This window comes from Vanellus vanellus (genome assembly GCF_965231255.1).
Source record: "Vanellus vanellus genome assembly, chromosome: Z".
NCBI classification, from domain to species: domain Eukaryota; kingdom Metazoa; phylum Chordata; class Aves; order Charadriiformes; family Charadriidae; genus Vanellus; species Vanellus vanellus.
The window spans coordinates 38,872,330-39,016,508 of NC_138908.1; the positions used below are offsets into that span (position 1 = coordinate 38,872,330).

General features: G+C 40.0%; 3 protein-coding genes across 3 annotated transcripts; 2 read left to right on the forward strand and 1 right to left on the reverse strand.

Moving 5' to 3' along the window:
- Positions 1-7,841: 7,841 nt before the first annotated feature.
- LOC309682908 (tubulin polymerization-promoting protein family member 2-like) lies at positions 7,842-8,665 on the forward strand (the record flags this gene model as incomplete). The annotated part of the gene is made up of 3 exons (XM_082497038.1): positions 7,842-8,011; positions 8,172-8,325; positions 8,483-8,665. 3 exons carry the CDS (start codon positions 7,842-7,844, stop codon positions 8,663-8,665), a joined length of 507 nt encoding a protein of 168 aa, XP_082353164.1.
- A 9,682-nt stretch (positions 8,666-18,347) lies between these two features.
- On the reverse strand, positions 18,348-72,724 carry SYK (spleen associated tyrosine kinase). Its single transcript, XM_082497916.1, has 14 exons — positions 72,699-72,724; positions 50,146-50,599; positions 48,528-48,688; positions 39,027-39,165; positions 37,526-37,607; positions 36,456-36,505; positions 31,695-31,763; positions 25,045-25,135; positions 24,187-24,364; positions 22,711-22,920; positions 22,078-22,267; positions 20,552-20,692; positions 20,200-20,312; positions 18,348-18,578 (listed from the first exon to the last, which is right to left on the reverse strand). Exons 2-14 carry the CDS (start codon positions 50,557-50,559, stop codon positions 18,506-18,508), a joined length of 1,911 nt encoding a protein of 636 aa, XP_082354042.1. The 5' UTR covers positions 50,560-50,599; positions 72,699-72,724; the 3' UTR covers positions 18,348-18,505.
- Positions 72,725-139,131: 66,407 nt separating this feature from the next.
- DIRAS2 (DIRAS family GTPase 2) lies at positions 139,132-139,731 on the forward strand (the record flags this gene model as incomplete). Its single annotated transcript, XM_082497883.1, has 1 exon — positions 139,132-139,731. One exon carries the CDS (start codon positions 139,132-139,134, stop codon positions 139,729-139,731), a length of 600 nt encoding a protein of 199 aa, XP_082354009.1.
- Between the last annotated feature and the right edge of the window lie 4,448 nt (positions 139,732-144,179).

Genomic DNA, 144,179 nt, shown 5'->3' on the forward strand with positions numbered 1-144,179 from the left:
TATAATGTAGCTAATATAGAATAGGAAAACAGACTTCAGGAGCAAAATTAGTTCCTAATATAGCTTCTGTGGAATCAGTATATGTTACACTGGCAATAAATATGACTCATATTATCATATAGAAATGATATCTATATGAACATAACCTTTTAGATATATATGAAAATGACCTTTTTTAATAAGTTAGTAATCATTCTTAATAATGCAACTATTAAATGCCATATTTCCTAATGGGTTAGCTAGAGTGTTGTAAAAGCATTTAGCTAAGATATTTTTTGGTAAGTTGTGAGAGTGGTTCAGCAAAGTGGCACACCTGCTTAGTACTCCAGCATTTTCATGTAATAATACCATGGGCCACAGTCTGGTCTCACTTATGCAGAAACCCCAAGGTAATGGGAAAGCAGGACTTCTGGCCAAGGAGAACACATATTTTTCCTGGAAGTATTAATTTGGATGTTTATTCTGCCAATATTCCTGTAACAAACAATAGCTTCAAAATACAACTGTAGTGCCTCTAAAATTAACTTTTGTGCTCTGATCAGAACACATTGACTAGGCTTAACGTTTGATTTTCTTCCATCATGGATGTCTTTAAAAGGCCTTTTTTCTTCCTTTTTTTTTTTTTTTCTAGTGACTGAGGACATTCTTGAAATAAACTGTGACAATTGTGGGAAAAACAATGTTCATAAATTTTAATGAAAATAAGCAAACTGTGTAAAACTGCTCAATCTAAAGCAGCAAACTTCTTCATAGCGGTCAAGATTGTGAGGTGCACTTAGACCATCAGAAGACCTCACACTGATTTTACTGTCTAAAGAGAATATTGAAGGAATGAGGCCTGTAAAGACCAGCACCAGGAGAGAGAGCTGTGCTGGAACCCTTGTGTGGGGATGGTGCTTCCAGAGAAAAACTTCTTCAGCTCTCCAGCCAAGATCAGTTACAGCCAACACTGTGATCCAAAAGGTATCCAGGGAGTGAAGAAAGCTGTGGCTGAAACTTCCAAGAGAACTGGCTTAACCTTCAGTTTATGTGGTTAGGTACTCTTTTCAGTCTGCGTCCTCCTGCATGCAGCTTGAGGAGGACATTGAAGTTAAACTATAGGATAACATTTGTATAATATAAGGAACTGTATGAAGCTCTGAAGGGCAGTGGTGACACAGGTTATATTTACCTTCTGTCTGTACTGAACGTGATCTTCCTTAGTGCCTCCATGAGCTGTCAGACCTGCAGTATGACTATTAGGCAGGCTAGTAGCAGTACTGAGAAAAAATTAAAAATGTTTAAGTACTCAGAATTTGAAGGGAGGGTAGCAAAAACTGGTTATTGATTCATTTCTGCCTGAGCCCCCTCTAAACACATAAAGATGGTAGAGTGTATGTGTGGTTTCTATTAAGGAGATAATAATAGATGTGAAGTGTGAAAGAAATGCAGTCTGATGCTGCTTTACGCTCGCTGTAATTACCCTCTTCCCTTCACAGCTGCTCCGTGCAGCCCAGCTTTCTGTCTCAGTTTACCTCCTCCTCAGCCTTGCTGTGGTCAAAGTGGCCACAGCAGCTGCAGAGCATCGCATCTGGGGCAGCCAAGTGAGGTGGGGGGCAGCAGCCCCAGTGGCAACCTGCCCTGACTGTCTATGCGACAGGTATTTTCCCACATGGTTCCTGGGCACTGGTGCTGTGGGCTTTGGTGCTTGTCCCCTGTCATCCACCCCATCACTGCTGGGGGATGCCTCTGCTCCTGCCACACCAGTGCAGTCTGATGTGCGGACAGCCTTGCTCAGACTGGACTGGGCATCTCCCATTGCAGTGATCACCAGATGTCACCCACCCTAGGCAAATTCCTGTGAGGAGTACTGTCCCATGGGTGTCCCCCTACAGCACGTATTTCCTGGACAGATGCAGATTCAGACTGACCACAGGTCAAAGAAGAAATTATCAATTCTTCCTGTGCTTGGTCTTTGAAATGAGAGGCAGGTGATTTCCATAGATAGAAAGGGAATTTTTTTTTTTTTTTTTTTTTTTGTAATTATTACTAGAGGGATATGCTCAGTAAGGTCAGTGGTACAGGGGTAAGGATGGATAATTTCTTGATTTATTTCTGTGGGCTCACTGTGGGGTCTGCAGCTTGCCAGAGACTCCAGGACAAAGCAGAAACATAGTTTTCCATGTTGGTTTTCAAGCAAAGGATAAGACCTTTGAGTTCACATGGGCTAGATTGAGGTATACAGAAGGTCACTTCAGTGCAGGATTATTAAAATTGTCCTAATTTACTCCTTTGAACAACAGTTTGATCTACAAGTCCATGAAAGGTTTCCTGATTGAGTATGTGTGTGTGCGGGCCTGACATAAATAAAAGATACACTGAAGAACTGAAGATATTGGAAAGAAATCCCTTAAAATATTTTTACACAGAACAGCTGCATGTCTGGTCTCTCTAGCTTTATGTTAATTTCTGCTAAGTAGCTTCAAATTTCTCAGTGCAAGATTCTTCTTCTTTCAGCTATTCTGTAAAACTTTCTTTTAAGACCAAACACCAACACATTGCTCTCTTTTCTCCTTTTTCCCCATACATCAGCATCAGACAGATTATATTTGTTCAGCAAGACAGCCAAAGTCACTGCCTTTCAAAATTGCGCTGTGTATTACATTCTCCTATTTGACTCTCATTTTAAATCAAACTTTGTTCTTCAGCTGCTTGGAGACTGGGAAAGGGACAATTTGGCTGCAAAAGGACATGCTCTGGGATCAAACGGGGGGCTTGTGGAATGGGTACAGCTCCACATCTGAGTTTCAATTCACCTTCATCCTCCATCGTTTGGGGTTTTCTGGGTCCAGCAGTAATCCAAGCAGCTCGTTTTGACAGATTTAGAGAGTTTCATGCAGTAATTGGAATCTCACTGCTTTAATGTCTTCATTCAAACAGTTTCTCTGATCATGGCACTGAAAGGGAAGTCTTATGCTATACATAGCTTTATGTGAAAAAAAGGAGGTTTATGTGATTATGGTAATAGTTCATAAAATCTAGCAGACAAAGAATAATTTAGAATTCATTTATTCATAACAGCAGAAGTTAATATTCTTCTTGCCTACAAAAGAGTTTCAAACATTAATCTTTTCTCCCGGATTTCTGCTATTCTGCAGAGCTAGTTTGGATTGCTTCAGTATTACAGATGCCCTAACTTCTTTTTTTGTCCTTTTTAGTCTTTTCAAAATACTGTTTTTCCTCAAATAAATAATGCTGATTCCATGAAGATAGTATCAAATCTTTCTTCCAACTGTCCTGCAGATTTATTTAAGTACTTGAACCGAACACTGAATTCTGGTCTCTGTTTTGCAGCTAAGCATTTTACTGATAAAGAATAAATCACTTCCCTACAACTGCAGATTAAAGATTTAAGCAATTTAGCATAGGCTTTCATAATTTGAGAATTCCTTGTTAATCGTGCATTTGCTTCAGGAACAGGGGAATAGTGTGTGTGCATGCTTGTTTATATATGTCATTTATATTATTTCAGTAGAATACTGCTTTTTTCTTTTCTTTTTTTTTTTTTTTCTGATGATCCTCTTCTATTTCTTCAGCATCTGTCTTATCTAAGATACTTCAAACCTCCCTAAATGTAATTTTAAACTGAGCTCATAAAAGGCTGGCAACAGCTTCAAATACTTAACTAGTTACTTGGGACCAAATTGTGTACTCCCTTGGCCTGACTCTGTCAAAAGCCTTGCAGTTGAAAGCAGAAAAAAATTGGCATGTAGCCATGAGAGAATTGAAGAGCAGAGACCATAGACACAGTGATCCAGATTAATCTCTGTATTAACTTCACTGAAGCAATACATCTGGAACATATTAAAACAATTTTGCTGTGTGATCTGTCAGTTACGTGCTATCATTCTAGAGAGCGGCTCTTTAAAGCCCTTTCCTCCAGGTTAAGTGAATTTAGTGGTGGTGAACTGACGGATCACAGGAGATGCTTTTACTTAGAGGTGTCTAGCGGGGGGGATATCTGCAGCTTTTGGTGCTAGGCCTAATGCCTTTTCATGATTTTATCGGGGAGCTGAAAACACTGGAAAAATTACTGTTAATAAAATTTGCAGATGACAACAGGAACAGAGATCTGCTAGAGAAATACGAGTATAGAGAAGGCAGGAAATTTCAGAAGAACAACAATCTGGCCATTTGCCTTTTTCTTAATAAGGCGTGTTGGCTAATAAGAATCTCTGACCATACATGCCCCTCTGTGTGTGTGTGTGTACAAGGATGGAATAACATAGTTCTCTTTTTTGTTAAAAGTTGGTGACCTGTGGTGAGCTTCCTGCATACTCAGTCTACCTGCGAGGTGCATAGAGTAAAAGAAATAAGGAATTGAAAAAGAAATAAGCTTTTAAGTGATTTAAGTAACTTAGGCTTTGCTAGATATTTTATATATATTTTGAGAATAATCATAGAATGATTGAAGAATAGATGTAATTGTATAAGGCTGATGAATAGAATGCAGGTGCTTAAAGACAATATGACCATTGAGCTACAACTTCAGAAGAGGAACTGGAATGGAACGATAAGAGTCAGCTGAAAATTAATGAACTTTTGGAACTACTGAAGAATGAAGAACTGGGAGACTTTAAAGAAAACACTAAGAGCTTGCCAAACAGAAATATCAATTATGTAATGCTGTGTAGAATCATATATATAGAAGATGTGTTTTGTTAGACACTTGCCACTCACTGAGATGATGGCCCAACTCTGAGTTGTTAATAAACCAAACCTAGAGGTACCCACAGTCTGGTGAAATTCTTTAACAATAGCTGGAAAGGGCGCTTTGTCCTTTGAGTCAGATGAGGGTTGGATGAGACCACCTGTTCTGGCCATCCAGATCCACAGGTGTGTGCCCCACCTTCCCTGGCAATCTCTGCAGTTTTGGAAACTTGGCTGATTTGAGCTGGTTGTGTCTACAGCTTTGTTCAGTTTATGGTGGGGGAGCTTTAAGGGAAGTGACCTTTTGGTTTATTCATTGTCACATGCAAATTGTGAGGAGTGGAAACAAATAAGCTCTTGGCATCACAGAACCAATCTGAAGTGATTTTGAGTTACAGGCCAAAAAAAGCAGTGAACTCCTGACCTTGAAATTTATGGGCACTTTGATACTCACTCTAAGAGAGTATTGCCTTCTTTCTGGGTCCTTCAACTTCACCTGATCACCTAAAACTAGGAATATATTTTTGAATTTTATAAAGTCATATGCTTTAACTAAATGGAGAAAAAATGTTCAGTTCCAAAAATACACTCTGCCACAGAAATGATGCACCTTTCCAGAACATAAGAAAAAAGCTCCACCAACAACATGCACACCTGCCATCATTCCTGTGATGACAGCTATTGCCTCATTTCTTCCCTGCTTTCCTTGCACAGGCAGGGAGACTGGCACCCCTGCTAGGGCAGCCCCAAAACAGGACGCCTACAGGAAAAGAGGAAACAATTCATTAGGGTGATCAGCACTTTTCTGAGAGGCAGAAAGAGCGCTGCTACCAATTGTTTGTCTGAAGTTTACATTGGCATCCTTAGTCTTTGTGTTGGCTCATCAGCAGCAAGTGGTACTGCAGAACTGGTGCGCTGCATGGCTGTGCCAGGGCTGTGACATTGTTGTCACCTGTGTGGGGCAGGATGCCAGGCCGTGTTCCCCAGCAGCAGCAGGAGTTGGCACCGGGTGCTTCTTTGCCATTTCACCCTTGCCTGGACACCACCACCTCCACAGAAGCCTCTCGAGGCTGACAGCTGTCCAACATCTTTTGCACAAGACCTGCCAAGGGGCAAAGGAGTTTCTCTGGGTGGCAGTGGAATAGGTGAAGAATTATGGTCAGCCATAACAGGAAGACCAAAGGACACACAGAAGTACTGGAGCGGTGAGCATGCATCTGCATGTACCTGCAAGATTTTCATCCTGGAATGGGTAGAACTTGGCCAAACTCACACTGCTGCTGTGGGCTTGCAGTGACCAACAGCAAGACTGAAAAGTACATGCCTATTAATTAATAGTGAGAATATTTCTGAAATAAGGCATATTTATACATGGTTCCACGTTGCTAAGAACAGCTTAAGGAAAATAAATAAATCAACCAATTAATTTAATTTAATTTAATCTTATGTGGAACACAGAGATGAAATACATTTTTTAACAGTGCACTGTCGCAGTGCCCTCACAAACATGGTACGACCACCGGGATGTAAGCTGGGGCTTATTGGTGGCCTGAACATCCCAGACCCAAATTCTCAGCTACTTTATGTGTGTTAGCTTATGAGAGGAAAACTTATGAGTGGAAAACTGTATTTCTCAAAGTTTTTCCACAGGTCATGTGTTATGTCTCTCCCTCTTCCCACCCCACCCCGCCTTTTGGAGTTATTGATTTTCTGGTGACCCCAAAGGCATGCAGGCAAGTCTCCTAGTCAGGGCACAAGCACGCTGGCAGCAGATCAGCTCCTCGAGGAAGCAGAAGCAAGGACTGGCTGCATTTACTGGTTATAGGAATAAATGCCCCTTCCCTTTGGAGTAAGTGTCCCAGTAAGGATGACCTTTCCAGTGTGTGATGCCTATGTTAGCTGAAGAGTGTGAGGCATTTGGATTTTTGTCCCACAGTGGGCTGAATGTCCAATAACCCCCAAAGGGGTTTGGTCCACCACATCTCTTGTGGCATAGGGTTGTCCCCTCCTCTTCTCCCCTCCCCCCCCCGCTTTGTAGTGGGCCTTCCAAGGTCTGTGACATGCATGGGTGCTAGGTGACAATCAGACAACGAGGCACAAGGAGTGGCTCCAAGTGCCCGCTGCCTCCAGGACAGTAGGGAAAGTGCCATTACCTTTGCTATTGCCATCACCATCACCATCACTGCTGGTTCACGCAGGTAAGCTGCATGACCCACACCTCCCAGGGAGGGAGGGAAGGGTCCTGGGAAGCCCGTGGCAAGGCCACTTGGAGCTCCCTGCTGCCCCTATCATGCCCACAGCACACAGGCTCCCTGGTACAAGCCTGCCTGATTTTTGCTTTAGAGAGGTGCAGAACCACACAAGATTTATGTTAAATGGCAGCCTGCAAACAACCTGGGGAACCAGAGCCCTTGGGTGAAGCGCAAGGCTGTAAGAGAGCCTGGGTATTTAAAAAGTGTTCAAGAGTGTCTCACAAGCAGCAGGAATCAGCTGCTCAAGTCACGGTAGACTGATTTACAATCCAAGCAATGGCTTTTATGTTCTCAGAGATCCCTGATATCTAGTTGCAGTGGTCTGAGTTGATCAGCAGTGGAAAACTTACTGGTGTTGGGAGGAGGACAACCTAATTCAGGAAACGATTCAGGGGATAAAGTGTGATGGGAAAAGGTGGGGACAACTCCTTGGTGACTACTTGCAAGTAGGTCTGTGAGATTTAGGCACTTACCTGGGACCTGGAAGACAAATCTGGACTCTATCATGAAATAACAGGCAAAGCATAAATCAGCTTACAAATTCAGGCATTTGTTATTGAGACAGTCTAACTGAAACGAGTTTCAAAAAGGCTCAGAAGCTTTGGATGCCTTGTTCTTTCACATGCAGCCATCATTAATTCACCCCAGAGCCCCATCTCCACCCTTCTTTTGCCTTGCCTCAGATTCCAACCTGTCCCTGTCCTGATCCTGCCTGGATCCCAGGTGTTCTGTGTCAATACCTGTGTGGTCATCATGGTTGTCCCATAGTGGATATATACCTGTGGGTGGTGCCCCTTCCCCTGCTGGAGACAAGGTGCATGGGACACGAGTGTCTGTCCAGCGTCTGCAGATGGTCCTCAGTTCCTTTCCTGCCAACTTCTTTTCTCCACAGCAGCAAGAATGTCAGAGGTAGAAAAAGCTTTCCGTAAATTTGCGATATATGGTGATACATCTGCCAGTGGCAATGACATGACAGGGAAAAACTTCTCCAAGATGTGCAAAGAGTGTGGGGTGATGGATGGGAAAGCCGTGACCAGCACTGATGTTGACATCGTATTCAACAAAGTCAAGTGAGTGTCCCAGGGAGGCACAGTGGGCAGCTCAGCCGGGTGGGAGGAGGGAATGGCAAGAGGCCGGCAGGCTCTAGGGCGGGAGGCAGCCCTGGGGGCTTCCCGTTCCACTGCCACCCAGTGGTGAGCTAACATTGCTCTTGGTCTCCACTTGCCATAGGACCAAGGGTGCCCGCACCATCACCTTTGCTGAGTTCCAGCAGGCCATGAAGGAGCTCTGCAGCAAGCGCTTCAAGAGCAAATCGGCTGAGGAAGCACTGCAGGCTGTGTATGGCCTCATTGAGGGGAAGGAGCCTGGCAGTGTGGGCGCCACAGTGAGTATGAGCTTCCTCATCTGCTGTGCACCTTGAGCTGCCACAGGACCACCCTACCCTATTGTAGGGACGTGTGCTCTCCTCACACATAGGGAAGAGCTTGTTTGTGAGCTGTTTCCTAACGCTGCCTGCCTCTTGCTGGCCTCCTTTCTTGCAGAAAGCCACCAAGGTTGGTGGGGTCGAGAGGCTGACAGACACTAGCAAATACACTGGCAGCCACAAAGAGCGTTTCGATGAGAGTGGCAAAGGGAAGGGTCTTGCTGGCCGCCAGGATGTGACGGACAACAGTGGCTACGTTGGAGCCTACAAAGGAGCTGGCACCTATGACCAGACGCATTAGGACTGAAACTGCTTAAGGAAACAAGGACTTTTTCCCTATAACGTGGGAGGAGAAGCAAATAAACATGCAACCTGTCTTCTGTGTCTGTGCACCTCAAATCTGACAGGGTGGGAATGTATGGGATGTGCACTGGATGACTCCAAAGAGTGATGCAGGTTCCCCATCTGACCATGCTTTGATTACTGTGTGGTACAGTTAAATCCAAACCAAACTTTGCCTTCTGGAGGAAATTCAATGGGGCAGCTAGTCCACTGCCATCACACTGCTTTGCACTTCCAATCAAGTGAACAGTAGATTAGTCTCCAAATAGTTACTCATTATTTTTATTCTTCCCTCCCAACATGCTGGGTTACATTTGAGTTGATGGTTTCTGGTGGCAGAGAGCCCACCAGTGGTGCCTGGTGGGACCTTGAAGAGCATTCTTACAAGGTGTAGAATGCAACATGCATGGAGATGGAAGGAGGAACAATGAAACCAGTTTCTGCTTTTTGCTTTCCCCTTCCCCCAGGGTAAATCTTCTCACCCATTCCTAGCACTTGGCACGGTCACTCATTATTATTTACCCAGGCTTCAGGATGTTGGGTGCTGGGGAATAGTTTGTGAGCCTGAGGAAAGCAAATAAAGACGTGTGGTGTGGGGGATCTGGAAAGAGGGGAGGCCTGGGTAGAGCATAGCGGGCCCTCTGTACTCTGGGGGACACTTTGCAAGCTCTGCCTGCACCCAAATCCTTTCCCAAACTCCTGTTTCTTTCCCTGTCTGCCTCCCAGCCCCACTGCTGTTGTTGCTTATGAGATCTCTAGTGTTGACAAGACCTAAAATCACACATGCAGTTGTTCTTTCTCCCTGGCATTTTGACAGGCTGGTAGGACTAGCATGTCCCTTGTCCCTGACACTGGATCTGTGGCTGTGTGGTCAGTTTTGGGGTGCCAGTGTGGGCACTCATCCAGGACACACTGCTGGGCAGCAGAAGGCTGTGGGGGCCTCCTTGGGTGTGTGACTGTCTCTCAGCCCACCAGGGCTGCATTCCCTGCCAAGCTCTTTCAGTCTCCCAGATTCAGCATAACTGAGCTCTTAGGGATAACCGAAACAGTACCTTTGGGACAGTTTCCCCTGGTGTTATGGAGAATTACTTAACTGTGCTATTCCAGTTCTACAAGCCCTCATCATGGGCCGTGACATGGGTGGTCAAGGTACAACACTTGCTCAGAGCATGTTGCTCCATAGCACTCATGAACATCCTCCTTGTTGCCCTAACCCTGGATAGCGTATCAGTTCGGTGGATCTAGGAATGAACAAATCCTACTCGCTCACTTGCTCTCTCTTACACTGTCCTTACGTACTGATGACTTTTTACGCTACTTTAAAAAAATTCCATTTTACTGCTAGGTAAGTCCTATATATAAAGTGGTTTGATGACTCAGAGATATGTGGCAGAAAGTCCTACAGAAAAGTAAACAGAGGCATTAGGCATAATTGTCAGGGTCTTGGTAGCTGGGGACAGCAGGAGTAACCTGGGAGGAGGAGGTCACAGGCCACCCTGTACTGGCCCACAGCCTGAGCAGGTCTGGAGCAAAGAGATGCCACCAGCAAGTGCTGGAGCAAAGAAACCCCCGGAGCAGGGGCAGGCACACAGAAGACACTGGAGGAGGTATGACTTTAGAGGGACTGCGGGTGGTGGAGAAAGCCACAGCAGAGCAGTGCAGTGGGAAACAAGGACCAGCAAAAGAAAAGTAACCACAGCAGCTGACCCAAATCTCCTGTGCTGTCGATGGCCTCCTCAAAGGCACTGGGGGGATGGTAGACCAGGAAACGGGCAGGAGAGGTGTCTGAGGGGAAGCTGATGTATTTCCCCTAAGTGTTTGTCTAAATGCTTATCTTTATTTCTCAATACCAGAATTGATAATTCAAAGTTTGTGTTAGTTGGCAATAAAATAAACTGAAATTCAGACTCAAGACTGTTTCTTTGCCCAGGACGTAGGAACGGGATAGAGTAAAATGGAAAGAACAACACTGGAACATATGTTAAAAAAGTAGGCCTTATGCCTGCTTTTTAAATTTTTGTGTAACTCAGGTCTTTAAAACTCATACTCAAGGTGGCTGGCCTCAGCAATGCTGTCTTGGTACCTCATGTCCTGTACAACAGTTTAAGCAAAGTACCTGTAAATTAAGAGGTAACAGGATGTTGTACAAAACCGAAAACTAATGCACTCAATAAAACAATGACAGAACATTCTCACATAGCTCTGTTTTCGGTGGCAAAGCATTCCTTATTTAAACACTGTCAGCACGTAGTTGCAACAAATATTAATATTTCAGAGTTATGATTGCTATTCCTGCTGCTTTCTCTTATTACTTCCTGAAGTAGCTCTACTCATCCTGTTGTTCTTGAGATGCCCCTGCAAAAGCATGGCCTAGAGGCTGCAGGACTGTATGACAGTGCCCCGGACCTGGACTCAGCTCTTTAACTGTTTTCTGTGCTTTGGTGTGTAAGTTGTGGTCCCCTGGTTTTCCCAGGATGAAGGGCTGATTGATTTCTTCCCCACAACATAGCAGTGTGTGAGAAGCGTAGCTGGTGTGTGTTACAGTGTAATCAAAGATACTGGTTTGAGGTTGTCCCATGATTTTCCATGCCCCTTCACCCCAAATGCTTATTAATGCATGACGGGTAGTAATCAGCAGGGTCCTGCTGATTCTTGGTGGCCAAGCAGAAAGGCATACTGGCTTCATGGGTCCAGCAGTGTACTACCACCAAAAAATGCAGTTTTCAGGGAAAAGATGTGGGTTCCAGCAGTCTCACAGCTGTATCAGTGTCCAGGTTTGGCGTGGCATCTGATGTCTCCATTCCTTCTAGCTGCACTTCAAACACCTTGAAACCTTTTCATTTTGGGGAAAGGAAGACAAGGACTGCACTCAATAACCAGGCAAACCTTGAGCGCATTTCTTTGTTCAGGCCTCAGCTTCGTTGTAATTAAGTGACTCAAGAAATTGGCCACATACAGTTCTGCGAACAAACACAGGAATGTGTTGTATTATTAGTTTCTTTCATATATATATATATATATAGCTGGCATGGAAAAAGCTGTGGGAGCTTTGGAAACAAACTGAGAGCTTTGTACTTGTGCTGTGTAGTGTGAGTTCTGGTTTGCATTAAGTTGGGTACAATGTGACACTGGAGGGTGAATTTCTGAGACATGATTCAATCTGTACTTCATCCTGTAATCTAACTTGTGCAGTACTCCAGCACCAACAATAATCACTACTTGTCCTGCCTCTTCCTTATAAGTAGAAACCACAAAAAGATGAGGAATGCCATGCTCACTCCCTACGGCAGCTACAGAGTGGACAGATAAAAAGGAAGCCGTGGTTGACTGAAGAGTTTAAAAATAGTACCTGATCACTGCATGTCCCTGGGGAAGCAGTAATACCAGTGGATATAGGGTATAAGAACCAAAGACATGCACATGTCAACGACAGAGTCAACAACATATTTGCAAAAGAAAAAAAGAAAAGGTTGTGTTCTAGCGCGTTGGGAGCCTGCAGAAATTGAGGCCGCTCCCCAGTACAAGGTGTGTGTGTGCGCGTGTGGTCCTTTTACATCCCTGCCATCCGATAGTAAATATCTGTTCCATTTTGTATTTCCTCTCTTAAAGAGGCCATATTATCTAGAAATACAGCTGTGCTGGGAGAAAGAGGTTAGGAGCTTTCCTCGTGGCCGTGGCTGAAGTTTACTGGGCATCACATCTCTGCACTGTCCTTTGACGGTCAGAGGGAGCCTGAGGGCTTCGGGACAGAGTTGGCTGCTGGTGCTTCTGTTGTAATTTAAGCACGTGTTTGCATAGTAGTCAGAAGACCAAGGCCCATAGAAGCTGCTAGAAGAGAAACGTAGCTGCACGCATATAAATGGCCCAGTTCAGGGGATTTACTGTCAACTGTGGAAATCTTGCTGAAACAAAACGACATTGATAATTTAGGTGTTTACACCCAGCTATGGCTCAGATGTGTCATTACTGCAGAAAAATAGGGAAGCATTGGCTCCAAATTACACATCTGTTGGGAAAAGAAACATCAAACCAAGCCAAAAAGTCAATTTACAACTGCTCCAATGAAGGGTGGAAAAAATGCCCCCAAGTCCTGCTCTTTGGCAAGTTGAGTGAGCTTGTTTCTCTGGTGCATCTCTTGATGTATCCCTGCCCCCCACAGCCATTCCCGTCCATGCAGCTTCCTTCCCACCTTCTAGAAATGGAACTGAAGACCAACAACGTTAGCATTTCTTTGCCAACTTGTCATTGCTTCAGGGTACTGGAAGTGGGACCTGTTACACTACTCAGATAGAAATCGTTTGATAGCATTCATGAAATCTGCACACAAATTAGAACAAGATCTGACGATACAGCTGCAGTGGCTGTGGAGTAAGAACTGAGGCAGGAGGAAAGGGTGTTATGGAACACAGGTAGGAAAGAATGACGAGAAACTAGAAGCATGTGTGCATGGGTATGTGTAATGTTTTTAAAGTAAAGTCTTCAAACTGTGCAAGAGAGCTATAAAAGGCTTCTACTACCTGTTCTGCCGCTCAGGCATGCAGTTACAGTTTTGGCACTCTTGTTCTTGCTGAAACCAGCACAATTTTGCTTTAACAAAGCAGGAAGAAGAAAGAACAGACGTTGATGTCCATGCAGCCACCGGCTGGTGGCAATGCCGCAGGACAGAGAAGTGAGTATCCATGCAAAGTAACTCTTCCACTGCAGCGTGGGCTGAGGGCTCACACTATTTTCTATGGTATTGAACCCTGCTGTGCAAAGTGGTTTCTATTTTGTTGTTGTTGTTGTTGTTGTAGGTTGTATTTCTAACATGACAGAGGCACAGGGAACCCAGCGCATGGTCACTGCCCCACGGTTGCAGGAGACATGCCAGGTGGGCAGCGGTAGCTGCACCCGCACGGCAGTGGGACTCCTCCACGAGTGCTTTGTCACAGTTAAGCAAGGTTTGGATCTAACAGGCTCTTACCCTGACAATTTAATGCATTTGCGATGGTAGACAGATGTGGGGAGTAAATGATCTATGCATATTTATACTGGACTGGTCATCCAGGTGCTATTTACATTTGAAGCTATGAATTTTAATGGACAGCAGTGCAGTGCTTTCTCCAGCTGCCTCTTGTTTCCTCTGCTCCTCTGGTTATTGAGAAATGTGCGCGTCTCCACTGCTTTAGGGAAGCAGTGGTTCTACTCAGTGCAGTTAATTATATGCCAAGGAACCCAGTGGGTATTCACCTCAATTAACACACATATGACAGGAAAGAAAAAATACCCATTTGGAGAATGATGCACAGTACTAGCTTGGCTTCAGAGAGCTTGGGGTAGTGGAGGACTGTTGTTTCCAGTCATGTTTGGGGTACATCATTCTGCCTGTTTTTTTCACAGGAATCCATGGTGTAATATAAGCCTGAAGGAAAACGTGTATACCATAGGCTTGTCTCTTTTTTGCAGCACTATTAATCAATCTCACAGGACACAGTTTCTTTCCCTACACACTTTGTCTTTCTGACAGTTGCTGCATGCTCCACCCTCAGTCCTCTCCTCCTTTTCCAGCTGCAAACCTTAACAGGTTACCTGGCTGCCCCAGTAAAGGCGTTTGTGTCTCAGCCCCCAGCTGCCTGTAGTTACAGCAGAAGGCATTCAGCTGTTCAGTGTTGCCCATCAGCCCTACAACCACTCCCCGCTACCACCAGACACACAAGTCGCCCCAGCAGTGAGAGCCGGGGCCCAAATGCGGTAGTGCCACTGTCTCGCGTTGCACCATGACATGTAGCACTGGGTCACACTGCTGGGCAGTGGTGATACTAACTCTTGAAGTGGCCCTTTTCCATCTGAGTCTGGGATCGCTTGAAGTAAAACATTGTTTTTTATCACTGCTGTTTTTCTTCACTGTCAAGAATCAGATGGTGCGTTTTTTTCTCTCCCTTTTTTTTTTTCCTTCTTCTTTTTCTGCATGACTTACAGGCTTTCTGTCCTCACTAAACTTGGAGCTGGTAATTACAACTGCTGGCTTAATGTTCCTCTGTACTATTCAATCCAGATGCCACCCTCACTCCCTCCTATGCATGCGTGGGACATACTCTCTATCTTTCTGCCTGCAATCCCCTACTGCTGGTGACACTTAAAAGACAAGGGGACACAGAGCCTCAGAAGTCTTCGTTAATCATCCACAGCTAGCCATTCCCGATATAAATCATTCACGGTTTGTCCTCACGTGGAACTTAGCTTCACAGCGAGCAGCACATGGACTAACAAGTTCCTCCACTACCGCACAGGCACAGCAGCAGCCAGGGCCGAAGGGAGAGTGCCACAACTGCTCGCACAAGTGCATCAGTCCAACAGCGTTCAAGGATTGCCACCTCCTGGCAGGGCCAGGGCACACAGCTGCCTCAGACCACCACCCAGCTGCACATGCCGCGCTCAGATGCGCACTTTATTGAACTTCCAGTTCTGACTGCGATGATTTCACGTGTGAAAATTACGGGTATTTTTCATTGCCTGATTAAAAGTCCCCTTTTTGCACAGTGTTTGAAGCAGGTGGAGATTGCGCCAGGGTTTTTAAGAAGTTTGGGTGGGTCTTTACAGGAAAAGGTGCATGGCCTCCTGTGCTCTGAAAAAAACTCAATGATTTTGTAGAATTGAGCCCTAACCAAAGCTGTAATTACACTGTGTTTTCCTTCACTGAAAAACCTGTTTAACATGTTCTCACCTGCTCCTTCTTCCCTGAGTTACTCACACCAGCCTCCCTTCCTCCATGCTGCAGTTTGCTACCCCTTAACTCTGCTGTAACAATTACTTGTGGGGGGCTACACTGCCAAAAAGGATTTCTGATACAAGTCAACCTAAAAATAAAGCCAACAAAATGCAGACAGCCAAAAGACAAAAGTCCCTTCATATCAGTTGATGGTGCAGTCCCACAAGTGGGAAGGTGGAACAATGAGGCCAGATTTGCTACACAAGAAAACAACCACAGCAGTACAGTTTAGGTCAGTCACTGACTGATCCCCCCCAAAAGTAAGTACGTGCTTGAAGAGCTGTCTAGCTTTTGTCTTTTGTTGTTTATTATTCAGATTCACATTCAGTCCCATCCAGCCTTTGCTTTCCCAAGGACTTGAGCCTGCAGGAAAAGCTTAATTAAAGACTAATATCTCTCTGTTATTACTTCAGAATACCTAGAACAGCTGCCTGCACCTTTTGCCAGGCTCCATGTGGTATAATGTGACTTAAATCCCTCATAGCTGATACCTGCGGTGCAGAAATCCCTGGACAGCTCATACGCTGCACTGACTCCTGACAGCCCTAACCTTCCAGATCCAGCACAGTATTGTGGAAAAGCAGCATCTTGGAAAGGCTTAGGGGTAATAACAACATGCATATTTTGGGACATTTTTCTGCTAGTCCTGAATAGCTCCAAAAGCAGTCCAGGCTTCACTGGGCTTATGTGTTGTGTCAGGTACCTTTCAGTGTCAATAGGGGAATCTCAGTGTTCCACAACAATCACAGTAATTCAGTAAATACACACACTCTGCACAGCATCGGCATTTTTTAGAAAGCACTTAAATATTAAAGATTCTTGTTGAAACAACATATTTTGTAAAACAGCATCTTTAATTTCAATTTTAAAACCTAATCCATTTATCTCACAATACTTTATATTCTTATTGTAAACTTTTCTTACATAATAGTGAAGTTAAAAACAATTGAGGAACACCAGAAAGTGACATTCACTCAGAAGAGAAGGGATGAAATATTCCTCTAGTTTTGTTATATCAGATAACATTTTTTAAGAGAGACAGAGAGAAAGACAGATATCTATATCTCTCAGGGAAACTGAGTACTGTCACCTACTGGCTAGTAGAGATTTGTGCAATTTGTTTATTACTAATATCCCCATGAATGTACTAATTGCACATATAGAACTGACAATTTCTCTGCAACGGGATTGAAGCAACAAAACACCTACATATAACTATGGCTAACTTCTACACAAGATATTCTTGTAGAAAAATGTTTCTTAAAAACAAAACAAAAAATAAGTCATCTTCTGTACTGGTCACATTTGAAACATGGTCTATTGCACTCAGTATCTTTCAGTAGCATGTGCTTTCTGAAGTGTCTTGCATTGGACACTTAAGATTAAACTACCAAAAATGACCAGGTATTTCTTGAAAAATAGACCATAAGCTTAGTAAAAAGAAATTAAAAAAAATGCAGTAACTCCTACATTTGTTTATAGTAATCATTTATGAAAATTATTTCACACTTTCTCACTGTAACTGCCCACAGTTTCTTTGCTAGAGAAAAAAATATCACTGCATCTCTAAGAATACCCTGTTCACACATAAACACGTATGTTCTAACCAAATCTATGCAATAAATATATCTAACTCTAAATCTTATTCTTTACATTCTTCTAAAATCTCTATATCTAGTAGATGCAATGTATGTAGACTCTTGAGATACATGTAAATGACAGTAAAGTAGCTGCTTGTGAGAACAAGTGATAGAAATTTTGATATCTATAATATCTAACTTGAGATTGGACAAACAAAGCACAAAGGCAAAAACAGAATCAGAAGTTGACTACATTATTTGTTATTCCCATTGCTATACTTGCACATTAATGGAGATGCACGATGCATTACAAAAGAATGTTAAGACAAATACATTTTCCTGAGATGCTCACAGGGATTAATAACAAGACAAATACTAATATTTAGGAGTGGACAAGAGTAAACCCAATGTCCATATGCCTATTTTAAAATATTTGAGCTAAGGGTGAAATTTAGCTTTAGAGGCAATAAGATGTGGTGAATTCTCACAAATGCTTTTCAAGAAAGGTTTGAAAAAAGATAGAAATGATTGCTGCTCAAAACACAACACAAGGAGCTTTGGTCTACTGGAAGAGATATGTGGAAAAGATCTCTCTGGAGAAGGCTGAAACAGCACAGAGAAAAAGAAAGGTGCTGCTCCATCACTTTTCACTGTACAGCTGTCTTTTCAGGAATGCAGTGATGCAATTTGAGTTGAAACCCAGAATCATTGTCTTAGGTGCTGATACATTTTGTTCCAAGGTGAGAGCAAGCCCCTGAGTTCCCAGGTTTCACCAGGAAAAAAATAGTTCCCTGAGGGACATCTGGGCTTCCACATGAGATGAGGAACGAGAGAAGTTGGTCACATTTAAAGGAGATGATGATGTTAGAAATTCACATCTGCCAGTTCCCTTCTGTCTAAATTACTACTGAGAAGAATATGATTTGGTTTTAAAGGGGCTTGGGGGTAAAATCAAACATACTGTCAGTCAAAGCGTCTGACACACTTTCACAGTGAATTTCCTTCACAGTGAGAAATATTTATGCTATTCTTCCTTGGGGAGGGGGAAGGTTGGAACAACTCTTAATGCATTTAAAGGCTACGAATATTAATAACAAGAATCTAAATCCCAATCTGCATTCACATATAAGAGAGGAAGAGGGCTGAAAGATGTTAAATAGGTTTTACATGACCGCAAAATGTGACGCCAATAAAGCTGTAACTAAAATTAAATGGAATGTAGCAGAAGTACAAGCATCTGTTCTGACGTCCTTGCTGCTCGCTTTGGGGCCTCTCCACTTTCAGCACTCTATTTTGGGGCTGGATATTGCACAGAAGGCAAGAAAAGGCAACCCTACAGACACAGGGCTTAGCTCTGAGCTTTGCAGGGTGAAAGTGGCAGTACCAAAATCAAAGTCTCTCGCTTTTGGAAACTGAACTGTTTCTCAGAGGGTGCTGGCTGGAGGCACGGACGCTGCTGTTCTTCATGCCGTTAGTGGGAAATGTCGTAATAGTAGTTACGTAATCTTAGCTCGACCGCAACAAATCCTGGTCGGTCATCAACACTGTGGAAAGACAACAAGTATCACTGTGTAGGAAGGATAAAGTTGTAAAGGTGTGTGGGCCTTTTAACACTTGGGAGTTTACCTCAGTGGTAGCTCATTTAAAGCTGCTCGCAATATTTTAAGGCTACCAAAATGATGCTAGAAATGAACACCAAGTGGCAAATGTTACTACAGAACATCCAGTCAGTAGATTTACTATTGTGCCTGTTACTTTGTGGTTGGTGAAGGTACTACAAGAAAGAAATGGCAAATCAGCTTCATTTGATTTTGTACTTAATTTACTTCAGTAATAATCTAGAGAAGAGAATATTTACAGTGCAATATCTGCCTTATAATGGGTGCTACAGTCACACATAGTCACTTAACACCACTGAGAGGAGCCTAGGCATACACTATATGGCTGTACTGTCTTTCCTCTATATCTGCAACTCTTTATTGATTTGGGAGAACACAATTAAACTGACAACAAGCCCTTAAAATGATACATTATACATTGAGATAGTTGCACTGCCTGACTTGAGCCTTCTTTTTAGATTTTTTTCTTTTTCTTTCCAAGATTAAAGATATTTGAGTACAAACAAATAAAAAGCAGGATGCTTTATGATATATTTATTAATCATAACAAAAAAAAATATCCCTTTCTCTCTAGAACTGTTATAGCATTCTTTGAGTCAAAACAAAAGTCAGAAGTTATTTTATGGCTCCACATTCTTTCTAGAGTACTAGGTATAATAAAACAAACAAAGAAGCAAGGTACCTAAAAGTGAAGTACCACAGCTCCTTAAATGGAATCCAGAGACCTTTGTTGGACATAAATATTCTCCAGATGGTCAACTGGAAGAATAAGGGACATTACAGTAGACTTTGGGTGCTTTATGGATACCTTCCTACAGCTAAAAGTAACTTCAACATGATAGTTTGAAATGAAAAATCATAAAATATTTTTAATAAATTTTTGCAATATACTAATTAAAAAAGAATATCAAGTAGGCTTCCTTTTCCTTTTTTCTTCTCTGTATTTCATAATTCTAACTTCTGATTTGTTATTGATCAGAAAAAATGTTTCTGACATATTAGGTATGATCTGAAATGAAGTTTTGCCTCTCGCTAATAGGACATCAATGTGGGATCCAACCTGAGTATATTCAGAAATGAGAGAAGAGAAAAATAGGTCCGAACAATTAATTATTGAGGAATGGAATGAATAATTTGGCAATATGACTTTGAAATTTCAGTAAAGAAAAAGTCTTGGAAATGAAAATTAAACAAAATACAATCCAAAATTAAACAAAAATATTTGCTTAATTTCAAACTTTCTTTCCAAAATGCATCAGACTGTTTTGTGGAATGACTTATTTTTTATGATACCCTATTTTTTTTATATAACTGTTCCGGCAATATCAGCTCCGTACAACCAGCTTCTTGTAGTTTTCACGATATACGAACTCAATAATTTTCGCTTTAAAGTGCAACTGAATCCACACTTTGGATGTTGTTTGTAAGCTAAACACCAGCTGAAATGATGTATTTTGAAACACCCCTTCACCCCCCCTTTCTGGCTATTAACCAAGTAGATTAAAATATTCTTATATTAAAAGAGAGAGCATAACATCACACTCACTTGTATGTCCAACACAATTTCATTAGATCATAGACTTCTGTTGGACAGACTTCAGGTCGTTCCATTCGTTCTCCTCTTTCAATCATATGTGCAACTTCACCACCTTTCATTCCCTGGAACAGGGTGACCAGAACAGTCATCTGAGTTGCAAATGATTACAGCACACGTGCCAGTATAAAACAAATAGAGGCCTGGAGTTAATTTTTGGGCTAGCCTTTGGCCCATTTGTTGCAACAGGTGGGGTGCTAAGGGCTCCTTTGGCCTGCAATAACCCTTTCTAGGTAGGAAAAGGCACTGCTTCAAATTTGCTCTGAATTTTTACAGAAAAAAATTGCCAGATAGAACTACTCACCTTATATGGTTTTTGCCCATAGGAGAAAGCTTCCCACATTAAAACCCCAAAGCTCCAGACATCACTTTTGCTAGAAAATTTGTAGAAATTCATGCATTCTGGAGCATACCACTTGACTGGCCATTTTCCATGACTTTGTGCCTAAAATAAGTCATAACAGAAAAGAAAAAAAAGCAGGCTAGAGACAGTGGTAAGTAGCAAACAACTTCAGAATTCATGTAAGCCAAGTTAACTTAGATCTGCACACATTTGTACTAAGTACCATAACATTTCTGATGCAGTTGTCATTACAGAGCATAGGTAGCTGCTTCTTCAAAAATGTTACAAAACTTTTCCTAATCTTCCACTTTCAAAATAATGCACTGAAATGAAATCTATGGTAAAGCAAAGCTCAGCTAAATGACCTGGATTCACGATTTTATTGGCATTTAATTTAAAGTTGCTCTTTAAAAGTAAGACTTCTCATCTAGGCTCTGCACCCAGAGGAAGAGACAGACACGCAGCTACACTGAGCTACATTATTACTTGAAGTTGATGCTCCATTTCAAAGCACAGTGACCACCTTGTGGCAAACTGCAGTTCGACTAAATTATGCCGTAACGCTATGTTATGCATAACGCAAGTGTCAAGCTATCCCAGCACAGGGCTAGATCTAGTGAAAGAACTTTGCCGCATTTTGCGGAGTTGTACAGGGAACGGGCCTTTGATACCAATTTGCACACCTCTGACAAGCATCTCTGGCTAGCTAGTGGCAGTGATTTAAGATGTCTTTTCTGGCAGCAGTTACTATTCCCACAAGAAGGTCATCAGAATGGAGTATGTGCTTGCTCCTCCTCTGCAGCATTTCATGGGCTGGCTTATTAGTTTTAAACAGCTGATGGAAAGGAACAGGCAGAAGGAAGAAATAATTTGAATTGTAAGAGCAATATATCAGAAAAAAAGCTGCAGACATGATTAGAGTCTTTGTCTCCCATGGATGTTTTTACATTATTAAATGTAGCAGTTATTTCAGTCCCTTTAGCTGTACAGAGATCAAATGAATTTAAAACCAAGCTAAACAATTTCTGCTTAGATCAAATGATTATTTACCAATGGTATTCTTTAAAAAAACTTCCCAAATTCAATTCTGCTAGTCAATAATACAGTGTGCTAGATTAAATTTTCCTTGGACATGGTGAAAACTCCAAGTGCCCAACAGTTCACATCTGCAACAAAGATATTTTTCCCTTTTTATATAAGAAGGTATCTCACTTCCACCATAAATTTCAACCTTCTAATGACAAGCTTACTAAACATAAATGGATAAAGTAAGCAAATAAAAGATGGGACTAGCTTTTTCCACCCTACACATCTCTTGATGTTGATCACACATTTTGAAAATCAGTGACCTACTATCAGGCCATAAAATAATGGATGATATATATTATTTCTAATTTTCAGTTTTTGAAAACAACTGCACTTCAACTGAAAAATAACCTTATTAAGCTATGCTACTATACAGCTTTCCTGTCTTGTGCAAACCTTACCTTATAATAATTTTCATCAGCACTAAGAGCTTTAGAAAGTCCAAAGTCACTAATTTTGGCATAATGTTGGGTGACTAATAGCACGTTCCTTGCAGCCAGATCCCTATGAACGAAGTTATTCTCCTCCAGGTATTTCATCCCCATGGAAACCTGATGTACCAGCTCTGTTATATTCTTCTCCGTGACATGTCTGCAAATCGTAATTGAATTTTTAAGAGGTCAGAAGTTCATTTTCATGGCTTTTCATGGAGTTCAAATATAAATCTTTACTATGAACTTCCCCACATCATACTAGGAACCTAATCCACTTATGTTTAGCTAAGCTTTAATTAAAACAGGCAGCATAAGAATGTTTTGAGCGAGATGATGTGTGATCATATCAACAAATGAGCAATTGAAGGACCTGTGAAAATTCTTTCATTTATTCAAAATGCATTATTTTACCAGAAATATTTGACAATTAGGAGACATGCACAAGGTAATCATGTCCCAGTGAAGAGTAACTACCATCGCTAGTTATTACACTAACAACATGTCAGTTTAAAATTGCCCTTAAAAAAAAAAACAAAACCAAAAAAAGGATCTGTATCCCCTCTGGAGAAATCCTATGAAATGGAATCAAAGCTTACATACCTATTTTTTTGCAAGAATTTGTTCAACGGCCCAAGTTCAGCCATTTCCATTACTAACATCCAGGCCTCTGCTTCACATATGCCTATCATTCGGACAATATATGGGTTATCCAGTTGCTGCATCACATTTGCTTCTCTCAGTAATTCATCCTTTATGGCTGGATCATTACTCTCATTCTTAAGAATTTTTACAGCCACTGGCTTGGCACCCCTACAAAAAAGAATCCCATGCTGGGATTAGTTGTTGAAAAATCTGTGTGCAAATGCACATAATCTTCATCTGATGTTTCCGTGCACATAGTACAAACTGTGACAAAAGATAGAATTGACATTCAGAGGTGAAAAAACCCGACTGTAACAGGAACAGCTCTCTATCAAATGCTCAGAAGACAGCTAAGCAAAAGAGAATGGAAAGAACCTGAGAAAACTATAAATATTCATAAAAATGTCTTAACAAGCCTGAAAACAAATGTACTGGACAAAATTTTCTTGCTCGTTCTGGTAAGAATGCCATAAAGCTTTTCTGGCAAGAAAAGCTATAAAGGCCTTTCTAAGCACTGAGGTGTTTTGGGTATGAGACTAGAATAAGCAGCATTGCAAAGCCCCAGGGCAGTGCTCTGAAATCCTGAGAAACTAAGCCTACTCCTGCAACCTTCAGCTCATACAACTGAGTGAAAGAGTGACTGATGAGATCAACAGAGCTCAAGTGTGAAACGAGATTAGCAAATACATAAGCTGGGACCAGAGCCCTTTAAATCCCCTCAGACTGTACTGGCAAAAGAAAAATCCTTCCTGGCTCTGAAACCCTTGGTTAAAGAAATGCCTCCAGCTTCAAGTGGTGAAAGTGTATGCATAATCAGCCCATGTACTTAACATACTGATAACGTTTTATTATGAAAATGCATGAAGGTGCTTCCACTTCTGCCACTATAAACAGGGTCTGTTCCTTCTGCAACTACATGGTAAGAAAGGTCACAACATGTTCTGTCTTCTTGAAAATCAACATTGCAGCTTCATGATACAGGTATTTATCATACTTATTTTAGGATAAACTCTCTTTGCTACAGGTAAGCTGTCCATGGCACTCTACACTATTTCTCAAAGACAGGTTGTGCAGCTGGGAAATACTGAGTAGCATGACTGCCCATACAAACTATGGAGCAAGGCAGAAGGCTTCCCACTGTACTATGCCTGACAGAGAGAAAATAGTCAAAAGGGACACTTCCCCACTTTATAGACAAAAATAATGGCTGGGAGGTGACGATCTTGCAGGCAAAGAGGTGTCTGCAAAGAGAGGAAAAGAAAATGAATGTATAGAAAATGAGTGTATGTACAAAGAGAGAAACTAGTGAATATTAGCCCAAATTAATTAGGTACAGTCTGTCACCCCAAATGACACGCAAAGTTTACTTAAGTTTTAAATAAGGGCTACAGATTTTACATATTAGACTCCGTGAAAATAGAAGGAAGGACTTACTTTTTCATCTTATAGAACCCTTTCTTTACAGTACCGAAGTTGCCAGAGCCAAGTTCTCCTTCCTCCAAGGTTAACAATTTTCTATCAAGAGTGACATTTTTTGGTTTCATTTCATCTGGATCAGCATATGGACTTTCATAGACCTCAGTATCCATGGGTAAGGCCTCTCTCTGATCACCTACAGTTCAATCAAAAAATTAGGCATTATGTGAGACATTTTTGCCACCACAGCTATTATATTTACCCTTTCTATGTTCAGGATCATCAGTTTGACTTATGAGGGCATAATAAAGAAACCACATGCAGTCCAGCTACAGGCACTTTAGAATACCCCAAAAGCAAGTGATCCCCACCTGGTGACATGCTCTAACTGCTGAACAACTGCGTTACAAGAAACCAGGAGGCTCCTTGACGGAAGGAAGGTTAAAGCCTGGCCCTTCTCCTTAGTGCTTCCCATTAGTTACCTCAGACAATTCTTCAACTCAGAATGCTGCCTTATATGTAGTTTATTCTTAGGCACTCATCTTTAATTTCATTTTACAGAAAGCCTAAGCACCAACCTGGCACTGTGGATGCAACAGGGCACATTTCTTTTTATGAAGTGCAAGGATGCAGCTTTTTGAGTCAAGGAATTAATTATCTTTTACTTCAACATGGAAAAAGGGATTTCTGCTAAATGACTTTTATTATAGATGGTGACATCTGGCAGTTTCAGCTACCAGGCTTGAGCTATGATAGTGGCTATACTGATACACAACATGGTGTGAAATATATGCAAGAAAAAAGGAATATGGGGTGAGGAGAGATCTCTGGCATAAAGAAGGAAATTGTACTAATGATATAAATTACTCTGCCTACCTTTTTCTGCTCCTGTAAGACCTCTTTTCCTTTGCAGCACGTAAGGATTAAAAGGTGCTTCATCAGGTGGGTGGCCAATAGTTGGCTGAAGCTGTAGCATACAAATAGAGTTTTTATGTCTAACAATGAATAGATAAGTTAAAAGCATATTTTTCCCCCAAGGATTATAGCACAATGATTGCAAGAGACACACAGGTGAGAATCAGAAAGTAAGAAAGGGATCCAACAAAGTTTATTTCATTCTGAAGGTTATTGCTTGAGTAAATATGCAGGCCAAATGAAACATACATGGCTAAAGCATAAGAAGTTACTGCAAATATTTCAGAGCATTTGGTCTGAGAGAATTAACTGGAATGGGTCATGCACAAATCTTATTCTGCAGATACTAAATTTTTCATGCTCTTTTCAAACCTGCTTTGTAACACAAGTAGTCATAAGCATTTCTCTTTAATCTATCCTTCCTCCCTCTCCAAGTTCTCTCTCTCTCCATATCTAGGCCATAGAGAAATTCCTAGCACAAATGAAAACAAAAAACACTTCCCTGTTTCTCTTGCGGATGTTATAGAGTGACTCCACTTGGGAGAAACTGGGGTAAAAAGTAATTATTTTAATAGGCTTGTGTAATGCCATGGACAAACATCACGGACCAGATACTAGGCCAGCCTGCCTGCTCCGAGGAGGGAGAAAATGACCTAATTCTTACTGTACTTGAACATCTGGTTCAAATACAATCCCTCTGCCTTTACTCTTTGTCAGTGGAATACTATTGAGCATACAAAACACCCCAGCAGAAACACGGTGTTTTCTGGAGCTCCTTGGCAGAAAGATGAGTCTGGCACAATAAAGTGTAGATGAGAGAAATTTATAATCTGTTCTCTTCTGTCTGTGAACTGTCAGGAACAGGGAATTACAGAACTTATTTCTGCAGTTTAGTCCCTTTTCTTTCTCAATGTAGAAATTTTACTCTACTCATGAGTGACCTCACCCTCCTAAGAGACGGTTTTAGAACCAGAAATTCACTCATCAACATGAGTTTGCTCAGCTCAAATAGGAAACAAGTACAATATACCTATTGTACTTGCAAAACAGTGGATGGGGCTATTTCGCAAATATTTGAGTATGTATTTCTTCTTTTTAATAACTGAAGCTTTCAGTGGCATGTTTCTGCCTGAAACAGTTGTGGTTTTTAAGTAAAGACAAACAGAGCTTGAGAAATGTCCAGGATTGAATTATTCGGTACAATGGAAGCTTTACCACTTGGGAACTGCAGTTTGTAGGGAAAATGCCTGACCTGGGTGGTACCGACCTTTACATTGTAATGAAGTGATCTGCCCAGTCGGATGATGCAGAAAAGGTTTCACTACATAGATTTTACAGCAAACCCCGAGTAGGAGGCCAACACTCGGCAAGATTCTGACCTAGTGGGATGAGCATGGTTGCATCAGGGATGGTAAAGGTAATGTTTCTGACTTGAATGGCTCAGTCGTGTGGAACAGTGTTGAAAGGCCATTTGCTGTCAGGGCAAGCCACAAGAGCCCTGAGATGGTTCTGAGATAGGTCAGGGACCAAATTGACCTGCCAATCTCAAGAACAAGGAGGCAAATGAATGGTACAAAACAAGATGCTTAGCTCTAGTTTTGTTTTCCTAGCCTGCTACACCTCGTCAGGTCTGCAAACTAAGAACTCTATTTCCAAGACCTGTATCACTGTATTTCACACTATTCACTGGGCCATTCACTAACTCAAAAAACCCTACTAAGACTGGAAGTCAGTGCTAAACCTTTCAAGTGATGGTCTGGCAGTTTCACTGTGAACACTTGTGACACATCTTTCCCTACACTATGTCAGGTTGTATAGAAAAATGCCTACGGTGAGTAAAAAATATCACTCATCTTTTGTGGAGCACACAAATCAGATGGAATTATGCTTACTGAAACCACAGTGATTTTAGTTTGTGCACGTCTTATATCTTGTATTGCTTCAGCACACATCGAGATTTCTATGGGTTTTTAATCTTATTATTAGTTACTATGACCCATTCAGTATTACTACTAAGAATTTATTATAGTTCCACTGGATGTATTCTTGCTTCCTACGTTAATTATATTTATACTTTTAAAGGGAGATCATTTTACATTCCAAAAGGTCATTGGAATCAATTAACAGGGTATATACAAAGCAATATGGACTGAAATTAATACCTGTTGCTAGACAGATAAAAGTACAAAGGAAGCAGGTGCCAATTGCCACATTGCATGGATTTTATGGTAGCCTCTGGCTAACACTTCTTGGCAAAGGCATCCAAAAGTCGAGTGGGGAAAAAAATGATAAAAATATGGTGACTACCTAAGAAAGGGACCAAGATGCTGAGTCTTCAGTGGCAGTTTCCAGGATACGGGAAGGAAAATTCTTAAATACTTTGGAAGGATAGAATCACAGTTTTAAAGGGTATCTTTTGAATACTTTACCCTTAAAATAATTTTTCTGATAGAAATGCAAAGTGTTCAGAAAGTGACATCTAGAAGAGATTGCACTGCTCTAGGACACTTTTGCTTTTTGAAAGCTTTGATAGGACTATCAATTGTCCTCTGTTCACTGTGGGGAGTACCTCAACTGTGCACCAAAAAGTGTGATGGGAATATCTGAACACAAGCCTTGGACTGTCTCACAGCACACCACTCACTTAAAACACTGAAACCTTTTCTGTAGTCATAATTAGGTAAAGTCCCATCGGTGTAGCTGTAACTCCAAGCTAACCAATGAAGCATGGCAGCTCTGTTTTCTTTCTTCTCCAAAACAGGTGCCGGATAGAGTTTGTGTAGTTGCTGTTAGACAACGAGGAATATAAATTCAGCCCACTGAAAGGTATAACTTCAGCAGATCTTTCTAGTTTTTAGACGAGTAAAAAGATTGTGTGCCACTTTTCCTCATCGTAACCCAAGCTTATGAGAAATGAGATACAAGCACTTTGGAAAAAGCCTTTGAAAATTATAGCTTAAGTTTTCAAATGAACTTGAACTTACTGTTAGAAGAAATTATGCTTTTTTGATGGCAATATAGCCCTGCAGGCTGAAATCATAATGATGGATATTACCAATTCCCCTGCAACACCTTGTGTATGGCTGATAAGTAAGCTTCAGCTGACTGCAGCTGAACATCAGGGAAGAAACACTTGAGAAGTAGTCAGCCAGTACTGGATAAGCCCACAAATTTTAAAAACCTTGGAGGCCATCAGGTCTCATGTGATTAATATTAGTTGCAGACTAGACAAGTTGTTAAATATCCATGATCCTAGATCTCAGCGTCTGAACTGGCATACTTTGGACTGGCCAAATAGAATTCACGTACACCAAATTCATACATTTCAAGAATCCATTCACTAGTGCAGAAGGGCTGGGAAAAATATAGCTCTGGCCATGACATAGCTGACTCCTTAAATGGGACATAGACATGTTTCTGCTCTTTGCAATTCAAGAACAAAACGAAAGAATCGGAAAGCATTGGATGCTCTTGATCAGGAACTGCATTAAAAAAATGAGTGCATCATTCCTGTGCTTGTGAATAAAACTCTGCAGCTGTGAATTGGAAATGACACAGTGACACCAAATCTAACAAAGCAGGTTCTTTTTCTCAGAGAGCTGCTCATGTTTAAGATGACTGATAATGTCTTACATATCATTAGTGTTAGCTTAGTTAACTCATATATATGTATGTGTGGAATGATATTCCCCATTGTTGCAGTTTGATAAAAAAGCTTAACAATGGCTTTTTCATTAATATTTCTGGTTGAACTTCAATTTGATGTTTCACAGGCACCTTTTCAGCTCATATTAGTAACTTGGGAATATTGTGCAGCACTCTGAAAACCTCAAACAATTTTCTTTAGTTCTGCGAATTATGCATTCATGGCATGTAACACCCTGCCTGCCTTTGAATAGAACTCTCTAGTAGAAAGGTTGGAAGTTTTCTCTTGAAGTCAAGTGAGGCTGACTAGAAATGGTGCACAAGGTACGTATCATTGCATGTACAGTAGTCTGGGTAACAGGTAAATAAAATTTCCTTTTTATTTAACTTTTGTTTAAAACCAGAGTCCTTTCTGCCCTACTTTTTAAAATCAGCAAGTTTAATTCTGCAGATTGTTTTCTGACAAAGGGAGCTCTGTCTTAATACAACCAAAGTACAGGGTAGGAGATTACTCCTTGTATTCATACATGACACAGACAATGGGCAACATGACCATGGAGTGGCTCATCCAGTAAAAAAGAATACAAGAAAAGAGTCCACTAGAGGAGCCTGTTAAAAATGGTACATACTATGTGACACCTTGTGGTATGTACACTTGTAAACTATGGGCCAGGCTGTTATTTTATGCTATCATACTAAAAAGCTGTTGTAAGCCTGTCCTGTATCAACATGTTTTTTCTCCTCTGCTAGGCTTTAATTTCATTGGTTAAACTCCTCAGGTACCCATAGTTAAGCTAATCTAAACGTGCCATTCTTCCCCTTATTAGGGACTGGCTATACTAGTGTGGCACTTTTATCATAGTGTAGCCAAATCCACAATGAGAGGAAAGCAGGAGGCAGAGTTTGCACTGATTCAAAGATGTCTTTCTAGAGAGAGAAATACCACTTTCTACGCATGGAAAAGGCTTTAATAGGATAACCCCTAAGCAGGTTTGATAGCATCTAGTTGACACAATGAGAACGGGACTCACTTACCATTTGCTTTAAAATATGAATAAAACATCTCTAACTATTCTAAGTCTGATTTTTATAGTAAAGATTATCATTTTATAGTAAAGAAGGCAATCAGTGCAGCGAGTGCGATTTCTTTTCAGGTTAATAATTCTGGTTTGCAAAAATGCAAACGTATGTCTAAGACTATAAAGTCGTCTTATTTTGCTAAACCAAACTGAATAGCAAAACACTGCATGACAAAGACTTTATTAGCCAAATCCTCAATGAGCTGTGGTTAAGACACCCTAGTCGCCACTAGGTGGCATGAGTTCATTTAAATTGTCCTCTAAATTGTCAATTTTATATTAGTGAGTAAAACAGCTTCAAAATCCTGATCGCGTCTAAAATTATATCCAAATAACCAGTTTGTGAAATTCAAAAACCCCCATAATTTTCAAGACTGAATAGAGATAACAGCATAAATTTTCTGTTTTACTGTCTGAAAGTTGTTGACTTAAGAGACTAACCAGGTCTAAAGTAAACCCTGCATGTTTGGGTTAATGGATGGTAAATCTTGGAAATGTTCAGAGCAGGGCTTTTGTTTAGAGTCTAAAATTTAGCAGTATGATGAAATTCATGGGTTTGAGTATTCAGGGTTAAGTATAGGTAAATGGTGATCAAATCAGATTTCTGAAATTCTTTTCTTAAATGATTGGTCTTTCTCAGCCAGCATGCTTCAGTCTGTACTCTGCGTATGTTCTGCAGAAGGAAGGTAATAGATATTTGACTGCAGAAAGCAACCAGAGAGAAGCACGGGTTTTACCAGGTGAACAGGCAGCAGAGCGACCAAAGCCGTGTCTAGAGAATTCAGACCCCGCACTCACTTTTCTGAACAAAACCAAAATATTTCTTTTGTCTAATGTGTGATAGTATGGCAATTTTTTTCAGATGGCTTTAGAACATGTCCTGACACTGTATATGCATTTGTACAAGATGACAGCATATTAAAAACAAGACGTGGGTCTTATAAGGGCATAGAGATGACAACAGCTGTTGGTCAGTATAAAAGTGAACTGAAGTTATAAAAAAGTGAATAATTGTTATTTACCAGCATTATCAAATACAGTACATGTCAAACATAGTTTTTACTCTGAACAGCAGCTTTTTATGCCTGCTCATTTTTGTTGCAAAGCAACTGGAAATAAATAGATAAATAAATAAATAAACAAAAAGAGAGACTCATGGGTGGAAGAGGGACACACATGTTATTCTCAGCATGCAAACAAAGCTCATAACTACATGCATCACAACTACACCAATTACTGGACAGCATAATTTTCTGGCCATGCAGCAGCATTTTCATTAGTACAGGACTGGGTTCCCCCTGACTCCCTGACATCTTACCACCTTTCCCATTCTGCTTGGTCTTGGGACATCTTACACTTGTCTGAATGTAATTAATGTCACTGCATAACAAGATTTGTGCACACAGGCTCTGTCAGAATATATTTTATGGTTGTTATTAACAAATCGTTCCCTAAATGTGCTCAGTAATAGCATTGTGTAAGCAAGCAAATTTTTTGATTAGGAATGATAGTTCAGAGTAGAAATATCATTTCGTTCTGCTGTAAGTGACAGGGTTTTGAAAAACATGTTATCACATACATTTTATTTGCACACATGTTGAGATTTGCACTAATATTTTGGGATATAAGAAATCACTTTAAAATAGTCCCTTAATTTAAAAACGTTCTTTGAAACCATTGCTTTAGTTATAAAATCAAGGCCATAATTATGCAGATGATTAGGAAAGAAGCAGAAAGCTTACAAAATCTTCACAAATTGATTGTTAGCAGCCAAGACACACATTTAGTAACAGCAAGCCAAAAGGGGGGGAGAGGGAGAAGAGTGAAATTAGTCAAGTGTAAGTCCTTTTAACTCAGTCAAAAACCTAAAAAGACTATATGAGGCACCTTTTTGCTGCCAGCCTTTGGAAAGGTGTACGATTTGAGTCTTGAGATAATTCCACCTCCTGCCCAACTCTAGAAACCACAATGTCAAAGAGGAACAGTAAATGTGTCAGAAAAATAGCTAAAGGTATTTTACAAAACATAGTATACAAGAACAAAACACTCCCAACCTTTCTCTTATGTGTGCCTGCAAGTATACATACGATGCATCAAAAAAAAAAGTGGTATAGGAAACTGCAGTACTAAATTTTCTTTCAACTGTATTGCTCTCAAACCATCTTGGATCTGCAGATATACCTTAAGGCAGTTTTTAAATTCAAGCACACTGTCCTTTCCCCAGATCTTTTACACAGTATGTTTCTCCTGCCTTTGTTACTGGACTTTAGCCACCCCACAACGTATTTAGCAATGTAAATCAGTTGATAACTTCAGTGTCTTGAGGTATGACTAATATATCAAGCAAGATTTGAAGAACACTTTGGTCTTACAACAAACAGTGTGGTTATTGAAGCAAAAAGCACACAAACTGATATTAATTCCAAACAAAAATGAACAGGCTTTAGATTTTACATGTGCACTTATGTTCTGTATAAAGATACTTTTAAAAGAAATGCAAATACGTTTTACAATAAGATACTAATTTAATGAAATGTGGCTAACTAGCATTTCTAGGAGTTACTGAGAGATCATACCTGCCTAATTAAAACTGTGATGCAGTACTTATTGACCAAGCGTTCAGGCTGATGCTGAGGTTGAAATAATAATCTAAGCCACATTCTTTAAGAGACTTTAAACAGCCTTTGGACTGCCTTACAGTTAGATGTTCTGAACTTTTAGATAATAACCCATTTGGACTTTTTTTTTTTTTTCTGAAAAGACAGCTTTTCTAATTGGTAGGGTTGATATTTTTTCCTAGATTTCTTTAAAAAAAAATTGATTTCAAATAAAAAAGGTATCTTTTGTTTTAAAACACCAAGGATAGCCATGCAGTCCCTATTCCTGCTGGAAAAACAGAAACTTTTATGATGCTTGACAGTCTTCATAGCTGTGACACATATTGAAAAAGCTTACTGAATCCACTATTTTCTTTTACCTCACAAAACTCTCTTTCCATATTGGGAATAAATGAAACCTTAAGCACTTCCTAGCTATAGTTTTGCAACAGATAAATTCTCTAAGAGGTTAAGTGATCTTTCACACATGGTAAGCACGCTTACCCTTTTCTGACTAGAATATCTCCCAGCACTTGACCAAGCAGCCACCTTTAATGCCTTGATATTAATACTGCTTAACTCAAATGTTTGTATTAGCCATACAAAAGCATGCTAAGAGGAATACTTAATCAGGGACAGCAAAAGTAGTAGTCTAAAGTTAGGCTGTACTCCTAAGGTTTAGTTCTATTACTACTGTCTGATAAACTGTAGCTAAAAAAATAAAGTAATAACAAAGGTTAAGTGGAGAATTTGGGAAGTGGCCAGAAGCTGGCAGCTTCACTGTAATGTCAACAACTGGTTTTGGGCTCATATCAAAAGCTCCTCTGCAGGTTTAAATATATATCAGGATGATGTGCAGGGAGAAAAAGAGTAATTTACAAAGTCAAAGGGGATTAAAATCATCTTAAATCTAGTTATGGAGCCTCTGGTGAAAGGCAAGAAAAGTCCTAGTCCATACACATGCTGAGATAACCTCCATATTCAGCATGCAGAAATTATCTCCAATACAGACTTTCAGCAGAAAGTATGTTCTTTTGCAGAGGAAGCATATTAGTATCACTAAAAAGGAGACATCCAGATTACAGAAAAGGGGACAAAAACCAGTAACATTTTGTTACTCTAAGTTTGTTCTTGGAGCATTAGCAAATACTACACAAATCCCCTCCCTCATGTTGTAAATTTTACTCCAAGCCCTTAAAGACCAACAGTTTGCAGTTAAATTAGTTGGACTGTCTGGCTTGCATTTTGTCCAGCAGATCTTCCTACAGTGGTCATACACTCTCTTAGCCTCAAAGCAGCTTTTCAGATTTGGGCATGCTCTGCACTAAGGCTTTGGAATCTCACCAGTGGATGTATATAAAAATAAAAAATTGGTCTGGATGGAAACACCAGTACTAGATTGTCCCTCACAACAGGCCATTCCCCTCCTTCTTCAGCTGTTAATCATATTCTGTCCTGCTATTCTCTCTCTTTTTCTTCTTTATTCTAATCCATCTTTTCTCACCAATCATGATCGTTCTTGTTGCCTTGCTCTGGATTATCTCCTGTTGGACAACATTCTTCAGTGCAGTGCCAAAAACTGGTGAAAATATTCCAGGTGAGACCTTACCAGTGTTGAACAAGCTGGAAACACTCTTGATGTTTCCATTTCTTCTACCAGCATGATGGTTGCTGGTCCTTGTACCTGTTCTGATCCATTACAGGCACCACATCCTCTGAAAAACTGTCATCCTCCCCATTCTGCATTCTACAGCTGACTATTAGAATTGCACTACTTTCTATTGAACTTCCCCCTGTTTTTTCAAGGACATTTCTCCAATTCATCACAATTATTTTGAGTCCCAATTCAAACTTTCACAATCCCAATTCAAATATCTTGGAAATCCATTTTGTGAAATAAGAACGATGCAGTACTTCAGAAATGTCAGAAACTCTTAAGCTTAAGTCTTAATTATGTTGGTGTAGATAATGTGAAGATAGATTGCACATCCTCTACATAAGACTTTGTGATTGTATTTGCTCTTTTCAGGATGCATTTTTGTTTTTGCAATCTGAATTAATTGTATTTCAGGCTCTGCTTAGAAAAAAAGCTACATGAGTGGTCTTCAGTGAGTTACAGCTTTTGCACAAAAGTATTAGTGTCTAAGAACCTGGTAATATTAACTGAATTCTTTGAGCTCCATAAATAGTAATATTAATTTAAAGTTTTCCACTTTCTGTTTTTATGTTTCTAATATAGGAAAGTAACTTAGCAGGCTTGTTTTATAAAACTCCTAAAGAAAACACAAAATTCACGTTTCAGTTTTAAGTTCAGAATGTCAAATGTATTGTAGCTTTAAACAATATTTTAGGAGAACATTTGAAAAATATGCACTCAACACATCTCATTCATATCTTTGGTGCTTTTCCTTCTATTCATCATGGTGAGTCTTAAATGTAACTACTACTGATCAATCCTGAAAACATTAATGGTTGCATGTAAAATGTGCAAGTGAACAAGAGTATTTAAGTCAGCTACTTGCTAGACTAGTACATGTTCAGGGGTGGAATTAATCTCACCTAACTATGGCTACCTAAAAGCAAGGCATATAGTCTTTACTAATCACATAGGACCCTTCTGAGTGGAAAGACCTAGGCACATACTGGTGGAAAGCGATTCCATCATGTTTAGGCTGAAGTGACGTGTGGATGGGTATGTGTCTCTCTCTCTTGCTACAAAATTCCACAAAAGTGAGTCTTTCTGATTTGCTGAATGACTGGCTCTTCACTTGAGTTCATTAATGTTAGGCAAGACTAATCATACCATGTTAGCACAAATGAGTCTTTCACCTGTAAAGCATCATGAGCAGCTAGGGCAATATCACCGCAATGCACTGATGAAAAGAGGAGACTGGCCCATTTACTTTCATTGCACAGTCCTAAACATCAGTCAACTTAGTCAGATAAGTATTTTTTTTTTGTTACTACTTTTTTGATAAGTTAAATATCTAAAGTAAGATTTCTTGAATTTACTTTCATCTACACTTAAACTGCAAAATTTTTGATGGATAAAATAAAACCTATATATTATTCCCACACTGAATGTACTTGCTCCATCACTAAAAATGCATGTACACCAGATAATATACATGTGGTCTCATGTGCTTAAACTTCATGGTCATCCTTGTAAATGGCACAGGTCCAAACTTCAGGACAACATTTAAACAAAAATGGCACTGATTTTAGTTGCATAATTTCCAATGATTTAAAAGGGCACCTAATTTTCAGAAAGTGGTGGTATGAGAATGGTTGTTCATGGACCCACAGGGACTCAACAGTACTAAAATAAATGTAATTGCGTATTTGAACAAAAATATTTTTTTCTATAATGTAGGACTGCATCAAGATAATGACCTAGATGATTAGGCTCTCCAGGGAGTGGTGAAACAACTAAATTAAACTCCCTATTTCAGATGAGATCAACTACAGCTGAATAAGATGGTGTTATGTATCACACCTCAGGTGGCTCCTCTAATGAATGGGCACTAAGAACTTAGGCAATTATAATCACAGATGGGCTTGCTCACTCTTCATGCATTTAATGGAAGAATACCCCCTAATTTCACTGCTGAAGGAACCAAACTCTTGTGCAAAGTCTAGTGTTAACTGCACGCACCAAATACGAAAATAAATTGAATCTCCATTTCTGCTTCAGTCAGCAGATTCTTAAAATGGACAACATAAACAAGGTAGATTCTCGTCTCCTAGTGTTGACACAGTCACTATAGAACATGGCCATTAATGATGCATTTTGCGTATGAAAAAATACCGATTTTCACATACATTATATGTATAAAACAAGTTCACAAAATTAAATGAGGAATAGCTCATGCAAAACACTGATGAAAGCAGTAACCATGCTAGAATATGTTGTTTATTCTTTTCAACTTACTGCTTATATCCCTAGAAAAACAAATTCACTGCAAATTTCAAGCATTAGGATTCCTAGAGCAGTATGTGGCTGTAAGGCTTCTCAAATGAATGCTACTGCTATATCTCCACCTACTCTTACCTTAGAAGGGGTTCCAGGAAGAGGAGGACGAGTGTTAAAAACAACATTATCTGTAAAAGAATGAAATGTAGAAGGACCCTGAATAAGGTGAGAAATGTACCATAAGAACACAAAATTTTACATAGGGGACCAAGTTTCTAGTTTTTCAATCATATTGCAGTGTTTCTCCTGGCCCATCTTCTTTGCTTTTGTCTCTAATGTGCAGCAGACTCTGGCACTTGCTGCCACAGAGACAGAAGTATGTACAGTGCCTAAATGATTCAAAGGAGCAGAAAACATACATCTCTATCCTCTCACCATGGCACTGGAATCCCATTAGATTCACAGAAGGCGGCCGTAGAACAAGCACACCACTTCTGGAATACCACGAGATAGACAAGGAGTAGGCAGAAGCACCTTCTTTCCCCTGGCAGCCAGGGCAAGAGGGAGGACAACGCCTCATTGGTATTTAAAATGACATAAAGAAGAAACAAGAAAAGACACCTCTGGACCCTCCAACCCCCACTCTCCCCACCCTCCTTTCACTGCCCATGCCTTCCCTCGGGTTATCAAGGAAAGCCTCTCTGACCCCCATTTTCAGCATCAGGTGTAGCCGATCCCTTGTTCTGCCCTGCTCTCCCTAAGGTAGGAAGTAACTCCCCATCTACCAGCAACTCACCTGTTGGGTCCACCTCTCACAGCACCCAACCTGAATGCCCAGAGCAGCGCTGCTCACGTGCTGCCTTCAGCTTAGAGTAAGGACTATTGGAGGAGTGATGGGATGACCACCTTGTCAGTGTGACAAGTAACACACACTGCTGCTCTGAGCAGCAAAGCACATTTTTGATCTGACATTAATTTAGAGCCAGCAATAACTGGAATTGGTAGCTTCCCTAAAGCTACTTTAAGCCTCCACCCTGTATGGTCTTACCTCATTTGAAAAATCGGAAATTTAGCATTTAATTTTTTTTTATACAACTTTAGTCTATTGTAATCTGCACCCGCCTACAAGGCAAGCGGAAAAAACGCACACACCTTTATCATCATTAGCATGGCTATTTATAGATATCAAAATAATAGGAATAACTCACCATTTTCTGAGCCAAGTTGTGGACAGGGAATGGTAAGAACCCTTAATAATCCATCTGGTTTGTATGAATAATGCTCAACTAACTACCAGAATGAGAGATGGGGGGAAAAAAGAGAGAAGGAGAGAAAAAGATATAAAAAGGTAAGGGATGCACAATAAAATATATTGTCTCTTTAAAACTGTGTGCATATGTACAAAAATTGGTATATATTACAGCAAATGAACTGGGCATACAGCAGATCTTACTCATCTTTACTTCTTTCTAGCAGGGGTGCATGTTTCTGAAGTAACCTTGTGGATGAATCTGGAACCTGATCCAGGAACTGTATTTTCAGGAATCCAGGAACAGGTTCTGCTACTCATCAGCTTTGTAACTCTGAGCAAATCCCTTATTTTTATTCCTCTGAGTTCCGGCCCACTTTATTTGTTTGTTTGTTTATTCAAGATGGGCATAACAGTGCAGGAATTGTCCTAATACGCAATGCTTTCTTTGGACCTCAAAGTCACAATGGGATGTAAGAAGTTAATAAATGTACAGCATCAATAGTAGTGGCCATTCGTGTTCCTGGATTGTCCTCTGCATGCAGTTTTATTACAGGTTTCTTACTGCTATTTTGGCTTCAGTGCATTTGGGTAGAAAGGAGGGGCTCTGTGAGTGAAAGGTTGCAGACATATTAAAAAAAACTTGTAAGACAGCATAGCTGATCTTAAATTTCAAGTTACTCCGAGAAAGAAATATGCAGGATATTTACAGGAAAGGCTAAGAATTAATATATGCAAATAAAGACTTGTATTTTAGATTTGTGACTCATTTTACTCATTTTAATAGAATTTTAAGCAAGAGGACATAAGGGACTTCTCCAGGATTTTCAATTCTCTTAGCATTTTCAATTTACACAGTCATTTCTCCAGTATTCGGTTTTATTATCAACTATGGCACAGTCAACTATGCATTCCTTAACTGAGTAATCTTTACCAGGGTTCAGACATATTTTGGTGGTAACCCTCAGCAAACTATGCTTTTTCAGCCTTGAAGGTAGAGAATTTCAAAGCTAAAGAATGCGGTATGCGTACAGCATCCTAAACCAACCCCTTTGTGCTTCCTAGAATTCTGTTTATTGCTGTCATAAAGGACTTTAGCAAAAGACTATAACTAGCACAGCGATTATTGAATATGGTCACTTGCAAATGCAAACAGTCTTCCATTCTAGAGAATGTTCAACTAACTGAATAATAATTACAGCAATTTTGAACCCAGCCAAGCTGCAACATCACATGTAAAAATGATTAAACTTTCTACGCTTACATAGCTTGCTACATTAACATATATTTTCTTGATGTACAGAAACCACATAAAGTTGGAAACATATGACAAATAATCTGCCAAAACATGCTGTTGTTCAGCTAAAGACTGTTGTCGCACAGCAAAGTAAACCAAGCTGCCTTAGTCAGTTAAATGGAAACATGATGAGAGATATCCAAGTGATTCAAACATAACAGACCTGCCAGAGGGTGTCAAATCTTTTTCCTTCTGGTATGGAGAGCTTTCCTGTCTTATCTCTGTCAATACGGTAATGCAGTACTTTTCCATCATTCAGCAGACACAGGGCATAGGAACCATTGCTGTCCCTTTCTCGGATACTGTAGGAAAAAGAGACATTTTCAGGGTTACACCTTACTAGGAATGAGTATCTGGGTTGAACTTCATTTTTAAATCACCCTTTCCTTTAAGCTTTTAAATTAAAAACAAAGCACAGTCAGCACTGCAACTTCTGAAGACATTTTGTTAAACCTTTCATTTATTTCTTATTTCTATTATCTTTCCAGATAGAATTCCCTAAAGTGCCCCCTTTTTTTCCCTCCCCCAAAGGCAAGAGATGACGACAGAAAATCCACAATGTGGAGCTCTTTGCTAGGCAACTACAGAACACTATGCAGTGCACAAAGTGCTCTCTGAGCAAAGAAGCGTTTGAAGGCTTCTGCACTGCAGACGTCCAAAGCCCCTGGAAGTCTGAGGCCAGCATCCAGCATATAAAAGCAGCTACACTGCAATCTCCTCTACAGCTGACCTAGAATTAAAAACAATAGATAAATGCCTTCATTAAAGCAAGATTTCTCTCTTATATTTTTCATTTTGAAATAAAGAGATGACAGTAAGATAGAACAGAATAGAAGACAAAACACTAAAAGAATATAATGCGAAATAGAAATAAAAGGAAAATCTTTGTGCACTGAAACAGCTTGTTGTTTGGCTGGGGGTTTAAAGTAAATCATACATTTCTGTAATCATCAATTCTTATAATTTCTGTAAAGACATTAATGCTTTCTTGCAGATTTCACATAAAATTCACATGAAATTCCACATGGTATTGGGTCTAAACTTCACCAGGGAGAGAACATGGCATGTAATACAAAAACATTATGTAAAATTCACAGTTAGCCAGGATGATCTTCTTCCAGGAGATCTGCAAGCAACATCTGAGATGTCTGTAAAGTGTTGCAGAGTTGTGTTACATGTACTCAAGGCTAGCTCACACTGAGACCAGTGTCTTCTGGTGACTGGACCCAAAGAAGACAGGAATCTGCTATTAGCTCCATCATAGTTGGCGTAGCATTTCTGAGTTTAGAAAGTAGGCTTTTTCTTTTAATCTGGGTTGCCTGTGTTTACTTCCTTCTGACAGTGAGACTGCAATAGATCTAGATTAAAATTTTGCAGAATAATGGGTTTTTCCTACCAAAACCCCAGATTCAGCAACACCGAAGCATTTCTTGTTCCAGTCTGCACAGAAATCTACTCACTCTCCCTTGAATTTTCTAAAAGCCCTGAAAAGAAATACAGGAGGATACACTCACTAAGGTGTTGGGAAGCTTCACTGGTGCAACGCTAGTACTTGCTATCACGTCTCAGAAGACTGCAGAGGCAAGCATTAAATTCTGCTCCTCAGCTGACTCACACAAGGCTGAACTAAAACTGTGTTTTCTCTGAACGATTTTTCCAAGCAGAGTGATTCTTGTTGCCTAAGACGTGAACAGGACACTGGCTAAAGGCAACGGGAAGTAGGGCCAGTTTTTTTCTGACACCGAAGTAACTTGCCTAGTGTCTCTAGAGCAACTTGAACACACTGTGGTTTTTCATGACATGTAGGTATTTTCTCAGCATGCTGATTTCCTGTCCTGATTAATCAGCTGACTGACAGGCTATGCTAAAATGAAGAATGACTTTTACTTTGTCTTCCTCTGACGGGCTCTTAGCAAATAAGGCTTGGAAAAATATTTTCAGAACAGAGGGCATTGTTTCTAAAACACAAATGAATGGCATTTCGTTGCATTCAGACTTATGTTCAGAATACAGGACAAGTAGGATTATAAAAATACAATGGATTGTTTCCCAGTAACAAATGTCCTTCGTCTTTCATATGAGGCCAAGTGGCAGCTCCAATACAACTAGCTCTTCTGAAACTGATTCTCATTTGCAAGAGTTGTTACTATCACAAGTGGCACCATAAACATTTCTGTTTAGAGCACAGGCATCAATTAGAGAATCGAGTCCTGATTTCTAAGGACCATGGCACAGATCCAAACAGCCCTATCAGTATCCAGTGGAGGATTTAGGCAGAGTTCAGGTTTACAAGGTTGCAGTTGCATTTCTGAGCTTTTCCTTCCCCCAACCCAACAGCTACGTAACTCTGAAGACATCTGCAGTTCACAGTCATGGCAATTTCTGTCAGACAGCATTATTAGTGCACATATAAAAAATCTCCATTCTAACACTTATGATTGACAGTGTCCAGAGGGACACTCGTTCTCTTGGGCCTACAGTCCAGGTGTTTTTTAAAACTGTAGCCAGTCAACTCCAGCACAATTTGGATCCCTACAAAACACTACAACAGGAAGTAGTACTATCTTCCAAAACTTCTGAAGAGCATAAGTATCATTGAAGCAACAGCCAAATGATGGCCTAGGTCTTAGTTTTGGCAATCAGATCCCTTACTGGTCCAAAAAGGGCTCTCACAGAACCTACCATCACAGTCCAAACTACCTCTGGTGAAAAGGATTGTCACAGGTCATGTTTCACAATTTCACTTTCGTTTTGTAGACAGTGATAATGGCTGTCTAGGTTAGGCTACACCTCCAGAACTCCAGCTGGGTACACAGTATACAGCATCTTACAGTTACCATGAAAAATGGAATCAAAGAAAAAGGCTTCTCAAATGGAAAAGTTATAAACTGAAACCTCCTCAAATGCAAAACAAGGTTTTTACATCTTCTTGGTGGTGCTGCCTGTACCACTCTGGGTCATCACATCAGATTTGAGGGGCTCTCTTTATCTATGGAACTTTCGTTCTATGAAAAGTAACGATTTTCAGAATGTTGAGACAAAAATCCAAGATTCTAAATAAAATAATGTGCTCTGAAATTACACACAATATTTAATGTTCTTCAATAGAAACTGACAACAAAAGAAATCTTCTTTTTAAAAAACAGTATTTTTTTTTTAAAAAGCATTTTGGCAAAGAAGGAAGCCGGCATTGAAATATCACCTTGTCTTCCATTTCATACGATTGTAGAGTATTACAGATCTACAGAAGAAAAACATAAAGATAATAAATACCAGTAAATAAACACTATTGTCCTTTAATCCACTGAGATTAATCAGAAACGTGAACAACTTTACTGATAGCAAATTTGAATTCATAGATATATTAGAGAAGCATCAAGGTATCTAGATTTTCTATGACATACATTTTAAAAAAGCAATTTTAGAAGGAACAGAGAAGCTCAGATTGTTAGGTGATGCAATGTAAAGAAGGTTTAGTTATTGATTTTAATTTTCATGCAATCTGTGTTTGAGTATTTTTTATGGTTTTGTGAATGTAACCCGAACAGCAACCGATAATTATTTGGAGTATCATTACAGACTTTGTAAATAGCTATCCATTCTCTCCTTTGGTAAAGTCTCTATTTTTGCTTGGAAGCAAAAAGAACAGTGTCCCATTTTTTTCTGCTTCCAAGTGAAAGACCAAATGATCCCTTTCTTTCTAAAGGAAAAAATCCCTGAGGGTAAAAAAAAAAAATAAATTGCTATTACAACATGCCTCATTGACTGTGCAGAAAAAAAGTAGTCACAGCATTCTACAGTGGAGAATAATGAAGGAAATAAACTAGCAAAATGTTAGCTTTAGGAATGGTGTGAAATTATTCTCCCTCCTGAATCCAAGGACGTGTAAAAGTTTGCTCTTGGCCTTGCTTTGCCTTCTCAGTGATAACAGCTTCCTTGATGCCAGAGATACTAACATTGCCCACTGCTGATCAAGCTCCAGCCATTCCCTGCTTGTCCGCCCTGATGACCATCACGTAAAGCTGTTAAAAACATGGCTATTCATTATCACTTCAAATACCTGCAGCACACTACTGCGTGTTTCAAATTTGAGGGCAACAAGGAATGAACCTGGTGCCATCTGTAAAAGGATCATACAAAGCAATAAGTGCACTTGCAACAGGGGGTGTTGTCAGCACAGCGCTCTCAGTCAGGGATCGCATCGTTTCTTCACGCCTCTGACCCATCCTGCTGCCGAAACCCACAGGGCAGAGCTAGCCTTGAGAAGCCATAGCTCTGCTGCAGCGGTTTGCAAGTGGCACCTCACTATGTACCTAACAGAAGATCAGTAAACAACTCTCCCAAAAAGCTGCGGACATTATCCAGGCTGCTGTGCCGGGGAACACGGCACCTCCAGAAACATGGTTCACTCTCCGTATTTTATCATTTATCTTGGAAAATGGTTATGGTCATCTAAGCCTAGCAACTGCATGGCATTTTAAAGAGGAACTTCATCATTAATTAATATCCCTGAAATAATGTAACGTGTAGTAGGATTGTTTTCACCTTGCCTGATGTCAACAATGACCAGTTCCATTTATGGATACAAACATAACACTGATAGATTTATTTAAAGAATACTCTACAAGGTCAGATAAATCACCTAGCTCAGTATGCACTCCAGTAGTCGTAAATTCCTAGAGGAAGACAGTAAGATTAATATAAACATAAACTGCTACATCTATCAGAAACACAAATTTTTGGTGAGATAAAAGACAAGAAAACTCGTACAGACAACCGCATTTGAAAATTTTTATTCTGAAATGGTGGTGTTCGTGTTAACTATTGTGACACAGAAGAGACAGTTTAGTCTCTGGATGTCATGAGATGCCATGATGAGTAGTGCTGTGAGTCACTCTGATTCTAAACTAGTTTTGTCCCCTTTAGTATATCTTGTCGCATATGGAAGACATTTTTATGATACTAAAATTATTTTTTACGTTCCTTTTACACAACGGTTCACGTTTTATGTGAACTACATACGACTATGAACACACATAAAAGGTTTATAGCGACTAAACTGCTAATAATGCAATGCCTTCACTCTCAATTTCCTTAATGTTGAATTTTTAAGTATAACAGTATTTCTGAATATTGTGTATCTCCCTTCAGCTTCCAAATTTCTGGTTCTTAACACATGTGCAAGATCACATGTTCATATAACTGAAGTGGTCACTACTGATGACAAATCAAGATGTGCCAAGAGCTACCACACACTTACCAGAGTTGTTTCTTATGTCAAACTGCAGAGAAAACTAATATTTCTTATACTGTGGCTCTGTCACTATTAGCAAATTTTTGATTTATTTTTCAGCTGGTCCACACATGCATGAACTCACATAGATAATATTAACAATATTATCAATACTATTTTTCGTTATTATTAATATGAACATTATTAAAATACTAATAACTGGATCAATAATATTAATAGTGTTATCTATGAACATCTACACAATATTGATCATCATATTCTACAGTTATGCCCCCTACCAGGCAAAGTCTAATGAAAAACCAGTAGTCTGGTAAGAACTAGCATCCTAACACACCATGTAAAGTAGTGTAAGTGAAGCTAACAGGGGCTTGAGACTTTATTTTCTTTATTTTCAGTTGGTCTTCAGGTCATTTTAGAGATATCATATTTTTCTTCTATTCCACTGCTATAGCTTTTTCTCCAAATGTTGTGGCTAGAGTGGCAACGTTTCATGAATGTTTGTTCTGGAAGAGGTGGGCACTGCTTCCTATTTCACATAATTTCATGACATTGTTTCTATAGTTGGCTTTGAAAACAAACTCTATAGCACCCACATACATACTTATTTCACTGATGTTTCAGTTATGATAAAAACTTTAAAAAGCCCTTTGAAAATTCCTTAGTGAAACACCCACAATTAGCTCAGAACTCTTCCAGCAGTGTTGGATAAGTCGCAGTGTTAGATTTATCATGCTATTTGTGACATTTTGAACTGCAATCAGGAAGCTTTTCACTATTTCCATATTTATTATATTTAAAAAAAATATCTAGATTTGATAATCTTGTAGTTTATTTCTCAACACCAGCTGAGCAAGCCCACGTTAGGCAAACCACTGCGGAAAACAGAAAACCTCTCTAAATTAGACAGTTCTTTTCATATTTGCTGTGAGCCTCTAGGTCTACCGATCTGAGAGCTAGAAGAGCTCAACACATTATTTCTCTTGCTGCTCCGGTTGCTGAATTATGAGGCAGATGAAGATCTCACCTTGTTTCTTCTCTGGGAGCATAAGAGTAAATGGCAGCTAAACCTGCCAGATATTGCAGTCCGCGCAAGAACAATTAATGCGTCGGAAAAGACACTACAGATGCAGACATAAACAGTGTTGTCCTTAATAAGAGGGATGCAAGCTCAACATACTATCAGTTGCATTTTCATACTATTTAAGCTCCAGTGGCACTTCTCATGGTTTAGAGAGAGCCTTGAAGTTAGTGTTTTACCTTCTGCAGGTTTATCTACCTGATGTGAAAGCAGCCACCTGACTTCCAGCAGAGCTATGTAAGATAGGCACCACTGACATAACTGTCCCACACGAGAAGGTCTGACTGCTCCCTCCACAGCTCATTGAGCGTGTCACTGCAAACAGCACCAGAAATGCCTCTTAGGCAATCTCTAAAGGAAACAGGAAAATGCTGGGGACATATTTCTATTTAAAGCTGTAGGAATGCTTACAGAAGATTAAAAAGAGACTGAAAATGTCAAATCTGCTAAAAAATTATACTCCTTCACTCCAAAGCCCATCTCTGTTGTTAAGAAATGTTAGCTAAGGGATTCATTTCTCTGAAGAAAAGTTAGCTTCCTTTATTTTACCCCAAAGAGAAGCACTTTGACCACACAGAAACCAACGTGTGCAAGAGGTAAACTGGAAAAGCAGCAAACTTTAAAACGCAATCAATACCATGACTCAGCAGATACAACATTGATTTGGTAAGATGTCAATACAGCAAGTAATATTTTTTTAGAAAAAAACAGGTCATTAAAAGAAAGGGTTGCTGCTTTGTTTCAGATTACGTATCTACCCGCCCCTATGTCTAAAAAGTGGTAAAAGAAACTAGCAAAGTCACAGGGCAATGGAAAGGAGATGTGGTATGGTAATGCTGTGCTGGTAATCTACGACAGTGACTACGTTCACCAAATCGATGAAACTTTTACTGTGCTATAGGAAGAAGCCGTCAGAAAAGATGAGTAAGTGATAAGGGGAATCTTTGGCTCCACAAACTTTTGTAACACATTTTCACATTTTTGTTACAAATGTAACAAGATTTGTAACAAATTTATAACAATTTTATATTACAAACTGTAACAAAAGCAAGGTGGTAGACATGATCTCAAGAAACAGGGAGTACGAGCCTGAAAATGTGAAGATGCATGGCGACTTGGGTGACAGTGACCATGAAACAGAAAAAATCCAAGGACTGAGGGAAGGAGATTTTGAAATGAGATGTCAGTACACGTGAAGTGTTCGTAGGTAAAACCCAATAGGAATTAACTATACTGAAAATCAAGATTTAGAGGAGTTACTGGTTCCTGACCACTAAGATTGAAATATGGAAATATATGAAAGTTCTATCTACACTAGCAATTAGTGTGGCACAATTACAGCAAATTGTAAGAGTTGCTACTGAAGAAACATATCCATCCTGCACTCACTCCTGAGGTTTTACTTTGGACTAACTTTAAAAAAGTCAAAGATAGTTGCATGCTGAAGGAGACTACGTAGGTAGGTGATGAAATTTCTCTCAGGAATTACACAGCTCTAAGTGATCCTTCCTTGGCTATGACCTTTAAGTTTCATTTTCTACCGTTATATAAATACTTCTGTTTGGGCAGGGCCGGGGGGAGGGGCGAGGGAGGAGACAACAGAAGTGAAAACATTGTTGTTCTTTTTTCAAATGGGGATTTTCCAAAAGAAAAACTCTTTTGCTAGAGGATTTTGACTGGCTCTAATCCTCAGGAGATGAGGGCTTTTAGTCACTGTCCTAAATGATACATTTGCACTCAGAAAACAAAAGATCATGATGTCAAGTAAACACAGACAGGGACAAACACAAAATGGCATTACCAAGGTAAAAGCAATTCCTTCTGTTTGCAAAACAAAGCACCGCCACTGCCGCCCCTGGGAAATGCGAAGGTTATGGATGCCAACAGTTGTTAACATGGGCAGTTCATGGGTATTTTTCCCACTTTGGTAAGTCAGCGCAGGTGGCCGGGCTTCGCCAGCGCCAGCGGGGCTGCAAGGGCTCTCTGAGAAGGCCAGGGGCTGCCCCAGGCTGCTCATGACTGATTCCAGCTGGCCCCAGTGGACACCCTGCAGGGCACCGCCAAGCCCTCTCCACCTCCATGAAAATATCCTTAAGAAGAGGCAGAAAAACACCTGGTAGGTGGCAGCAGAGAGAAAAAAAAACCCCAATACCAACCAGAAACAGCAAACACCAAAGGCAGCAGAGGAGGCGGGGAGGAGGCGCTCAAGATGCTGGAGCAGAGTCTTCTGCAGCCAGCCCATGGGAAAGGCCACAGTGGAGCAGATGTCCACAGTGCAGACCTCCAAGCAGGTGGATATTTCCTGAAGGATCTGTTCTCTGGAGAGCCCACGTTGCAGCAGGGAACAGCGTGAGGAGGACGGAGTGGCAGAGAGAAGCTGTTACGGCTGGCTGGAGCCCCTGACCTCCGCCCATCCTCCCCGGTACCGCTTGGTGGGGAGAGGAGTTAGGTGTGAAGGAGTGAAGTTAAGCCTGTGAAAACTGGGGGTATGGGTGTGTGAGGGGAAGGTGGTTTATTATCTTTTTGTCTTTGTTTCTTACCATCCAACTCGGTATACATACACAGAAAAACTTCTTTATACACGGAAAAACTTCTTTATACATGGAAAAACTTCTTTAATACACGGAAAAACTTCTTTACGGTGAGGGTGACAGAGCACTGGCACAGGCTGCCCAGGGAGGTTGTGGAGTCCCCTTCTCTGGAGATTTTCAAGACCCGCCTGGATGCAGTCCTGAGTAATGTGCTCTAGGCAATCCTGCTTTGGCAGGGGAGTTGATGATCTCTAGAGGTCCCTTCCAACTCTGAAAATTCTGTGATTCTGTGAACTCAATTTTAATTGACAATAAATTACTTTTCCCGGAGTGGAGCCTGTTTTGCCCATAAGAGTGGTATGTGACCTCCCTGTCTTCGTCTTGACCCATGAGTTTTTCCACCCTGTTCTGTTGAGGAGGAGTAGTGTGACAGTGGCTTGGTGGGCCAAGGTTAACCTACCACAGTCACTAAGTACTGCTTATCAGTTATAAAACAAAGTTCAAGGAATTTTTCTTGGTAGTTAGTTTCTCTGATGCTCCCTTTAGAATTAAACCTAGCACTTGATTAAAATACAACGACCCATGCTTTTGCTGTAGTTTCCCACCTTTAGTTAAGTGGAAACCTAATCTTGGAGACACTTGCTTAGTACAGGAATGTTTATGTCATGTATATCATGCTGAACTGGGCTCTCTCACTGCGAATAAGCCACCTTTTAGGGCATACGCTCATTTGAGATTCATGCAAGGGAACTATGTGATAACACTGGTGGCAAACAGCAATAGCACAGAAGAAGCACTCACAGAAATTTTCCATTGTTTCTTGACCCAATGAGGATGCGGTGTTCTGACTCTTCCCGAGAGATCCTCCCGTGGAACCACGGCATCTTCTCATGAGCTGTAGTGGCAATCAATTTCTCCAGCTGAGGCTTTTGACTAATGATAGCTTGTTCAAGAGCATGCCCCTAGAGAGTGGTAAAAACACAGCGGGACGGTCAAACTGTCTTCTGCAATAAAAACATGGCAGGCAGACTCACAGTATTGAAGAGCTGTTGGGACATCCAAAATCTGCACATATTTGTATGTGAGGAAAAGGTCTGGTTGCTACAAAGATATTAAACCAGAAACTAATAGATGGTAATCTAAACACCACAAAGCTGAGATTCCTCCTTTACCTCTGAGAAGCTGAAGGAAAAATAACCAGCAAATTAAGCCCTTAATATATCTGTACTTCAACTGAAAATCATGTCATATTTTTATGCTAATGAGACATAGCTAAATATACTTATTGTCACTCTGGGATGTCATAACATACCTCCATATTACATATCCTATGGTAGTTTACTGAAATAAACTGAACATGCTTTGCATTGTTGCAGCATGTCTATGTTGAAGACATCAATGCAAATTTCCCCAAAACAGACAGGACAGCCCAAATTTTAGACTGAACTATGTTAACTATTTTAGGTGTAACCTAGACACTTATAAACACATCTACAACCTATCACTTATAAATATGACCCAGAATCTGAGGGCAAAAGCCCCTAGTTTCATCAGTTTTCAACTTAAGTTTATCAACTTCCTTCTAGACTTGGCTCAGACTCATCAGGAAAAATTGTAAGTCTCAGCCCTCGTAGTAAATATAGTATAAGTTTCAGGCTTTTCCACTTTGGGCATTGCTACACATATTTTACAGAGCAGAACACAGGGGGTTACTTGTTAGTACCAAAAGGGATGAAAAACCTAGTGTAACTCCATGAGTTCATAATGGGAACTCATGGCATCCCAAGGTGAAACAATATTCCTATTGCAGCCTCCTACACTAGCGTTTCCATGTTAAGACCGGTTTCTTCACAGTCATGCTAAGGTAAAAATCCAGCCTGTCTTCCTCAACATGGAACATTCCTGCTTGACCCATGCAATACTAAAGACATATAGGCAGTGCTCGGCTGTTAAGAAACCACGGAAACAAGGCCAGCTAAGAGGGGAGGATGTAAAACAAGTTATGTAAAACAACTTGTCACCATGTCACCGTGCCTGCCTGCACGTCAATCCGTAAAAGTTCAAAATCAAAAGCAATCAAACAAACCATTTCTGTATCTTGTTTGTTACATGTGTTAATTTTTGGTGCATATGGAAATCTGATGACACGGGTTAGTGCAGTGGTAGGTAAGGCTATGCTAGCCCAAGACATCATAGAAGTCTCAAGTTTTGTAAAATTTCAAGAAAACTACACTTACGGCCAAGTTACTGTATGTAACAGGGGGAAAGCAAACCCCATTGTTCAAAACTCAAAACAGCTATGATTCCATTATGAAAAAATACTACATAGCAACAGTAGCAACAGCTGGAAACAAACACCGCAATCTTTTTTCTCTCCTAACTCAAAGACCGCTTTATGGCAAAATCAGCATGGATTTACCTGCAAATTCCACGTTTGTTTGACATACTCTCTGATGAGGTTCTCTTTTAAATCTTCAAAGGGTCCTGTTTTGGGTTCAACGCCTGGTGGTCGGTTGAAAGGTTTTCTCAGTAGACAGACAAGGCCATCCGCTTCCTCTGAGTGATAGCTAATGAGTTCAGCAGGACTGGCATGCGACTTGCCTCCTGCGATAGCATATGAGCCACTCAGCTCCCTCTCAATTGTATAATGATGAACCTTCCTTCCATGGGCCAGGGATAAGGCAAAGCCCCCCAGGTAATTCCGGCTTTGGCGAAGCAAGTATAGTCCATCACTCACTCCTCCCTGCATCAGATACTCCTCAGCTTCTTCACGTGTAATATTGCCAAAGAAGTACGGCAAATGGTTAGCAGGGTTCGCCGTGTTGGAAGCCATCTTTTTTTATTTTCCAGGTAGCAAACTTAGTATTCTATATCTGAAAAACAGAGACATGGGTATCAGTTGAAAAAGAGAGGACAACCCAGTACCATGGCAGTTCACGTGGTATGTCGGTAACACATTTTTAAAAAGATTCTGGGGTGAAGACTACATTTTTGTTTTTATCTTGTTAGAAGTTGTCTTTCTAAATCCAAATAGAAAGTTTTTCCCTGTTATAGACTAATATAAAAGTTTCCTATAACTGCACAAGTTTCCTTTAACTCTTTCCCTCTCTGCTCCTTTGCCTAGCCATATAGAGGTCCTGACATTTTCACTTGCCTGAATGTCTCTCTCCATTCTTTTGTACTAGCTTGGAGGTGTTTCCCAATAAAAGGAAATAAGTATGTAAGAAAGATCCAGGGAGAACAGTTTTTCATTCCAGTTTTGTGCCATTATAATTTTGCTTATAAAAGTAGCTTATGCCAGTATGTGGACTGGTATGGACAAAAGTCCCATATTAAAAACATTCCTCTCCACAGAGATCTAACAACATTTTTTTAACAGAAAAAAAATAAATGATAGCGTCTTTTTGACAGTTTTCATTTCAAACAGCTTATATTGAAATAATGCAAAAGTACACTACCAACAACACAGAGAATCAAGTTCATCATCTCTGCAGAACAATAGTGAATATAACATAAATGGCTCCAATTCTTTTATTCTTAATTTAGCAATAAAAATAATCTCATATATATTTAATTATTTTTATTGTTAAATTAAAAATAAAAGAATATATAAGAATTTCATATACATTTAATATATACCTTATATATAACATTATATTATTATATATAGAATCATAGAATCATAGAATTGTCTAGGTTGGAAGAGACCCTTGGGATCATCGAGTCCAACCATCCACCCTACTCTACAAAGTTCTCCCCTACACCATATCCCCCAACACCACATCTAAACGTCTCTTAAACACATCCAGGGATGGTGACTCAACCACCTCCCCAGGCAGTCTATTCCAATGCCCGACAACCCTTTCTGTGAAAAATTCTTTCCTAATGTTCAGTCTAAACTATATTTTTTAAAACAATATGCACATGCTACAGGAATACTGTTTCTTCTTGTGTCCTGTCTTCCCTTGAGTTATCCGGCCCCTAACCTACATTTTCAGCAGAGAAATTTATTTACATTAAAACCCATGGCAGATTTACACTGCCTGGACAGCTAAGTATTGTGCTAGAATTACTTTTGTCTCTTTCAAGTCATTGAAGAACACAAAGGCTGAATTTGGTTTATTATCCATATTAGTAACAATTATATGACTATCTAATGGATACTGGGAAGAATACCCCAGCTACCTGCTGATAACATTTAAGTGGATAGAGAGTGAATATATTGACACCAATGAGACCTCTATTCCTGCAAAGGTATTTGCAAGGTCTTTTTTTTGCCAGGTGCAGTGGTCCACAACTGCAATTACTTATGTAAAGGCAAGTTCACCAGTCAAGTTATTGTTTACTGCAACATTACGAGATTTTCATACACTTTCTCCTCCAAATGCTTCCATAATCCAATCACTGGTTAGTCAGGACTGGCCATAGACTGTCACATCTGCAGTTTATGGTGCAGAAGAAGGAAGGATCTTCATTTAGGACAGTTCAATGTCTTCTTTCAGTCAAGAAAGAAAAGAAAAATCCAACTAAGTATTATTGAATGTGCATCTGTAGAATGACTTTATCATTCGAAAAATTACTTTCAGAGAACACATGAAATGCTGAATAAAACTAGCAGTACATGCTTATGTTTGTATTATTTGTGTGTGTTAGATTAAACTTTTCCTTGGGAAATATATCACGACTTCATTGCCAAAATACTTATTTCCTTGTCTTTTAAGTTCAGTTGTGACAACTTGAAATACTCTCAAGTCTACAAAATAGGTGACAGCCTCCTTTATCTGTAGTGTATTATGCAGATTTTAGGCTAACTAGGCCTAACTACATGTAAATCAGAGGAAAAACACTGTTGTTTCTTTGGATTTGCAAGATCCCTGCGCATCTTATATTCTTTTTTTCCAATGTATATATTCTTAGTAAAATATATATATACTGAATATGAAACCCATGAACATTAATCTACAAAATACTGTTATTTGTATTTTATTCAGGTTACTGCAGTTCTCCTTTCCCACCTTCCACTACCTTGCCTAGAAGTGGACAAAAGAATCAGAAGTTCAGTTCCTGTTTCTATTGCTGTGTGGGATATAGCAGTAAAAATTATGTGCCCTTCGCATTTAAACAAAGGGCACGAGTTTAGGGAAGCCATGCAGCAGTCTGTGGAATCAGCATTAAATAATTTAGGATGTGTGTGAATGGGGGTTAACAGACCTCTTAGTTTGCAGCTGGCGAAAGTGTGCAACTGAGTTACGTGAGCACAGGTGGAGAGGACTTTTATGGAAGACTGTGTAAGAAGGGAGAGTCCATAGTGCAAAGCTGCAACTGAGGAATGGGGGTCTTAACTTAAGGCCTTTCGGCACATGGTGCTTCAGGCTGACACCTTCTCTGGCAGCTCTGCAGCACGCAGAGCTGTGGTGTGCCTACTACTTAGTTCAGATATGGCCCATCAGTGGACCATAGCTGATCTGCTTTCTCTTGTGCTTGGGTCAAGAAACGGCAGAGAAATGCCTGCGCTGCTCTGAGAATATGTGAAAAAGAAGGGGGGGGGAGGGGATGAGCACACAAGTCAAACGAACAAGTTTCACACTGTATAGAAAACTAGACAGGACACAGTCAGGACAAACCACATGTGCAGATCTTGTGGTCTCCTCCCACCTTCCCGAAGAAGGGAGACATCAAAGCTGCAGAGCTACTGCAGCCCTACAAAATAGAGCTGCGTGCAGCACGTTATTTATTACTCTTGTGGTTTGCAACCCAAAGTTACTGGTTTAAGATCACATACTATGCTCAATCTTTCTGGCCTTTTTGTTGACAAAATTTCCCTCTACTTTCCCATTTAAATATCTCAGTTCTGAGAATTCATGTTCTTCACCCAAATGATCTACTAATGTATCTTTTGGTTATTAATTGCAAAATAAAGTTGTAACTGAAGAGACAGAAGGTGGCAGTCCTCAGTATGTTACCACCAAACATTGATTCTGCATAAAATAATATGCAAAATGACAATTTCAACTGTACCAGAGGAAGACAAAGCCAGCTTTCCTTAAACGGAATGCATTATTTCAGTAACACAATGCAGGGCCAGGGGATTGTAATCAATAGTACAAGGTCCAGTTGGACACCAGTTAATAGTGTTGTAACCCCAGGTCAGCACTGGGGCCAATACTGTTTAAGATCTTCATTAAGGTGATGGACAACAGGGAGAGTGCACACTCAGCAAGTTCATAGACAATACAAAATAGGGAGTAGTGGCTGAAACACCATAGGGTTGTGATGCCATTGAAAGGGAACTGGAAAGGCTGAAGAATTGGGCTGAGAGGAATCTAATGAAGTTCAACACGCGGAAGCATCCTGTCGAGCAGGTTTTCACTTTTGGGGCGTCTGCCTTCCTGGCTGGGTGGTCACTGAGTAATGACACTGTGAAATGGCTGCCACTGCCCCTGACTTTGCTGCTTTTCAGCAGCCACAGCCTCTGTGTCCACATGTTTTGTCCAGAGCTCCTGCGGGCACACACACAAGGTGTGCAGCCTCCATCAGGACCTTCGGCTTGCTCTACCAGCTTTGGCATGGGGGAGAGCAGCAGCTACTGGTGCTGAGCAAAGGCAGCCCCTTCCAGCACTCCTCTCTCCTCTGCCCAGCTGCGTGGTGCTGTGGGGCACGTCCGTGCCTATCGTGGGACAGCAGGTGTGACAAGAGTGCTAGGGACACCAAGTTGGCAGCAGTGAAGACTCCTAGCAAGCTCCTCCATCCTCCCTGACTGCCTTCTGCAGATACCTTGTGATAACCTGGTGGTGTCTGGGGTAGAACACAGGGAATTGGGGGTATCCCCAACAGCTCGCCAGAGCTTGCCTCAGGCATCTCGTCCATCCCAGCTTATGCAGTGGGGAGGTGTGGAGAAGATGGGGGTTTCCCCTCCTGCTCTCCATCCTTCCCTCCCTCCCTGCAGCCCACCTCCAAGAGGGTGCAGATATAGGGGCACAGCCCAGCCTGGCCCCACAGCTCTCTGCCCTGCCCCAGGGCGGCAGTTGCTGCTTTCCAGCCCACAGGGAGAGACCTTGGGAGGCCCTGGCCTCCCCTCTCCCACAGCCTTCTGGAGCTTCCTTGGCTTTTCCACTCCTAGCGCCACAGATGCTCCAGCACTTTGCATGTGTCTCTTGGCAGGACATGGGTGTCGGGCACTGTGGAAGCCACTGGGGACAGCAGTTCTGCTGTGAGGGATGGAAGCATGAGCCAGCAGCCCCAGGCAGGGCTGGTGTCAGTCTCTTTCTAAGTGTGACAGGATGACTAGAAATGGCCTCAAGTTGTGCCAGGGGAGGTTTAGATTGGATATCAGGACAAATTTCTTCACCAAAAGCACTGGAAAAGGCTGCTTAAGGAAGTGGTTGAGTAATCATCCCTGGAGGTATTTAAAATACGTGTAGATGTGGCACTTAGGGACACAGTTTCATGGTAGACTTGGTAGTGTTAGGTTTACAGTTGGACTCGATGATCTTAAGGGTCTTTTTCAATCTAAATATTTTTATGATTCTAGGATTCTATTAAGCTGAAAGTCATTAAAATATGGAGGCTCTGAATGATGTACTTTGTGTTTCTTTCATTCTTGCTCACTTGTTTCCCGTAGACAACCCCATGTCACCATGTCATTCTTTACTCCGCTCTGCACCACAGATAACTGCTGGTTAGATGAACGTACATCATCCTACCTCTGCCAAAGTTTTCCTTGAAGGCAGGCTCCAAGCCTTCAATCTCAGTTTCGGGAAAAGCAGAAGAAAACAGATTGGCTGCTAGGTTTTCAGTAAGAGCTTAAATCATGTTCCACCACAATTAAAATGAAAGAACAATTGCTACAATGTCTATTCATTGTGAAACTTTGTGGTCCTCAACAGCAGAGGGAGCTGGGACACAGCTGCCAAATGTTAATCCTGAGGCTGCAGGAGGTTTCCATTGGCGTATTGGTAGGGAGGTTAGCCTGGACACAGACACGTTGGATGCGTGGATGGATGAATGACCTATGCTGGCTCTTCACCAGCACTGTACAGCTAGTTTGGAGAAAAGGCCAAAATAATCCCATATAATTCTCATGCCAAGAATGCACCGCATTCACGTTATAGTGAACAAAACTCAAACAGAAAGATGCCACCACACTCTTTACCAGTGGGAATTTATTTTTATGGAACTATTTCATGGATGTTCCTTTTCTCCATAACCTTAGTTTCAAACTTAAAAAAAATGGTAGGACCTCCATGTCTAAAAAGGATAAAGAATTTTAGAATTAAATTAAGAGCTAATAAAAGTGGGGTTGGTGGTGGGGTGGGAGGGGAAACTCGTATTCCTTGGCTACAAAAGATCCCGATGAAATGGCTATGAAATTAAAATTCACTTTGATGTGTTTCAGATCAGGCTACTCCTCAGTCTCAGATGACTCTCAGTATTTACTATACACTCTTCAGGATCAGTTGCCCAGACACAAGTTCTCTTTGGTGGTCTTCTTTTTGTGTAATCTGTAATGCCAAGTTTTTCCACTGCTGACAATTCAGCATGTTTACAAGTATGAAAATAAATGTTGAAAAACTCATATATATTTGTTAAGAAGTCACAGCACACACAAAAAACAGAAGTGAGAGGTATGCACAGCAATAGGACAAACAGCCTCTGAGCAAAATCTCTCTACTCTTTTTAAAAGATGTTCCAAACCACTCTCCAAAGGGGGAGCATGTATAGGCATACCAAGTTAAATTGAACTACTCCTCTCATATACAGAAAGCAGAGAAGGTGGCACACCAGGACATTCACTGGGGTTTAAATGTTGACCTGAAAATCTGACCAAATACTCAAAAAAGTAGACAGTGCTGAGCTTCGTGCTGCTGTTCTAGCAGTGCTGTTGTGACCAAACTATTAGATTTGAAAATAGTTCAAGTATTTAGTAGCCACACATTTGTGGTCACCTGTGTATAGATGGCAGTAAGGTTGAAGCTGGAATCTGCCCAGTCAGAACTGAGATACAGCGTGTTCCCAGAGGCTCCTCACCTGCATGCTCCTCATTCAGAATGTGAGAATGGAACTGGTCCTTGTTACTTCTTGCTGGAGCTTGAATTTTAGTGACCCTCACCTATCTGGCCTGCTAACACATCATGGTGTTGGCCCGGACTCTCTTACTATCCACCAGCTGCAATTCTATGCAGAGTTCTTCAATTTCCTTTAAAGCCCATTATGATACATTTTATGCTAGAAGGAAGTAATCTGTTATCCTGAACAGTCAGGTTCAACTCTGCAAGTGAAAGGGTATTGGTTTTGACAAATTCAGTCTTTATCTGTTCCTTTCTAGCAGATGAGTTACGGAAATTATGTCTAGATTCAATAGATAGCTTTGTTAATACAATCAGATTTTCTGGATTTAAGTCAGAACTTCACTCTTAACTAAAGCAAGGCACTCAGAAATGCCACACAGGTATAGCACTGCTGAAATAAAATACACAAATTTAGCTGCTGCTAAAGATCTTTCTTTTAAGGGATGTTTGCTTCTGTTTGAGCAGCCTAGTATTATTTTATTTTTTTAAAGTTCTATTTAAACATGGCAAAGGAATAGAAATAATATCTTTTTTAACAAGGGTTTAATTAAAATTCCCCAAAGATATTGGCTGTGTAGAAAGCATTGAACTCTGTATAATTCTTTAAAGACACAGGTTGGGTTCTGTCGCAATCTTCATACTCTTTGACATAAAAACAAACTCCTTCATCCTGAAAAAGTATCAGCCCTGTCAGCAAATATGTAAAGCACAGTGAGCGACTCAGCACTGTGTCAATATAGGGGGTAGAGACATTAGCAAGTGGTTCAACCATTCTTTGTTGACCAGTTACACCGCTCCATTGGACCAATTTTTTGGAAGCAGAGACCGTCTAGATGCTTGAAAAAAAGCAGAAACTACTTTTCCTTTCAATCCCCTTTTCATCTCTAACACTCACTAATGAACAGCAGGCAAAGCTCCCCATGAAACAGCAAATTGCTCTGTGAACAAGGCCTAGTTTCCTGTGAATACGTACACTGCAGCCTTCAAGCAATAAGCCAGGCTTCTCCTATTAGACTCGCACTTGCTCCATCTTCCAAAATTCTCACAAGCCCCAGCTCTAGTACCCTCAGCTTCCTCCTCATCCATTAACTACGGGATAGCAAGGAAACATATGCTGCAGCTACGCGTTTACTATTTGCAGGCTTAGCAAAATGGGCACAAGCTGAGCTCGTGCTTTCGTGCAATGGAGGCACGGTGTTAGCTTGTTCTCCTCTGGGCACATTTATTTATTTCCATAAATGATTAATCAGACTATCCATGAGACCCTTTCCTCAGAGAAATTAGGCCAAAAGTAAAGCGCTATCAGGAAGAGCCTGACAGGATGGTGACTACATGAGCCAGTTTCTTTAGTGAACCAGGCAAAAATGGTTGAAAAGTCATCTAGCAGTTCACAGTAAATTCAGAATTCTCTCAAGGAAAAGAAATACCACAAAAGCCAAAGTAGACACTGGCCCCCGGCAGGACAATGGCACAGATGGGCAGATAAAAACATTTTGAAGAAATGGTAGATATGGTGGAGTCGTGAGTGGTACAAAGAAGGTGTTTGTGATAGGTCTGCATTTAGACATCTTTGATTCCTTATTGACACTATGGCCTCTCTTAGCAGCACTCATGGGCAATACAATCCACAATCTCCAGTTTGTGAAGAGACTTCATTCCAGCATGGATAATGACTTGGCTGCAGCAACTTGCATAGCTGCAGGACCAAATTGCCTATGATATACCAGAATTGCCCAGAATATTTGTTCAAAAAGTCATCATTCTTTGGTAAATTTCAGTTACCACAAAACATTAAAATACATGTCCTCTTTAAGGTCCTGGATGCTCTGAGCTAAGGGCATCATAAAGACTTCTTATAATTCTGAGATTAAGACTGTGGGCCATAATGCACTTTGGCACTACAGACCCCTCTATAAGAAGATTAAAGTTTTCCTGATAGAAGCTTGGACCAACACATTGAATAAAAGAGCAATAAAAAGGGCTGTTTCAAGTGCCAGATTGGTTTCTTTGACCTTCCTTATCATACCTACAAAATGACCTCCCAAAAGACAGCAACAAACAAATATAAGTACAGTCACCCCGGCTCCTAGAAGCCTGTCAACGTGTTCTATGTGCTTCTCACTTGAGCCAAAATGTGAGAGAAAAAGTAACACTTTGTATATTTAGTCATGCTGCCTATGCTCCAAACTAGAATTACTCACATCTCATCATAATGAGAACAACCTAAGTGCCATCTCTGGATTCCTCCCTTCACCTGGCCGGTTTAGGCATCTTATCTGATGGTACCCAAGAGGACAGAAACTCTCTCTTAGGCATGCTGCATGCCTATTTCCAAGACCTAGAGTACAGGCAAATGTGCTATTGTCTTAAAGATAACCAGTAAGAGGCTTTTGGTTTATGACAATCTTGAGATACAGTGTTCACAACAAAACTGCTCCATTTCACTGGCATTTGTTGAAAACTCATTTGGAGTTTGAGATCATACAGATCAGAAACTCCATGAACATGAGCCATCTCATACGGAGGTGATTTAATCCTTCCAGTCCCTACGAAAGTTAAACCAAAACCATACAGCCCTCGACAGAGTGCAAATATTTACGTATAAAACTAAACAGACAACAAATATAGATAAAATTTCAAGTTCTTTCCGGCGTATTACCACTTCTTATAAAATGGCAAGGCTACTGTCCATGAATGATCTCCTCAATGAGAATATATGTCAATACATGTCATATATAAAATTACCATATGCTACTGTCGTGGTTTGGCCTCAGCCAGCAACAGAGAACCAACCACGCAGCCACTCGCTCGACTCCCACAGCCGTGGGAAAAAATCAGCAGAAAAGGGCAAAACTCGTGGGTTGAAATATTATAATTTAACAGAACAGACAAAGGGAAAAAGAAAGAAAAGAAAGAAAGAAAAACAATAACACCGGTAAAGGAATACAAGAACGCGATTACAGTACCGCCGCGAAGCGCACCGACCAGACCCGCACCACCGCAACCCGCCCCCGAGTGGCGACTGACTCCCCCGCCCCGGCTAGCTCATTTTATAGCGGGGCATGGGTCACGTGGTATGGAATACGTGCCTCCCCTGCCGGCTCCTTGGAAATTAACCCCATCCTTGCCGGAACCAGGACAGCTACTCCTGTAAAATATCAATTCAATTTTTTAAATTAAATTATGAAAAATATCAAGGAAATATTTTGGGAGAAATACTAGAAAATTCCACTGCCAATACTCAATATTGATCTATTCGAGCTGGGTGAGCTCTGCATGGGTTCAGCTGCTGACCGTTCTCATCCCCCTACTTCAACTTGAAGTTCTATGTGGAATGGGACAAATTCAGTAGTCTGAATTGATGAAAATTTGTTCTACAGAAACCTGCATTTCACAGATCAGTCAGAAAAACTCTCACATCTGATTTTATTTTCTCATAATTCTATCAGTTTTTAGTCAACGTGTTGGCTAAAAATCCACTGGTTGCAATTTAGATGAAATGGCAGTGGCAGTGATGAGGGACTCTCTCTTAATTCTTCAGAACATAAAATGGAGAAGTGCAACACTCAAATAAATAAGAAGGCTTGCTATAAAATGTTTATAAAATATGGAGTTGTTTTCTCAATTACCACTCAAGGCACAGCAGCAGGATCCTTATGATCTCTTAGATTTCACAAGTGATTTATTTATGACTGTTTCAGACAACAGAGGCCTGATTTACTTTTGCAAAACAGGTTAATGTTGATGGATTTCAGCCAAGGTTTCTCCACCACATCTAATATATGAAGAATATTCAGTGTGTACCAACATTAGGAAATGTTTGGACTGACGGACGTGTCCCATGGACATGCAAGGAGACAAATATACACACAAAATATTAGATAATGGTTAAAAACTTCTTATTTATTTTGGAAGAATTTCCGAGTTTGAGATGGCTGTTCTTTTAAGTTGGAATTTCAAAATCTTGCCTTCCTTTTGGGAGTTTAATACCATTCTAGGATCAGTAATGGAGTAGAAGAAAATATATTTGAATGCATACTTCTCTCCTCCTCTAAATTCTTCCAGGGGACAAATACTGCTGAGTTTGTGAGGTCAGCACAGTTACAAATGTGAGGCTGTAAGATGGAGGTTAAGTCCCCAAAGGGCTGCATGGAAGGCTTTACCCTTGAGAGGGCTGAAGGAAGTGCAGATGGTTACCTGAGAGATGTGTTTTGAGTGTAACAGTAAGAGGGTCTAAAGTGCAATCCTCCCCATAGCCATTAAATTTGACTTTCAAGGAAGCTACAAATGCAAGCAAATATCATGGTTATCTTACACGAAAAAATTATGCAAATACATAGGAAAATTAAGTACCCACTTCCCCTCAGGTAGCTTCCTCATCAGTGTATCAGTGGATACTCCAGACATAATGCAAGAGTTTAGTAGCTCACACATTTCATGCATGCAGGGAAGTGGAACATTCTTACAAAACAGAGGAGTGAAACTCAGCAAAACTTTCTTGGAAAGCGTTAGAAAGAATCTGTGCCAACCATACTGCTACCCTTAGCTTGCTTCTCCTTCATCTCTTCTATTTAGACAGCAATAAAGGTAGAATAATCGTTTCATTGAAAGGTTTGCATAGCAGCGAGCATAGTGTTACTTGAGGTACTGATTTCCACTCAAATTCAAAATTATAAATAGGAGTATGAATCTTTCTGCAAAGACCAAACAGGAATGTGTAAGGAGACTTTGGGACAGCTGATTGACTAGTTTACTTGCCAACTACTTAATGACTAAAAGGACTGAAGTGTGACAAAAGATCAAAAGCCATGTGGTGATGAAACACTGTTCCGAATAAGCTCTTTATTTGAACAGTTATTTTTCTCCCTTCCCTTGTTTTCTGAAGTAGTATTCTGTGAGCAATGAATGAAAGTAAAGAAGCAAAGTTTAGAGCAAGTATCTTTTGCATGCAAAAGACATAAGAAAGGCTCACTAGACAGTGCAAAATATGCTGTCAATTTGTTCTAGCACAGCCTGATATTTTAAGCACTCAGCTTCTAACTTCAACAGTTCTCTGCTCATACACAGAAAAAAAAATAATATGAGAACAATATGAATACGCTTTTTTTTTCTAAAATTCTTGTTTAAATAAGATTCTTGGAATCAAGAGATATGCCTCTGTGAAAAGCACTACAATTTTTCAAAGATTCTTTTCTACTTTTCCACCTTAGGGACCACACCTAAAAGCTGAAAGGAATTAAGCATGCATAGAATTAGAAATATTCATTTGATGGTGACTTCACGTAGTGTATTAAATATTTTGGTACTTCCAGTGTCTGGTATAATCTTAATGGTATACTCCAAACTGATGTAAATTCTGACATAATTACCAGCAAGGTATTATAAATCCATTGTTATTGCCTCTCATTTAAAGCAGATATTTACATTTTTATAGTATTTTAACAAATAAAATGGATTTAAACAATTGTTCTAGTCTCATTTCTTCACCTTTAAAATCACCTTCCAGTCTATCTCGGCAGCTGAATAGTGGTCTTAATTTGATTCACCAGATTACCTTTAAATGTCTTCTTTAGCTTCCTGCATAAACATGAACATTTAATTTCTATCCAGACCTTAGGAGAGGAATTTTTATGAGAAAATTATGCAGAAATAAAGGAAGAACACAGTAAATGTTTAAAAGTAAGTCATTAGGGAAGGAAATGAAGCAGAATACTATTTTCTCAAGTCAAACTAGAGTTTGATTAGGACACTAGAGTGAACTTTCTGACCTACTGAAAAAAATCTGAAAACTTACATAATTCAACTGGTAACACTGACGATTTTCACAACTTTTGTAGACAGCAACATCTCCAAACAGCATCCCATTCATCATACTGAAACAGATGTATGCAGTACTGTCTCAAAGGGAAAAGTGACATACACAGGATCACCAAGATGTTTCTTCCAGTATCCTGATCTTCCTCAGGGAAGTGCCCTGGCTGCACACTGATGCCTAAGGCAGTATGTCTCAGCCTCCACCTACCGTGTCTCTAACCAGCTTACAGCAACCTTTCCACCACCCATACTTGGGAATCCTCCATGTGTTTTCTCCAGCTTCTCCATGAGAAGTTTTTCTCATGCAATGAAATAACCGTCTCTGATCTCTCCATCCTTTTACTGACAATCTAAGCACTATGCTGCACTGCTTCTTCCCCTGCACTTCAGACTCTAAAACATGCCTTCTTTCACCTCGAAAGCCTATTCTGTCGTTCCACACACATTCCTGAACCATGCTGACAGTACACAAAGTGTATCTGTTAGTTTTTAAGGAAATTTCACTTTTACTATTTCTTCAACATTGGTCTCCCTCCTTAGCACTTTCATCCGTCATACCTGTCTTGGGTGCCAAGTTCCATATTTTACTTTGTAGCAGTTCAGTTTCAGACGCGTTTTCTTTCTTTCAGGTATTTCCAATTTTTTTGCAATGCTTTTCGGATAATTACAGCGTTCCTGCTAGGATTTTTAAACACTGAGATACATTCTTCAACAGAACTGCAGCTTAATTAAAGTCTGCCTGGGAACAAGTAGGAAATGTGGTAGCTTTGGGCCTAAAAGAGTTTTCTGCTGGGGAGTTTGGAGCCTGGATCTAATAACACCATCCGTGACCTGTGGGATTGTCCAATTTGTGGCCGGTTTTGTGTGTTCTCCTGATTCTAAAAGTTAGTGGCCTGGCTAGCACCTTTCTCAGCTTAAAAGAAAACAATGTTTACCCTTGTTCATGTAAATTCGCAGCATTTGGCCCCATTAGAACATAAACTGCCTGCTGAACAAGTGGTATTGGTGCTTCATCTACAAGGTTGAGGGAAAACACTGTTTATCTCCTCCCCTCTTGTATCAAAGAGTTATTCATCCAAAGAACTGAAAAAAAATCACAAACACACCTAAAATTATTATTTACTTCAAAAAAATGTGATTTTAGAAACATTTTTCTTTGCATTTGCTTTCCAGAGTCATTTTTATCTATACTGAAGATAGATGTTTTTATCTCCAGTAAAACATGGCAGAAATGGCCTCATTTATTCAAAATTGCATCTGACATTCTGATATCATCAGACAACTCTAGGCATTCCAGCTATTGAAATATTTCCTGAGGAAATACTACTTGACTTGGCAACACTATTACTGACCTATTATAAGGCAAACAGATGCTCAGTAAAAGCACCACAGCGTTCGCATGTTATTCAGGGGTTTCCTATATATGCTTCTGTAATGAGGTCATGGAGGGGCATCACTAAAAAAACATACTAGGAATCTATCGTCTCTCTTCCACAACACCTTCGTCTTGGGACTCTCCTGTCTTTGGTAACCTTTTCACATGTTATAGTTTCCCTCTAAATAGCTTTTTCTGCTTTGATCTTTTAAAAAGCTCAGAATGCTACCGAAAAAAAAAAAAAAAGTCAGGCATTTGTGGATTAGAATTATTCTTTCTCTGGCAGTAGAAACCCTATAATTTTCATATAGATTTAAGAAGAGAAAAAAAAAAAAACCACAAGAAAAAAATTTGTTTTTTCCCCTTTAGAGAAAAAAAAAAGACCCACCAACACAAAAATATCAACACTTCCTTCCACATTCTCGCCACGCTCTACTAGTCATTCCCTTAGCTCCTTTTCCAGGGAACTCTTACACTGTCACAAACACAACCGTTGCCTCGGCTAAAGACATCTCTTGTCAAAGCAAGCATGTTTGCCTTAAAACAGATGGCATTGGTTGTATGGAAGCCTGCTCCCTTTTGGGCAAAGTACTTTACTGTGATCAGTACCTATTAAACCACCACACAAAAAGTGAAACCACTGGGAATAAGCTAACATCTGAAGGAAAGCATTCAAGATACTCCAGGCAGACCCTTCTCTAATCTCCCGTTTTCTTGCTGTGACAAGGTGTGAACAAACTTCTTTGGGCACAGACCTTCACCAGCACCAGCTGTGGGCTCTGGAGTGACTACAGAAGAGTACAGGGATAACTGTTTCTTCCCATTGCTGACAAAAATAAGCCTGGTGCAGTTACGAAAGTATTTCTCAGGGAGCCCAAAACTACGTCTGAATACTTCAGGAACTACTGAGCAGAATTACGTAACATATAAAGTTCCTCTCTGGTTTTGTTTCAAGTTTAGTGCCTTTGCAGAAACACAGTAAAAAGTAAAACTCCTCTATGTACCACAGAGGTTACTACGGCTGCACAAAGCAAGCTGCAAAATGAACTTACAAAGTCAGAGAAAACATGTGAAGAGCAAAACAAAAATATAATCTGCCCACTTGCAAGGAAAATCACTCTAAACAGATGGAACTGCCTACCCAATGGCCTGGATATTTTCAGGTTCAAAGATACAGTGACACTAAGTATCAGGTTCAAAGATATAGTGACATTAAGTATATCAGCATAGCCTGTTTCCAGGTGGAATATATTCCTATTTTTACAGAAGACTTTTTACAGAGATGGCTATAACAAAACTGTTATGGGCAAGACAGCACAGTAAGAGCAAGATATATCGAACTATCACTAAACTTTTGCAAAAAATTACTACAAAACCTTTTTTTCAAGGTTCACTACTGTCAGTTGTTTTTCACAACTCAGAAAGAAGTTGCCAGAAGAAGCAGATCTATCAGAATGTTGTACCAACAGAAATATTGAACTAAATGTTCCTCATTTTCCAGGACAGCAAAACCTAGAATATATGCCCATTTTCCAAGCATACACAAAAAGAGAGAACTGCAGCCCTGAGCACAGAGCTGGTGATGCTGTGGATTTTTATTACTATGAGAACTGAGAAAGACTGGCTTCATTCAGAAGGATCAAGCCCTATGCATGGATAGATGCAGAATCCATAACTATGTTTGTCATTCCTTGTGGTATTTTTAGCAAAATCTCCGGTAAACAAGACGTCTTTCAGAGCTAAAGCATCACACATTCTAGAAGGAAGTCACTACTATCAAACAGAAGATGGAAGAAAAGTAATAGCTTCATCTTGAAAATAAAAAATACTACAGCAGTCTTGAAGTTTGAAGGCCATAACAGGACTAAAATAAAATGCCACATTTCATTCAAAATTTGGGATAAACACCACTCTGCTTTTACCAGTGGGCAGACCCAAAACATATGTTTGCTTTTTAGTTCCAATAAGTATCCTCATTTAACTTTTTTTAACTAGTTGTTTAGTTGTTGCAGGCTGACATTTCCAAAGTTGTTACGAGGCTATGAACTCCCCTTCTTTGTGCAGCTTCGTCTGTCTCTATTTAGTTCCTGGTCTAGAGGCTACAAATGTAGATAACAATCTCAGTTTCTCAGACACGAATATTAGCAATCGTGTATTGTTAAGTGAACAAGTGAACAAGAAACCAAGAGCATTTGGACCCCATTATACTCCATTAATTTCTCTGACACGTATTGCTCTGCCTCTAGGATCGCTAAAACCTGTTGCTGAATGGATGCCTCAATGGACCAGCCTCACTGTGAGTTGGAGTGGCAAAATTAGGCAGGTTCCTCTTTCAGAGCAAGGTTATCTGTCACCTGAAACAGTCTGCAGTATCCTGCTTTATATAAAGTAATTATTGCAGGAACAAAAATAACTTGCTTTTCGTACTCCTAGAATAGGCAAGTTTCTACAAAACTGATCAACGCTTCTCAGTGCCACTTTCTGGAGTCTATAAAAACAGTGTCACGTTACTTTGTTCTTTAAAAAAACTCCTGGTAGGAGGATATAGCGAGGTTAATATTCTGCTATAGAGGCACTGTAACTGACAACGGCTCATCTCTTGCTGGCATTTACACTCAAAAAGAGTTCAGAGACATAGAGGTATGGAAGAAAGGACAAGCTTTTTTTTTTTTTTTTTAAAGGAAGATGTGATACAAGTTCACATAGCCAGACTGCCAACATTAAGGATCAGTTTCTTAAAATCTAAGTCATAGTTCTCTAATTAGGAGCCAGATCAAACGAAGGCTTCTCTCCAAAAATAGTGTCCTCCAGCAATGGAGCCAGTTCTCCCTGCCTAACTTTTGTGAGGACACATAAATCAGAAAGGCAGACTGCATAGCAAAAAAGCTCCTCATACCAATCAGTGCATCAGTGAATCAGCGGTCCAGAAAAGTCTAAGTCTGCGTCCTCTTCCCATACCACCCCATATCCCCAGAACAAGCAGCACAGCTAAAGCTTACTTCTCATTGTACACAGAGGCGATCAAACAGCCTCTTAGCAGGCAGGAATCCCTCTTAGCCAGCAAACGACCACTTGGATTAACTGTAACCTCACCTCTCATGTAAAACGTGAGAACGTTCCAGAAGTGCTACGCAGAGGCATGACCCTTCCCCTCCCCTCCCATGGAGGAAGCCTCTTTGCAGCACCTGGACTAGTGAAATACTCTTGACAAGGCCCGTTTGTCGCTCTGGGCAGAGGGAGGATGCACCTGGCCTTAGCGCGTTATGGGCCAACAGGCAGTATTTCCCCAGCTCTTGCATGACAAACTGCCAGGCTGGAAAAAAATAGCTCGTAGTCAGGCTTCTTTTCTCATGCTGTGCCATTCTCTGCACAGCATCAAGGGTTACATTGCTAAATGGTCCGGTGGTAATTGTCGCGACAGAGAGTTGCTACACCAGGATACCACAAAGCTGCCTCCGTTTGAAGAAACTTGTCCCTTGGGAGTCAGACGCAACTGGATTTCACACTAGCAACATCGCCCCCTCCGCACACCGCTGCTTCCAAGCGAACACAGCCCTGCATCCTTTGTAGAACGCAGGCTCCAGTGGGTTTGAGTTCACTCTTCCCTTACTGGATTTTTTCCTGCACTTCTGTGAGCAGCAGAAACTGTGGGTGGACCAGATCTCCGTCACATCCACTGGATGAGGATTGTCACACAGTTCTGCAGCACACCTGAGGCAGCACGAGATTTCTTACCAACTGCACATGATAACTGAGGACAGAGCAGTCACTCAAAGCCTCCCTCAATGACCACTTCGATTCTGGGATGTCCTGCTGCGCGCATGAGCAGAACTGTTCAGAGCAGTGCTCCTCCTCTTGATACTCATTTTAAATAAGTCATCATTCTCAGAAACTTTCAAGATGGTCCACTGATTTAAAAGATATCTAATCGCACGATCTGATTTACAAAAATAATCCTTACTTAAGCACCCTGCTTGCTTTATTTTTGAGCAAAATACTGTGCAATTCATATATATTCTTTGAAATGCAGCAGTCAAATGTAACACTTCACATCAAAGATGACAAAATTGCTGCTGCTTCCTTTACTTACATTCCCTGCATTTCAGATATTGGACATTTTCACCTTACCAAAAATCTTAGGTTTAGGGTTGGTTTTTTTTTTTGCATTGAGTGAACTGCTTTTCTTTATTCAAGTTATGAAATTTGGGCTGAGTTTCCCAGAGTAGGAACTTATCTATAAACAAGTGCTTAGTACACTTACTAGCTTCCTTTTCTATGTTCTCTCCAAAATGACAAAAAGGATTTTTCAGTTAAACTTTTCCTGTAATGTATTTTAATACAGTTTTGGGGCGGGGAGGGAATTGTCTTTGTAACAGGTTTCTAACCTCAGCTTTCCAATTTAGATTAAGAAATCAACTTTTCAGGCAATGCTACAAAAAAAAATCAAGAAAACTAGTTTCTAAAATAACATTAAGACATTGTTTTAAACTGAGCTTAATTCCCCTGAAATTGGTAGAGCCAATTTTGAAATCGGCATTAGAATTTTTAAAAGCAGAACTACATACTCAGTGGTCAGCAGCAGCAGCACACATTCTAACATTTTAGCTGAAGCATCCCACAGGTGCTCTCAGTTGCAGTGGCTTTAGCTAAGAGACAGTACACTGGCTTGTGGTCTCAAAAGTTTTGTGGTTCTTTCCCTTTCTTTTACCACTTACTTCATTATTTTACCCGCACAGGGGGAAAAAATAAGAGAAAGACTATCCAAGATGGTAGGGGTAGGCTGTGGCTGATGTATTTGCTGATGACCCCTGGCCTTTTTACTCATTTTACTGAATCTGTTGCTTAAGTTACAGTTTGTTTTTTTTTAAAAAAGGCGCTTTTTTTTCCCCACTTTATGATGTAAAAATATTTAGGCAATTGCATGCCCATTTCCTTGGTACGTATTCTACTGTAACACTTCCTGCCTGTGTTTTCTCTAGCCACCTCCAACTGCAGTTGTGATTCCTGTCAATTTCAACTCCATCCCCAGGCTAGGAGTTGCCCCATGGATTTAGGTGTCTGGATTTACATACTACAGTGCCACCTGCCCTACTTCTTTACAAAAGCTTTCAGCACCTCATATCTTACCTCTACTGAGCATCGATGATGAAAGATTCCTGCGTTGCTTCCTTGCATTTTGAAATGAAGAGAAGTTGCTAGACATATTGATGGACATACTGCCCCTTCAGGACACCTGGCATCTCATATCTGCTCTGAAGAACACTGTCCCAAAGCAAATTAGGACAAAGCTGGAGAAATGACAGGGTAGTCCTAGCTGGTCAAACTAATACATTCCAACACCACCTAGTTACAAACTGAGTGATAGTGAAACTGCACAAACTATCTGTATCATGCTTCTGTACACTGGTTATTTCAGTTCTAATACTTGTTAATTTCTTATTATTTGCTCTGGTACCTGTTACAAAGGGAAGGCTTGCGGTACTTTGCATATACTGAAGCCTCCTTAGAACATTAGGACCCCTGTGAGTCTCAAAGATATTTTTCCCCTTTATTTCCTTTTTACAACAACCACATTTGAAGAAGTGGCCATTTAGTTATTGTATGTACAGGGACAGGAAGTTATGACCTAATTTTAACTTTGGAATGTAGAGACAAACTGCAACATTTTATTTTATGTCTTTGAGGCAGGTGATATTTTGTGTCAAACAGTACGAATATTTATCAATTACCCCTTCCTACAGCAAATCCTGGAATCATTTCTTTTGATGCAGGGTCATAAAGGCTCCTTCACACTTCTTGCACTTGCAACGCTGATGTTTCCTCATCACCCTGACAAGCAATGCAGAAGTCAGTGGCAAAAGGTTTTCTTCTGCTTAATTGTATGCCTCCACATTACCCTGTGTCATGAAATAAAAAGCTAGACAACACCAACTGTGTAACCTTGCTGCTGAAACCTTAAATGAAAGGAGGACAAATACTAACCAACAACTTTGTGATCAAGTTATTTTTACTATGCCCAAAATAAATATTAATAATTGTGTCCTGTATTATCCTCTGTTGCATACAAGAACAGGGAATGCAAAGCCCAGGGCTTCTTTTTCTCACAAGAGTGATCAAAGGGCTTAAATTAAACTGCAGGAATTAAGAATGTTTCTCTGTAAAAGCATTTCTAGAAATGCCAGCTGGGACTTAAAGTGAGCTACCATCACCTCCTCCCCCAAGGTTTTCTTCTTTTGTCAAATGCAAACAAATCTACTCTTAAATTGGATTATAAAACTGTTTCTCTGTAAAAAAATGCTATTTTTTTTCCTAAATTAGAAATTAAGAAGCTGATCCTGCAAATCCTTGCAAGGTGAGAGGTTTTCATTCTTATGACTGAAGCTTACTACTCATGCACACAAACACCTGTAAGACTATCTTCAGCTTTCAAATAGACACCTTGAATAGTACAGGTACTCTTTCCCCAGTGGAGTAACTTAAGCACATGTTTACCCTTAAGTAGAAAAGAAGTAATTTTAAATAGCTCATTGGAATGATCTTTCTGTAATTGTTATTCACATTTGAAGGTAAGTGTTGTATTCATTGTAGTTATGACACAAAACCAGACAAGTTCCTCTTTTCAGCTGTGTTATACTGGAACTAAACACATGCAACCAAATGAAGATTCTGGCACAGCCTGTCTAATGTGCACACAACAGATCTTGAGGCATTGATCCAAAAGTATATAAAGCTGGAAAAAGGATGACACTACCTAGTATCTTCAGTGGATTCAGATGCAAATACAATTTCTTACAGTCGTGATATTCAAAACAGCAATGACAACTGACTCATTGCTTTCTGCTGAATACCGCATGTTGGAAAAGCATTAGGTAGGAAAAAAGAAGTGTAATTTGCAAAAAATAATTATGATTGTGAGATGATGACCTCTGAATACAACGTACATTTCAGAAGTGACTTCTCCCACTTGCAAAGCCTTTGGCATAACAGAACCAAAAGAAAGGATGGGAGACTAGGAAATGCCCCTTTTTATTTTGGTCATCAGTATCTTCAAAGGTGGTTAAGTCCGTCTTATAGTTTTACAATCAGTCTTCTAAACTGTTATTTTGTACTCAGCATAACCCCTAGCTGCTTCTAAAAATAATTTTCAGTGTTTGTCTTCCTGTGACTTCAGATCAAATTCTGCTTGTTATCAGAAAAACAATATCATGCAAATAGGAGAGCTGTACAGTCCACCTTTGCTTTGACAGACTGTTAATATTTTTTAACAGAAGTAAAACAAAACCACTTCAATCTCAGTTCTTTTGGGATTTTGCAGTTATTTCAAGAGAAAAACTGAAGCAATTATTTACTTTTATGTATTTCAGCCATTTTTGAGCATTCTAACTGATTCCAAACCCTTTAGTTCAAACTATTTTGTCTTCAGCACACTATAATCTTTTTCCCCCACAGGATAACTGTCAGAATATAAAGCACACTCAAACTTCCTTATTTGTCTGTTTATCTCTCAATGCTCAACAGAGGGATGAAAAAAAAAATAAATAAAGAAGTCACAGTTCCTCTAAGTGGACTGCCTCAATGTACTCTACGCTGCTACAGTTTATGGCCTCCAAGCCTGTAAAAATACATGGCTTTGCATGCTGATACTAGCTCTGTACCGGATGGCTGTGCAGATGGATTAGGTTGCAGATTCAACCCAAGGGCTCAGGAGATCTAAGCTTCTGTGGATAAAAAGAGCATGAAAGAAGTCTAACAAAAAGGAACACTTTAAAAGAAATTATGAACAGTTGGTTGCCTTAAAAGAAATAGTTTTGTTTCAAAATGGCAGTATTTTACAGCGTACCATGTAATTCAGCCAGACTGGCATACCACTTGCCACTCTCCTACTGCAGTCAGTGTCACCTAACAAAAGTATTGCTTATCTTTGTCCAAAGTAATAACACTTCAAACTAATCTAGCCAACTACAACACAAAGTTTATGCAGTGCAGTGCCAAAGAAGAAAATTGAATAATGCTGGCAGAACACACAAGATGAAGAGCAACGTCTCTGGCACCAGACTCGTAGTATTCAGCTACTTTCAGCACTTCTAAAAATACACTACGGTTGTTTTCCTGGAATCAAAATAGGTAAGTTTGATAAGAAAGAAACACATTTTTAAAGACGTTTTGTCAGGCATCAAATCTTTGATGTATTATGCACCATTCAGACAGAAGCCCTACTTCTTTTGTGTACACTTTGTTTTGTTTAAAACCTATCACCACAATAACGTATCAAAATACAATGAAATCTCTTTTTTTTTTTTTTTCTTTTCTTTTTTTTATTTAAGTTCTAGATTTAAGTTCCTCAAACGCTGGGCTAGCGGTACTTATTTTCAGAAACACCGTAATACGGGCGAGGTTTCAGCCTTGCTGTCGAGCTGGTGGGTTTTTAGCCGGCCGCTCCCTCCCGGACAGGAGTGCCGCCGCTTCGCTCCCGCTCCCGCTCCCGCTCCCGCTCCCGCTGCCGCCGCCCGTCGCCCCGCTCAGCTGCTGAGCGCTCCCCAGCGCCAGTCTCTCCGCCGCTCCCCCCGCGCTGCCCGCCACCCGCGGTCCCCGCGGCAGCCGGCAGCAGGGCCGCCCGCCCCACCCGGCCCCGGCCCCCTCGCCGGGGAAGGGGCGTTGGCGGCGGGTGAGCCGCCGGCGGGGCCGCGATGCTGCCGGCCTAGCGCCGCTACTCACCGCTCGCCGCGCGTCCCTCGGCCCCGCGCCGCCGCCTCCTCCCGCCGCTGCCACTGCCGTCGGCAGAGAGCCGTCGGGGAGGCAGCCCTCGGGCGGGCGGCTCCGCTGTGCCGCGCCGCGCCGCGTCGGGGTACGGCCCGCAGCGGGGCTGGACTCGCGCTTCGCGCCGCCGGTGCCGCCGCTTCCTCGTTTTCTCTCGCAGCCGCGGCCACTTCCTCAACGGGGTGTCGGCGCGCACTCCCTCCTCCTCGGCGGGCGCAGCCGCCGTGCCCCCGGCCCCTCTTTCGGGCGGCAGCCCCGGCGGGAGGACTCCCGGCTCCGGCTCCGGCGGCGCGGCATGGCACGGCGCGGCGCGGCGCGGCGCGGCACGGAGCGCTGCAGCGAGAGGGTGTCCGTCTCCGTCGGACCCCGCGGCACGGGGGCTGCTCGGGAGGCTGCGATGTGGGCCGCGTGATGCGGCCGTCCGTGGGACCCCATGATGCGGGCCTCCTGGGTAGCCTGTGACTTGGGTCCCTGTGGCAGCTGCCTTGCCTCGCCGGCGGCTGCCTTTGTTCGATGGACGTGCTGCTGCTCAGCTCCATGCTTGGGATGGAGGATCAAAGAGTATCGAGTGTGGTGTTCTCATAAGGAGAAAAGGAGCACGCACACTTTTGGTGAATATTGGAAGTACTTCTGTGTACTTTGGTGAGAAAACGACTCTTGGAGGGTTTCCTTTTGGAGGGTTTCCGTTTGGAGGAACACAAGGGCCTACCATAGCACAGTATGTCCCTTTCCTGTTACGTTTCACTCCAAAGCCCCCCATATTTCAATGAAAAATAATTTTGTAGCAATTCCAGGTGTGAAGGAAACTCCAGTGTGCCTAGATGCTTAGTTGAAGGAAAGTCCCTCTTCAAAGCTTCCTCAGCACACTATGTGACAGGGAATTAATTCCTGCTGCACGTGTCCTCACACAGACAAAAGGTGGCAACTATCCTTTGCCAGGGACTGTCCAGGGAAGAACTGCTCCCACTGTGGGTCATGCAGGGCTGATGAGTGGCACGAGGGGCCTTGGCTGGGGCCCGAGTGGTCAGGTCTTCTTCAGCTGTGACTGTGCTGCGTGACACAGCATCATGTCCCATGATGGGCAGTGCAAGTGGAAGGATAACGTCCACTTCCTTCTTCCCCATAATAAATCACTGCTAGCAGTAATGTGGGATACGGGCGTTATTTTCAGTGGCGAAACACAGGCTCTCTTTCCTCATCGTAAGATGGAACACTCCTTATAGTTAATAGAGCCGCCAAAGAACAAAACTCACTCATTTCGTAACAGTTAACAAAGTCTCTGGTTTTGGTCCATTTCAGTGAGACTTTTGGTAATTGCTGTAGTGTTGAGGTGTTTCTTATTGGCACTGCCTACATGTTAGAGAAAGGAGAAGAACTTAGAAAATCTAATTATTGGATGTGTTTTGATGGCACAGGTCTTTTCCTATCAACATCCAAGAGTGAAGAGAGCATAATCTGCAGGAAATAGCTTTTGGATAATCATTATTGGACTGTGAACTGTTTTTATCGTCTTAAATCATTGAAAAATTCATCAATACTGCTTGGCTTTAAATTATACATGAGCAATTGTGCTGGACCTGGCTGGGATGGAATTACCTTTCTTCATAGCAGCCAATATGGTGTTGTGTCTTGGATTTTGGCTAAAACAGTACTGATAACACACAGATAATTTGTCTGCTTGCACAACATTGAGACTTCCTCCATTTCCCGCTCTGCCCCTGTCACCAGTGTGTAAGTTAGAGGTGGACAAGAAGCTGCGAAGGGCCAGGGCCAGGACAGCTGTCCCCAACTGACCAAAGGGATATCCCATACCATACTCAGCAATCAAAACTGGGGATAGATGAAGGGTAGAGGGGTGGGGCTGTCTTCCAAGGTGTATACTGCTCAGAGACTTGCTGGGCATCACTGTGTTTGTGGGAGGTGGTGAGTGACCACCTATGCATCACTTGATTTTTAGGGCCTTTTTCCTTTCTTTCACCTATTAAAGACACCTGTGTGTCTTTATCTTGACAAGTGACTTTTCTTGCTTTTGATCTTCCTATTCTGTCCTCAGTCCTGCTGGCCAGGGGGAATTGAGCAATTGACTGCTTGGGTGCTTGACTGCTGGCTCAGGTCAGCCCATAACAGCAGTAGAGGGGAAATCCAGTAAGGGAAGTAAATATTTTTTTTATGCCATCCACAGTTCCCTTTTTCTTTCATTTCATGAGAGATTTAATACAAGTAATTGTGTTATGGAGTTCTGCTATAGTGATTTTTGGTAAAGGACTCACAAAGTGGAATAAATAAATACACTAATGTGATACATGAAATGTTATGTGCTATCATAACATATGTGTTATCATTCTGAAGCTTTTCTATGATGAGTGGCTGACTCTATAGGAGGCCAGTAATCGGTAAAGCAAAATAATTCCTCTTTTTGTCTGGCAAAATTTCATCAGAGTGTATCAGGGGTTTCTGGAAAGATTAAGTAAATTTCTGGAATCTCTTGCCCAACATGAGTGCATCCAGTAGAAACCAGTAGTTTGTACGTAGCCTCCCACTAGCTGTGTAACTACAATAATTAACTCTGCAATCCTCCATACTTTGTGGAAGCATCTGAGGGAATTTCAATGCTTTCATTACTGCAACATGATTTGAAAGACCTCCTTTCAGGAGGCATAACAGTTTGCTTAAGACCAGGGTATATCTATTGCAGTGGGAGGCTTTACAACTACATGACCATGTGTCATGCCAGTCAATGCTAGTAGAAGAGGAGAGAGACGGAGCCTGGGTGAAATGCCATGTCTCTTTCTGGTAAAACTTCAAACCTGAAGTTGGACTTAACTTTTACTGTAGACAAAGTCCAGATTTCTCCTGATATAAAAAAACTGAATAGTTTCTCACATACGATGACACTGTTACAATCATCAGCTGCTCTGGTGGTTCCACATGTGATCTGCCAGTTTTTTCTGCGTGGTGAAAGCAATTTGGATGACCCATTGAACTCACAGGACCTAACACATAGAAACAGAGAGATATTGTCGTTGGTAATGATGAAATTTACACCACTGGTTTATTTCAAATCTATTTTTCATCCTATCATGAATCACGATAGAGTTGGTTAATTTATTTACAAGAATATACCCAAACCAAATTTCTTTACTATACTCACTCTAGGACCAATATAATTTATAAAAAGTAATTGTGTAACTGAACCTCTTCAAACCAGAAGTTTGGAGTTATGAAGAGTCTATTGTGTTGCCTTCCCACTATCTGTCTTAGTTGTTACAGGGAATAGATGGTTAACAGAAAATACAAGTAGGGACGTTGAAATAGCTACCATACTCAAGCATTGGTATTTATTTCATTCTCCAGAGGGAATTTTTAGGTTGGTTTGTGGCTTACAGGTGTGGTGGAATTTACAGATGTACTTTTGCAGACATAGTTTGAACTGGTGGAATTTTGCTCCAGCACAAAGAGTACTGCTGTGACTTACTCTCAAATTAATTACAGGCTGAAGCTGAGCATTTTTTAAAATTCTGTTTCTGTAGTAAGGAATGCTGTAAGCTAAGCTGATGCTTTGTTGTCTGAGTGAACATTAAATTATCTAAATTTAAATTATCAGAGCAACAAAACACACAACACCACAGACAGATAATCTCATTTGAGGTTCAAATTCTTGATACTTGACCATACCTACAGCTAAAAGTCAAGGGTCTCTATGATAGAAGCAATTAGTGTCAGTAAGATGAACTCTACATCTATACAAAGAGAAGAAGAAGGCAGATGTGACTCATTTTGCCTAAGGAATGTAAAATTTGTGCACAGTTCATTGAATTCAGTCATGGTATGAACAAAACTACATGCTATTTGGGAGTTATTTATTATCTACTTCATTTTAATTTGACAGTGATTTGGTGTTAACACAATAGCAGTAAACAACATTTGGAGAAAATCAAAAGCACCTGAAAGCAGTGTTGTGACACAAAAGCAAATGTCCTGTGTTACAGTCAGAAAGAACTGAGCTGGATCAGAGGCTTGAAAAAGTAAGGACCATAATCTCATAGCCTTTTTCTGTTATCCAAGGAGTAGCAAAAAGACCCCTATTTTACATAAGAACCAGGCCTGAAGATATTTCATACATTGTAAATATCAGCTATTTGTGTTCCTGTAAGGATTTCACTTACTTATATCTGAATTTAAGCGGAAAACAGTAGTGGAAATCTCTAGGGAAAATTGAGTACAATTACAGAGAAATAAGCTGCAGGAGATATGCAGCAAATTAATTGACCTGCCTACTCATTGTGAGAATCTATAAATTATGACTATTTTGGTTATATAGTAATTTACTGCTTTGAGTAGAAATGTCAGTAGGAATATTCTTTGCTATATGAAGTTAAGAAAATTCAGAGCTATCAAGGTATTTTCTTTATCAAGTCACACTAAATGTAATGATATCTGCATTATTTAATGTATATATATAACTATAACAATTTAAATACCACAATTTTACATGCAGTAGCCACATTTCTCACTTTTCCCCTTTATTTTTACCTTAAAACAAAAAATGGATCACACTCATTATGTATGTCTGTTGTAAAACTGTGGATAGTTTTGTTCACTAGGTATTACGAGTAGCCTCAGGATGTACTCATTACACATAAAAGATCATGATGTAAGAAGGTATGATATCTACATTTTTAAATTTATGTGGGACAATGCAGACTAAGATTGCAGATTAGTTGAGAAAACATGTTTTCAGAATTTGTATGACTTTACAGAATACATAGTTATGTTAAAGTTAAGATGTAGACTTGGGCCAGTCTAGTCTTTATGACTTCCTATACCACACGCCCATAGCTAGTTATCAGTTCTAGCTTTTGTTTTTACAGCAATGATGTGTCTGTTTAAACCAGTATTAAAGAATGGTTCATTGTTTGAGAACAATGGCTGAAGGAAGCAAAAGCATATACAACAGCAAGATATGATAGGACAAAAAGCAGGACGTTTTAAAAATTGTTCTTTAAAATAGTTGCCTAATCATAGCACAGAAAATAACCGAGGAAGTGGGTAACAAGAAGCTGATAATCGATTTTTAAGTGTCAGGTAAAACCCTTAAGAAGAATTTATTAGCAAAAGAATGGGTATGCTCTGCTTTGGATGAGAACCATAAAGGTAAAAAAAAAATGCATAATCACTTTCAACTATCAGAAGATTGAGAAACTATGGGGGAACGTTCTGCTTCAGCACCATTTACAGAAGCATTTCGGTAAGTAAAAATACTGGTTTTGTAACCTTCTGAGAGCCATCTTGGACTGTCTCAATCAGCAAAACAAGAACAGTGTTGGAAACCAGTATGTCAGAGCTGAGGATTGCATTGACATAAAGTCATACCATCTGTGGAAGCCTTTTTTTTCATCACTGGTTGTGTCCTGGCATGCTAGAGGATGGAGAGCACATTTGTTTAGTCCTGTTCCATTTGGGATTCCCCCTGATTGAGGGATCAGTTAATGGATGGGGTAATCCACCTTTCCAGCTCTTGTATACTGTAACGATTAGTGCCTAGACAGGCATTCCTGTGCGTCCATCCTAGGAATAAAAGAGCAGAACACTACTGGGTGGAAACATACTGTTAAGAGGGACTTCATTGGGTTAGGCATGGGGGTATTATTTTCTGTCATGCCTCCTGGTCATAGGCTTTGGTATTCAAGCATCTAAAATTTCTTTCTAAGACTTCATATATTCATGTGCATAATAAAAGTAGCCACGCTTAACCTAGGACAACTGTGAATAGAGACGAATGGACAAAACCTACAGATCCTTAAGAGTATGTAGAAATAGAAATAGAATAAATAGAATATAGGAAATAGGATAAAATGTTCCTAGTGTAAGCCTACTAGTGGCACGCAAAACTATTTTTTTATTTTTGACTGAAACATCGTTGGCCTTAGTATAACCTGTAAATAGTACAAAGTACTTAAATGGTACTATTTTTGTGTTTATATACATACTTACAACTAATGTGAAGTTAATGCTGTATAAGCCAAACTTATGGGACTCTTCTACAGTATTTTTCCCAAATTCCATGGTTCAGAGAAACTTTTATTCATTGGGTGTCCTATGTCATGTCTTTGTTAATGAGCCCTTCTCTAATCTCAAGGGTTGAGGAGCAGACATAACAGAGAAAGAGAGAGCAATTGCAAGAGTCAGCTCGGATCCAGCAGTAGTTTTATTGTCTGTTAACGTTTATCAACTCTTCTCAACAGATCACTGTGGTCTAGGACCTCGTATTTGCTTAGACGCAGTGCTGGCGCAGTCTACATCTGTGCATTTATGCTTAATCTATTAAACCCTCTAGAAAGTGAATTAGCTGTCATCCATAGGGCTCAGAGCTAATAACCTTAAACTGGACCCACATTGCTCCCTGAGGAAACAGAAAGAGTGTTCTCAATAGCAATAAGTACTCCTTTTTGTGAGAATAGGTTGTGGACACATGACACATGCAGTCTGTCTCGTCACGAAGCCAGCTTATAATTGTCACAGATTCTGACTGATGCACAAAAAGCAGATGTACTATTTCTGGACTAGTGCTAGCCCTGGAAGAGGTTTGATGCATTTCCACATCATTGCACCTGAACTAATGAGTCCTGTCAAAACTGAGCTGACCTTGCATCCCTGTTGTAGATATTCTCCCCACTAAACAGCATTTGCACCTCTAACTCAGGATTCACTGTAAATTAATCAGGCTATAAAATATTATAAAAAATTTTTTATAGTGCAAAATATTAACTATATGTTCTCATAACCTATTTTCCTGCATTTACAGTCAGAATAAACACTTCCTTAACGCCAGCGCCCTCATGTATAATTTAGTTTTAGTTTGTTTGCTGCTGCAAGGTAGCTGGGGCCTTCATGCTGAAGCAATATACCTGAGATGTTGTAACCCAAGGAATATTTTAAAGCTGAACAAGTAGCACTTTTCAGTTTTACATCATATTTTGTTTACTGAGACTTGATTTAGCACTGTCTTAACTTTCCCACAGCCTTTCTCTGAATAAAAACTACACTAAAGTTAAAAAAAAAAAAAACAAACCTGAATTGTTCTGAATATGTTGAACACTGCTGTCTTTTCCGTGGTACAACTGATTTGGGAATCCCTCACTCATTGAATTGCAAGAATGGTCATGTGCCTTCTAGTCTATAGGAGGAGCAGAAGTATGGCTGTTTAAATAAGTATGTCATTTATACTGGTACTCATTTCCTAATTTTGGACATACAGTAGGATTTTACTGGAAAGAAACTGTCCTTCTAACAGCTACAAAAATGCATGTCATCAAGAAGATGGATTTTCTGCCAAAAAGCAGGATTTCACAATCAGAGGTTACTAACCTTGAGATTTTAGGTTTATTTTCTTTGTTTTCATTTAATCCATACTCTAAGAACCATACAATATAAAAACAAAATTTGGTAGGGTCTAATAACATGTTTTCATCTGTATGTGTACATGTTTACACACATGTACATATTTTAAATGTCTTTAAATCAATCTTTAGTGGTCTATCTTGAACTAAATCAGTTTGAACTCAAACATGCCTTTAAAACCACACTTGCCTTTAGGATTATGCAAAGTCATGAGAAAGAATTAAATCAGCATCACAATAGTTTTGTTCTTTTCCTCTGTGACACTACAGATAAGGTCCAGCCTGTCTGTGCAAGAATGGAAGCAGCACATGGCCATATAAAACCTTTAGACTTCTAGGGGACAACCCAGGAGGAACATCCACTTTAAGTTAAAAATAAGGGTCCAGAAGGCAGAACATTTTAAAATATTTAGAATGAATCATGAATATGGGACAGCGAAAGATCTCTTTTATCTTCCCTTCAGAATGTGAAACTAGGAAAAATTGTCTCAACCAAGTTTCTGCCCAAGATGATGCAAGTGCACATATAAAAACACTTGTAAGTTCTTGAGAACTGAAACTGCTGGGGATCTCATAGTTTTAAAACAGAAAGCAGAAGTTAGCTTGATTTTAATCTTATTTACATCGATTTTATACAACAATGACTTCTCTATGTCTAGTAGATGTCTTGATTAATGCTGTCAAAATTATCTTTTATGCCTATAATATATGTTGTTTCTAGCCATGTTCATAGTGAAATTAAACTGTTAAGAAGCTGCAATAAGAAGCTGAATGAAGAGGCTTTATATAAAAAAGGAACATTTATCTAGATTTTTAAAATGTGGAAATGATGCTTGAGTGAAAAAGAAAAAACAATAGTTAAAGAGTGGTGCTGGGGGGGTCTTAGTCAGACACTGTGCTGCAGGCAGCCCTCATTGGGGGTGGAAGTAGAAGCGCTTAAGTATGTCCAGCAACCTTAACCACACATGAATAATGACCTTTCAGATGTGTCACGACCACAGCCCTTCTAATAGATTGTGGGTGGTAAAGAACTAAGGCGTGCTAAGTGCTAATTATCGAAAGCTTGCTCTTTTGTTGTTATTCCTTTTTTTTTTTTTTTTAATTTCTATTTTTTTTATGCAGCAGGCATAAGAAATTAAAACCTAACAGTTTGAAATTTGGAGTTATTTAAAAGGACCAGGGTTCTTCAGCCTCTCCTGTGTAGTAAAATGGGGTGGTTTTGATGGGGTGTTGAGCAAAAACCAGTTTTCTGTATATAGCATTTTTCAAGCACAAATCTTTAAGGACCATGTGTGAATGCTGTACTTATTATCTTCACGTTATAAAGGGGGAAACCAAACTTTGAGACTGGAGACAGCTATGCAACGGAAAAAGTTTGAAGGCAGATGTATTCAAAAGACTTCCGATGGCTCCAGATACCCAAGTAACATTCAGATCTGGGCTGGGGTGTTGAATTCTCACTGAAACACCTGGAGAAGTTGATGCTTGGCCCTTAGTCCCTAGTCTGACTCATCTCTTGCAAGTCATACAGCAGTGTAGAGCCCGGGTTGTCAAAGCAAAATCTGTATCTGACCTCTAAATTATGTGGTTGCAAGGGTGGAAGGCATGGACCATGGAAAACAGAAATCAATGAATCCCAACAGTTTTTACAAAAACACTATAAACAAATACTATTGCCCTTGATTGTATTCAATCATTCTTCCATTTTATGGTTTTTCAAAGAATTTAAAGGCAGCTCCATGGTGGTTTCTCTTTTTTATCAGTCTCACCAGCCAGACAAGAAAAGTTTCATAAAGAGATGCTGATGGATGAAAGTGACCGTGATTGCAATATTACAGGTTAGAGAAATATTTATGCTCTATCAGCTGTCCTTGGACTCTATTTTAAAGAGGCAGTATTTTCATTGCATTTGTGAGATATACTGTATTCTCACTGGGGACTGTACTTTTATTCAGACCTCACTTCCAGGCCTTTCAAAACCTAGCTAGAAGAACATTCAGGTTACTTTTTCCCTCACTTTTTTGAAACATACCGCTTTACCTTAATTACTTCTCTCTTTACATGAGCTGCAGCAGTTACAGCCAAATGGCTATTGCTTGCCCGACTTAATTCATGCACCTTTTAAAGCTTGAAAAATGGATGAATAGGAAACTGGAAGAGGTGCTCCTAGTTGGTCTCTGGAGCTAAGGAACCACACACGTTGCTGAGACCACTAGTTGGGTATTTCAGGAGAATACCAGGCAACGGATCAGGAGAGAAAATGGGAGATCAGGATTCAGGACACCCCAAAGATACTTCCAGATTTCTTCATAACACGTGTTAAAAGCCACAGTGGACTTCTGCAGTGATTTTGATTGCATGGAGCCAGTGTTTTTTATTACAGATTTTAGTCAACTTTGAGGTTAACCCTGTGTTAATATTTTTTAAACTCCAAGTGCCTTAGTTTATGACATGTATATAGTTGTAATTGTCTTTTTCTAAGTTTTCATTAACTCATCTTGGCTAATTCATATCTAAACACTTAGAAATCTGTGCCAAGCATGGTTTTGAACAGACTAAGAGTTCCTCTGTATGTATATATATTGCTATAAGGCAGTGGTAGAGTCCATGCCTCTAAGGATAGCTGATTTACTTTTCATGACTTCCTACATCCACACACACACACATGTGGATATTTGGAGTTCCTAGCATTGCCTTCTTGCTTGGCCTTTCTCTCTTTATATATAGCCATAATACATATATCCTTCATTTGTGATATCTGAACTACTGTAAAACAGAAAAATGGGCTCTCATCTTTTTCAGTAGGGTAAATATCAGTGGAAGGACAGCACGGGGTTTTGAACAACTGTGCACTAGACTAATACATGCTGCGATACTACTTTTGAACTTCTGCCTCCTTAGTAGCACTGTGTGCTGCATTAAAACAACCAAGGAAAATAATTTATTTTGTGTTGAATACAATAAACTAAGAAAAATATTATGACAGCATGTCAAATCTATTTTTTGTTATACCAAATCAATAAGCATCTCATTTAGAAGTTCTGTAAAACATCATAAGTGCACAAAATAAGTTTCTGTTTTATTTTTTCTGTTCATTATTACGATTATTATTATTATTATTATTATTATTATTATTATTATTATTATTATTATTATTATTATTATTATTATTAATATAATACCATATAGGTGTATGGCATTTCAGGGATTTATAAGGCAAATCCCCAGCCTTGTGGGTGTAAAATCAAAGATGACAATAATTTTGAGTTGTGTGGATAGGAATAAGGTGAAAATAAAAACTAAAAAGGAAAAAGGCAAGAGACCTTACCTAAGGCAACAGTGTATGAGAAAATGCATCTGGTATGCATTGACACACATGTATAATACAATAAAAGGCCATTAAGGTCACTAAGTTAAATAATCAGAGTTAAGAAATGTTCGAATTTAAGGTCGTGTACAGAGTTTTAAGTCATCCTTCTTGGCTGGATCTCTCATAAGCCATCTTTTCCAGGAAGCCTGACTCATGGCATAGACAGGGTAGACTTGTTCTGCCAATGAATCAGGTTGCGTAGAGATGAATTCTGCTGATGGGATTCCTGTGTTATTTTTAGCTGGACTGGACATTATTTGATGAATGAGGGTTTGCCTGTGAAAGCAGTGCAATACCTTATATACACGTAGATGTTTAAAGGTCAGTAGTTCTGTACTGAGCCTCCTCTGTGGATACTCTGCACTGCAGCTGAGGAGGCCTTTCTGTGTGTTAGCTTCTGTACTGTCAGCGAGGAGGGCCCTTCCTCCCATCCCCCTGCCCTCCTCCCTCCCCGAACTGGGAGGGTGCCTGTGAGTGCCTGCACAGGGAGGCCGGGAGGACAGGTCGATGCCCTGCAAGAGTGGATTATAGCTTACTGCACTACATATTTTAAATATAGATGGGCATTAAGAGAAAATGAAATATTGATGAGTCGCTTATTAAATAACTGCCAACCCCCTTATGAACTGAATGAAGCAGGGTTCTTGTTGAAAATCAGTTTGTGTTTACACAATTAACGATTGTCTACTGTACAGTGTACACACAATGGAGTATATTATCGTTACACACGTGACTTCAGTCCTGACTTTTAAGATTTGGGAGCCTAACTTTGCAACTGTTACACAGAACTTAGCCAGACGAAGATAAGAAAACAAATATCTCACAAAATACCCCATGCCATATATCAAATCCTTGTTTCACCACACAGAGGTACTAGAATTCATCACTGAATGGATTAAAATATTTTTAACATAGCCAAAAAATATCTTTAGCATTTTGAGGGGAAAAGACAAGCTGTATAAAGTTTAAATGTGAAATTATGAAAGATTCAATTTTACACAGACAATGGACTGTGCAAAAAATCTCTCTTAGAGGTCATGGTCTGATGAAGTTATAAGCAACTGAAATCAGGGCCTTCTGGAAAGGTCATGAAACTTGTCTCTATATAGCTCTATGACACCATCTACAGCACTTGCCTTCTATTTTTTGTTTGTATTCCTGTTTCCCAAAGGCTAAAAATACTCAGAAATTACTTCAGGACTAGAAAGTGAGAAAGGGGAAAAGCTAAATAAGTTTTTCATATTATTTTCTTTTATTGAAATGTTCTTTCCTGCTTTAGAAATGTTCTTGAAAGCTCTGCTTGTCAATATAAGTGTTGACAAGAAAACTTGTGAACCGTGTGATCACCTTAACTGTTTCATCCCAGGTGCACAAACTGAAGAAAGGCAATGTATACATCAGGTAAATATGAGTAATGTGAAACGGGTGGCTGATGACTGGTGGTTATACAGAAGACTTTGTCTACATGAAAAAAATGAGATATCTGCATAATGAAAATCATTACCTCCACAAAGGTATTTAACTGATAGCCCAGTTAATAGTCTTGGAGAAAACAGAAAAAATGGGCACTGGGATCTACGTACACTGGACACTAAAAGCAACTGAGTTGAGGTTTACCAGAGGCACAGTATTTGAATAGTGTTACCAAGCTGAAACTATGCCTGTTCTGCAAATCAGTTTAAAAGCATCTTTCTCCTGGACTGCCAGTCCAGTACTAGTAATTACTAGTAATGTCTGTCCACACTTTCTCTCCTTTTGATTTACTTTCTTAATGGATGACAGTGCTAGATTAGCTAAGTTAGTTAGCTGTAGAATGCCAAAAATAATGGATTAATTAGACCTTGGGGTCTAAAATAACTTTTTGAATCCACACTTCTGTCAGTCTGAGATGGCAGTATGTAATATTTTCTTATGCAAATATTTGTTGATTTAGAAAAAAATTTTTCTTGATTAATCAAGAAAAGCCAGCTGCTGCGATGAGGAGGACTTCTTGAATGTCATTCTGATTAATGGTTGGCCTCGATGATCTTATAGGTCCCTTCCAACCTAGACAATTCGATGGTTCTATGATTCCGTGATCTCACCGTAAGCGTTACTCAGTCACAGTAACAGGCAATAACAGAAAACTGCCTTCTCACTATGCCACACATTCCTTAACTAAGCTCTGGTGTGAGAAAAAGATTGCCTTGGAAATGCCAGTGAGGCAGAGCGCTGTATGACACGACTGTGCAATTCACCACAGTAAATCTGTCTGCTGCTGTTTTATCTGTAAAATGTGGCACCTAAGATAAAAAAAAAAAGCCAGTTTGCACAAAAAAGAATGTAAAAAGCCATAGGAAGGTCCAAACTTCCCCAACAACAGTGGAACAACTTCTACAGTCCCTGCGATATACGCTCAAAGAGGTGTGGTTGAATATGTAGTTATACAGTGCTGCGGGCTTTTACTCAAATGACAAAGTAGAACACAAAGTTCAAGGTATTACCATTTTTCTACGAAGAGTATTTATCCAGTTATGCCTGAATACGTAGTGTGCTTTATAAAATTGTGGGTGAAACGGGAGGCATTGCAGGTTGGAAAACAGTATTAGAATTCAAAATGGAAAAAAAATTGGAGAAATATTGGGAAAATTAACCCAAAATTTAACAGGAACAAATGCAAGGAACTACATGTGGGAAGGCATATAAATGGCACAAATGAGGGAGAAGACTCAGCTGCAGATAAGAGCCCTTCTGAAAGTGATTGAAAGGTTACATTTCATAACAAGCTCAATGTGAATTAAAAATATCATAATACTACAAATCACTGCAACCATTGTACTGGAATTTAGGAGGAGGAGAACAGCCAGCAAGGCACGTGAAATGCTCTTTCTGTTCTAGGCAGCATCACTAAAGCTGTGGGTGGAGTGCTATTTTCAGTTGTGGGTGCGTGCATTTCCAGAAACATGTAGGAAAACTCTCCAGAGCAGAAAGACTCAGAGATAGACCAGTCCAGTCTACAGAACTGGTGTGAGGTCCAGGAAGCATGTCCTGTGGGGCTGTTAACATCAAGAAGAGAAAACTGAACAGAAGACATGATGGTGACCTTTATGTAACAAAAGGGCTATAGAAAACAGGAAGGAAATAATCACTTCTCTCTGTCTCTGAAAAATTAGCTGGGACAAGAAATAATATGCTTATAGCTGCAACCAAAGACGTCCAGTACAGAAACAAGGAAAATCATTCTAATAAGGAGGGCAGTGAGTAATTGAAATGAGTAATGTGGGCAGGTTGTGTAATTACCGTATCTGAAAGTCTTCAGAAACAACTCTCTGGCATGTAGCTCACACAATCCTGTGTTGGAAAAGAAGCCTGACATGGAAGTCCTCTCACTGTTCCTTCTGGGTCTAGTTTTCTACAAGTCTGTACACGGGGATATATTAAATTATACTTCTACAGTGAAAATTAGATTAATAGAGATCCACGCTAGTTTGCATCATGTTGGCACTGGGAACTCCTAGCACCAGCCATAGGCAAATGTTCACAATCCTTAGTTGTTTCCTGACTACACATGAAGTAATCTTTTGGCCTTCCTGGGTTCAGAGGTTGAAATCAAAATCTTGTTTCACTAAAAAGACATAACACAGAAAATGCTCCCAAGATGATATTTTGTTAACTGTTATTCATAAAGTCATAAACTGCATAAAATAAGCTGGAAAGATCTCTACCTCGGTACACTGGTGACATGTCACTTTTTGCAGATTTCTTCCATTACCATTATATCTTCCAGCAATAGTTGTTCTGATGTCCTTAGCTGAATCTCTGTGAAGGAAGGAGATTTGAAATATGAAGCTGTAGCTGTACAGCTTCTCAGCAGTTAAGCTATAGTCTGACAGTATTCATAGTATCACCTAATGCTTTCAGTTTGCCTTAGTTTATTCATTAGGATGTTTCATGTAAAGAGAAATTAAAAGCCAAAACTACAGGTGGTGGACTTCGAAGGATGATTTTAATTAAAAGGTACTATGCCAGGATATTTTTAAAACTCTAGGGTAAATAGAGGAGGTTAAGGACATAACTAATCTGTTTAAAGTAATTCTGGGAGAATCCACAGGTGAATTCACTGAGAAGGATTCCAATGGTAACGTACTGTGTGGCTCTTTGGCTTGAGGACTCAGACTGCCTCTCTTGGGTTTGCCTCCCTCAGCAGGTTGTCACAGCCTTTGCTGGTTGCTCTCAAAGCCAGAATTTTTGACTCCCTGATCACTGTGATATCACTGACATTTTTTGCATTGGTTCCTTCCCAATCACCCAGTTTAGTAGCCCAAAGATAACAGCTTATGCATGGCTTGTTTGGCCAACATTGATTTAAATGTGAATTCTATAATATATGTATATTCTATAATACGTTCAAGAGACTAAATGAACCAGTTTACTTTAGAAAGGAACAACAGAATGACTTTTTTGTCTAACAACATTCACTTCTTGACCGTTCTGGAAGCACCAGTGATGCTTGATGTGGCAAAAAGTAAAACACTTTAGACACCTGCCCATTGAGAGTCATACTGAAAACACCCCTTCATTTCACACAAACCATCGATAAGTCAGTAGAAGATAACAATTTGATGCTGAATGAGGTTGAAGATTGCACGGTGATGCTCTGGTGACCCATTTGTTATGAATTCATGAGGCATTTAATTTCCCCAGATTTCACCCACACCTCACATATTTACATCGTCTGTTATGTACAAGAGTGAATTCAATTTCCTGCAAAGTGCCTAAACTGAGAAAATGCATGGCCTAATCTTTTGAAGTAAAATGCCTGAGTGAAAAGATGAATCTGTAGGGACACAATTCCAGATGACAGAATGAGTGTGTCATGCTTGGAGGGAGCCTACTTGAGGAAAATACTTTGTGGTAAGTTAGGATATAAATTTACACTATACATTTCTTACTCTACATGAAGACTCTATGTCAATCCACAACACAGAGAAAGGGTGAGAGTCATCCCATCTAATTTCAGACATTTTTCATCATCTAATTAGTATGTATATTTAGTATAGGTCAGTCATCCAGAATCCCACAAAGGAGAAAAAGGCAGTGCTGAAAGATAATTACATAGCAAGGTAAGCGTCTAATGTAAGTGGAACAACTCATCTTCTGTGTATCTCACTCTTTCTTTAGACTGTGGAGACAGTTTAGGCAAGATGCCTAACTTCTGAATTGCTGAATGATGCCACCTGAGAGCTGTGATTCTTTCCTCATTGCGACTGGCTTAATGAAAGCCTAACTGAAGGTTTACAAGTGGAGCCATCTCAGTTACAGGGTTAGCAACTTATACCCATAGGTCACACTTTTGGAAGAATACCAAGCTAAAGTTATTGGACATACACTTTGACATGTGGGTTTCTGTTTCATAGGTTTCTAGAATCATGTCCTAACTTAGATTTTTATATATAAATGTTTAAGGAAAGAGACCAAAATAGAGGAACAAAAGATGCAAACTATTTTCTTACTCTTGGAACAACATACCGCAGATAAATATTTGCTCTGATAAAACAAATTAAGTTCTAAACAACTCAGAAATTATTTTTTTTCCAATAACCAGGAAATTTCTCCTTAATTGTTGTCAGAGAAGGACTGTGATTAAGATGACAAGACTGTAACTTATTTGAATTAATGAGCTCAACAGATGTTAGAATTTCTTTCAGTGAAGTGTGAGAACATTCACTAGTAATTAAATAAAACTGCATGTTCTGTTGACTACATGCATTCTTACAAATGACCAGGGACATTTATATATTTAGTTAAAGTTAAGGATTATCATGCTATCAATTTATCTATAAAGTAAGCAAAGTTTATAATATATTTTCCTTAATATTGGTGTAGTTGTGAAGACAAGCATGCAACTTCTTTTTTAAAAATGAAACATATTAATCTCTTCAATGCCCAAACTAGTTTATATTGTCTAAAAACAAAAGACTAACTTCTGCTTTGGGCTACATTTTTTGCAATCCAAATGAAGGTCAATGAAATTGTATGTAAAGTCAGATGGGTTTTACAGAGTTTATTTTGACACTGCATCTGCTATCTTGGTGTCTTAGCTGGGAGGTGTGTTGACAACTAATGTAGGTTCAGAAGATTTTGTAAGTATCAGCATGACAAGCCTCTATTCTGTGTTCTTTTTTATTATTATTATTTTTTAACATCAATAGGAAGATCAGTCAAGAATACTGTCTTCCAAAATATTTGGAGAGAAAGATGTCAGTATATTTTAATGCCCCTGTAATTAGAACAAGCTATAATGATTAAAAAACTCTGCTATTAAACATCAGTAACTGAACTATCGCTGACCTCAAAAGGCAGAAAAGGTCTTCTCCCAGAGGAGAGGAGAGGAGAGGAGAGGAGAGGAGAGGAGAGGAGAGGAGAGGAGAGGAGAGGAGAGGAGAGGAGAGGAGAGGAGAGGAGAGGAGAGGAGAGGAGAGGAGAGGAGAGGAGAGGAGAGGAGAGGAGAGGAGAGGAGAGGAGAGGAGAGGAGAGGAGAGGTACATCAGTGGCAAGCAAATGTTGTGGATTTAGAGCTAGCTTTAGTCAAAACATCTTTGCAGAGAAGCCTTTAACTGAGTGTGCTGGTTTTGGATGGGATAGAGTTAATTTTCTTCATAGTAGCTAGTATGGTGCTGTGTTTTGGTTTTGGGCTGGAAAGAGTGCTGATAATACAGGGATGTTTTAATTATTGATGAGCAGTGCTTACACAGATTCAGGGCCTTTTCTGCTCCTCACACTGACCTGCCAGCGAGTGGGCTGGGGATGGGCAAGAAGCTGGGAGGGGAGACAGCTGGGACAGCTGGCCCCAGCTGACCAAAGGGATATTCCATACCATATGATGACATGCTCAGCAATAAAACCAGGGGGAGGTTGGTGGGGGGGATGCTGCTCAGGGTCTGGCTTGGCAGCGGTTGCTTGGTGGTGAGCAATTGTTTTCATTCACATCACTTATCTTTCTTGGCTTTTATTTCTCTCTCTCTCTGATATTTTCCTTTTCATTATAGTTTATTATTAATATTATTTTCATTAGTATTTTATTTTAATTATTAAACTGTTTTTATCTCAACGCATGAGTTTTTTCAATTTTACCCCTCCAATTCTCTTCCCCATCCTGCTGCGGCAGCAGTGAGTGAGTGGCTGTGTGGTGCTGAGGTCATCACTCTTATTTTGGGAATCACTACTTTTAATGCAATGTGTTAACTAGCATTCCACACTTTTTAGAAATTAATATAATATCGAAACTGGCACTTAGAAGGCAGCTTTTACAGATACAAGACAATTGTTTTTTCTTAGAGCTTGTATTGGTCCACTGTTGTATGCACTCAATAAATGATTTATCTCCTCTCCGAGCATAAAGCATGCTCTGCTGTGTCCATTAGGACACAGCCTTTTATGTAACATCACTTCAGGGAAATATGGTGATGGCTGCTATTCTGAAAAAGACCCGAAGCGAGGACTAAAAATTCACCAACTCTAAGGCTTATTTCTTTTTTCAGGTGGCTTGAAAGGTACTTCCACAATCAGATGTCTGTAACATACTACAGCATTTTACAATGCTGCCATCACTGAAGTACCACTTAATGGGCTTCAAGGAGTCTCCATCCTTCATGTCAGTGGGAAAACACCTACCTGAAGTACATTAGTTTGGTTCCTTTTGTATAATTTTCTTTGGGTGCCAGCATAAGCTAGTATTCAAGCAGGGAGCATCATACTGAGATTTCTGTGGAAAAACTTAGATAGAGGACTTGCAGCATTTTTACCAGTTCCAGCATATTGGAATAACTTGTTATCAATATTTCTATAAATTTTGACCACTGCAAATACAGTCCATTTACTTAACCCATGTCTTACCTCTCTAGGCTGGTCAGGTGGTAAATTAATTTGCTATCAAAAGCTGTATTCATAGCTTCATAATGTAGGACATAGTGTCTGGAAAACTGTTAAGTAATCCTTTTAAAACAAACAATGCTTCCTAGTACATCATATTTCAATACTGAGCAAAACTTAGCAGGGTAGGCCCTTAGTAAGTTTTAGCAGGAGTAAGATCCCACTCACCTTAAAAAGCACAGGGGTCCATTGAAAACCCTCACTTCCTTTTCCTCCTCCATCTGTCTGCACTTTTCTGAGCAGTGTCACAGAGGATTTTTTGCCTGTGTCCTGCATATCCATTTGATGTCATTCAAGTTATGTCAAATCCTGTGATTTTCAGGATGGTTACAGAATTCATTACTACATTTGACATTTGGTAACTTATTATCTTGGCAGTGCTAGGTTAATGGTTGGACTTGGTGATCTTAAAATTAAAGGTCTCTTCCAACCATTATGATTCTATGATTCTACGAGTCTGCATCTTGCAGGAAAAGAATTTTGTCTGATGCTTCAGAGGAATTGTCAGAGGTCTCAGTATGGTGCTGTTTATGTAAATCCGTGGTGGAATGAGTGTTAGGTACCAGATTATTTGGTCCTTTTCCTCCGTTCTGCCAGGCCAGATGCATGCACTGGGAGACAGCTCACACGGTTCACAGGGCTATTGCAATTAATGCCATTAAGTGGTGTCATAGCTCAGTTCCTCACTTAGTACTAAATACAGTATTAAAGGAGAGGCAAGTAGTCTGCAGTCTTGCTGTAAGCAAGCCTCAAAAGGGAAAACCGGCAGTGCTCCACACCTCACTGCCTCCAGATTGTTCCTGGTGCCGTAGGGCTCAACAGCATTTTTAAAAGCTTCTATTCCTTTCTCTTTTCTTCCCAATTATGAGAATTCTGACATATTCTTCTCACCTCTCTTGCTTTTGGCTCTGCTGCTGGAAACACACAGCATGGAATGCTCAGCTTGACCTGGCTGAGTGTGTGTCTAAGTATTCCTTGATGGCTCTGTCTCCTACCCTCCCGAAATCCTGGTTCCTGGTGTACTGTGCAGAGAGATTAGCTTGGGTTCTGTGAAATGTCCCAATACACCAGTATTCTGTTGACAGCCGAAATCACGTTTGGTAAACCAGGCTGCCAAGTAATCTGTAAAAATGTAATTGCCCACGTTAGCCTGCAGTTGACGTATCAGCACTGTGATTTTGGACTCAGTTCCTGCTTGTTTTTTAGGTTCTCTTCCTCAGCTACATGTCCAACAATGCAAAAGCCTTTCTCATCCATGTTTTTAGGTACATGATATGAGATATAGTCTGATCTGAATGCTAACACACAGGAGAAAGTGAGGGTTTCCAACAACCTGGACAATAATCCCTATAAGTAGTGCACCACAGTGGAGAACTACAATTTCATGTTGAATACATCTGAAAATTAACAGTTTGTTTCAGTTCTACAAACTGATACACTTTTGCCCTGAAAAAATAAAGAAAAGGGCATTTTTTGTTCACAGTTGTTTACCTGTTCTAGATAGAAATTTTTGCTTCATGCTCTCTATATATTGTATTATATAGTTTATGTTCCACATCTGACCTATAATAGAATTTTTGTAAGGCCTGTAGAGGAAGCTGTGCCTTATATTTTTCCTTGAGCACTTTGGATTCATTCTCTTTTTTTTTTTCTAGGCTTTTCTGTAGAATCTTTAGACTCTTGGTTTTGCAACTGTTTGTATTCACCTCATCAAAATTATCTAGGGTGTATTTGCACATAGATGCTTATGTATGAGCACACAATCTACTTTTTAGTTACATTTCTCCATTTTTATTTGCCAGCTGGAACGTATCTTTAGAGATTTTGGTTTGTTCACATCAGAAAAGAAATTCACATTCCGTATCAAGAGGGATTTTTTAGGGAAAATGGTCTACTGACCAGAGACTGTCACAAAAGACGTTGTCGTGACCAAGTAGTCTAGAATGACCATAAAGTTCCATGTATTTGGAGGAAAAATTGTAAGTCACATTTCTTCTGCAATAAATGCAAGTGTGTGTGTGGGGGGGCTGGCGGGCACAGCATTATATCCTAAATCGGTTGCCCGGTTGTAATGGTGATGGACACCATGCAAAAACCGGAAGAAACTTTATGCTTGTTATATTCCAAAGCTGGAGTTCAGTGGGATCTCTGGCTGAAAAATCATAAGATAAAGTAGAAAGAGGCATGAAAAGTAGATTCTGAAGCAAATTTATCATGACGTTTTCTCTCTCATGGTTAGGTAGGTCAGGTAGAAGGGCAAACACAGACCTTATGATTTTGTTTATGCACTACTATATCACTTAAGGGGAAAAAAGCTTCGGCTAGGAATAATCTTGTGTCATGTGATTGTTGTAGAAAAAACATTCTATATTACCACTGCACTGTTTTATGCTGGGTCCTTACTATTTTATACTGCTGTTATTGTAGAAGTGGTTGTAAGGCATGAAAGAGGGCTTACCTCTGAAGTGTTTCTTGCACATAGACCATCATGGAAAGGTAATAATGTTAACAGAAAAAGCTAATTAACTATGCATCAAGGAGAACATAGGAACAGGAAGAAAATCTAAGAAGAAAGCATGTCAGCCAAGAGCAAGACTCGAGCAAGACTCTGAGGGTCCCTCTCTGTGTTGTTTTTGTGTATAGTTCCTTTCCAGTGAGGACTCATGCAAGATAGTTAAATAATGAGGCGAGAAGGAAGCACACCACGTAAAGTTTCGAAAATGATGTTAACCTTTGATGTGGTGAAAAGGGATTTGAAAACATAGTGATGACAAGTTTTTGTTTGATAGAATATATTCAGACACAGTGTGAAAACTTGAGTTCCTAATTCTTTACAGGTCATAAATTAAAAGTTATTTGTTTCCTCCTGGGATATTTTTGTTTCCGTTTTGGCTTTTGATTGTGTTTTGTCTTTTTGTAAGTTTTTTTTTTTTGCATGCTCCTCTAACAATGCACCGTGATGGATTTTCAGCTCAGGAATCTCGAACTGTGAATAGGGAAGGTATCATGTGCAGCTTTAGATAGTGGTGGTAGGGGTAGGTTGGGACTTTTTGTACATCAGTTTACAGTCTTCAGCTGAAATAAATATTTTTAGTATCTCATTTTCCTGAACCCCAAAGTCTCATGTGATGTCAGCAAGACAGAATAAAATGCTCATCTGAGTTATACTATAAAAACCAAATATAAACTATAGAAGTTTTACATTAAGCAAGTCTATCAATAAATGTTGTTATTGTTTTACCAGCTACACAGACTTTTTGCCCTGCCAACGTTTGCTGGAAAATTCTGATTTCTCTCTCGTTTATTGGCTTTCATTCACTGTAATTTGATTGTGGAGCCTCTATATCGTATCTTTCCTTGATGTTCATATAATTTTGTTTGAGTCTGGATGTTATAAAACAAAGAACTATTTATCTTTTTTTTCTATGCTTTCAGTTTAAAATCACTGTTTTCTTCTCTTATACTCTGCCATGCTATGTTCACATCCTACTTGTAGTCTGTGGGGCTGTTGTAACTAGTCTTCAGCTGGTCCGTGGACTAGATTAAACTGCAAAAACTACATAGTAGGGTTTTTATGGCATGCTGGGGTTGCAGTGCAGAAGAAATTTTGCACCTCAACATCGGTACGTAGCACTACATGCTCAGAAATCACAACAGGTATAGTCATTAAATAATGCATTGCAAAGAAGTAAAAGGTTATATTGGATTCCTACATACACTGTGCTGTGAGTTTGAATCTTCTTTGGTTTTTTACTTTTCTCTGCACACAGGCTACTGTCTGTACTGCTGAGGAGATGCTGTGATATTATTTGCCACCATTAAGCTAATTTTTAATCTATTTGACACCAATGTCAAACTCTCGCTTCTCAAATAAGCCAAAAGGATTGCTTTCAAGCTGTGGAGGAAATGACTCATCAGAGCTTTGATTATTACTGGTTTGGTAAAAAACATGGACATGAAGGAACTGAAGATCATTCAAAATGAATGAATGAGGGATGTCTTTCACATTTCTACATTATGAAATGATAGACAAATTATTAGTGTTTATCGTTGATAGCAATTCAGGGACATTATTAAGCCATCAGCCTGAGACAATTACTACATACAAATCTTATCTTGTCGAGGTCAATCTAAATGAACAAGCAAGATAGCAATGCCAAGCCTTGTGCAATTTCCTAATGAAGGAAATTCATGTCTCTCTTGCTTAACTGCATGATTATTTCAGGACCACAGAGTAGCTGCTGGCTGCTGGAGACATGTATTTCACCAATGCTCACAGCCTTAAAGATCCCCTTTGTAATTAGGTGGAGAAGCAAAGAAGCACAAAGTAGTCATCCTCCAAAATCCTGATATAACATCATTCCTGACACTGCATCACTGTGCTGGAGTGTTCTTTTGTAGTTGTATAGCAATTTACATGTTATGGCTGGCTGACTGTCAGTGTGATTTCCTCTTCTGATCAGGTCTCAGGGTGGGGCTGTGATGCAAACTAGCTTTTATAGATTGGAAATTTCTCAATTTCCTTGGGAGAAAGGAGGAACTAAGTGCCAGGGAGAGCCTGTGTGCAGCGGCAGCCTCTCCTGCCTCTGCTGCCCCAGGCCTTTGGCTGCCTGTCCTCAAGGACAGCCCTGATATTGTGTGCCCTTACATCATGCTCCTGGAAAAGAGTTGTGTGAGAAAGAGCTGGGAGATGTCTTACTAAAGCCTACTTGCCTTGGCTTGGGAGCCACTGTGGAGCTCAGACCCTTGCTAGGACTGCACCACAGCCATGACTGTGACCATGCCCAGCCACCCAGCCTCGTGGTCCTGGCCACCAGACCTGACGTTTTGGCTTGGCCTCACACCCGCCTCAACCCTGTGACTTGCCCAGCCATCATGGGCCTCTTGGCTGACCCTGATTACTGTCACTGGCCCTGCCCTGCTCTCCTGGTGGCCAGTGACGACACTGCCTGTCCTGCTGCTATCACCCCAGCTATGGGGCATCCCTACCTCTGCAGAGCAGCTGCCCCTCGCTGCTCCCAGACACTACAGCCTCAATCTTCACAGACAATTGCATGTGCAAAATAGTGCACATTAGGGTTAGGGTTAATAAAGTACTAACTTTATTTATGGAGTTATTTGAAACCTTACTGGATGCAACCGTCTGTCAGAAAAGGCATTCTTGTCAAAGGCCAGATCTGCTGCCAGGAACTTTCACAAAAAAAAAGAAAACATTAAAGGAAGAAGCCAAACTCTCTGCTTCATTGATGCTGATTTCATGACTTCTAGAAGGTATTATAGAAACCCCTGAACAAAAATGACTGAAAGATGGCGCCATTTCACATTGTAATAGCCGAATATTTCAGTGACTCCATTCTGAATTTAGAAAATAATTTTTGCTATTTTTTTCTTCCAGTTGAGAAAGCAGAAAATTAAAAAAAAATAAAATAAAGAAAATTTTTAAAAAAATTAAATACTGGAAATTCTAGAAAGCATGTCTATCTGGTATAGAGATATTCCAGAAACCATAACAGAGGTATGCTAACATCAGTTTCCATGGCTGTTTTGTTGGAATTTAAATCTCTAGCTTCAGCATTGGTAGCACTGAGTGCAAAAAATCATGTTATTGTTCAAACCATATCATGTAAAAAGTAATGCAATTTTAAAATAAGTTTTGTATTTTTATGTTTTCTATTTTCTTTAGAAATTGGATTTTTGCCTAGTGCCAGATTCCTTTTTTTTTTTGAGAGAGAGAAAAATTCAGAGGTGAATCACTGATCTGGTGCAGCTGATAGCAAAAGCCAGTAAGTTTTATTGATTCAGTGTTGTGAGATGAGTCACGGTGGACATACACATTAAGCTCTTTTCTGCTTCTATCTCTAACCCTAGAACTCTTCCCAGGACAGAGTCTGCCTCATTATGAGAGCAAAAATGTACAATGCAGCTGTTTTCAGTGCCCTGCCATGACAACGTGGGAAGAGAAAAAGAGAGATAAAAAATCCTGGAGGTATTTTGTCATCAGCAACTATGAAAGTTTGTCAAAGCATGTTGGGATCAGCTGCTCCAATGTGAAGCAAGAAAGACAGCTCGTGAAGAGTCAGTGCCCAGACTGCTATACCAAGGGCTAACAAGATCGCTTAATCAAATGCTAAAGGTGGAGGATGCCAAAGCCCCAAACAGTATTTAGTTCATATGTTGTCACAAGGGAAAAGAAAAGGAGGATGCCAATGACTAGCTTGAAGAATAGCTATTTGTTTAAACATGGAAAATACTGCTCACTAAACTTCAGCGGTAATTCATGAAAATGGCTAGACGAGTTCTCAAGAAACAAAGCCACCTTTGCGGTTCTGGAACTCAATAACAAAACTGTATGAACCAAGTACAGTGTTAAAGCTGTTCAGCTGTCTGTGACAGGGTCATCAAGAGTAGACTAAAGTAGCCTGTGGTCAATCCCATGCCTTTCCTCTAATGCATTTTAACTTTCATTGAGGAAATGCTGATAAATTCTGTGAAATTTGTTGGTTTCAGAGGAGAGGTCTGCAGAAGAGACAACCTTGATCCTACAAAAACATTAAGCAAGGTATAGCAGTGAGTAGGTCCCAAATTATTTTATGCACAACACAGAAACAAAGGCACATACACATATATAAGTATGTAAATAGAGAGTGGGGAATATTGAGGATGCAAAAGATTTCTTCTGAAGAATGTGGCAGGGGAAGCAGCAGACACTCTTGGGTTTAGGGAAATGAGGGCTCAGTATTATTTATACCATGACCTTGTTCAAATGGTTTGTTGACAGCAATAGGACTTCAGAGTATCACTTCTCTGTCTCTTAAATATAACATTTGCTGGGAAGAAAATTTGGGAGCTGCAATTATTGTTTAATCTGTGTCTGGTAAAATACTCTTATCAATACTTCCAGGATGTCAGTGGAGACACTCAATGCCATGGCCAAGTCATGTTATGATCAGGAAGATAACGGTGACTGATGCCAACCTCTCCTAATGTGCAATGTTTTAGCACTGAATATAGTGTCCTGAGATGTCATCATAACCGTTTTAAGGCAGAAACAGATGGAAGAGAAACAGGAACATTTTCACAAGCAGCAATGACACGGCCACAGACCCAACATCAGAGACACAAGGGTGTCTTCGTCAACAAGACACTTCCTGCACAAGACACTTTATCCCCGATGAAGCAAGGGATTCATTATCATTTCTCTGCTGGAAAACAGATGCAGAAGTGAAAGTTCAGTTTTCTGTGATATTTTTTTACTGCACAAAGAATATGTTGAGAATTAGTAACAGGCTTGTGTTTGGAAATGGGCTGGAATTCACACCCTCAGGACTCGTCACTCAATTGTCAGCTTCCTTTCCGAGAACAGACTAAGGTCTGAAGTCACTGGATGTGACCATAATGGAGTTATTAAATAATAACAGCAACAGCAAGCAAACCGCTCATGATATACAGAAGTAAAGTTAGTTCATTTCCCTTTGCGGGTTAAGAAACTGTTACTTCAGCTGTTTCCCTTTGCCTGGCTTTCCTCTTTAGTGCTGACTCAGAAACAGGTGAGCCAAGGATGGATTTGTTCCACCATATATTGATGACTCCTCTTTAATATTTTCCTTAGAACAAAAAGGCTGTTTTCTTTCTTTTTACATCTTGAGTTATAGGCGACATTTTGTATAAAAGAAAAAACTGTTTTCAAAAATGTCACTAATTCATAAGTAGCATTTTGGCAACTTCATATCTTGCTTAAAGAGAACTCTTGCAGAAGTGATAATTTTTCATTTCTTGAGCTGGATTTTTTACTGTTTTTTTTTGTTGTTGTTTGGGGTTTGTTTGTTTGATTTGGGGAGAGGATGTTGCCTTGTACAACTTACACCTGCTTAAGGTCTTTTACACAGAGATTTACAGATTCCACCACAGGTAAATGTGAAATATGATTCATTACAAGATGATAAGACTGTTTGGAAATAGAAGGTAAATCCATCCATAAAAATAATTGCCTCATTTTATTTTGTCAGAGTTAACCATTTTCCATGCACATAATCCTTTTCTTATACTGTAAAATACCAGTAGGACTAATGTCCAGCTTAATTATACTCAGCATGACAGAACTGAGTTGATATGAGGTGAGAAACATCCTAATCCTTATGCCACGTAAATGCACTGATGTTTATAATCTTTACATTGTAGAATCCAAAGCTTCCTTGACTCTTTTTATAACTGTTTGTAATGCTTACTCGGAATCAGTCACACAACACGAATGGCTATAAACAGAGACGTGCAAAACAACTGACTCAATCTGAAGCATGCCTGTTGCACGTGTTTGGTTATGTTTCTCCGCTGAAGCTGGGTATGTACTTTTTCTCTGGTCACCTGAATGAAACAGAGTATTTCAAATACAGACTGCAACTGAAGGGGGGTAGGTACCATTAGGTGCTATACAGGAGCCTGAGAATATGTTCAGTAACTGCAGTTGCAGGTGAGTAAAAGGCACAGTTTCTCAGAATTTTCACAGTTATTGGAGAGAAATGAACTTTACGCCAGGGCTGATGTACTTTAAAGTACTTTAACTTTTGAGTTCGGAAACACAAGTGTTTGCCTGCAGTAACCTCAGGTGTTAAGGAGAAAGCTGAAACACACAATTTGAGCTCCCGGCTCCCACATGACTTTTCAACACTGACTGAAGGAGAATAACCTTAGATGTTTTCTGCCAAAATATGTAAATACCACTGAAAGACACAATAATATGTTTATGAACTTATTTGTTCGTATAGTTTAAACAGAGAGTGCCATATGTTGGGGAGTTTTGACACACAAGTAGTAGCTGCTTCATGTGAAAATATCCCATGCAAAGCAACTAGTTGAATTTTTTGTCATCATCATCCATATTATTTCTGAAATCCCATTCTTCTCCTAGGTTTCTGGTGGTGAGAAGTTCAACAAGGCCAAGTGCTGGGTCCTGCACTTAGGTCTTAACAACCCCATGCACATTACAGGCTCAGGGAAGAATGGCTGGAAAGCTGCCTGGCAGAAAACGGCTGAGGAAGTTGGTTGACAGCTGCCTAAATATGAGCCAGCAGTGTGCCCACGTGGGCAAGAAGGCCAATAGCATCCTGGCTCCTGTCAGAAATAGTGTGGCCAGCAGGACTAGGGAAGTGATTGTCCCCCTGTACTTGGCACCGGTGAGGCCACACCTCAAATACTGTGTTCAGTTTTGGGCTCCTCACTGTAAGAAAGACACAGAAGTGCTGGAGCGTGTCCAGAGAAGGGCAACGAAGCTGGTGAAGGTTCTAGAGAACAAGTGTTAAAAGGTGCGGCTGAGGGAACTGGGTTTGTTTAGCCTGGAGAAAAAGAAGGCTGAGGGAAGACCCGATTGCTCTCTACAATTACCTGAAAGGAGGTTGTGGAGATGTGGAGGTCAACCTCTTCTCACAAGTAACAAGCGATAGGACAAGAAGAAATGGCCTCAATTTACACCAAGGGAGGTTTAGGATGGATATTAGGAAAAAGTTCTTCACCAAAAGGGTTGTTAAGCATTGTACCAGGCTGCCCAGGGAAGTGGTGGAGTCACCATCCCTGGAGGTATTTAAAAGATGGGTAGATGTGGTGCTTAGGGACATGGTTCAGTGGTGGTTTTGGCAGTGTTAGGTTGATGGTTGGACTTGATGATCATAAAGGTCCCCTCCAACCTAGACAATTCTATGACTCCATGATATTCAGTACTCATAGGTAGGTTTGGTATAAGAAGAATACGGTGCTGGTCCCTGGTACTATCTAATTCCAAAAATACTCACATTTGTTTTCTGGTGTATCCTAAATATCTCTAGTGTAGTTGGTGAGTGGAGGGAGGTTATTTTTTGTGTTTTGGTTATATTTGCTGTGCAAATGTCCAAACCTTCAGGAAATATTAGCTTATGTGTGTTTCAGTTCCTAAAAGTGTTCACATGTGATCAGTTTTCAGAAGCACATGGTTGGCAGCAGCCCACTGTTTTCAAATTCAATTACATCAGCCGTGTTGCTTTGCTTGAAGCAGAAAAAGCCTAACTGCATTTTCTTACTTTGTCACCATCCTCTCAGAGGACAAATATACTGGAAGATCTTTGCTAATTACATTTTCTGGATAAATTTTAAAAATTACATGGGACATCCTTTCAAAAAATGTTGGGTTTTTTTATTGGTTGGTCTGTGGAAATTGAATACATAAATGCACAGTACACAAATAAGAGTAAGGACTGTGATGTGGCCAGTAATCAGCACAGATTCAGTGACCACTGTAGCTGAGATTCCCAAATCAGGCAGCAGCATGTGTTTAACGAATGAGCAAGGCATCAGGCATTTTGGCCACATCCTTTAATTTGAATATATCCGCCCTGAATTTTGAAGTGGAGGTAGGGAACAGACAAAGTAGCTATGAAGACAAAGAAGTGGGGTTTTTTTTTGGTACAGTATTCTAAGCATATTTCCTGTTTACTACCTGAACATATTGTGGTAACATACATTAGAAATAGTGGAGTTATCTGACAGATGCATTAATTTCTGTTATAGGTAGTTACCTAAATGAAATATCTGATTTTTCAAGCTTTGAGATTTTGTGTATATATATATATAAACCACATTTGTTTATATATAAGTACATACAGAGGAATCCATACACAGAAAGCAAGAAATATATGATTTTCAAACGCAGTCTAATTAAACCCATAAAATTGCATGGGTAGGGGCAAATTATTGTTACTGGATTTGAGCTAACTGTCACAATACATGAATGCAAAAAATAATTTTGTTCTGAAAAATAATGAAATTAGTGGAACATACAGTAAAATTCCCCTTGGTGACATGTTACAGTCATCTAAAACGTTGTAATTCAGACAACTGCAGAAGAAGAGGTAGTTATAGAAAAGCAGATGCCCGCTATTTTAGCCTGCATGATTTCCTGCAGAGTAACCAAACAAGGCAGTTTTTATACTGTTTTTCATGATTTTTCAATGTAATCTGTTAAAACTGTGGTCATCTCTGATTTTCTGCACTTCTTGTACAGTCTGTTGAGGCAGAATGCCCTTTACCATAGCATCAAAGTCAAAGATGTTATTTTAACTTTCTTCCTGTTATCTTTGTCCTCTAAAGGGCTACAGACACAATAGTTATTATTTACTATTTCTATTCCATCTTCTGACTTGTCTTTATTACATGTTCTCCCATTTAGTACATTAGGTTGATCTCTCTGGAACCTGAAACTCTACCACGTTAGAAGCAATTTAGTCTGTCCAGCAGCCTCCTTTCATTTTCCTATAATGCAGAAATCTGGTTGCATTTAATAGGCTCCTGATTATAAATTTCTGTTCATATATGCTTAAAATGGAGACAAAGTAGATGAGGAATTTTCTTATAAAATAATAATTTTTATGACTAACACAGAAATATTTTATGATTAAGCTTTATCCATCAAAACCAGTAATCGATGTGATGAATACAGAAAACTAATTTGTGGTATTCTGTCAATGAAAAGAGCTCTGAAATGGTTGCAGGTATAACTTCCTCCACTCTAAGGCACCTCGTTATGTGAAAAGGCAATTTAAAGATCCTGTAATGAAAATAGCACTCTAATAAATTACACAGCTAATTCATTTGCTTGGCTTTGCTTTGTCCTGGTTTCCAAGGCCAGAATTGTGACAGTATGGCAAAAGGTGAAAGGATCACTGGGAGACCAAATGAGTTCAGCATTAGCTTAACTATTTTTTGGAGAGGCTGCAAAAGACAAAGCAAAAAAACCCCAACCCCCAAACCAAAACTACAGCATTAGTGCAGGCAATGCCCCTTAATGAGAAGAAATCAGTGAGAGGGCTGACATTCTTTCCTGTTGTAAAAGATGGACACAAGTTCAGAAGCTGAGTTTTAGGGCAAGTGTTTTGACATTAGCAATATGCGCCATAAATCATCGCTGCCCTTTTGTATCCCTAACCATCCTTCTCCCTGTTTCTGCTCTGCATTACTCAAGAAAATGCAGGACAGAGCACCGAATAGAGGATACTTTATTTTGAACTTCCAGTGTTGCTTAAAGTGTAATTTAGTATTGGCTGGTGTCATGGTTTGGCCTCAGCCAGCAACAAAGAACCACGCAGCCGCTCACTCGACTCCCACAGCCGTGGGAAAAAATCGGCAGAAAAAGGCAAAACTCGTGGGTTATAGTGTAATTTAACAGAACCGACAAAGGGAAGAAGAGAGAAAAACAGTAACACCGATAAAGGAGTATAAGAACGCAATTACAGTACCGCAGCGCACCGACCGGACCCGCCCCAGCGCAGCCTGCCCCCGAGTGGCAACTGACTCCCTCTCCCCGGCTAGCGCCTCTTATAGCTGGGCATGGGTCACGTGGTATGGAATACCTGCCTCCCCCACCGGCTCATTGGGGAAATTAACCCCATCCTTGCTGGAACCAAGACAGCTGGAATTCACACAGGCCACACTTAAAAAGAGCAGAAAAAAAATGTATTCTGGATAATTATTTTTAACACAAAGAGGATATATACTGCACCAACAATGGACGTGTCACACTATTGCTTAATCCATGACAGGCATGTTTTCTGAGAGCTTGCATAATGGCATAGATTTCACAAGGTACATACCAATCCTGAGTTCAAATGAATGAGAAACAAATCCAAATCGTGAGCCCAGCAAAGAGACAAAAAAGTCTTTTTCATATACCTGGGTTTCACTGGATGGAAGCAGTTACCCTCGAAACTAGACAACATGGAAGATGGAAGCTAGGTAATAACTAGATAAGGTCCTGTATAGTTTTATTGACTTGATAGAAGGTATGTGTGATATAAGGTTCAAATGGACTACTGCAATGTGGAAATCTGCACCTAAATGCCAAGAAACTCTGAGCCAGAGCAGAGTGCTAGTGATTTGTTGCACATTTTCACTGTTTTCACTTTCTTGGCTTTGTTTTTAATTAGTGAGAATGTTAGTACTGCAGAGCATTGCAGGTTAATTTACAGAGCAATTAAAAGTAACAACAAAAGGAGAAAAGATTATCTACTGACAAAATCAAAGCACATTAACACTGCACAAATCCCGGTGATTGTATGGTGGCCTGGTGTCTAGAAACACCATCTTGGGGAAAGGTTGAAGGAACTATTGCCTTAAGTGTTTTCTATACTCATTTAACCTACCTCACAAATAATTTTTTAAGCATGTCTTAGTTATTTTAATTAGTATATTTTTATTTTATGATTTCCACTGGCTACTCAAATTCCCTTTCCCACATTGTCACAAACCTCCACCAGCATATTGCTGTAGTACATTATTAATGTGACTTTGCACAGTACTGGAATCTCTACTAAACTAACAGACACTTTAAGGTCATCACGAGGCAGCAGAGAAATGTATCACATAGCACAGTCCAAGAAGATATCAAAAATATGCAGTTTCCAGCAATACATTTCTATGCTTTTCTTATTCAAAATAACTTTCTTCACTGTGCTTCTGGTTAAACATTAATTTGTCTGATATTTTTCTAAGACAGTTTCAATGCTTTCATTTGTGTGTGTATGTCTTTTCCAGCCATAACGATTCTATGATTCTATAAGATGGAAATTTAAAAAAAAACCTTTTTTTTTTTAAGCCACCAGACGTCAAAGTTAGTCTTATTGATACTCAAAGTTTGATAAAAAGATAAATTGTAAATGATTCAGATTTGCCTTTTGAATTCTAATTACTCCTTTGGGTAATGGTATATATTTGTAAAAACCTATTTATGTAATATATTTATGTAATTGTGTAATGTATATAGGATAAATTCGTTGCTGGAGTAAATCATTTTAGCACCACTGGTTTCAACAGAACTGCAACTAAACTGCTCAGTAGATTGCCTTTTTAATCCTTCCTTGGAGGATTAAAACCAAAGTGAATATCTTACCACATATAATTCAGCAATTAAAAAAAAAAATTATTCTCCCCTAGGCTTATTCTGTTTCAGGGTGAGATATTTTCAAACAGATTTTTTTTTCACTGCTGCAGCACCAGGGGACACACTAGGTTGCTATTATTGGCTAGTCAGGTGCTGAAGAACTGCAGAAAATGGAACAGATGGCAAAGTTTCACTCTTTGAACTCCAAAGAAGGTGTAATCTAAAATATGGTATAAACCTTTCTTCACAGCTTTCTTTGAGGAGTGCTTAGAGGGGGACCGATTCTGGTGCCTGAAGCCTCTCTCAGTACAGCTTTCTGTACTGAATTTCCAGACAGGCTGATGAACTTCAAGAGAACATCTTTAAAAAAAAAAAAAGATCTTTGGAATCTCATTGAGAAGCTTTCTCTTTCTGATTCCTGAGACAAATGCCTGGACACTATTTCTGGAAACTCCTTTAACAGAAAAGTTAAAGTAACTTGGGTTGAACCATGTTTTTCAGTGAAACCTGTCTAAAAAACTCAATCAGCAAAATGAGGCAGCCTTGAACATCACATTGAAGGCAGCTCTCCTGGAGGGAACAGGACTTCAGCCAGTTGCTGGGGCCGGCTTTTCCCTGTTGTGAAAAGAAGTATGTCATTTAACATAACATCAGGGATCATGCAGGCCATTCATAGTGTAACATTCTCATCCTGAAAGCAGACCAACAGGCTGTGAAGGAAAGCCCTCAATCTGCTGAGTTTATGCTACTCTTGTAGTGAGGGCACAAGAAGTTTGGCAGATTTCATTGTAGAAGCTGTGTTTTAGATCCTTGTTTTCTGCTGTTGAAGATGTCTGTGAAGAGTTCACGCGATTTGTGGTGTAGCTTATTTCCTTTGTAGGGGACCGATGGTCACTACAGACCTCATCAGAACATTGGATCATGTAAAGGCTTCACTGAAGTACTGATTGATGCAGGACTTTTGTGAATTGCACTTCAAACGTGCGTATCTTTTGCAGACTTATGCATGCTAATGAGGTCAGGGGAATGGTGTGGGATACACAGACCTATCCAAAAGTGATCAGTGAAGGCAAGGGTAGGGAGCACAGGGTAGCCTACCACTAGTAATGTGAGGTCACGACATGAACACACAGAATATTTTGGTGAAAGACTCCAGCTGGTTAAAGACTAGAAAGCAATGTGCAACTTGTTTTGATCAGTGTAAAGTCTTTGTTTGACTAACGTAACCTTTTATTTTGGTCACTATAAAATGGCAGATAAAAAAAAAAAAATCTTTGTACTGGCCCAAGAGATGGGTATTTGTGTTGATGCTTTTTCAGTGTTCCTGCCTCATCAGAGTGGGGATGGAAATCCTGTGCCTTGCTGACAAGAAATCAAATGTGCACTCCTGAACTGAGCTCTAGATCTTGCTGTGTGAAATAAGAGCAATGCCAGCACCTTCTGACTGTTGGCACTGTGACAAGGTCTCTAAATCTGACACTACTGGGCTAATATTTATTGAAAAATAATCCAGTCATGTAAGATTACTGAAATCATTAGGAAGGAAGAACTCTTGACAATATCCAGATAATCCTTTGTCAATACCGACTTTGTGAGGGACTCAGCTGTTGTACTTTGGGTTATTTTGTAGTGAGTGAAGATCAGAAGGTCATGCTGATGTTTTGCAAGGTAATAATAGCACACCCAAAACCAACAAAAAAAGAAGCTAGGATACTGCATTTCATCAAATTCCCCAAGCCAAACAGGCAAGTAGATGTAAAATTTTGGGTTAGTTGAAGTAACAAATTGCATACCTACATGGTCTGCCACAATGAACTTCCTATTGCACACCTATATGGTGTACACAAATGAACGTCCAGCTTTGAATTGGACTTTGCAGCTCAACCTGGGACCTGCTGGTAATGGGAAGCATCAGTCTCTGACCAGAGGAAATGCCATGGTTGTCACGTTCATTGGCAATAATTGTAAAGTTCACGAAAATCAAGATCTTTTTAATGAAGCACATGGATCTCAACACAGAAGCCTCTTGCAATGAAATACAAGCTATGGAAAGGACCAAACAGTTTCTCTCTTACTTAGACATAGGTAAAGGATTTCAATGAAATCTTTCAAACTATTCCTCTCCCTCTTGCTTTCTCTGGTAGCTCTCTTCCCTAGGGAAAATCCTTCATGGTTAACCCAATATCCCAGTTTAAGGTAGAACAGAACCAATTTTCTTTTTAGCAATTTTACGTTTCAGTTAACCTCTTCTAACTGACCAAAATTAATGGCATATTTTTCAGATTAGCAAGACATCTCTAAGCAAATCCTTTTTGTGCATGATGTTTCCATCCAAAATTTGATTCAATAAACTGTTTGCCTATTTCCAATTTGTATGCATCAACATAATTCTTTCTGAGATTTTAGTGAGAATATTTTATAAAATCAAATGTGTAATGTCCACACAGCAATAAATTATAATGATCAAGTTTATCTGTGAAATATCAGCAAATTTAGCAGGGAAAGAATGTTTTCTAGATTTAGTGAGATTGTGTTACTTACAGAATGATGAAGTTAATGCAAGTGCATTCTCTTTGTCTATGCCAGCAAAATTGATTTGGGCAGAATATACCTACATTCATCCGTGTTCCAGGACCGCAGCAGTGTTCAGAACAGAAAGGCCTCATTTATTTAGAACCCACTTATACAGAAAGGTCCCAGTTCTCAGCTTTGTAAACTGGCACATCTTGAGGTCTCATTGTCTCATTTCAATGAGTCTAGGCTTTCACTCACTGATTATTTGGCTTAAGGCTGCTTACTTCTTACAAAAAACTCTCCCCTACAAGGGGCGACAGGAACAGCAGTCTTCTTTGAGCTAGCCCTGGGTTATTTTATAAAACTGACAAGAGATAAGGCACACGTGTTTTGCTATCCTACATAGAATATTTTATATAGAATTTCAGTTTGTTCTTAGAAATCCCATTTCTCCATTAGGTGCTATTACAGAAAAAAAAATCTACTAGTCAAGTTCTATCTTCAACTGAAGTCTGCAAAGCCTTAGCGTAAGAACAATGAGAATCTGACCTCACAAGAATTGTTATTATGGCCATGTCATAACTGTCTAATACTTAGGTGGGCTTTTCAGGAAAATTATGTTTTTAGGTACACCGTTTATATACCTGAATGACTCCCTCAGCATAAATGTGGTAGTGTTAGTGATTGCATTGCTGCACAGTAAGAAAAGCTCTTTAAAGTCTTACCTCTGGCAATGCAAACCTTTAATCCTTTTGCCACTGTATAGACTGTGGGGTCTTTGGACATCTCTACATGCAGCGTACATCTGTGCAGTACAGGATCCAGGTACTAGCAGAGGTCCCAGATGTGCAATCGTCATGTCACTATAGCCATCACACTGCACTTGTCAATAGAATCAATTACTTTCAGAGAACTGCTGAGCCAAGACAGTTGTGCTGTTTTCAATTTTGGAGCTAGCTTACCTGGCACAGGCTCGAGTATCTCTGCACAGTCAACATTGTATTCTTTAGACATACTCTAAATGACCCAGAGCCTATTAACAAAGTCATACACCTTCTTACATCCAATTCTACCACCTTTCCTCAAGAGAAATGTTCAGAGAACTCAAGTTTTGATATAGCTGGTGCCTAGCTGGTTGTCTGCACAAAGAATCTCATGATCACAGTTACAGTCCAGGTCTTCTGAGGCCTGCAATGCTCCAAATAAAGCTATGCTGTTGCATATTAACAAGCTATGGTACAGTAACTGTGGCAGAGGAAAGGAGAGAATTAACTTGTAAAGATGGTATAACCTTTTAAAGTTTTTCTTCATTTTTTATGTATTAATTTTCTTAAATAAACATAATTATGCTACTCTGAAAATGTTCTAGATTAGCATTCCTTATTTCTTTTAGGGAAAGCAAATGCTATATATTCCTTTTATGTTGTGCAGTATAATAGCACACAGGCCACGCAGTGGGTAATTTAAATGAACAGCAGGCCTTCAAATTACACTGAAAAGGCTGTTATATTTCAAGCAGGGAACATTTTTATTACGGTCACATTCCTGACATCCTACAGGATGCATACACCTCTTTTCTTCTTTCATCATCTCAGACCAACAGGCAACCAGCTGGGATAAGCGGGCATCTCTGAGGTACCCATGAACAGTTTATGAATACAGGTACCGCACCTTTTTGATGATGGAATATTTTGTACTGAGGGAAAACTATTTTGTACTTAGAAACTCTAGCATAAATTGCATGTGGGCAGCCTCGTCATATACAATCAGTGATCCACAGTTGCATTCAGAGCAGACAGCTACTAATGGCATTATCCAGCCCAGCAAGGAGGGATTTGTGTAATGGAGCTTCCCAAAAGTATTAATGCAGCAGTGAATGGAGGTGGCAGGTCAGCATTTTCTGTTTGTGTTTGACCTTTTGTCATAGAATCATAGAATGGTTTAGGTTGGAAAGGACCTTGAAGATCATTGAGTTCCAACCCCCCTGCCATAGGCAGGCACACCTCCCACTAGAACAGGTTGCCCAAGGCCATGTCCAGCCTGGCCTTGAACACATCCAGGGATGGGACCTCAACAACCTCTCTGGGCAACCTGTTCCAGTGCCTTACCACCCTCAAAGTGAAAAACTTCTTCCTAATGTTCAATCTGAACCTTCCCTCTTCTAGTTTAAAGACATTCCCCCTCATCCTATCGCTACGTGCCCTGGTAAAAAGTCCTTTCCCAGCCCTTCTGTAGGCCCTCTTTAGGTACTGGAAGGCCGCAATAAGATCTCCCTGGAGCCTTCTCTTCTCCAGGCTGAACAGCCCCAACTCTTTCAGCCTCTCCTCATAGGAGAGGTGCTCCAGCCCTCGGATCGTCCTCGTGGCTCTCCTCTGGACACACTCCAGCAGGTCCATGTCCTTCTTATGTTGGGGACTCCAGAGCTGGATGCAGTACTCCGAGTGGGGCCTCACGAGAATGGAGTAGAGGGGCAGAATCACCTCCTTTGACCTGCTGGCCACACTCCTTTTGATGCAGCCCAGGATATGATTGGCCTTCTGGGCTGTGATCGCACACTGCTGGCTCATGTTGAGCTTCTCGTCAATCAGCACACCCAGGTCCTTCTCCTCAGGACTGCTCTCCAGCCATTCCCTGCCGAGCGTGTATTTGTGCTTGGGATTGCCCCAACCCAGATGTAGGACCTTGCACTTGGCCTTGTTGAACTGCATGAGGTTGGCTTGGGCCCACCTCTCCAGCCTGTCCAAGTCCCTCTGGAGGGCATCCCTCCCCTCCAGTGTGTCTACCTCGCCAAAGAGCTTGGTGTTATTGGCAAACTTGCTGAGGGTGCACTCAACCCCACTGTCCATGTCGCCGACAAAGATGTTGAACAGTACAGGTCCCAGTACTGACCCCTGAGGAACGCCACTCGTCACTGCTCTCCACTTGGACATCGAGCCCTTGACTGCAACCCTTTGAGTGCAACCGTCCAGCCAGTTTTTTATCCACCGAGTGGTCTATTTGTTGAATCCATGTCTCTTCAATTTAGAGACCCAGATATCGTGTGGGACAGTGTCAAACACTTTGCACAAATCCAAGTAGATGACATCAGTTGGTCTTCCCTTGTCCACTGATGCTGTAACCCCTTCATAGAAGGCAACCAAATTTGTCAGGCATGACTTGCCCTTGGTGAAGTCATGCTGGCTGCCACCGATCACCTCCTTGTTTTCTACGTGCCTCAGCAGTTTCCCGGAGGATCTGCTCCATGATCTTGCCAGGCACAGAGGTGAGACTGGCTGGCCTGTAGTTCCCTGGGTCTTCCTTGTTTCCCTTTTTGAAAATAGGGGTTATGTTTCCCCTTTTCCAGTCAGCAGGAACCTGGCCAGACCACCATGACTTCTCAAATATGAGGGTTAGTGGCTTAGCGACCTCATCTGCTAGCTCCCTCAGGACCCACAGATGTGTCTCATCAGGTCCCATGGACTTGTACACCTTCAGGTTCCTCAGGTGGTCTTCTCATACTTGATCTTCACTTACAGTGGGCGGTTATCCATTTAACCAATCCTCGCCTTTGCATTCTGCATTCTGGGTAGTGAGGCTGCAGTCCCTGCCAGTGAAGACTGAGGCAAAAAAGTCATTGAGTACATCAGCTCTGTCTCTGTCCCAGGTAAGCAGTTCTTGCGTTTCCTTCCAGAGAGGGCTCACATTTTCCCTAGTCTTTCTTTTCTCGCTGACATACTTAAAGAAGGATTTTTTTGTTTGTCTTAATGTCCCTGGCCAGATTTAGTTCTATCTGGGCTTTAGCTTGTCTAACCCGATCCCTGGCTGCTTGATGAATTCCTCTGTATACCTCCCAGGCTACCCGCCCCTGTTTCCATTCCCTATAGGCCTCCTTTTTCCTTTTGGTCATGCCCAGGAGCTCCTTGTTCATCCATGCAGGCCTCCTGGCATTTCTGCCTGCATTCCTTTTTGTAGGGATGCATCGCTCCTGAGTTTGGAGGAGGTGGTCCTTGAATATTAACCAACTTTCTTGGACCCCTCTTCCCTCCAGCACTTCATCCCATGGCACCACACCATGATTCTTCAAGAGGCCAAAGTCAGCTCTCCCAAAGTCCAGGGTCGTCAGCCTGCTGCGCACCTGCCTCGCTGCCTTGAGGATCTCAAACTTGACCATTTCATGGTCAGTACAGCCCAGGCTACCCTTGAGTTTGACACTGTCTACCAGCCCGTCCTTGTTGGTAAGAACAAGGTCCAGCATAGCTCCTCTCCTCGTTGGCTCCTCAACCACTTGGAGAAGGAAGTTGTCTTCAATGCAATCTAAGAACCTCCTGGATTGCCTATGCCTGGCTATGTTACGCTTCCAACAGATGTCGGAGTGGTTGAAGTCACCCATGAGCACCAGGGTCTGTGAGTATGATGCTGCCCCTATAGAGGGCTTCATCCACTCAGTCTTCTTGGTCGGGTGGTCTGTAGCAGACCCCCACTGTAATGTCCTTGCTCCCACTTTCCCTTTAATCCTGACCCATAGGCTCTCAATTGGCTCTTTATCCATCCCTAGGCTGAACTCCAAGCATTCCAGCTGCTCCTTCACATCTAAGGCAACACCACCTCCTCGTTTCTTTGGACCTTGATACAGCCTTGACTGCTTCCCTCTTGCTTTGGAACAAGCCTGGCCATTTTTTGTGTAGTTATCCTAGGACTCCAGCTGATGGTAGTCCTACCCCACATCTTTAATCTGTGTTTGTTTTCTCATGTCATTAGCTTTCTTCTTCTTCATTGTCACTGCCTTGTTCAATTTCAAGACTACAGAAGCTGTAGTTCATTATAATGAACTGTAGTTCCTTAGTGGTGCTTTTCCAACCATGGAAATTCCTTACCAAAGAGCTATCACCCCAATAAAGGGAGCTAAAAGAGTGGGAATTTTGCAGTGTCAAAATGACATTTTTGCAAGATCTCTCTCACCTAAAAAAAGGAAAACAAGCACCTCTGGGGATTCAGAAAATACATACATTTTAATGCTAGTAAATACAAGGTAGTGTAGATGCCTAGGAATCAGAATGGGAACATAAACATTTTTGTTAGTCTTTCCATGTGACTCAGATTGTGTTTTTATTGCCCACTGATGTGCAACATACAAATATCCAAGACTGCTATCCGTAACCTGCTGTAATTCTAGACAAAGGGACTCACAATTTCGTGCAAGCAAATATGCTCTTGGCCATGCAGCCGTAGTAAAATTGCTTCTACCCCCTTGACTAGCAGGGAAGATGTATTGTGAGAATCCATTGAAAATCAGTGAAATTTATACCTGTGAATGATCCAAGTATTTTTAAATACCCTGATCCATGACCCTACAGCCACATTCTTATAGTGAACATAAGGAACTAGCAGGTGGCACTAGTGACCAGAAAGTTCTTCTAAGACTCAGCAGTCTATTCTTAGCCTTGTTAATGGTAGACTAGATGGCCTTGGATGCGTGACTTCACCTCTCCAGACCTCAGATCTACCCGCTGAAGTACAGTGATAACTATCTGCCCTTGGATTATGATCTGACATGTACTTGGGAAAGGTTTAATACTGCTCTTATTATTCATGTTTAAGGGTAAGTGAAGAACATGCAAATTCTGCCTATAGACTATTCAAGCATGAGCTGTATTCTAGAAACAAAGTCTATAGGTTCAGTTACTTGGAATAAAGTTCAGAAGGGTAAGTAACTTCTGTCTTCCTCCAAATGAATAGAATTTCTGCTAAGATATTTTGCTTACTGCAAAAATGTCCTTTGGAAGATTGTTCCTGGTACCTTGGCTAACATTGTTTCCAGAGTGGCTCTTAATTTTGTGATGTCCACAAAATGGACATGAAGTTCACTTTGCATTCGCTAAGGCAATTAATAACTAATAAAGAAAATTAAGCATGGAATTTATTTATTTTTTTGCCTGATCAAGCTATTTAATATGATAATTTAGACAAAAGAATTTAAGTCTATCTTGTTTTTTTTTCTACTATGGCAATTCCATGTTTAAGTGTGGCTAACAAGTTTCATTCGAGATCATCTATTTTTAAGGTTGGGAAGGGGGCTGTCTTTGTAAGGAGGATAGATATGTCTGACCTACTGGCTTCTGCAGTGAGTCCATAGTGACAGGATGAACACGAAGCAAGGACAGTTGGTGAGAAGGATGAGGTCTCGTTCACGCCATGACATTTTATACAGCTCGGCAGATAGCAATAAGTGTACAGATGCCTTAAAGTGTTAAGACATTTAATAGAGAAATAGGTGGCAAGAACCATAGAGAGAATTGAAACGTCACCAAAAAGTACAAGGCAGTTAGACATATTCCCATCGTTTACATGGAACCCCAATGAAGATTTGGCAAAGTGGTGACAAGGAGCAATCTGACAGTAATATTATCAACTGGCTTTCTTATTTTCATTATCTGAAAATGAACGCAACCTTTTTGTCTGACTTTGCTTGGTCGACATAGGATATCTTAGAGGGGAGGAGGCAGAACCCTGTAACACGAGGTGGCACTAGGCTGCTGCCATTGCTGGTACAAGCCTTCCTGATCAATGCCAGGAAGAGGATGTGTGGAAAGGGTAGTCTGCTCAGCTTTCACTCTCACAAGCTATGTCAGCTAAGCACAGAAGCGGAGGAAAACACAACCTGATTTCTCCTCAAGGTTGTCAGAACTGCCATCCTAACCTGCATGCCCCGGTCACCCTGGGGAGATTTTAGCAGACTCAGCCAGCCTTGCTGGAACACAAGCAGGCGGCTGTAGCATTCAGTGCTCCTCTTTTAACCTTGACAGGTAAAGATGAATTTAAGTGTTAATCTGGTAAAAAGCAGCATTTCTCTCAGCTGAGAGGGAGAAACCTGTTAAATCCTCAGCTATTCTTGGCAAGGTGATGGAACATTGCTTGTTAAAACACTGCCAGAGACACATAAGATCTCTGTAAGGACAAACGCTGATGAGAGAATTGAATCAACGGAGTAAAAGGCTGACGCAGTGGGACAGAGAAAGTGAAGCAGGTCAGTTTATCACTGTATTACATTACAATGAAAAACAAATAGACATGTTCTTAAACTTGCTTCACATGTCTTATTCAGGAAGTAGATTCTGTTTGATATTGGTACCAAAAGGTCTGTATACGTTGTCAAATACTGCTGTAGTATTTAACATTTCATGACAGGGTTAGGAGAGCAAGCCAGTTAGTGATCAGGCACTTAAAGACCATGGGGCTCAACTTAACAGATACCATTGGCCAATACATGGCTCTACTCCCTGCTTTGAACATCCTCGAGGAAGAGGTGAATAACAACAGTGCACACCTCTGCATGCAACAGCAATCTCGAGACTAGTGGAAAGGATTCTTGCTACTCAAACTCACTGCTTCAAAACTAGTTGGCAGAAGTGAGAAGTGATAATAGACTTAGCGCAGCATCAAGAGGAGAGCATGAAAAAGTCCTGCTGGTATTTTGTATATACTTCTGAATCCAGAGAATTGCTAACATTGTGTGAATTTTATACACCTACAATATAGGGCTTCTAAGCTGAACGTGATTCTTGTCCTTGGACATTTTTGCAAAGGCACAAGATTAAACCAATGACATTAGGAAGAATTTCAAACTAGTAAAATTCATATCTAATTTGCAACTTTCTGTTGTTTTCTTTATTGTTACCTTGATTCCACTCTTTATATGTGTTGTATTAAAAGGAATGTAGTTTCGATATTCATCTGTCAGAGTCCCAGGACTTTCACTGATTTGTCTGTCAGAGCCCCAGCAAAGGACTTTCATTGAGTCAGATTCACAAAAATCAAAATTAGCAACAGAAAAGAATCAAGATTGTTGTTGATAAATTCACTGACTACAATAGCATTACTAATTAAGGTCAATATTGCTAGCAAAAATAATAGTACAACAACCCAGAGGTAACATTCACCAGAGGGTGAAAGGTGCAGCGCTTACCCAGAAAGGTGTCCCTGCCCAGGGTAGAGGAAAAGAACGCAGCCTGTTGACTGGTCTGCCATGTATTGAGGTTCTTCTCTCCCAATTTAGCAGTCATTTTCTCCTTCTTTTATCCCCAAAATTATGAGGTTCTCCCCTCCCACCCGCCAGGGTGACGTGTAGTATGATTTGGGTGGAGAGACAAGTGCTATAGTCATATATGTTTATCGTGATCTCTATAATCTTCATTACAATATTCAGGGGTGTCAAACTTTAATATACGTTTCACAGGTAATGAGGCAGAGGTCAGTCATCGGGCATGATAGCCTTTTGAAGAAACAAAGAACTATACAGTGTCTGTTTATCTTGGCTTTGCTGATGAAAAGCAGGGATGTCCGGCCTACACAGGACTCCTTCCGTATCTGCCTACCGTGCTAGCCAGGCAAGTCTCCGCTCCCCTTGGTTGCACAAGAGACAGCAAGGCCAGTCTTAATCATTCTTTGATAGCAATTGGGAGTAGCAATCTAGGAAATGATAGAGGCTTCTTTTCCTCTCACTACTCACATCTGATTATTGTTGCAATTGACGGATTTGAGTATCAATTGGATCTGTGATGTCGAGACAACCTATGATGAAAGTTTCCATTTCAAATAGGCAACAATAAGGTCTGAAGAGAAAATTAGGAATTGGGAATGCATAAATAAAACTAACGTTATTTGCAAAGGGTGCAATAAACTGTCTATAACCAAAAGGGCAAGACCTTTCTTGATATACTTGATGTAATCCAAATGTTTGATACAGAATACTTACAGCCAACGCTTCAACAAGTCAGCCTTAAACACAGAAAGTAATAGCAAGTTTCAGACTCTGTTTTTATCAACAGATTAGTACTTCATGAATGGGGATGTGGCACTGAAAGTGCAAAAGTAATGTGATGACTATACAGAATCATAGAATCATTTACATTGGAAAAGACCCTCAAGATCAAGTCCAACCATAACCTAACACTGCCAAAACCACCACTAAACCATGTCCCTAAGTGCCTTATCTACATATCTTTTAATACCTCCAGGGATGGTGACTCCACCACTTCCCTGGGCAGCCTGGTACAATGCTTAACAACCCTTTTGGTGAAGAACTTTTTCCTAATATCCATCCTAAACCTCCCCTGGTGTAAATTGAGGCCATTTCTTCTTGTCCTATCGCTTGTTACTTGTGAGAAGAGGTTGACCTCCACATCTCCACAACCTCCTTTCAGGTAGTTGTAGAGAGCAATCGGGTCTCCCCTCAGCCTTCTTTTTCTCCAGGCTAAACAAACCCAGTTCCCTCAGCCGCACCTTTTAACACTTGTTCTCTAGAACCTTCACCAGCTTCACGGAATCACAGAATTTTCAGAGTCGGAAGGGACCTCTAGAGATCACCTAGTCCAACTCCCCTGCTAAAGCAGCATTGCCTAGAGCACATTACTCAGGACTGCATCCAGGCGGGTCTTGAAAATCTCCAGAGAAGGGGACTCCACCACCTCCCTGGGCAGCCTGTGCCAGTGCTCCGTCACCCTCATCGTAAAGAAGTGTTTCCGTGTATTTCAACAGAAATTTGTGCCCATTACCCCTCGTCCTGTCACTGGGAACCATTGAAAAGAGCCTGGCTCTATCCTCCTTCAACCCACCCTTTAGATACTTGTACGCCATAATAAGGTCTCCCCTCAGCCTTCTCTTCTCCAGGCTAAAGAGTCCCAGCTCTCTCAGCCTTTCCTCATAAGGGAGATGCTCCAATCCCTTAATCATCTTAGTTGCCCTTCGCTGGACTCGCTCCAGCAGTTCCCTGTCCCTCTTGAACTGGGGAGCCCAAAACTGGACACAGTATTCCAGTTGTGGCCTCACCAGTGCAGAGTAGAGGGGGAGAATGACCTCCCTCGACCTACTGGCCACACTCTTCCCTATGCAGCCCAGGATTCCATTGGCCCTTTTGGCAACAAGGGCACATTGCTGGGCCATGGATAATTTACTGTCTACCACGACCCCCAGATCCTTCTCCTCAGAACTACTTCCCAGCAGGTCCGCCCCTAACCTATACTGGTGCCCAGCATTCTTCCTCCCCAGGTGCAGGACCTTGCACTTGCTTTTGTTGAACCTCATTAGGTTCTTCTCTGCCCAGCTCTCCAGCCTGTCCTTCATTGCCCTTCTCTGGACACACTCCAGCACCTCTATGTCTTTCTTACAGTGAGGAGCCCAAAACTGAACACAGTATTTGAGGTGCGACCTCACCAGGGCTGAGTACAGGGGGACAATCACTTCCCTAGTCCTGCTGGCCACACTATTTCTGACAGGAGCCAGGATGCTATTGGCCTTCTTGCCCACGTGGGCACACTGCTGGCTCATATTCAGGCAGCTGTCAACCAACACCCCCAGGTCTTTTTCTGCCAGACAGCTTTCCAGTCGCTCTTTCCCGAGCCTGTAATGCTGCATGGGATTGTTATGACCCAAGCGCAGGATCCAGTACGTGACCTTGTTGAATCTCATACCATTGGCCTTGGCCCATTGATCCAGCCTGTCCACATCTTCTGTATTCATATCGTTGATATGAATAAAAACAGATGATATTTTTTGTATTTATGTATATAAGTTATGTACATTTACAGTGCTGCAAAATTAATGAAGTCAATGAATCAATTGTCAGTAGCAATATTTTCTTATATAGTGTGATGGTTTCTATCTGGTAATGGTAAATGAAGGGGGTTTTGGGTGATACTGAGTAAAGCAGTTATAACTCTTTGACCAATCATTCAGTTTAGTGAGCCCTGTAATGGTTTACACCTAACAGCTGCTGTAAAGCCTTAGAATGGTGTTGTCTTCGTTTTAAGGGGTACAAAATAAATGGATGCATTAAAAAATGAAGGACTGCACAGTTATGCCTTTTTTTCCTTTTTAATTTTTTTTTTCAGTTGCAATGCAAGTAGCTCACACAATGTTGAATTTTTTAAGGCATTATGCTCATATGAATTTATGTCTCTGACTACCTAAAATATCATTTGTTCTGCAAGCTGTAAGTACAGTTGTAACAGCTGGGCTGTCTTTGCTGATTTTCAGCCCCATGTGAATGTTAAAGAAAAGAGCAATCCCAGTTCTGAAAATGTGCTGCTTCTTTGTTTTCACTGGTGTCTATGTGCTTGGTGTGAAAACCATGTATGAACAGTAATATATGGGCACCCATGAATAGCAGAGATAAGATCAGTGAGTGACTCTTCTGGTTAATGTCATTCATCTACACTCATCAAGTCACAAGTTTCTTAACCTTCTTCCTTCGCAGAGGTTTCCTTCAGTATGCCTGGATGACTATGGGTCAAACATAGTGCGGGGTTTAGTGTGAATATTGATCAGCAAATATAAAGACTGTTCTTAATATACTAATTTATATCCAGTATATTGTGTGATGGGTGCTTATAGATGTTAATGAAGACAGAAATACTCTGTTTTGCTATAAAGAGTTCTTAATAGTTCCGAAATTTCACAGTCTTCATAATAATATTAAATATTGTTTATGGATTTGGAACACAGCATAGTCGCTTTTTCTGTACTTACAGTTCTATGCAATTTATTGGTGTTAAATGTGTTAGTGAGAAGTGTCTCTGGAGAAAAAGGAAAAATGGCTGGTTAAATGTGGCCCATTTTTGCTCTTTGCAACAAAGAAATTTTGGTTTTATGTTCTTCCTCGGTTATTATAAATATTATCAGTATATTTTTTGGTAAAGATCATGTTAAATGCTGAGCTGTTACACTCTCTTCCCATTTCAGAGAAAATCGTGTTAAATGCCGTTATCTACAAATTTTCAGTGACAATAACACTGTCCCCTGTGTACGTGGACAGATACTAGGGAATGGATTCAATAGCCTATCTCTTTCAATCACTTTTATGGTATCTGACATCCCCAAAGCCAGTGAGGTTTAAGCTCTGTCTTGCTTTCCCTGTAAATCAACAGCAAACCCCTGCTTGTTCTCAAGTGTTCAGAAGCAAGCCCTGGACTTAATGACGCTGACATAGACAGTCAGGCAAAAATGTCTTCTTGAGCCTTTCCCTTCACCAGGAACCAGGTAAAATCTTGGAAACTTTTGGTTCAGAGTAATACAACCAATAATGGAAATTGCAGGTCAAGAGGGTGTCTAAAGGCAACTGCATTCGTCATATTGCAGGTTTGAGTGAGAAAGCCTGGGCTGAAATCCACTAGAATCTAAAGGAGAAAAAAATTGTACTCTATGGGATCTGACAATATTTTCTCCAAACTACCAGTTCCATCTACAGTCTATAGGAGTGACATGTCTTGCAATTTTCCTGAAGTAGCTGCTTTCTTTTATGGCAAACTAAGAGCTAGGCAGGGGCTTATTACATGTTTTTATTTATTTTTAACTTTTGTGTGCAACACAATGTTACCTTGCAAAGTGATGAACTAAAAGCCCACAGCTAACAATACCAGTATATCACCTATCTGCCGACAGGGCCTGAAAACATTACGGTGTAAGATGCCCCTCTCCAGAAAAATTGCAGTTTGAGCTTTCTCTGCAACATTTCACAGAGCAACTCTGGCTGTCAAATCAGTCTTTACTGTTAAAATATATTCTAACCCCAATGGAATCAAGAGGTAGTCTGGAGTTACTTCAACATAAATGAGAATGTTAATTACACCCAGGAAGAATCTGGCCCCATCGTCTTGTGGTATTGGTGTGGACCACTAACTGCCTGATGCACTACATACGAATTTTAATTACACTTGCTTTATACATAAGATGTAATTCTACCAGAGATAGCCACATGCTCCAGTGCATTGTAAATGGGCTAGGATGCTCTTAGCCAAATTGTGAAAGTGCAGTAAATAATTTGATTATTAAATTTGCAAAATTGTATGTAGTAATGACTTGCTAATTATCTATTTTATTTTTTTTTTTTAGTTTTTCAGGTTCAAAGTAGTGTGCAGACACTAAAAAGACCATTAAATTTTTATACTTCATTTACGATGGTGGAAATTGCCTAACATTCAAATGAGGTGCACAAATACAAAATACAGCCTTTGTGATAACCTCTGTTCTTTAGCTACAGTCTTATCATATTCACAGAGTAGGAATGTAATCACTGCACCAAGTACAGATCCACTTACTGCTGACCATGAACTGGAAAAGACAATCTTAATAACAGTTATTTTTCTTAAGATTAATTTCTTCCTATTGGGCAAGAAGTCCAGTAAATCTTTCTGAAAAAAATAGTATGCTAACATATTTTGTCAGGTGCTACATACTGCTGATGAAGACAACTTATTAGCTCATTTTTGAGCACAACTCGGTAAATGCAGTAGGGGAAGATAACAAGTTATTATTATAGATTTATGGTAACTATTAGCCATTTTTAAGGATATTTGTAGGGAAGATCTAGATTTCTTTAAGACATTTCATAGCTAAGGCAGTAGCTTTCCAAGTATGCAAGAGAAGAGGGATGTATTTTAGCCAGGGTGTGGTTTAGTAAAAGTGTTCCAGAGAAACAGAGGTTAACAGGAGGAAAATCATCCCAGAAAAGACAAAACTGAACTTAGTCCTTGCTCTCTGCTGGCTGCTCTTTGTCAAGGTTATATTCTGCCTTGCAGAGAGAAAATCTTTACAAGTGAGCAATCATTTTACATCTTAAACTTTTACAGGGAAACTGAAGACTTTCTCATTTTTCCGTGCTGTATATGGGCCACGGATTGCATTTTGGCTCAGAAGCTGTACTTTATACGCACATGCAGGTTTGTGCTAAGTGTGCATTCAAGCTTTAGGTAGCTCATATTTTGCTAACTAAGGAGGTCTCTTGTTCCTTAAACGCCCTCTCTAGCTTGGGATGCGGCACAGAAACATAATCATGGAGCTTCCCTGACTTTTCTTTGCGAGGGAAGCTTGTAATAGAAACAGTCTCACGGAGCTTGGTGCCCTTGCCCTCTGTGCTTTCCCTTCCACTCGGCAACACATGAGACATACTGGTACATATTTCGGGGTTGCACAGTGAAGGTCCTTGGTGCCCCTGGGAGAGGTGCGACGCTGCACTGTGAACAGACTCTGTCCACTCTGCCCCACCTTAACGCAGCATTCAGAGCAATGCAACCTCTCTGCGGCTTAGGGCAGGAAAGTCTGTACCCTGCTGTGCTGCTGCTGGCCGCCTTAGGGCTGACCTGGGTTTAGGTCTGTGGGATCCGCTGCTGGCACCATGCGTGAATGACCTGTGTTTATGACGAGGTGAGGCACTCCTGGGATTTTGGAAGTCTGCCTTGTCTGGCCCACCTGAACAACCCCATCGAAAGCAGCAGCGCTACAAAACCACTGCTGAGTGGTAAGAACTGCCATGCTAGTTTTCAGCAGACATAGTAAGGGAAATCCCATGCAAGTATCCTTTGTGATGCATTATAATGCAGTGATTCAGTACTATGCTTCTGCCCATCTCATGGTGATTTCAATGGGAGAGAGCCCTAGTGAAGCTATAGAACCGGACCTGTCTGTCGGTGCAGGTACATATCTGCGACGCGTAAATGAAATATTTCTGTTCTTTGGACAGGTAAGGAAAGAATGGCAACAGGGTATACTGATACTTGAAATTGAAGTAAACTTAATTTTGGAAAGAATTGGGATTTTGAAAAGGTGTGTTTTTAAAAGATTGAATATCTATCCTGTTGGAATAAGGTTCAAGAACTAAAATGTCCCAGACTTGTAATGAAAACAGAGTGAGTAAAAGTTGTGGCAAATCATAACTTTAAAGCTCATCAGATACTTCTACTATTTTTAAGGAAGATTGAAAGGCACATTCGCAATAAGGACACACTCACTGAGGTCTGAGATCTCTTTCCTTTGAAAATTACTGAGTAGCCACAGTAACTACAGAAGCTCTTTGTAGTCTCCTTGAATAAGCAGGGCCGGATTCTGCGCTCATGATACCATGGGACAGAACCAGGAAAAAGCACAGGCTAAATCCCTATGTAATATTATATACTATAAAGTTTAAGCTTTGCTCTGTAATACTATAAACTGTAAAGATTAAGCCTTGCTGTGTTGCAGTAATTATAATGCCTTGACTTTTTGGTTTCAGGATACTAATTAGCAAATTCTCCAAGCACACAGGATTAAGATATTGCTGAGAATTGATGACAAAACCAAAAGCAGGGCTTTGCTGCTAGGCTGTAGGAGCAGGTCTGTGGCTGGGAAAGGCATGTGGTTTGATCCACAGATTGCTGCCTGGGAGCCGGTAGAAACAGGGGTCAGGATTAGCCTGTACCAGAACCCCCCCACTAGTGCAAATTACTGTCTCAGGGCATATTGGCCAGGTCATCCTGTATCCCAATACACTTACGCTTCTGCTAGACATACCTGTAGAGGACAAAACTTTTCATTTCTGTGATCGACAGAAGTGTTAACATGATGAATTAATCTTCCATAAAAACAAGCAAAACAAAGCCACCCTGTACCAAGAGTGGCATTTAACAAATCATACCAGCTGTTGGGAGCTAGCTGCTCCACCCATGCTTCTCTCAGCAGTCACAGCAAGCCTAAAAATTGAACACTTACCATGCTGCTGAGCTAGGTGCCACCTGACCTCTGCAGGGATGAGCACAGAGCCTTTTTATGTTAGGACTCAACCCAGCTATGTCTTGCAAGCTTAGAGAAATTATGGTGCTACATACCCCTGCTACTGGGTTATGAAGGTAGCATCTCTCCACACCTCCCCTGGGGACTCACAGAGAGATCCTGTACTCGGACTTCATTTCTGCAGTGGGAGTCCAAATACCTCCAGTGGACCCCACTTCTAGTCTGGAAAGAAAAGCCCTGAGTATTTCTAGGATTTGCTTTGAAAATAAACAGCTGAAGGAGACATAGATTTTTCACCCCAAAAAATCACCATTAAAGGAGGAAAAAAACAATGTACTTTCTTGTTTCCCCATAAACACCAAGAATCCTATTTTACACTGCTGTCAGAAAAAAAAAAAAAATCTTGTCTGTTTGAGATGAATGAAATTTTGAGGGCTGTCTCAGACAAAAGCTATTTTTATGGCATGCTTTACATGCTTGGTATCTACTGTATTTTTGTGAATAAATATTAGACCTAAAGGGATAAATTTCTCAGGTAGTATAAATCAGAACAGCTCCATTGATTTGAATAGGGCTAGGCTCGTTTATGCCCACTGGGGATTAGCCTTACCAAAGGCTTTGTAAGCTCTTTAAAGTTAAGGGGGCAGGCTTGTTCTGTGTTTAGTTGCTGAAAGAAAGGGAGAATTTTGAGCACAGATTGATGTAAACTACAGCTTTAAATGACAAACTACGGAATATTTGGAGGGCATAAAGACTAACCGCAAAAATCTGCTACATTTGTTGAGAAAGCCAGAAAATTGCAGCCTATATACATATACTTTTATACATATGTATTCCACAGTTATTCAGTAGGTGGCAGTTAAAAGCCTAGATGAGCTTTGCAGTCGCCATTGAGGCAGTAGCACCAGCAGGGGCTGGAGTCAGTCCATCCATAAAAGCAGAGGGAAAGAGAGAGGCTGCAATCAAGCCAGCAAAAAGCATTAGCCACGGCCCAGGCGGTGGGGAGCCAGCGGGAGAGGAGAGGAGCAGAGCCGCCGGAGCACCGAGCCTACGAGCTGAGGGCAGCCACCGCCGGGCGCGGGGCAGAGCAGCCGGCGACAGAGCCGCGGCCCCCTCCGTGAAGACAGGGACTCCTTTCTGGTGGAGGAAACCCAGGGCAGAGAGGGTGAACAGCTGGTGCGATGACAGGCAGAAACTGAGGAGCATTTGGAGCTTTCTGTTCCTACACAGGTAAGTATTTTTTTTTCCCCCTTGTTTTTCGACATCACTTTGTACAATAAACATAGCTTTGCACTGAGATTGGAGATCTTTATTTCCTTTGGCCAAAATCCACAGTCCTCACTCAGGCAAAATTTCCACCGAAGTCAATAGAGTTTTGCGTGAGTTACGACCGCAAGATTTGATCTGAGTGTATATCTTATGCAGAGAACATGTCATGCTATAAGCTGGGGCTGAAAAGGAAGCCAGAAGCTGGTCATATGCATACTGACCAGTTAAACAACATAATTTTTCTGTGTGCTGGGACACTAGTAATGGCTTCAGAACCTTTTTTTAAAACTGTCTTTCATTAAAACTCGATGTGCTGAATTTTGCCCTTGTTTATACCACTGCTACTGCAGTGGTTTAAGGAGAGATGCGTTTTTTTAAAATGAAGCTACATTTTAACTTATATGATGGAACAATACTAAAATGTTGAGTCTGAATAAAATAACGCCAGGTGTTGCATCCTTTGAAACAAACAAAACTTTGCAGTGTTCCACTGACAGGCAGGCAATATTTTATTTGTTCAGTAGAACGTGCCCCTCTCAATTAAATGAAAGAAAATAAATCACAAAAGGCCATTCTCAAGTGTCTGTGAGTGACTGAATTCAGATTTGGTAACACCTCCTCTCTTGCTATCTTCCCCATGAAATGTGGGATGCTCTGTATGCTGCAGCACTCAGTCACAGCTGGGTGAGCCCAGAATGGAGCAAAAAGATTTGATGTATTTTATTTTAAAAGCATTTTCTGAATGTCTTATTTTCATGAGTATCTAGTCATACCTGAATACGTATATGCCTGTGTATAAATGCATACATGTATAGGTATGTAATGTGTGCATCCCCATACCTTTCCATGAAAATGGAGCTATTGCAACTGATTGCTGTTATACGTTTGCCAGGGTTTACAGTTTATTGTATCTAGAATGTTTGCAGGTCTCACAATTTTTAATTCAGGGTCAGAGGGCTATTTCGTCTTCCCCTGCCCGCCCCCTTTTACTTTTGTGACTGGTGGACCTGTGTTCAGGAGCTGCTCCCTGGGGTCCAGCTGTGCTTACTAAATGCAGTAGTGCCCAATTGTCACAAAATGGTATCTGTACTGCCGTTCAGGGGCTATGAAATGGTATAACTCCAGGTTTCATGCTCTCTCTCACACTGCACATCACATTTCTGAGGCTCTTGCATGAAGAACTGTCCAAACATGGAACAGGTTCAAATACACAGTTGCAAACCAATGGCCCCGTGAAACTGCGGGAATGATTGTGATGTACAGCTATTTATCTTCATCCCTGGGAAGAGAGAAGAATGAATGGGTATAAATGGGCTGTGAATACACTTAGGCTGTAAGGTTTCACACCATTAGAGCAGCAAGGTTCTGAAATTACCTTCTTGTTGAAGTAATAGAAAGAAAAGGCTCTAAATGCTTTTCGTTGAAACTTGATGGAAAGGGTTGTGTGAAATGGTTGCCTGCAATGACAAAGAATTGGATTTGATAATACAGAAGTTCTCTTTCAGTACTAAATACCATTCTTACTTTTCACTGGAATTTGCCTGCTTTGAAAAGTCTCTTTGCAAATGGGTCAAGGTCTTTGGAAACACAGTTTTCCACACATCTCACATCAGAGCCAAAAGAAAATGTATTTCTCTTCTAGGTTGTGCTGCACTGTCGTTCCCATGAGCAAACATGTAAGCCCTGATGGTCATCAGGCTGAATAATATCCCCCTCTCGTAGTACAGAACAGAGCTCTTTGGAAGATGATTGGAGTTCAGGGCTCCTTCCGGCCAAGTGGTCAAGATTATATTACTCTGACACAGCAGTCTCTCTAGTACCAACAAAAATAATGGATAACATATAAACTGATAACGCTGTTCCTGAAATTGTTACTAGTGCTGGTTCTAGTTTCCTTTGAGGATCACCTGATTACTTTCTTTTTACTAACTGACACCACTGTCCGTGTAGAGATCCCAACATCATGTGTGAAAAAGAAAAGACTAACACTTTCATTGTGACAGTGTGCGGTATTACCTCAAACTTCCCTTATTTTTAAAGCCTGCAATAAACCATATCCTGGTTCAGAGATGCTCCTACAGAATGACAGCATTCAGTTCCACATTCCCTTTTCCTCTGCTTTCTTTTTATAACCTGATCCTTCTCTTGCTTTTTTATGGTTTTGATTTACAGACTACATTGGATTGCTTTCAATTTGCTATGTACCTCAGTAACTACTCTGTAATGTATAATAAGCTGCATTTGAGTGTTCCAGCTCCTACACTGTATGTGAGTATCAGACCATTTGTACACTTAGACTGAAACAGTATTCACTGTGGGAGATTTGGTTTGGTATGTAGGGCTAATCCTAAATATTTGTTACTTTGCCATTAATATTTTGTATTACTAGGCCTAATTAAGCAATTATCAGAATTAGATACAAGATAAATGGCAATGTTGTGAAACATGAATACATCATATTAGCAATATTACTTTCTTTTTTAAATGAACAATTTCCTTAAATGTACCAGGAAGAAAAATATATTGGAAAATATTTTGTTTGCTATTTTTTACTTTCCACTTTTTAAGTATCAATTAATAGATACTTTCACTGCATTCTTATTGTTGCATTAAAATTAAAAAGTTCATTAAATTATTTTATCTTACTGCTGTGAGGGCAGTGGAAAAGACCCACTGAGTGACAATGCAACTATATGTATGAATCCAAACGGAACATACTTTATTTTGCCTTTTTGACAAAACAAATATTAATTTGTTTTCAACCATAAAATATTGATTATGTATAATTCTTGAAATTAGTATCAAAGGAAGACAAGAGCAAAATGTCCAAAAGGGTATGTAAAGTCTGTGACGAATGCACTTTTCCACTACACCAAGGTTAGGACCACCTCCTATTGAGCAAAGAAATTTGAGTTGAAAGTTAAATTTCCGTATCTGAGATGAAAATCAGTCTCTGGTTTCTCTGACTGTGCAGGGCTGCAGTACGCTATGGCAGCACAATGCAATCACCCTCACCCTGACTGCAGGTAACGGAATTGGTTTTAGTTGAGTCTGGATAAGTGTCAATGAACTCACAACAGCCTTTTAGCATCCTCATTTAAAGTGTGTATATAGTAAAGTAGCCATAAGAAAAGAGCAAATCTATTCCTGGACTACAGATGTTTCTTTCCCAAAATGTCCAGTGGTTCTGACTTAAAATTAACGTGAAGCTAAGGAGACTTACGCACTTTTATTTCTTTTTGTTTGTTTTCATATTCCCTGAAAATCTAGACTGAAAGCTTTTATCTGTTCTGGAAAAGTCAGTTATTTAAATAATCAAATATTAGCTACCACCAATAGCCAAAATATTGCTGTAAACACAACTAAAAAACAGTACAGTTTTCCCGATTTGTTCACTCAAACATTAAAATGCTACCATGTGTTACTGAGAAAGTAGTTTTTAATCTTTAGAATATAGTTTTTATAATTTTGTCTACTGCTACAAGGAAAAGAATCATGCATTGAGAATAAAGTACTCTAAAGGTTAAACCTACCTTTCTTACTTCAGAATAGAAAGAACTGAAAGCTGGGACAGTGATGGCAATTAATATGAAATTGAATTTCTGTTTAAAAGTTTAAAAAAAAATTCAGAAAGGAAAGTATGCAGTCCTGAGATGCAGATTTGCGAACTAATTCTTAAAGAAAATACACTTTCGAGTAAAAAGAAATATAAGTAAAATTTTCCCCCCAGACCGGCTTATGATAAATTGCATATCACAGACAGCAAATAGCTGCTTATGAACATGTAGAAACTTCTATCAGAAAGCTGTCGGGAATAATACCATACCCCACAGTTATACTTTAATTGCTGGTTTTCAACCTTTTATGTTTTGCAGAAAATTTTCGGTGGAAGCACAGGCTGCTTCTTACTAGTGCCTGGAAGCATATCGACAACGGGATTTCGTTACTTAAGTACTTGTCAGAGATCCTTCTGAGTCCTGAAACCTGCTGTATTAAATTTTTCACAAGTTATTGCCCAACAAACCAGTTGCAAAAAGTGCTATATTAGGTGTTAGGGTTTTTGGAGGACTTTTACCATACATAGCTAGGACAGCAAGACAGATACTGATATTCTCACTTTAAGCCACATTGTTTTGAACAGGGTGTTATCTGGGCTGTGGAAGAGTACCAGAAGTGTTCCAGTGGTCAGGATAGCAACCTTTCCAGCCCAGCAAGGAAAAGTAATTATAGGACTTATATTCATAAGAATAAATCAGAAGCCCTTAACCTTCAATCATTGTGTAGAAGACTTGCACAAATAGCCTCAAATGAATATTAAAAAATTGAGAACTACAGTGGAAAAGCAAGAGAGCCACTGGTCTTTGTACAGTTTCTTCTGCTGAATGGAAGCCAGTCTTCCACAGACACATGGTTCTTCTGTGTAAATATGCACATTTACATGGAACTAGCTTGTTGCCTTTGCTGGGGTATTTGTCATGAATCTCCCGGTGTATAGAATTTAATATCCAAAGCCTCTAGAGCTAAGTGATTATTTTGGAAATATTCTGTCTTGGTTTTGTTTTTTTAGTGTTTCATATGTTTCTAACTTTCTCTATTCAGGAAAACTTAAAAGCCACACACGTCTTTTTCCATGAGATGCAGAATAAAACGTCACCCATTTTGGCTAGCGGACATCTGGAGAAGCAGAAGTTCATTACAGCATGTAAAGTCACAGCTAATTGCCAAAAAAAGTATTCTACTACTAAAAAACCAGAGGGGCTAAAAGGTCAGACTGAGGCTCTGATTCTGCATTTATATGAGTGACATATTCCAGTTAATAACCCTACTGCTCTACCCAATGGCATAATATCCTACATGTTGAAAGGTGAACCTACCACATTGTAAGCTGGTCTTTCCATCTTTAGTTAGGAAAATTAAACGTACTAAGAACTGAGAAAAAACTACAGTATTTGGTCTGTTAATCTGGGGAGAAAACTCCAAAAAATCTGTCCCACAGGGAGTTGAATACAATGCTGTTATCTTGACATTTTTATTCCTATGTGTGAATTCACAAATACCAAACTACATATATGCAAACTCACTTCCCACTGAGTTTGACCCTAAGCACTTAAAAGATTAAGACACTGCTTTACCAAAATGTTTGAATAGATAAATAAATATAAGACTATCTCCATTTAAGTCAATGAAGTGTCTAACATGCCTAGAGCAAAGCCTGAATTTAAAAAGGAACTGAGTCATGAAGTTCTCCTTCTTTAATTTTAAGATTAGCCAATCCACTAAATAGGAAGTGACAACCAGTAGGACACCTGTCCACCCTGGTTAAACTTATCATATTATTGCTGTTTCTGCATGAAAGGGAGTTTTTTTCATGCGGTAAGTATGTTCAATGATGCTGAACCTTGTTTTACGGTAACGGTTCATTAACACATACTGGTTACTCAAGGGTTAGTTTTGAAAGCTCTTGGGCAGCAGCAGTCCAAATAATTTAAGTGTACTCCTAATTCTAAAGCTCTTTGTTGGATCAGGTCCAGCACCTTCTGCATTTTCTGCACATGAACCCTTAGCAGAGGAGGAAATCAACAGATCCTTCTGCATTGTCCATTCTTCTGTCACAAGTCCTGCCTTCTCTGTCAGCAAGCAATGGCACTTTGGTTAAACTGAGTTTTGGAAACCCATGCTACTTATTGCCCCTGTAGAAAACTCATCTAATTCTCTCCCCTTTCTTTTTCCACTTCTTTCTTGCCTAGCAAATCTATTTCTGCCACAATCTCTGCTGGCCTTATCTTAGGCCAAGAGCTGGTAAAGATTTTCTTACTGTGACAACTATGTTTTTGGGTTTTTGTTTTATCAAGCTATCTGTTTGATATGATAATTTGTGGGGCTTCAAATAATTTTGAAAAGGCATTGTTTTGGGAATGAGATTTTTGACATCCGTGTGAGGAAAATATGACAATTTGCTAAAGCAGAGCACAACATCTGTGACCACAGAACAGTATAGGGGCTGGATTCTACCTCCTTTACATACAGGTGTTCTTAGGACAATATTGTACTTCTGTAAATACAGAACAAAACTGTAACAATTTACTCAGAAAGACTCTTGTCCTTTCTATCACTCTTTTATGCTAGGCCAGCTGTATGAAGGGAATCTGCAAAACCTCTCAGGGAACCTTTCTGAAAAAAACTACCTAAAATTGATATCCTGGATTAATACCTAGACTATATCTGTAGTGTAGCATATGCATTTGTAATGTAGTGAAGAATCTGTCCCAAAATGCAAGAAACACTTTAGCCAACATTGAAAAAATTGAGCAATTTTTATTTTTCTTCCCTTTTTCTTTTTTAGATATTTGAAAGCAAACACTAAGTTCACTTAGGCCAAACTTCCCCAAAGCACAAGCTTAGTTTGCTGTCATTCTGGTCATGCAGGGCAGTTGTAGCTTTCTGCTCAGTCTCAGTCCTATCCAGTTGTGTACAGATTGAGCCACTACTTTCATTTTGGTTAGAAATCTCTAAATGATGAATTTCCCGTGCAAATTCAAACAATGCAAACATTGTAGAGAATCTAGCTCTAAAATGGAAACTGTTTAAGTCGAAACAAATTGAATCTGCAGTTTGAATTTGTGCTTCCTATGAATGTGCTGAATAAGAAGAACATCTGATTTTGTCTCTTACTTTCAGAAGATCAAGTAAATATTACAACAAAGACAGTGTGTCAGAGGAAACAGCAGGTTTATGACATGAAACTTAATTTTTTGTTTCCATAGAAGATGCCATTTTCTCTGTAACTCAGTCCGGTCTGCTTCATTCTGGCTGATGATTTAAAATATTAAGTTGGCATTGCTTTTCTCTCAAACTATAGTTGAGAACAACTCTCTGTTGTTTTATGCTGTGGCCTGTTGTGCCATCCAGTTTAGTATTGACTCTGAAAATAAAACTGGAACTCCAAAAGCCTCTGTCCATTCATATATTTTTTGGCCACGCTTGGTAACTTCTACACAGATCTTAATGTTAGATTATTAAGTTGCTTTGTGTCCAATAGTTGAATGCTGTTTGGCCAACATGAATTGTGATATTGAAAAATTTCCATGTAATTTCTGCATCTACATTGACCAGCCAAAAATCACTGATTTTCTTAATCTTTGCTCCACCGTAAACAGCCTTTATACCACGAGTGTTATATATGTAGACTTTAGAAACCATGTTCAATTAGACCACAATTAAGCCCAGATTAAAAAAAAAAAAAACAACCAACAAACAGATGAGAAAAACGTACACAATTTAAACACTTTCTTAAGAACTTTTCTGAACTGGAACCTACACGTCCCGTGAACGGAGCCTGTCTTCCTTTTCACAATAACAGTATTTTACATGGCATTAACGCAGCTTTCTTTCAGTAAACCAGTACATTAGTACTTGGCCATTCAGTGCCAGAAGTCTTGAGGTGGATTTAATCTTCACTGGTCAGCTTTACTGCCATTATTTTGAAACACCATTCTTCACCATCCTTCAGCATTAATTGAAATCAACGTTAGCACTGGGCAAGATACAGTGACCAATTGCATAAACTTTGGTCTTGGAGGGACTCCTGTCATGAGCTTGTAGACTAATGCATCACCAAGCTATGACTATGAAACAACAGCAAAACTGATGCTGGAGTCTGAGAATTTTCTGGAAGCAACTAATTTAACTAGTTATCAGCACTTAATCATCAGCAGCATAGTCACACTTCCTAAAGCAATGAGACACTGTAGGCCAAGAATTCTTTTTAGGAATAAAACAAGATGCTTTGCTCAAACTGCGGTGGAGACAGGGAAAAAACCCAGAGAAAACGTAAGTCAAGTGGTTTAGTGATCTTTGACACTGCATAAATACCTTGAGCAAAATACTGCTATCTTCAAATGCCACTTCATACTATTATATGAAAGACTTTTTTGCATTTCAAAATTTAATATTTGGGGTTTTTTTGTAGGAAGAAGGTATGATCCAAAATATCTGACACACCTCCCTGTATTTTTGGCTTGTAAAGGAATATAAAAAGTTATAACAATTATGAATAAATACTATTTAGCCTAATATTTGTTATCCAACAATCTCTGTATAGTATCTGCTAGCAAAAGTACAAGGAAGTCACTAATATGTAGATAAACATTTTGAAAACAAGGTATAATATTGCAATAAGTTATCAAACTGAAATTTTGGTATGGCAAAGCAAATTCAAGATGCAGTTGTAGTCTAAATGCATCAAATAACTTTAATTACCCTGATTAGTACTGTCAACCCATGCATAGCTACTCATGTTCATGTGACTTGGCCAGCCATCCTCCTATTCTGTGTAAACATGCAAAGCAAAAAGAGGAGGTATTTTGAATGGTCATTTATCTTCGTCCAAGGCTTTGCCCAAATATCAGTGACACAGACATTAACAGTATGAAAATATTCTTCTCTATTAACAAAGAAGTCAAGAACAACACCTGCATAAAAGCCAGAAAAAAAGCAGAAGTGCTACAGCATTTATGCAGTGAAGAAGTCAGGATTTACACTAGCTGATCATCAAGAAGCAGACTTTCATAGAACATTTTGTTCAGCATGAGAATAAAACAAGTGCTTTCCACATGGACTAGAACTTCATGTTGCAAGAGAAAGCTGGTTTAACTGTTCTCATTTTGTCTTCAAACATGTCCAAATTCCCACCGATTTGAAAAGACCAAAGCAAAGCAAGCAAAGAAAAAGAAATAACAAGAATGAAAAATTGAGTCTGGCAGTAAAAGGGGAAGACACTGGAAGTAGGAAAATCCCCATTCTTCAAGTCCATGTTCATTGGTAAATATGGTGACAATACTCTCCCAGAAATGCCTGTTTATATACATAATGGACAACAAGTAAAAACTTACAGAGCTCTCTTTCTCTCTTGTATGTAAATAGTGTGTACCTTTTTCACCTTTGATATGGTGAAATGGCCATTAACCTTACAATCATGCTGAAATCCATCTTATCTATAACTACATTTGGTATTATTCTTCACCTTGCACTTTGTATCTTTGCATAGTGGTGTCATCACTGGATGGACTACTAATTTAAATTGATGCAGGCTTCGGAACAAAATGCATTGCTTTTATTTTATTGGATTTTCACTATAACAATGGCAATGTAAACAGAGACATCTCCTCAGACTTAAAGAAAATAAAAATAAGTGACTGACATGAGATTTTATCTGAGGAAAAAGAGTTTTCAGGAAATTAATACACAACATCTGACAATTGCTGTATTGCGTATCAGACTGACATCTCAGTAGAACATCATAAAACCTCAAGAACTGGATCAGTTAAGACACAATCAAAGCCTCTGACTCCAGAAAGCAAAGGCAGTATCAGGTTTTATAAAACGAATGCTACCCCAAAAGATAACATCTAGCCAAAGAATTTCAACAAAATTTGCAAACTGTGACATTTCATGGAAGTCTAACAATGCAAACATGATGATGAAAATCTTCTGCAGAAAAAAAAAAAAACAAAACCCAACTGTGGAAAGACTGGAAGACTGGAAAGTGAGCAATTTTTTCTATACCTACTTTCAAGTACAGCCTGGAAGGGATCACCAGCTGTGAGACTGCAATTTCACGTTACTCTAAGGGGAAGCATTCAAGTAAATAAATTTTCAGAAGTTATTTTTCAGCCTCCCTATAACTTTGCCCATTATTGCATATGTTATTCATGGCTTAAATGCAAACATAAGAGGCAAGTCATAAATACAGTTGATAGAAAAGTTAGACCATAAAAAACAATTAAACATAGGAGATAACTATGGAGACCCAGTGGCTAAATACAGGATCAGTGACATAGATTTAGTAAATGCTAACACACCCACACATAATTAGACACCTGAAGAACATTAAGAGTTTGAACTATGAAGTTTATAATCTTTAATGTGAAGGACTTTGTTTAAATTTTTTTAAATGCATATTTTTGTTGTCATTACATAACAAAGTAACTGATTTTATGACTGAGTTGTTGAACTGTATCCTTCGGTCAGAACAACTCTTCAATTCTTTTACCTGGCATGTCAGAAACAGCTAGGGTCCAGCAGACCAGCTTAAAGTTGAGTTTGAACTGGAGACAGGCTTTTGTCCCAGTGAATAACCTGTTGAGCTCACCCACAGCCGCTGACCTACAGCAACTCAAGCCTTGTGTGAGCAAAGCACCTGCAGAAAAGAGAGCTCAGTCAGCAGAGGTATATGGAGGCTCACTAACTTGCTGAACTTTTCAGCCAAACAGTTAAAAAATGAAGGGTATTGTTGCATGCTTATGAAAATTGCTTTGCCTTTTTAAGTGAGGATAGTTTTGTTAAACCTGACACTTCAGAGGATGACAGTAAATTTTCACTGATGTAGTTTGTGAAAGTAGAAAAGGTAGCATATGAGGCTTTATTACACAAAAACTCCAGAATAAGTCAGTTCTAAAGTGTAAAAAGCAATTGCTATTTCCTATGTGCAGATTATAGAACAGACGGGTTCTCAAAGGATGAATCAGAGAGGATACTGCACATCTGAAAAGTCAGACTTCTTTCAAGTTAATTTTTCCATACCCACATTGGCCAGAGTATTGAAAGCTGATGAAACAATGTAGTACTTTATTTTGCCCTGTTGTGTGTTTTAGTTAATGTATTTTAAGACAAAGAAAAATCAATACACTAGTAAGGGAGTATGAAAAGCATTAACAAATGCACAATTGGGTGCAAGTGCACCACAGTCACAGGGAACAATTTTCACTGCAGGAGAATCTCTGACCAAACCCACACAGAGAATACAACCACATGGTGAAAATTATTTAGGGAAGGCTTTCTCTGGTGTGATTAAAAAGCCTTGCATGAAGTTTTCATTTTCTTTACTCCCAGCTCCTGAGCAGGACAGAAAGTAAAATAATCCATACGGTTTATCTTGGTAAAACTGAGGATCTTTAGGACTAACAGACCTGCACGTGGGCAGACTAAACAGCTCTGAGGAGAAGGCCCTGGGGCCATGGCGGGCAGCGATCTGAGCATGGCCAGCAGTGGCCCTGGCTGCAACAAAAGCTCACTGTGTCCTGGGCTGCGTGAAGAGGAGCATGGCCAGTCGGTCCACGGAGGTGCTCATTGTCCTCCGCTCAGCACTCATGAGACCATAGCTATGTAATTTCCCTGGTTTTAGCACCCTTGGTGGAGGAAATACCTCAGTAAACCTCCGATAAGGGCACTGAAGGCACTGAGGTGTCCAGGGTTGCAGCACTGTCCAGCCCTGCAGGCTGAGGGACCAGGGTTGGGTCAGCCTGGAGAAGGTACAGTTTAGGAAGCACCAGACAACAGCCCCCTAAAACCTACAGAAAAGCCACCATGGAGACGGAGTCAGACTCTTCACAGCAGTGGACAGTGGGAGGAGGAGAGACAACAGGCGTGACTTGAAAAACAAGTAGTTCAGACTAGATATAAGGGGGTGGGGGGGAGGCGAGGAAGCACACTGAGGGTAATTTAGCAGTGGAGCAGGTTGGCTAGAGAGGCTGTGGGAAATGTTGGAGGCTTTCGGTCCCTGACAGAACAGAGCAACTTTATCTGGTCTCACAGCTGACGCATCTCTGACCAGCAGGCTGGATCAGAGACCTCCATAGGTCCCTTCCAGCCTGAATTATCCTGTGATTTTATGGTCATTTCTAAAGGCAGTCTGCAAAATCTCCCTAAGCAATCAGTGTGCTCTTCTTACCACTGTAAAGTTTTCCTATTGTCTATATGTGGATCTCTTCTACAGTGTAAGCCCATTAATTCCATGTTTTTCCAATACAGATATACACTATCCCTCTTTGCAACAACTTACTACGTATTTGAAGACTGTTACCATGCCCTTTTAGGTTCCCTTTGAAGCTTTTCAGATGTGTAATGCTTCATGCCATTAAGTGCCACATTTCAGTTTATTCTAACGTTTGGGTGGCCATATGTACCAGTTTTCTTGGAATTTTCTGAGTATGCTTAAAGCATGAAGTTTAATACAGCAGAAATATACTAAGCTAGCTTTTAAAATTTTATTTCTTTATTCTGTATTTCACTGATTTTCATAGTAAAAATGTTCACAGTGCATTTTTTCTCATTATCCCATAGTTCCTAGGCTGTGTATTATTATCTCATTGCGCAAAGCTTAAGCTGCTTCTGAGGTGACATAGACACGTTTTTCTTTGTTGTCTTTTTGCTCACAAAAATTATTAACTATGATTCTTATGATAGCTCATTCTCTGAGGTCACCCACGACTCTAAGCTCTATGACTGTTCTGAATTTGCATGTTTGCAGTTTTTAGGTACAAGTTTATTCCCAGTGGAACATCATCCTGCTAGCTTCCTCTGTTCTTACTTCTTGCTAGTTACTTTGGGTTTGTTTGTTTTCTCATCAGCATGAGTGTCTCGTCCGCTTTCCTTGTTCCTCGGAGTGTTTTCTCTCTTATATAAGCACATACACCAGTGTTTTCTGAGACTACTCTTCTTTCCATTCCTTGAATTCCTTTGTGAAAGAGAAAAAAATTTTGCTTCAGTGCCTCAGGATGAACACTCTTATTTATCAATCTTTTCTATATTTAAACAGGTCTCTGAGAGTGACAGTGACTGCAGCGTAGGAGAGATGGAAGGGGTGAAGCTGCCTTCTGCCTGAAGCCAGGCTGGGTAGGCAGAGCTGTGACAGCTCTCCACTTCGCCTCAGGATCAGCATGCCCAGTTGCACTGGTTATTCTGCCTACAGTGTGGCAGATGAGGAAGTACAACTCCTTCGTCCAACACATTATGTAAAGACAGATGTTTACAGCTTGCTCAGACATTAGAATTAGGACAGAATAGATTGCCCTGGACAAGAAGGATAGCAAAATCAGGGTATGCTTGAACAGCAAAATGAAGACATTAGTGCAGCAAGGGTAGCCATAGCTTTAATCTAACTGGCACAGGCAGCGATAGCATCAAAGATGCAGAAGCACAAAATTCATTGCAGGCTGGCAAGCGGGATAAGGTCATGGGGGCTCCATTCACATCCATACCTCTACAGCATCACTGCTACTGTCCCTGTGCTAGACAGGTAAATGGTAACTTAAAATCCTGCCCCGCAATGCAATCACTCCTTCTGCTGTAGTGAAAAAATAGCTTGAAGACTTTCCTCATTCAGTAAGAAATCCCTTTGGGTTGTTCTGGATTAGCTGCTACCCAGGCTACATTGCAACAAACAAATTCCATCTCCTGGCACCGTTAGGGCACTTGGACAAGGTTCCTTATTAAAACAGCTCATTTTTCTAAGAACAAATTTAGGTGTAGCAAATTTTGCAGCTTGTTCCAAACGTACTTTTTATATATCTAGCTTTTGTCCATAAAGTAACAATATACTAAAATCTCTTCAGCATTTAGGATTCAATTTTTTAGTGTTTATTTGCTTAAATCTCATTAAATATAAAAAGAGACTTGTATATGCTGTGTACCTAATGAGTTGCTATTGATCAGAGGACAAATTAATCTTCACACTTCTTTCTGTGAATTCTATAACACTACAGTTTGCAACCCTGTGAAAGCATTACCATTTTTGTTATTTAATAATGATGACAGTATTTGTGGTTCTGGTACAGCCAGTTTTTTTCAAGGGGAACTGAATGCAGGGATCACAGAGTTTTGTGACCTTTGACATACGCAATTGCCAACTCTGACCATATAATCCACTTAAAAATGTTGGGGACATGCCTGCACAACCTTTCTGATAAATGTAGTATGTCTCGAGTCAAATATCATCTGCTGTGGAATAAAAGTTAGAATGAAAAGGCAGACTGAACATGAACAATCTCAATTTACCAAAATGTACTCTTTGACATGAAATGCAAGTGGAAAAACACATTGAAGTGGGCACATGCTCCCAAAGAGTTAGAAACAAAGCATACTTGGTGTTATTGCTGAATAAGCTACAAATACATCTCAGATGTCACTCAAGAGTGTTGTCCAGTTGTAGTGGAGATAAATTCCCCAACTACTGAAGAGATGGCATGTTTAGAGTAACTGACTGTCATACATGTGTATACTGGTTTGTTTCAACAATGATTTGAGGAGACTTGTTTTAGACACAGAAGAGTAATTCAGTTTCTAGAATTTGTTCAGGCCTTGGCCTCGCTCGAATACCATTTCCCAGATTCAGTTTTTTATCTCTGGGGATATTAGTCCAGTAGGAAGAATACTTAAACTCACAATTTTAATTTAAAATAAGTCATGAAGTGATGAAGGTGGTCTTTGGTAACCATTCCAGGCTGGACTGCAAATCCTAAATACTACTGAAATAAATCAATCTGTAACCCACTGCAAGTCTTCTTAAATTACAACAACTAGTATGCCATCACTTACATCCCATTCATTTCTCTTATTGGGAAAGACACCACAAAGTACACTTTCCACATGTACCTGTATTAATGGCTGTCTTGTTGTTTTTGCAATTTTCTTTCCTAGATTTTTCCATCTAGCTGAGCAACCGACACACCGACAAACATGCCTGAGCAAAGCAATGATTACAGGGTTGTTGTGTTTGGAGCTGGAGGAGTGGGCAAAAGCTCTTTGGTCTTGAGATTTGTGAAGGGCACTTTCAGAGAGAGCTACATCCCCACCATCGAAGACACCTATCGGCAGGTGATCAGCTGTGATAAGAGCATATGCACTTTGCAGATAACTGACACTACAGGGAGCCATCAATTTCCAGCCATGCAACGTCTTTCTATTTCTAAAGGACATGCTTTCATTTTGGTTTACTCTATCACCAGCCGACAGTCCTTGGAGGAGCTCAAACCGATCTATGAACAAATATGTCAGATTAAAGGAGACATAGAAAGCATTCCAATAATGCTGGTGGGAAACAAAAATGATGAGAACCAAAATCGAGAGGTGGACAGCAGTGAAGGAGAAGCCATGGCTAAGAAGTGGAAATGTGCCTTCATGGAGACCTCTGCCAAGCTGAACCACAACGTGAAAGAGTTATTCCAAGAATTGCTAAACCTAGAGAAACGTAGGACTGTGAGTTTACAAATTGATGGCAAAAAAAGCAAGCAGCAGAAAAGGAAAGAGAAGCTGAAAGGCAAATGTGTGGTGATGTGAAATTGCAGTCAGGAGTGAATCATGCAGTCTTACCTGTCTGACAATACCCAAGTAAAACCTATAAACAGCAAACAACTATACCTATTTATTAGTATCTGTTTTAAAAGAAATATTTGGATTTCAAAAAAAATTAGTTACTGTGGTTAATGTGAAAAAAGTCAACAATTAAAAAATCGTGTACTCCAACTATCAGTGAAAAAAATCAGGAAGTAAAAGAAAGATGGGCCACAACATCTAATTTTGTAATTTACAGAAGAAAAGAAATTTCATCCTTAGCATAAAGTGAAAGATTTGGGAAGACAACTTCATATTATTTACATTTGCATATAACTGCAAGAGAAGGCAATGCATAATGTTAGAAGAAAAACAAAGAAACAGCCATGAAGGACTCTAGAATGTATCAATGCGTGCTGGGTGGTGTTATCACACCTTTTAAGAGTGCTGTGAACAAAGAATTTTGTGCGTTTTTCATTACTAACTGGTGGGGTGGCTTGCATAAAGTAGTCTTGGATCTGCCAAATAAACAAATTCTTTCACCCTAAGAAGAAGTGTGGGGGTAGTACAGTTAAAAGGAACAGATATTCTCTTTACCCCCTCCGCCCCAGCATGAGATTTCTTTCTAGTATGATGCAGTGTTTGAACTGAAGGATGAGGAAAAGCCAACCCCTACAGGAGAGATGGAGATGATCTCCTTTTCTAGACCCATCGCTTCAAGAATGACCCATGCTTCTGGCCCCAATGTATTTCAGAAGAACAGATGTTTGACTTTGGAGGATGTCAGATTGTACAAAAAATTGTACATACACCAAGAGAAAGCTTCACCAGGGAGGACTGGCTGGGGAGTCCCCTACAAAAGCCTCTATGGGAAAGGCTCATTTCAAATGCTGCTGATGGTTAGTGAATGAAGGGAAAGTCTATTGAACTGGCAGTACCCTTGGAGAGGGGTCGGTGTTGTATACGAAGTTTTTATTCGAATTACCAGATTAGCTGAGTCAAACTTCTTTACATTACTATATTCCAACTAGAATGGTTTTGCATTCATGCACTACTACATCTAACGCCTTTATATCGTCTGAAGTGTTTTATATTTACTATTTAAACTCATGATTTGAACTGCTGTGACTATTTATAGAACCAAATCCTATATCTGGCATTAGGGCCCACGAGAGTCTCTAGGAGAAGACTTGCTGGGATACGTACTACAGGATTTGGCATATTAAGAGTTGTAATCAGTACTGCGTTACAATGCAATACAAAGTTCAGAGTAGAAAAAAACTGGTTTAAACCACTCTGCCAGGGGAAACTACTCTTCTCAAAACCTTTGGAAGGGGAAAAAGTGTACAAAATGTGAGCTTTTCTGGATCTCTTCAAAGCTTTTTTAAAAACTAATATGAATGAATAAAGTATATATCCTACTGATAACAAAGACCATCTAAGATAAAAGAAGCACATACATTTTTTAAAGGACACATCAAAATTCAATAAGCTACAATTTGCACTTTAGGAACTGCTTTGAAATAATAAAAACAAACCACCATGTTTTTGGTAAACGCTTATGTCAAAATCATATTATGGGAAAATGCAGTCAGGCACTAGTATTATTAGCATGCATGCTGTTGCATTATAAATATTTCCTAGGAGCTGGTCAAGTGAAGTATTGCATTAAAAATTGTTACCTTGTTGCTCTCAGAGCTATTGCTTGCTTCCCTTCCACCTTTCAAACAAAAGTGCAGACATTTCACAGGAAGAGGGATAGCGTACATTTCTTTGAGCAAGAATTGCTGCTAGCACTGTCTAGAAAGGAGCACAACTTTTGTCATTCACTCAGAAGAAATCCTGGCACCATTAAAATCAAGAGTAAAGCTCCCACTGATTTAAACGGCGACAGAATTTTGTGGGTTTACTTTATTGCATTAGAAGAGAAAATTGGAGAGAACCTGTAAAAGCTAAGGCTCTTCCTTAACAATAAATTCCTGTGTCTTACACGATGCCTTTTCTCCATAAATCTCAAAGCACTTTAGAAAAAGGAGAGCACCATTATCTTAACTTCCCAGGTGGTGAAACTGAGACATGAAGAGAGGAAGCAACTGCGCATAGGTTACACAGCAGGCTAGTGGCAGACCTGGGAAGAAAAGCAGATCTCCTCAGTCCCAGTCCAGTGCTCGCTCTGCATTTGGTCAAACTGACTCTTCACATTGTTAAACAGTTTCTAAAACACATAAAGAAACCTGTTATGGCTTATACGGCTAAGTGCATCTTTTTCTTGTCTGTCTGTCAATAGATCAAGCAGTATTTCCAGGTTGGGGATGCAAAACATTTAAAAGCACTATGTTTATTAAGACTTTTATACATGTTTATACATCTACTTTGTTTGTAAGCGAATGGCTGACAATACTCATCTTCGCAGCATTGGATTCCACTAACGAAACGAAAATCAAAAGAATGATCACACTTAAGGAGTAATGGGTTACATACAGAGGTCAGCAGTAAAGAGGTCTCCTGCTGATGCTACCACACCGGTGCCAAAGGTCATCCCGCACGGCACACGCCTAAGCAGCCAGCATGGAATAATGATAGGCACTCAAAGAAAAAAGGCCGTGTGAAGACAAAGATCCTTTTAACATTATTACTGTAACTGGTGGAATTATTTACACAGTAAGGAATCTTGCAGAAATAGAACAGAGGGGATCTGAATTAGACTGAAAAAGTTATGACAGCAAGGATATTACAGGCTGAAATTTGGCCCTGGAATTTTTGATTGTGCCTCATAGCAAGAAAAGAGTAATTGTATGGCAAAGGTGGAAATAAAATAAATATCTGCCAGTTGTTAGGCTTGAGGACCATTTCCTTTAATTCCCAGATGATTCCTCACCTACGACATAATAAGCCATGAATTATTTCATGGACTTGCATATATCAAAGCAAGGCCAGTATAGAAGCAATATTACTCATGGACCACAAACTCGAAAGAGAACATGTTTTATACCCTTTCATGGTCATCCTAGTTTATACTACTAGATTTTACATATCTTACATACTTGTGAGCTAGTTTAAAACATTTGTTTTACTATTACTTATACAATTATTTTTTTTAATACAGGGAAAAAACCGTAAGGTAAATAACGAAAATATACAGCTTTATTACATTTTGCGTTTTATTTGGGAATGTGATACAGTATAATAAACTCTTTAAAATGTACAGAAAAAATATGAGATATTTAAAACATGTAAGATCTACAGTGAATTTTAGCACCCAGAAAACATGGTCTAGACAAAATGACTCTTTACCATGCATGACTTTTCTATGTATATATGAAATACTAAGATATATAGTTATCATGAAATGTATTGTTGCGATTTCATTAGGAAATATTTTATTTAAGAACTCTGGATATGAAGTCATGTGTGCCTACAAGTTTCTATGTTTTCGGTGATGTTCTGAACATAAAAAATAAAGTTTTAAATGGAAACACAAGTTTGGAAGAAGCCTCATTGGTGCCTGAATTGTGTTTTTTTCATAACTATACTAAGTATGTATTTCTAAAAGTCGTAAAGGTAATTCTCTAAATCAAAATAGATTCTTACATGTTAAGCAGTGTCCTAAAGCCTTCAGCTATACAAATTAGACTCCTGAAAAGTCCTGAGAGAACTTGAACAGTATTATCTTATCTAACATTTGCCTTTCTTATATTATACTGTGGCAAATACCTACACTTTCAAAGCAATCTACGTTCAGAAAAACACAGATTATCAGTGGTTGTTTCTTTTAGCTGTCAAAAAGCAAAATAGTTCTGGAAGCTAGTCTATATTTTATTAATTACTTGAAAACAATGACAGATAAAACTTGATGCTTCTGCAAAATTGAAACTTTCTATATAGATCTTGCTATTCCTCCTCATTTCTACCACATTCCTGATGTTATAACAAAATTTTCTACTACTGCTTATTGTATTACCACATGTGGCAAAAAAAAAAAAAGCCAAATATAATACTTCAACACTTCTTGCAGTTCAGAAGATGTGGTAACAGTTATTCAGTTAAATAATAATTTCTTTATGCAAGCAATAATTCATACTCAACAGAAGGAGAGATCAACAAACAAGCTTGAATACTTAGGCACATTGGTAGGCTTTTGAACCGGTGATGAAATTTTGAGGACTGCATGCAAATTTCATGTCAAATGTAATGTAATTGGACATGACAGTCCACAAAACTTTTTATTTTTAGTAAAATACACCCCAGAACTCCTAATAATGCCTTTTATTTATTTTTTTATTCTAATACACCATCATTTACTATGCTTGGTGCTGATTGTGACACAGCCTATTGTGGAATAGTGGATGTGCCAGGTCAGTGTCCTGGGGCTTGCACAATATATTCTGTCATTGTTTTATAGAAGTTTGCCCTATCATAGAAACACCACAAGCATTACAAAATTTGTCTGCGTC

What these genes read in the sequence shown, in the direction of transcription:
- SYK (XM_082497916.1), bottom strand. Translation starts at nt 50,559, where the DNA reads ATGGCTTCCAACACGGCGAACCCTGCTAACCATTTGCCGTACTTCTTT. An exon ending in AACAAACGTGGAATTTGCAG is followed by an intron (nt 48,689 to 50,145) that starts GTAAATCCATGC and finishes ACCACTCTCTAG; the next exon opens with GGGCATGCTCTTGAACAAGC. An exon ending in TCTTACAGGAGCAGAAAAAG is followed by an intron (nt 24,365 to 25,044) that starts GTAGGCAGAGTA and finishes ATTGAACTGTAG; the next exon opens with GTGATCAGAGAGAGGCCTTA.